This window comes from Budorcas taxicolor, chromosome 11, assembly GCF_023091745.1.
Source record: "Budorcas taxicolor isolate Tak-1 chromosome 11, Takin1.1, whole genome shotgun sequence".
Classification (NCBI taxonomy): Eukaryota; Metazoa; Chordata; class Mammalia; order Artiodactyla; family Bovidae; genus Budorcas; species Budorcas taxicolor.
Window position 1 is genome coordinate 156,585,506 of NC_068920.1, and position 142,201 is coordinate 156,727,706.

Below are 142,201 nucleotides of genomic sequence, written 5' to 3' on the forward strand. Positions count from 1 at the left end.
TGAAGAAGAAAGTTTCTCTTTTACAAGCCTTCTAGCTAATAAATGAAGGAAGACAGAATTAGAATATCATCCTTTGGCAATCCCTAATGAAAGAATGATCTTGGGCAGTGAACATCCATGAACGGCTAACTTCACAGAAACAGAGATCACAAGATATTATGGGCCACCTGATAAAAGGATGCAACACCTCCTGCGAAGTATTGTGGCCAAAAATCGAACCTGAATCTCATCAAGACGTAGATCTAATTACAGGAAATACAGAGGACAGAGGAACATGTTAAAGGACCCCACAGGAATACAATCCAGATTGAAGGAAAGTCTACAGGACAAACAACCAGGTTCCTTCAACAAATAAATGACAAGGGCAGAGAGGGAGGGAAAGGGGATGCGAAGGAGACTACAGATTAAAAGGGACTCAATCAATTGAAGAAAGTAGGGAAAACCGCTAGACCATTCAGGTATGACCTAAATCAAATCCCTTATGATTATACAGTGGAAGTGAGAAATAGATTTAAGGGCCTAGATCTGATAGATAGAGTGCCTGATGAACTATGGAATGAGGTTCGTGACATTGTACAGGAGACAGGGATCAAGACCATCCCCATGGAAAAGAAATGCAAAAAAGCAAAATGGCTGTCTGGGGAGGCCTTACAAATAGCTGTGAAAAGAAGAGAGGCGAAAAGCAAAGGAGAAAAGGAAAGATATAAGCATCTGAATGCAGAGTTCCAAAGAATAGCAAGAAGAGATAAGAAAGCCTTCTTCAGCGATCAATGCAAAGAAATCGAGGAAAACAACAGAATGGGAAAGACTAGAGATCTCTTCAAGAAATTAGAGATACCAAGGGAACATTTCATGCAAAGATGGGCTTGATAAAGGACAGAAATGGTATGGACCTAACAGAAGCAGAAGATATTAAGAAGAGGTGGCAAGAATACACAGAAGAACTGTACAAAAAAGATCTTCATGACCCAGATATTCATGATGATGTGATCACTCACCTAAAGCCAGACATCCTGGAATGTGAAGTCAAGTGGGCCTTAGAAAGCATCACTACAAACAAAGCTAGTGGAGGTGATAGAATTCCAGTTGAGCTATTCCAAATCCTGAAAGATGATGCTGTGAAAGTGCTGCACGCAATATGCCAGCAGATTTGGAAAACTCAGCAGTGGCTACAGGACTGGAAAAGGTCAGTTTTCATTCCAATCCCAAAGAAAGGCAATGCAAAAGAATGCTCCAACTACCACACAATTGCACTCATCTCACATGCTAGTAAAGTAATGCTCAAAGTTCTCCAAGCCAGGCTTCAGCAATATGTGAACCGTGAACTCCCTGATGTTCCAGCTGCTTTTAGAAAACGCAGAGGAACCAGAGATCAAATTGCCAACATCTGCTGGATCATCAAAAAAGCAAGAGAGTTCCAGAAAAACATCTATTTCTGCTTTATTGACTATGCCAAAGCCTTTGACTGTGTGGATCACAATCAACTGTGGAAAATTCTGAAAGAGATGGGAATACCAGACCCCCTAACCTGCCTCTTGAGAAATCTGTATGCAGGTCAGGAAGCAACAGTTAGAACTGGACATGGAACAACAGACTGGTTCCAAATAGGAAAAGGAGTACGTCAAGGCTGTATATTGTCACCCTGCTTATTTAACTTATATGCAGAGTACATCATGAGAAATGCTGGACTGGAAGAAACACAAGCTGGAATCAAGATTGCCGGGAGAAATATCTATAACCTCAGATATGCAGATGACACCACCCTTATGGCAGAAAGTGAAGAGGAGCTAAAAAGCCTCTTGATGAAAGTGAAAGAGGAGAGCAAAAAAGTTGGCTTAAGGCTCAACACCCAGAAAACGAAGACCATGGCATCCGGTCCCATCACTTCGTGGGAAATAGATGGGGAAACAGTGGAAACAGTGGCAGACTTTATTTTTTTGGGCTCCAAAATCACTGCAGATGGTGACTGTAGCCATGAAATTAAAAGATGCTTACTCCTTGGAAGAAAAGTTATAACCAACCTAGATAGTATATTCAAAAGCAGAGACATTACTTTGCCAACACAGGTCCATCTAGTCAAGGCTATGGTTTTTCCTGTGGTCATGTATGGACGTGAGAGTTGGACTGTGAAGAAGGCTAAGCACCGAAGAATTGATGCTTTTGAACTGGCATGTTGGAGAAGACTCTTGAGGGTCCCTTGGACTGCAAGGAGATCCAACCAGTCCATTCTGAAGGAGATCAGCCCTGGGATTTCTTTGGAAGAAATGATGCTAAAGCTGAAGCTCCAGCACTTTGGCCATCTGATGCGAAGAGTTGACTCATTGGAAAAGACTCTGATGCTGGGAGGGATTGGGGGCAGGAGAAGAAGGGGACGACAGAGGATGAAATGGCTGGATGACATCACGGACTTGATGGACGTGAGTCTGAGTGAACTCCAGGAGATGGTGATGGACAGGGAGGCCTGGTGTGCTGCAATTCATGGGGTCACAAAAAGTCAGACACAACTGAGCGACTGAACTGATAAGAGACAGATATGGTCTTTTTCACAAGGTGCAAAAAACATTTATGAGACAGTCAAGGAAATGTAAACAATGGCTAGATATGCGTGATGATGATAATTTCTCTAGCTGTGATAGTGGTATATGGCTGTAATCTCTTTTTTAAAAAAAGATTTTTTTATTTTTAGACATTTGATCTTATGTTGGAGTATAGCTGATTAACAATGTTGTGATAGCTTCAGATGCACAGCAGAGGGCACAACACACGTGTGTTGCACATGCAAGCATACATGTATCCATTCTCCCCCATACTCCCCTCCCATCCAGGCTGCCACATAATATGGAGCAGAGTTTCCCGTGCTATACAGTAGGTCCTTGTTGGTTATCCATATTTTTAAACTTTTTATTTTGTCTTGGGGTATAGCTGATTAGCGGGCTTCCCTGGTGGTTCAATGGTAAAGAACCCACCTGCAGTGCAGGAGATGCAGGAGACCCGGGTTCGATCCTTGGATCAGGAAGATCCCCTGGAGGAGGGCATGGCAACCCACTCCAGTATTCTTGCCAGGAGACTCCCATGGAGAGAGGAGCCTGGTGGGCTACAGTCCACAGGGTCGCAGAGTCAGGTGTGACTAAGCATGCACGCATGCCTGCACACATAGCCAATTTGTCCACCCATGGCTGATTCATGTCAATGTATGGCAAAAACCACTACAATATTGTAAAGTAATTAGCCTCCAATTAAAATGCATAAAAATTAAATTAAATTTAAAAAAAATGCTGTGATGTTGTGATAGTTTCAGGTGAACAGCGAAGAGACTCAGCCATACATATACATGTAACCATTCTCCTCCAAACCCCCCTCCCATCCAGGCTGCCACATAATATGGAGCAGAGTTTCCTGTGCTACACAGTAGGTCCATGTGCTATATGGTAGCTCCTTGATGGTTATCATCTTAAATATAGCAGTGTATACATGTCCATCCCAAACTCCCTATCTCTTCCCACCACCCTTCCCCCACATAACAACTTCATTCTCTGAGTCTGTGAGTCTGTTTTGTAAAAAAGTTCATTTGTGTCATTTCCTTTTTAGATTCTGCATATAAGGGACATCACAGGATATTTCTCCTTCTCTGTCTGACTCATTTCGCTCAGTATGACAGTGTTCTAGCTCTATCCATGTTGCGGTAAATGGTATTATTTCATTCTTTTTAAAGGCTGAGTAATGTTCTGTTGTATGTAAGAACAACATCTTCCTTATCCATTCCTCTGTCAAAGAAACTTTTTCTTATCTTTTAGAAGGATATAGCCAAATTGGTACGGTTGAGATGTTAAAGGGTCTGGGAATTGCTTCAAAATAGCCCACTGGGATAGAGGAACTGGGGTAGAATATAGGTAAAACAAGACTGGGCATGAGTTATAATTGTTGAAGCTGGGTGATAGGTATATTATTCTCTCGACTTTTATGTACGCTTGAAATTTTCCATAATAAAAAAACAAGCTTACCAAAAATAAAAATATTAGCTCCTTCTAACAAAACAAGAGGTCACCCAGAGTCTCCTGTGCCTCTGATGTTTTTATGTTGTCACCTCTTTGTGTGAAACTGACCTGAATGGTAACTTTCTTCTCTTTTATCTTCCAAGTGTCTGATGGTGAGTTGGTTCTAACCTGCCTGAGCAGAAGTGAGGAGGAACCTCTTGTGATGCCCCCTTCCCATATCAGCCTGCACGCTGGGGGTGGACCACCAACCAGCAGGCAGAGGGAACCAAGCCAAGTGTGGGTCCCAGCCCGGCAGCCAACTCTGCATGAGTGAGATAGGAGGATTTTAACCGCCACCAGTACCTGAAAGGGCTCCTCTCTGGATCACCTACAGTACTGGGCACTCACAGCCTGGCACAGGATGGATAAAAGCAGAATCATGTAGTGATTAAGAGCTCAGGTTCTGAAAGACACAGGTTCAAATCCCAACTCTCCCAGCATGTGTCTTCACCTGCCTGAGCCTCGATTTCTCCATCTGTAGATGGGGAACATTATGAGCCTCTTCCTCGCAAGGCCGGTGTGTGGATTCCATATGAGAATGTGTGTGAAGCAATGAACTCAGTGCCAGGCTGGAGTAACAGATGGTGGTTATTTCTGCTGCTACTATTATTGTCAGTATTTTATATTAATTATTCTATAGCTAGAATATAAAGTAAGGCTCCCCACCCCACCCCACCCCACCCCAATTCCTAATATTTGCCTCTTTCCAAAGCATTGTGTATTATGGGTCATTCTCTCAAACATTTCATTCGACCAACAGTGTGTTGTTTGGGGAAGACACCTTGGCCTGAAATGACCTCACTGTGTGCTCATTTTGGATGTTAATCGTAGTAAGCTGACAAATGGGTTAAAAGATATAAAGTAATTTCGTGTAGCTTTAGAATTTCTCCCGGGAGTGTGGCCTGGCATACATAGGGGTTGGATACTGTTGCAAACAAGCCTTTTGCAATTCACTTTACGATGCAATATAGCAGCTCTGCAGATTATGAATTTGTACCTACAAGGAGAGTAAGTATAACCTAGTGTCATAATATGTGGCCAATCAGTATTTGTGGCTGGCATAATTACTACACCAAGCATGAATTTGTCTGTCAAGCAACTTAGAGAAGTAAAGAGAGATGCTCTGGAAAGTGATGCTGGACATTTTGAAAGGTGGCTTTGTAATGACAAAGGTCACAGACTCAAAAATGCAGGTGTAGTACAGGCAACAAAAGCAAAAATAGGTAAACTGAGCTTCAAAATTGAAAATTTCTGTGTATCGAAGGACTTGATCAACAGAGTGAAAATGCAACCTACTGGATGTGAGAAATATTTGCAAATCATATATTTGATAAGGGGTTAATATCCAGAATATATTAGGAGGAGAAGGGGGAGACAGAGGACGAGATGGCTGGATGGCATCACTGACTCAATGGACAGCAAGCTCAAGGATATAGTGAGGGACAGAAGAGCGCGGTGTGCTGCAGTCCATGGGGTCACGAAAACTCAGACACAACTGAGCAACTGAACCACCACCGCCAAAATCCCTACCAAACACGAAGAAAAGACTTGATAGACATTTCTCCAAAGCAGATATGCAAACGACCAATGAGCACATGAAAAAATGCCTAGCTTTGCTATTCATTGTCATCACTGTCCAGTCGCACTATTTATTAGACGTAAATCAAAAGTACCATGATACCACCTCACATCCACTAGGGTGCTACTATCAAAAACGGATGACACTGAGAAAGTGGGGCCCTGGTGCACTGCTGGTGGAAATGTAAAATGGTGCAGCCACTGCGAAAACCAGTATGGTGGGTCCTAAAAATAACAATAATAGAATCACCATATACAGCAATTCCAATTCTGGGTCTATACTCAAAAGAATTGAAAGTGGGAATTTGAAGAAATATTTGTATACTCATGTTCATAGCCACATTATTCACCTTAGCGAAGAGGTGGAAGCAACTCAAGACAGATGAGAAACGGATAAACAAAATGTGGCATATATGCATACAACGGAATATCATTCAGTCTTAGGAAGGGATTTCTGACACATACTATAACACAGATGAACCTCAAGGGCATTATGTTAAGTGGAATAAGCCATTCATAAATGGACAAATATGTGTGATTCCACCTAATGAGATACCTGCTGCTGCTGCTGCTGCTGCTGCTGCTAAGTCGCATCAGTCGTGTCCGACTCTGTGCGACCCCATAGATGGCAGCCCACCAGGCTCCAGCATCCCTGGGATTCTCCAGGCAAGAACACTGGAGTGGGTTGCCATTTCCTTCTCCAATGCATGAAAGTGAAAAGTGAAAGTGAAGTCGCTCAGTAGTGTCCAACTCTTAGCAACCCCATGGACTGCAGGCCACCAGGCTCCTCTGTCCATGGGATTTTCCAGGCAAGAGTACTGGAGTGGGGTGCCATCGCCTTCTCCAAATGAGATACCTAGAGGAGTCAAATTCATAAAAGACAGCACATTGAATGGTGGTTACCAAGGGAGTCAGAGAAGGAGAGAAGAAGAAATTATTGTTTGATGGAGACAGTTTCAGTTCTGCAATGAAAAGAGTTCTGGAAAAGGGTGATGGCTGCACAACCAATGTGAATATACTTAAGGCCATTGTACACAAAAATAGTTAAGATGGTAAATTTTCACACAACTAAAAATAATAATAAAAAAGGAAGAAAGTCAAGAGTCTGAAATTACACTATCTCAAAACTGTAAGAAAAAGCAATATTTATACTTACTATTGCTTCTTAACCCATTTACTAGGTTACTGCTATAAACATCCAAAATTATAATAAAATTTTTGATTACAATTTTACAGATAATACCCAACTCATAATATTAATATTTTAAGTAGCCATTTGAAAGTTTCATTGTCTTAAGTTCCTATACTGAAATTGGCCAAAAACATTGGAGGATAATCTTCTCATTAGGCAAATGTGGAAGAAGTGGAAGCAGTGATTAACTTTATTTTCTTGGGCTCCAAAATCACTGCAGATGGTGACTGCAGTCATGAAATTAAAAGATGCTTGCTCCTTGGAAGAAAATCTATGACAAACATAGACAGTATATTAAAAAGAAGAAACATTACTTTGTCAACAAAAGTCCATATAGTCAAAGCTATGACTTTCCCAGTAGTCATGTATGGATGTAAGAGTTGGACCTTAAAGGAGGTTGAGCGCTGAAGAATTGATGCTTTCGAATTGTGGTACTGGAGAAGACTCTTGAGAGTCCCTTGGACTGCAAGGAGATCCAACCAGTCAATCCTAAAGGAAATCAACCCTGAATATTCATTGGAAGGACTGATGCTGAAGCTGAAGTTTCAATACTTTGGCCATCTGAGGCAAAGGGCTGACTCATTAGAAAAGACCCTGATGCTGGGAAAGATTGAAAGCAAGAGGAGACGGGGATGACAGAGGATGAGATGGTTACATAGCACCACCAACTCAATGGACATAAATCTAAGCAAACTTAGGGAGATAGTGAAGGACAGGAAAGCCTGGCGTGCTGCAACCCATGGGGTTGCAGAGTCGGACATGAACGAGCAACTGGACCATAACAAGGGTGCTCTCCGTTCCTTCTCGAGTGTTCAGGGCACAGTGGAGCCATCTCCTGTCACTACCATTCCCTCAGCCTGGCTCTCCTTGGGCAGCCTGGACTGTTCTGGGCTCCCACATAGACTAGAACCTGGAGCTCAGGGCCGCAAAACTCCCACAAAGCCTTTGCCTCCCCCGTGGGGAGCTTCCTAAACACAGAAAACATTTATTGTCTAAAATGCTCTTGTTTGTGTTATGCTTCTTAATGTTCCTTTATTAAAAAGAAATGAGTTTCTGAAAGAAATGGTTGAAAACAGATTTTTTTAAATTGCTCTTGTGCCCTAACACCCTGAAAATACAGTTTTCCTTTTGGGGGGGTCCCCTCTGGGCTGTCACCCTCTAATTGCCCCCACAATAAGCTCCTTCCATGGGAATCTGGCCTCTGCTCAGCAGTGGCAGACAAAGGCCTGAGGCCCCAAGGGTGAAATCCTGATGGTCATCACCATGCACTGGGTGCTTATGAAGGGGACCAGGCTCCTGGCTACCTCTTCTTGTCCCCTTGCACTGTGTGAAACACCACTGCATCCTAGGAGTTGCCTCTGTGGTTGCCATCAAGAAGCCTTAGGTAGGGACATTCCCCGACGGTTCAGTGGTTAGGACTCCGTGCTTCCACTGCAGGGGTATTGGATTCGATCTCAGGTTGTGGAATGAAGATCCTGCATGCTATTTGGCCAGAGAACAAAAACAAAAACAATATCTAACCTATGTAACCAAAAGGTCTCATTAAACAAACCCCACTTGGAAAAATAAAAGTAAGAGTCCCCAGGTATATCAACTATGTGTGCTAAGTTTCTTTAGTCATGTCCGAGTCTTTGGGACCCCATGGACTGTATAGCCTGTCAGGCTCCTCTGTCCATGGGATTCTCCAGGCAAGAATACTGGAGTAGGTGGCCAAGCCCTCCTTCAGGTAATCTTCCGCATCCAGGGATCGAACCTGTCTCTTATGTTTCCTGCAGCAGCAGGCGGGTTCTTTACCACTAGCACCACCTAGGAAGCCCATATCAACTATGAAGTAAAGTGAAGTTGTTCAGTCGTGTCCGACTCTTTGCGACCCCATGGACTGTAGCCTACTAGGCTCCTCCATCCATGGAATTTTCTAGGCAAGAGTACTGGAGTGGGTTGCCATTTCCTTCTCCAGGGGATCTTCCTGACCCAGGGATCGAACCTGGGTCTCCCGCATTGTGGGCAGACGCTTTACCGTCTGAGCCATCAGGGAATCAACTATAGTGAAGTTAAAGTAGCTTAGTCGTGTCCAACTCTTTGCGACCCCATGGACTTAGTCCATGGAATTCTCCAGGCCAGAATACTGGAGTGGGTAGCCTTTCCCTTCTCCAGGGGATCTTCCCAACCCAGGAATAGAACCCAGGTCTCCCACATTGCAGGTGGATTCTTTACCAGCTGAGCCACAAGGGAAGCCCAAGAATACTGGAGCGCGTAGCCTTTCCCTTCTCCAGGGGATCTTCTCGACCCAGGAATCGAATCGGGGTCTCCTGCATCGTAGGTGGGTTCTTTACCAACTGAGCTATGAGGGAAGCCCCATATCAACTATACCTCAATCTTAAAAAATACTTTTTAATTTAAAAAAGAAAAAAACAGAATTCTAGAAACAGAGAACAGCCTCTCCTTACCTCACCATCTTCCATCCCCCATCCTCCGGCCTTTAAGCTCCTCCCCACCCGCAGCTCTGCTGCCGCAGTTTCCCCAGACCATTCCACCCTCCCCTGGAGTCCAGCAAGCCCAGGTCTCCATTTGTGTGTTTTCCAGCCTGGGCTTGAGTCCAGGTTTTCTTCTCCCACATCCTTAGGGCTCCCCAGCAGAGGGAAGGGCAGTGAAATGGGATAAAATGGGGCAATTATTCAGTGCAATCAGCCTCATCTTATGCCATGAGAAGTGATTTCTTGCCTTGAGTCCTCAGCTGGTCTATGTGGGAGACATGTATCTTCAACCATTGAGCGAGCACAATATGGCCCGTTTTATATTTCAAGAGCCCTTGTCCCCTCCCCATCTTGCAGATCCCCTTCCACCCCCATCCACTGAGGAAGTCCTCCCCATCGCTCCTTCCTGAGACCGCGGGACTGTTGAAGAGTGGGGAAGACAGATAACCCATCGCCCCATGATGACGAAATACACATTGCTGAAAACACATAAGAGGAAGACCTAAGCTAGTCCAATAAGTGAAGGAAGGCTTCTGGGAGGTGGTGATGTTTACACTGAGTCCAAAAGGATGAATAGGAGTAAGCTAAGAAAACGGAATGGAGAAAGTCTGCCAGGCAAAGGGAACAGCCTGTTCAGAGCCTGCAGGCGGGAGAGAGTAGAGCTGTCTGAGAAGCTGAAATAAGGCCAACAGTTTTGGCGAGTAATGCAGAATGGAGGGGAAGGAGGTAGGGCTGAGGCCAGGGGGTGGACACAAGCCAAGAAGCCTTAGAGCCCATTGGGAGGATTCTAGACTTGGAGGCTTTTCCTAGGTTTGGAAAGCCTGAATTGCCAAGCTCGTCCAGGGAGAATAACTTGGCCGGGCAGATTATGTGGGCTGATGTGGAGGTGGAGGCCAGGGTGCCAGGTTGCAATTCTCTGCCTTTCTATGCACTGGGAACAGGCGCAGGGCTGTCTGGATGCCACAGACTTCAACAACACACCAGCCTGCCACCCTTCTGGGGCGGCCCAGCACCCACAAGTGGCAATGGCTACTGCCCTGGTTCTACCACTCAGGAACCATGAGCAAGGCATTTCCCTTCTCTGGGCCTTGCTTTCCTCATCTGTATAATGAGTATCAGTGCCAGCTATCTCACAGGCTTGTTTTAGGATGTCCTGAGATCACAGGGCCTTCCCAGGTGGCGCTAGTGGTAAAGAACCTGCCTGCTAATGCAGGAGACACAGGAGATATGGGTTTGATCCCAGGGTCAGGAAGAGCCCCTGAAGGTGGGCGTGGCAACCCATTTCAGTATTCTTGCCTGGAGAATCCCATGGACAGAGGAGCCTGGTGAGCTACGGTCCATAGGGTTGCAAAGAGTCAGACATGACTGAAGCGACTTGGCACGCACTCAGGCACGCACAAGATCACAGATTTTAGAGACTTCACAAAAGCCTAGAATGGTCATCAATACAGGTTAGTTGTTATCATCATTACTATTATTATTATTGGTGTTTGCAGCCTGTCCCAATTCCTAAAACACTGTTTCATCTGTTGGTTGCTGGATGGTTTCAGGGACAGACACCGCCAAGGCCCAGCACTGCAATGCTCTACTTTTTTGCATAAAAGTGCATTTTGCATTCAGAAGAGCCCCTCCTTCCACAGAGGGTCCAGCGGGGTTGCTCGGGGGACACATTCCAGAAAGAATAACTCTGTGTAACATGAAACCCTGAATCTGGAAACACAACCTCTATGGGAAATTAGAGGATAAGGTCTGCTCTGTGGACCGCCCAACATCATTCCATACAAAAGGGATATTGAAACCCAAAGGCCTCGTCACTTGGCCTCCCGCCTATGGTCTCACCCTTCATCACAGCCAGAAAGATCTTCCTAAAAAACAAACTTGACTGTGGCATGATCTTGTTCAAACCCTCCCATGGCTCCCTGCTGCCCTTGGGTTCAAGTCCACACTCCTTGTCGTGACCTAGGATGTCCTGCAGTCAGACTCCTGTCCACACCTGCAGCCACAGCCTTTCTCTGACCTAGCCATTTGGGCGTCCAATGGATCGAGTTATTTCCCACCTCAGCACCTTTGCATATCCAGTGACACTCTTGCCCCCTGCTCCAACAGGCCACCTACAATTCTTCCAGACTCAAAAGCCCATAGGTCTTGTTGAACCTCCAAATAGTAATGAAAAGTGGTAATACTATCCCCATTTCCTAGATGAAGAAAACTGAGGTCCAATGAACTATCACATGGCTCCTGAAACTAAGCCTCAGACTAAGTCAGGCAAACTCCAGAAACCTTTGTGCACCCAAGAGGACGTACCTGGGTGCACCTCCATCGTAACAGGAGAGCAGAGGGGGACCAGATAAGAGGGTTGAGCCAGTGCGGTGCAAAGGCATACCACTCACACATTTGTAGTTCAAGGCAAGAAATGTGACCTCGTTGAACCTCAGTTTTCTCATCTGTAAAGTGGGATTAAATAACATTACGTACCTCATAGGCACCTTGTGAATCTTCAGGAACAACATACAGGAAGCGCCTGGCGTGTTGGTGGATACTCAGTGACTGGCACAATGCCGCCCTCCCTGGCTGCATCTGGGAGGCTGCACCCGTCCCGACCAGCCCTTCCCAGACTAGACTTGCATCCCCCGAGGTTAGGCTGCTGGGGCCTGGGAACCATCCCTGCCCTGTTTTCTGTTTTGGGTTTTGTGTTTCCCAGCGTTTCCTTTGGAAAAAGTCCAGCTTCCTCCCTGCTGGAAGGAGGCAGAGGGGGATTGTTCACGCCTGTGCCGGGATGCCCAGGGGAGCCATGTGGGGAGGCGACAAGAGCCTGAGGTTTGGGGTCTGGCCAATCCAGGTTTGAATCCAAGATCTGACACTTAGAATGCTGTGTGACCCCGGGCAAGTGACCTCACCTCTCTGAGGTGCTGATTTCCTCACCTGTTAAAGGGTCTCATGATTTCTACCTCACAAGATACTGGATATGGATGGAGGGACTAGGATTAGACTCTGGATCCACTTCCCCAGTTACATACAGTAATTCCTTTGGGGGAACGGGCTGAAGAGCAGGGGAGAAGCCACAGGTTATAGCAGGAGTCACCAATTCATACACTCCCTGACAAACTGAAGGGGATGGGTGTGTAGGGGTTAATTAGGGGTTGGGAGAGGGCACAATTCAGCTCCAGATTATCAACACCCCACTGGAATAAGGATCCAAGATAAGCATTTTCAGGAGAAAAATCCCTATTTTCATGTAAAACCTCATGATTAAAGTATGGTTAAGATGTATATACTCTATGACTGTGCACATATAAAATTCAAAACCAGACAAAACTCATGTATGGTGATAGAAACCAGATAGCAGTTTCCTTCATGAAGTGGGTGGGCAGTGCCTGGGAGTAGGGCTGCAGAGACATTCTGCGTAGCCAGAACATTTCCTCTCTTGATTAGGGTCTTTGGGGCATAAGTGTGTCCCCTTCATAATTTTATGCATTGTGCACTTCTCTGCATGTTTTTGTTGTTGTTGTTTAGTCACTAAGTCGTGTCTGACTCTTTTGAGACCCCATGGACTGCAGCCCACCAGGCTCCTCTACCCATGGGATTTCCCAGGCAAGAATACTGGAGTGGGTTGTCACTTCCTTCTCCAGTGCATCTTCCTGACCCACGGATCAAACCCAAATCTCCTGCTTGGCTGGCGGATTCTTCACCCCTGAGCCATATCGTACTTCAATAAAAATGCTAAAATAATTTGAGAACAAATAAATCAAGACAACAGTGCTGGGAGGAGAGACAGCCAGCATGAACCAAAGCTGAGTGCACCTGCAGGCATCTCAGGCAACCAGGTGGACACCTGAGACAGGGACACAGATGCTTCTAGCTCCTGACCCCCTGACCTGGCTCCTGGCCTTTAGGGAGCTCCCCTGCTTCCCCGGGCCACACAGGAGGAACGCCCATTCTGCATCACCCTGGTCACCTTTTCTGGAGAAGGCTGGGGAGCCACATGTCCATTCAACCTGCCTCTCCACCAGATTCTGCTGAGCTCAAATTCCAGAGAAGTAGGTCTACCCTGCCACTTGGATGATAACATGACATGTGCAAAACTCACCCTTATTTTTTATTCATTTTTCTTCACCAAGAATACCCAGAGGACAGTAATCAAAAGGCAGGCAGAGTTCTGTTTCCAAAAAAAGCCTTCAGAATCTGTGCTTCACACAACCCACCTCCTAGCCCAGGGCAACTCCATGCAGCAAACCCAAAGGCTGCAAAACTTATTTGGTGGCATCCCCAGTTCCTATGAGCCCTTAGCAGAGGGGTGGTGGTCTGCAGGGGGACGGCCTCGGCTCCGCCCTTCTGCCTGGGCCGGATATCTTGGTTTTATTTTTATTTTCACTCTCGTTCTTTTCTGAGGGCCAACAGAAGACGCACACGCCTCCTATATAAAGCGGCACTAGCCAAAACAAATGCACGTCAAATGCATTTATTTGCACAGACACTCATAAAAACTTTACTAGACACCGAATAATTACAGGAAGAGGCAAACCTCCAGCTCTGCCAATCCCCCGCTTTTGAAGTGGATTTAAGATAAAGATCAAATAGGCTCGGCGCTGGCCCCCGCATCACACCCAGCCCCCCTTCTCCAGTCACGGACCCTCAGGGTGGAGACCAATGAACTTTCTTGCTTTTGTGAATTTGTGTCCAATTCATATAAAACGTCTTTCTGCGAGTTATTCTTAAGTGTCCTAATGGGGGTTTTATGGCTCAAAATATGGTCCTGGGCCTTTTCTTTGTTCTGGCTCAGGTCCTCCGTCAGGGAAGCCCCCGGTTCTATAGGAGTCGCTGAAATACCCCAGCCTGTCCATTTGGCAAGAAATGCAAAGATTCTTGAGGAAAGTGCCTTTTAGGAAATAAATATAAATGGCACCTTGGGAGTCCCACACGGACAGCTTGGATGCTTTGGGCTGAAGCCCCTAATTCTGCTGCCGTCTGAAAAACCCCTCAGCCTGGGCTCCACAGCCAAAGCAGGGAGTGAAGGCTGAGACTGTGCTGGGCTGTCTGGGCACTGCCTGGGTGGGGGGCGGGGGGTCTTCTGGGCCCGGCCCACAGCTGCCTGGACCTGAGTTTCACCTGCCCTAAAGGAAGATAGATTGTTGAGCTCAGCATGCGTTTGGGAGGGAAGGAGGCAGCTGCAGTCTCTCCTAAGTCCTGGGGACTCTCTTTCCTCCAGACATCTGAGTGGAGACGCACTATGTGCCAGGCACTGTGCTGAGCGTTTGTAGTCCATTCTCGCAACAGCCCTGCGGGAATTCAGGCTATTACGCCCACTTTACAGATGAGGAAGCTGCAGTACGGAGCGAGGGGAGGGCCTTCCGGAGGTCCTGAACCAGATCTGGGGGGACTCCCTGAGACCTGCTCTTCACCCCACTTCTAACCCACTGCTTGGCCAGTGAGAGATCTCAGCCCTGGGCCACCTGACTGGGGCACCGTCCTTCTCCAGCCCTGAGGGCTCAAAGCAGCCTTTCGATCTGCAATCCTGAGTCAGGATCTCCTGACCCCCCAAGGAGAAATCTCATGACTAATGACCCAGACCTTGTGCTGAAAAGTCATGAGTTCGTGGCCAGAGACCCCCACCATCTGGCTGAGGATGGGGGCTGGGCCGCAGAGAGGGCTGAAGGACTTTGCTGGAGCTGGACGGTCCCCACGTTGCACACGGACACATACCCGCACACAGCCTGGAATCACACACACTGTGCCTCACCAGCAAGTTCTGACTAAAGTCTTGTCCCCCGCCACCTCAGTCTAGAAAACCCCAGATGGGAGAGTGAGGCCTGCTCCCAGTCCTGAGTCAGAGGGACGCCTCCCAACTTGGAAACCGCACCTCCCCCCAGTTATTCCTCTGGGCACCTCCACGGGACTCAGGGTCTCTGAGCTCTCCGCAGAAATGGGAAGACCACAGACCCTCTTCCCTGGGCTGTGAGAAGGTGACCAGATTACTTATCACACACATGCATCTCTCTGCTAGCTGAGAAGAGACCTGAGCCTTTGACCCCTGTGTCCCGGGGGTCAAGTACAGCCGGTGATCCAAGGAGTCAAAGGTGATCACATCTGGCTCCAGAGGCCGGTACACTCAACCCCTTCAGTGCCTTCCCACTTCACTTCCTGAGCACCCAGGTCTTCAGAGCCCAGGCTAGGTCCTGGGAGGAGCAGCCCCCAGCCTAGGTCTTGGCTGGGGGCCGCAGCTCTGGTCCAGGCTGGCCTCCCCCACATTCCCGCACCCACGCATCTGAGGATCTCAGGGGCCAGTGGCCAGCAAGCAAGGCAGGACGGGGTCTGTGTGCTCTGGCAGCCCTGACTCTACCCCTGGCTGGCAGGGTGGAATCTCCGATCCGCACAGCTCGGCGCCCTCGCCGCGCGGCACCAGGCTGGGCGGCGCCCTGTCCTCCACCCCTGCCCAGGATTCTGGCTTCCAGCTGGGGCTGTAAACTGGGAGGGGACTCACGGCTGGCTCTGGTCAGAAGCACGGCTGGGGGAGAACAGACAGGGCTCCACTGCCGGGAGGGTGGGAGTCCTAGGGCCCTGCTTGTGGGCCACTGGTAGCGCAGGCAGCCGGCGGGAGCACTAAGCCCTAAGGAAAGGAGCAAGGAGGTAGAAAGAAAGGCACAGTGGAAATGAGGTGTCCGTAGAAATGGGGAGCTAAGACTCCCGCCCTATAGCTTCCATCTCAGTTCTTGCTTCTTCCCAAGTGATTCTGCACAGTCGGCTGGGTCTTCCCTTAGGTGGAGAAAACCCGAAGCTGTTTCTGACACCTTAGTGCAAGCCCAAGAGAATCCCGGATCGCCAGAGGGCCTGGGGTCGCCCTGGGGAAGAATCTGCGGCTTCTGTCGGCCGGTCCAAGCAAGACAGCACTGCCGGCTATCGGTAGTACCCAACTTCGGGCCAAGGCCCCGTTTCTACCGTGCAGTCTGCTAAGTTTTCAGCAGGGGAAGCCCGTCGGGAGACGCAGGAGCCACGCCTGGGCTTGAAAGAGACCTGGGGCCTCTGCGCACAGCGCGAAAGAGCCGGGACGCCGCCACCGATTCAGCTGAGGGAGAGGGGGGCAGAGACAAAAGGCAAGGACAGGACCGACGGGTTGATCCAGAGGGTGGGGAATTAATGCGCAGCAAACCAGGAGGAGGAGGAGATGGGAAACCAGGTTCGTGGCCTAAGCAACCCCGCTCCCAGATCAGAGACAGCAGACTGCGGCCGGGGTCCAAGCCCGAATCTCAGCAGCTGCGGACAGCTCTGGGCACCCGCCTTGGCCCTGGTGGTGTGGGCTGTGAAGCCGGCAGGAGCACAGGGTGATGGGCCAAGATTCTGTACGTCCTGGGTGCCAGGTGAGCCATGTACCCGAAGGTGGGTCGCCGGCTCACCCTTCTGCTTGGAGATGCAGCCTGTGAGCCGCCCCGGGAATACGACCCTGGGCACAGTCCCGACTCAACTCTGTACACCAGCCAGAGAGTCCCAGAAGCTCAGAGGTCTCCATTCCGACAAAGGGGAGAAGAAAGTTGTGGAGAAGAGGCTCGGCACAGGGAAGGTGGGGAATGGGAAACAGGAAGAAGGGGATGACCTGCTGTTCCCGGAATTTGGAGTCTGGGGTGGGTCTGCAGGACCTGTGATGGAAGAGAATTCCTACTGGAGGGAAGAGAATTCCTAAGTGCGCTCTGAAGGAGAAGAGGGTCTGGGCCTGGAACAAGGACCCTCTTGCCTACAAGCAGTCGCCCGACAGAGGGTGCAAGAATGCAGCGCTGCCAGCAGAGGGCAGAATGTGCCCGATCGGTCCGCCAGCCCTGAGCCCGGCTCTGCGCCCGGGGCTCTGCGCGCCCGAGCCTAGTCCGCCCGGCTTCACCCGCCGCTACCTCGCCCCCAGTCCCAGGCACCCAGCGAGGACGGTCTAGGCCCAGTCCCAGGCCCGGCTTCGGGAGCTCAAGGCCTGGGGTTTCCAGGTTGCCCAAGGACAAGGGACCAAGGGCTTGTGGGAGAAACTCCACACCCACTTATCCGCTGTCCTGGATACAGACACACAAAGACGCCAACAAATCAAGAAAAACACGGAGACACAAAGACACACAACTCGGAGACTCGCGAGCACACAGAATCGTTCGGAAACTCGGAGGTACACACAGACACACAAAGGTGACACCAAGACAGCAACAGAAAAGGCTCCCGTACACAATACGGAGGATGAGAGTCATACAAAGACCTAGGGACCCGCATAGCGTGACAAGCGCAAGGGCGCACACAAAGACCTACAAAAACGCTAACGATATGGAGAGATAGAAGGCCCAGCAGACTCACATCCAAGCACACACGGGCGCGGGGGAATCAGACACGGATTCAGAATCACATACTCGGAGCCCAGACAGTTGTAGGGACGCAGAGAAATCGTATGTGCACAGAGACACGGGTGCACAGGCATGGCAGAACCTCAGACACGGGAGCATCGAAAGGCACAGACACACACACGCAGATACCCACCGACATACACGCAGGTACTGGGATGGGGGGGAGATTTCTAATCCTCCACAAAGCCGGGCTCCTCCGCGGGGCCCCGCGGCACAGGGGGCCACTTCTTACCAAGCCTCCCGCAGGCTTCAAATCCGATCCGCCCTCTCGCCTCCAGCGGGGTCAGGGGACCCGCCTCCCTTGCCCTCCGCCCCCGCCCCGCTCCGCGCCGCTGCTCCGCTCCGGGAGGGGCCCGGGCTGCCCCCAGCGGCGCGCAGGGTCAACCTGCGCCTGCCCCCGGGCCGCCTCGGCCCCCCTGCTCCCGGGCGAGCCGTGCCTCCGTGGGGACCCCGGGAGCCGAAGACACAGCCGGCCCGGGCGCGGTGCGCCGCAGCCGGACGCAGCGGCCTGCGTGCGGAGTGCGGGTGCCAGACCCGATGGGAGTCAGGTCGGGCGGGCGCCCGAGTCGGCCGCTCGTTCTCGCCGGCCTTTCCTTTCCCGGTGCCGAGGCCCACTCTGCCCAGACTGGCCAGGGCCCTGTCCCTGCCGGGCATGGCCTACTGACCCCCGGCAGGGTCCCTCAGCCACCCAAGGTAGCTTATATTCCAGCGATCAATCCGGTTTCCTTCGCGCTCTCCAGCGCACGTCCTCCGCGACCCTAGGGCCACCGCCTTCTACCCCTGCCCCTCATTGCCAATCCTGCGAGGCCGGGAATTGTTTCCACCTCTAGGCACGATCGCTTTCTCACTCCTAAACCATCCTCTAAACTCTACGTCGCCTGCAGCCCGGCCTCACCTTTCTGGCCTGCCCCAGTGTTCCCAATCTTCATCCCGGGGGCCCTTCTCAGATCTTCGCTCACCCGTCCACCCACTCTCTGCCACTCTCTGCTTTCCCGCACCCCCACCCCCAAATCTGGAGCCACATCCCACTCCCCCACCCCGGGCCAGGACTTTGGCAAGTCCTGGGCCAGCAGCCCTTCCCTCTTGCCTGCCGGTCGCCGAGCTTCGATCCCCGCAGCCAGCCCTCTTCACAGAGCACACCGGATCCGGGAAGGCGCCCGCACCGGGGTTGGCTGGGGTGGGGGACGGGGGGACGCCAGCTCAGCCCGGTGCCACCTACCTCGGCCGACGGTCGGGGTCTCCCTCGGGCGGCCACTGCGGGTCGGCGCCGTCCCCTGGTGGAGCCGCTGCTCTCCCCGCCGTCCGTGAAGAGTCTGTCCTCGCTCAGGGCCACTCCTCTTAGCGCTGAAGCTTTACAAAATATTAATAATAAAGAAGGCAAGAAGAGGGAAGAAAAAAAAAGAAAGAAAAGCTTTCATTCCCCAACTCCCAAATCAATTTTTCAAGGGGGTGGGGCAGAAGGATTTGTTTCGAAGGCGACCCAAACTTCTGCGAAGGACCCGCGGGGCGCTCGGCCTGGCCGGGGGCGCCCGGGTCCGCACTCGGGGGACCAGCGCAGCGCAGGGAGCTCAAGCCGGGGGGCCGCGGGGAGCCCTCCCTCCGGGGGGCGGGGAGGGTTGGAGAGGTGGGGGGGGGTGGGCAGCGACGGCACTATTTGACGTGGAGTCGCCGGCTCATCCCGGCGCAGGGATACGAGGCGCACCAATGAGTTCAAATGTCAGGAAGTTTGAGGAGCGGTGAGGCGGCTCCCGGCCGGGGTATCCCTCCGCCGCCGGCCCCACAGCTCTAAACCGAGCGGCTCCGCGGGCGCACCATGGCACTGGGGTAGCGCGGGGAGCGCGCCTGGAAGCCCGCGGCCCGCCGCGCCCCGCCCGGGACCCCGCTGCGCCGCCCGCGCGCCCCCCCCTCAGCCCGCGGGGCCGCCCCTGCACCCCCACCCCCTCCCCCGCCCGCCGCCGCCGCGGCCGCCGCCGCCGCCACCACCAGCGCCGCCGCCGCCGCCGTCTCCTCCTCCCCGCGCGGCTCCGTCCGCCGCCGCCGCTCGCCGCCGCTGCAGCCCGGCCCCGGGGCTGACAGGCAGGTGACTGACAGAGGAGCCGGCGCGCGTGCCCACGAGTGCCCCCGGAGAGAGCGCGGCGCGGGCTGCAGCCGCCCCGGCCCGCCCGCACGACGCCGGGGCCGGGGGCCAGCGAGTGGCCGCTCCGCACTCGCCGGGGGCAGCCGGCGGCCCCAGCCGCAGCTCCAAGCCCGCGGGGGCCGGGCCTCCCCGGCTCCCCGGCTCCCCGGCTCCCCGGCGGCGGCGGCGGCGGCGGCGGGAGGCGAGCAGGCCGGCAGGCGGGCGGGCAAACACCCTGGCCGGCGGGGCCCGCAGCGCGCCCCGCGTCCCATGGATATAGCAACAGGTCCCGAGTCGCTGGAGAGGTGCTTCCCCCGCGGGCAGACGGACTGCGCGAAGATGTTGGACGGCATCAAGATGGAGGAGCACGCCCTGCGCCCCGGGCCCGCCACTCTGGGGGTGTTGCTGGGTGAGTGCGGGGTCGGGACGCGCCCGAGTGGTCTACTGGCAGGGGACAGGGGCCTTGGCCCCTGGAGGTGGACACGGGGGGTCCAGGCCAACGGATAAAGGCAATGGTGTTGCAGAACGTGGGGGTGTTGGGGACACAGAGAGAAGACTCCTGGAGTGATCACCAAAGGGACGAGAGGCACGCCTAGACAGGCATCCTGAGGGGACAGAGGTACGCAGGGACACCCCCTAGGAGGAGCGAGGACAGGCACAGCTCCAGCCGCCACCTCCTATCCTCACCGGGCCGCAGTTCTAGAGCTGCCACTCGGGAGGCGAGAGGTAGGAGGCAGTGGCAGGGGTGATGGAGAGGGCAAGAAGTCACCTCGGCAAGCTTGGGAGTGGTGCCGGGTCACTTGGGAAAGGCCCGTGTCTAAGAAATGTTCCCCGGGTCACCCAGATTACAGATGTGGGGGGAGATGTGGGAGAGAAGACGGCGGACGCCGCCGTGGGGCTTGCGCCTAAGCCCTCACCTCTTCTGTCTCGGTCCCTGCCGGCTGCCCCGCGCCGTGCTGGTTCGTCCTCTCTCGTTACCACCGAGCGCTGGGTCTCCGGAGCAGGGGAGCGCGCAGCGCCGAGCCGAGACTCCAGGCCCGCGTGGCCTCTCGGCGCCGGAGTCCGCCGACCGGGATGAACTCACTGAGTCTGCCCGGCCCCCGGCGCGGCGGCCGGGGAGGCGCAGGCATGCGGGCGGCGCTCCCGGGCTGCCCTCGCCTTTGGAGCCGGGGGCCGCGGGCATAGCGCGATCGGGACGCTGGGCCGGGCGGGTAGGCACTGACGGCCCGGCTCCCGCCCTGTGCGCTGCAGGCTCCGACTGCCCGCATCCCGCCGTGTGCGAGGGCTGCCAGCGGCCCATCTCCGACCGCTTCCTGATGCGAGTCAACGAGTCGTCCTGGCACGAGGAATGTTTGCAGTGCGCGGCGTGTCAGCAAGCCCTCACCACCAGCTGCTACTTCCGGGATCGGAAACTGTACTGCAAACAAGACTACCAACAGTAAGCGCCTCGCGTCCTGCTCCTTCCCCGCCGCCGCCCGACACTCGAGCCCGGCCGCCCCTCTGCCCGGCCGGGGCCCGCGTACCCCCTGCAGCCGGCCCCGCGCGCAGCTGGGCCCATCAACTCCAGAGAGAACTCCGCGGGTTGCGCGTCTCCCTCCAGTGCAGAACCATCCCGGCCCGGCTAACCCCGGTGGGGTGGCCGGGACCCTCCAGCAGCCCCTAGTTGCCATCTTTTTTGTTCGGGAAACCTGCGCTGGGCTGCTCCGGTTGGAGTGCGCGGGACAAGGCCCTGAGTGGAGCGAGGGATACGATGCTTCGGTCGTGGGACCAGGGCCTGGCTTCACGGAGGCCTGCACTGGGTACCGAGAATTGCTTTTCAAACGAAAGCAGTGCTTTAGGGAACCGGGCCCTGGCGGTGTGCTTCCCCAGCCCCAAGGCAGGGTTTGTGTCGGTTGGGGATTGCTGAAGCAAGGGGGTGGAGTGCCAGGGTGCTGAAGCGCGGGAGCCCTCCGGCATGCCCCCTTTCTGCCAGGCTCCCTGCTGCCTTTTCAGTCCCCGATGGAGAGAAAAGGGTGTGCGCCCTCCCCAGACCGTTCCATGCGGGAATCCTGCACACATAATTATTGTTGGCTGGAGATGCTGTCTAGGAAGAGGACCTTAAGAGGTGGCAAACCACAATCTGGGCTCCCCATGGGGTGAGGAGCTGACCAAGTCAGCCTTCCCCAGCAGGCCCTCTTTCTTGCAATGTGTGTATGTTGAGGAGGGCTGGCCTGCTTTGGCCGCCTGCAACCCAAGCCTCTCACTGTTGGGGCCAGAGACTGAGCTGAGCCCTACCTGCTTGGCTTTTGTTTTTAGCTGAGACTATGGATTTGTCTGGCAGGGGGCGTGGGGTAGATAAGAGTAGATTCAGGTCTTTGTTTTGTTTCTTTTGACCCTCTGGGTTTTGTGCCTGGTTGTGTGATTAAGAGGGAGACGGAGGGGAGCAACAGCAGGAAGAGGGGCGTGGGGATGCCCAGGGCAGCGACTAGTGGGTGCCCGTGAGAACTTTGCAGTGACGCCCAGAAAACCATTTCCGATAGGACTCTGGGGTGGGTAGGCTGCTCAGGTGGTGTGGCGCTCAGAAGGGGCTGTGTGTGCCCAAGCCTCTGAGAAAAGACAGGGAGGCCAGTGCTTGGTATCGATAGCAAGGGCAGCCTACCCGCTCTGCTCGGGGACTGTCCTGAAATCCACACCCTGATGACAAGGGGAGCAGCTTGACTGAGACCTGGAAATAGGTGGGACTGCAGGCCAGAGCCCTGGAGAGGGCATCGGGTTCTACTTCAAAAGACCCTGGCTGAGCCCTCCACTAGCACCTACTCTGTGCTCCCCTGGTCGAGGGGCCCAGTAGGAGCTGCTTTTTGTGCCTCGCTCTTCCTGCCAGCTGGGGGGCTCTGCAGGCAGGAACTGGGGCCCTGTCCTGAGCCGGCTCTTTGTGGTCCCCAAAGACTGCCCTTCTCTCTGGAGCACCCTGGGTTAGGCACACTACCATTCATGGGGTTTGTGCCGTGCCCTGGACTGATATGGTTCTAGTTCCAGAAGCTGAGGCCACCAGTCAGCTCAGCCACAGGCAGGCATAGAGCAGTATAAAGAAAAGGAGGAAAGTAGTTGGAGCTAGGTGCAGTCAGAGGCTTTGGGCTGGCCCCAGGGACTGTCCCCTAAGCGGGGCTCACCAGCCTCCAGTCCACATACATCCTGCTGTCTTGCACCCCTTGCCTGGCTCTGCCTGCCCAAGCTCGGCTCTGGTGGTGCCACTGCCCAGGGCAGCTCAGCCTGGACAACTCAACATGTGGGGGCCGGAGGCCCAGAAAACTGGAAATAGGCCTCCAAATCATTTGTGCAAGTTTTGGGGAAAATTTTTTTTTTTTTTTTTACGTTTTGTAAAGACTCTTTCCAGCCTCTTGTATCCATCTGCCCATCCTCTCCTCCCCACACCCCAGTCATTCATAGCAATTTTCTTTAAAACAAGGAGAGGGTGCCCCCCTGGTTCTTCAGAGCAGGAAATTGTAAAGTCACACAATTTGAGCTGGATGATCCTTTAAAGCTGAAAGGCCAACTCCCTCATTTTACGAAACAATTAAGCATTAGACAACTATTGCTTTGCTGAAAGTATATTTGTTTAAAATAGAAAAAAATGTACGTAAGAGCTTTCTCCCTCAGTGCAGTAGGGGTGTGTTTGCAAGTGAATTTGGGGTCAGGGTGAGTCTCCAGCGCAGAGTCTAGGTCCTGTGGGCAGCAGGCAGGCATTATTCTTGCCTCTCATGGTGTCTTCCTCCCCTCGTCCCCTCTTTCTTCCAATAATGCCAATCAGGTATCTGCACTAGGCTGGCCAGCGGAGGAGGGGGAAGAAGGGGGGTTGTTATCAAGACAATTCTGGCGACAAATCCTCCAGTGGATCTTTTCTGTGGGAGAGCAAGGGCAGAGAGGCAAGCAGGGGCTCACTGGGAAGTGATGTTCTTTGCACAATAAAAATGTATTTCACGATTTATTTTTTTCTTTGAGGATCGCAGATGCATATTTATTGCATCTGTGGGTAAATGCTTTTCAGACGAGAATGCAGGCAAGTGGGCGCAGAAATGTGCCTTCTCGATTTTGTCGAGTCTGCCTCAGGGGGATCGGGAAATTAACACCCCCCCCCAAAAAAAAAAAACCTTCTGAAAACTGTTTCTTCGCCTTGAGAGGGGCTGCGGGGCTCGATCCTTGGAAAGAGGTTCCTATTTTTATTAAGCGTCTCTTCCTCCTTCCGATTTAAAGATCCGGGACACTCAGAGGCACAACGTTATTTTACGCACCACGGGGGTGATTAATTGACGTTCGGGCGCACTTAATAACGTTTGATAAAAATCCACCCGCACATCCTGATCCTGCAAAGTGGAGAGCGGGCCACGGACATTTGGGCATTTTCACGCATCACTCGAAGTCTTCTTTTTCTCAGTTACGTGTTTTTGGGGGGGAGTCTCCTTCAGGGGAGAAAAAAAGCATCGGATCGTTCAGCTGTGCCCCAGACTTTGGCCCCTCGGCAGCGCAAGCTCCGTTTCGGGTAGAAAATCGGGTTAGAAACCGGGAAGACCCACAACCTCCAAACACAAACACCCTCTCCTTCCTCCACCCCAGAACACATTTTAAAAATGACATTACCCACCTCCTCGTTTTTGTTTTTTTGTTTTTTTCTTTTGCCGCTTAGCCAAATAGAATTATGTAACTCTCTTTTCCTGCCGTCTGTCGCTCGTCTGGAAAGGGTTTCTATCTTTCTATCCCGAGGAGACGGCGAATTCCGGGAGGAGGCTCCGGAAGGGGGAAGGGTCGTTGGCAGAGTCCAAAAATCTGTCACAAAATGGAGCCTAATCGCTTGGAAGACAGCTCCCAGATCTGGCCACCCGAGCCTCGTCGGTGTGCGGCCAGCGGGAGCCTGCGTGCGCTGTGCGCCCACCTCGGCATCCAGGGCTGGCGGCGCCTTTCGGCTGCCGGGCCTGCCCGGGCGGCCTCGCCTCTCCTCCGTGGAGCCCGAACGGTGCCCTGGGCCTTGCCTGCCCAGGTAGGATGCCTCCACAGCGGCGAGAGTAGGGCAGCGAGGCTTTGCTTGAGTTTCACCAAAAAAGCTGTCCGAATCCTGGGGTGATTTTCTTTCTTTCCTTCTTTTTTTTAATTTACTCCAGCTGACTGTGGCTCCAGTGGCCCAACCCCAGTCTTCCCCAGTGCATTCCTTTCCTGGGAAATGTTTACACCGGGAAAGGCCTTCCTGGGAGATTCACCTCACCTCCCAGCACCGGGTGTGGCGCATGGGGAGAGCGAAGTCAGGCCCCAGCCTTTGCTGGCGGCCGCTTCTCCCTGCTTGGGAGGCCTCCTTTAGGAGGGCGCCAGTTACACCAGCAGCATCCCCTCCACCAGTGGGTACCCCAGCTGGCATCGCTCCCAGCAGACTAGTTTCAAGCTATGACATCCCTGCCCACAGCCTGGGGTAGAGTAGTGGGCCTGTCCTGGAAACGGATTTCCTTAGAAGGAAGAGCCAGCGCTTTGCCTTACTTAAAAGACTTCTCGAGTGCTCTCCCTGGACATGGAAGGGCTGAGGGGATCCCTGTGCTAGCCCAAATCTAGGGGCCCTCTGGCCCCCGGGAGGGCACCAGCAACTTGGCTGCAGGCGGAAGGGTAAGCAAGGGCCTTCCTGAGGCTGCAGTTCTCCACTGCTGAACGGATGCATTATTCACAGCTGACTCCTGGCTCACCCTGTATTCCCCAGGCTCCGGGCTGGTGTAGCCTAATTTGTTTGCTGGGTTTTTCCCGAGTGGGGGAAGCAGGCTGTGAGAATCTCCTCTGGGGTACGTGAGGCTCCCTCCTGTGTGTCCTTTGGAGCCAGGCTTGGGACCACTGAGCCCCGACACCTACCTGAGCCTCTTCTGTAAAATGGGGGACATACCCACCTGGGACGGGAGAAGTATTTTTATGAGGATTGGAGATAATGTGCCCCAAAGGACCTGGCATCTTGCCCGGCACATTGTTAATATTCTGGAAATTATTGTTGTTGCTTTATCACCATCAGCATGGCAAGGAATGCCTTGGCTCCGAGGCCACATATCATACCGCCCATGGATTCCGTGCCAAAGAGAGGGCAGCTGGCGTGCTAGGCTTGCGGTAGGAAGGATGAGGGACACCCCTGGGAAAACCATTCCCTTTGCCTGAGTGGGACACTGAGACAGACCCGAGTTCACCTCCCGGCCTCAGCACTCAGCAGCTGTGTGATCTTAGCCAAGCGGCTGCCCGTCTCTGAGTCAGAGGTTCTCCATCCACAGAATGGAGGTGACGATATAATTTCTCAGGGACGTTGTGAGGATTACACCCGGTACCCCAGTGGGGGTGGGGAAGCTTCAGTAAATGTTCCATACTTCATGGGATCCAGTATCCTCTCCTGAACCTCCATAGAGGTAGAAAAGCTGCTGATTACATGAGTGGAAACAAATGCCAACTGTGCATTGTCAAGAAGGGCAGCGGGCAGCAGGGTGGGCCTGGCCTATTCCTTCTTGTGAGGGGGGGTGGGGAGCAGCGTGTGGAGGTTGGGCTGAATCAAAGATCTTTCCATTGGAATCTCCAGGGTCTACATATTACTTAGAAAAGCACACTCAATAATATAATTTAGTATTTGGAGAGCTGTTCATGTTCATTTGCTCTTGTGATTCAAATGACAGAAAATAAAGCTCAACAGACATCTTCCAGGCTGCAGGGGGGATTCCGAAGAGAGGGTATGTGTGGGAGAGATCCAGGGATCTGTGCGTTTTTCAGGTAAGAAACACCAGCCCAGGCAGTCAGAAGGCTCTTCCAGCCCAGGGAGGTTTTTTGGTCCATAAAGAGCTGGCAGTGCTTCCCCCGGGGAACTTCCTCTATCCTGCAGCTGTGAGGTTTTTAAAACAGAAAAGGGAAAACACACACATACACACACACAACCACCCAGTCCTACTTTGGCATTAGTTAGGCGGAGGGATGGAAGATACTCTCAGTGACATGAGTTATAACCTCCAATTTGTTGGACACCACAATCAGGCCTCAGCTTTAGGGGAGGGAAGAAGGAGGGATGGTCCACTCATCCAAGGAGTTCCTGTGAGCTGTCAGTCAGTGGAGGGTGCTGGAGGACCCAAGGCCCTTGGCTCTCTAGCTGACCCAGCCCTCTCCAACCTCCAGATTCTGTGCTGATGGCAGCAGAGAGCAAAACCAAAATTATATGTATTTATTGCCACTGCAGTCAGAAGTGGGGAGGTGGTGGTACGGAGGGGAGGGCAAGGCTGAAAACCATATTTGAAAAAGTTGATTCACGAAGGCAGAGGAAGCAAAGTGGCAGACGTTTGCCATTTCATCGGCCGGCTGGTGTTCTCCATTCATGTCATAAATGTCTCCTGTCATTTGAGGCCAAAAGCAACATGATTTGGTTCCCCGGTGGCCTATAGGGTTTTTCTCCATTTTCTTTTTTTTGCAGTAAATGTTTATTTGTTAATGATATGCTTTAAACAGCCTAGCCTTGACCTCAAGTCTCCTGAAGCATCCATCTCCTCTCAGAAAAATCTTTCAAAGTTTGTGTAATTTTGAGGGGAAGGTGTAACTGACAGGGCAGTGAAGGGCCTGTGTTTGCTTTAACTACTGCGGTGTTGGGAGTGGAGGGGTATAAGGGGCCACTGTGCTCCGAATGGCAACTTTCTTGAGTTTCAGGCCTGGCTGACAGCACTTCCTCACTGCCCTTTACCTTTGGGTTGCCTGATCAGTACAAATAAATTTCTGCAGAGGCCCTTCCTTTGTAATTCCCAGGGCAATATTGTATCCATTTCTGTTCAGCTTTTTGATTGGCAGCTGCTGGATCTGCCTGGTGGACCCTGGGGCCCTGAAAAGAGGTAGGGGAGTCTCAGGGTCCAGGGGACATGTGTGCACACATTGGGGAGGGGAGGGGGCTTTGTCTCAATTGGAAGCCAGGCCCAGACCAGGACCAAATGTGCCGGCTGATGGCAGAGCACCTGGCTGGCCTGGCGCTTGGTGAACTGGGGGTGGTGGTGGAGGGGGGATGGGGACCCGGTTCCTGGAATCAGGTTCCAGGAGAAACAAAGATGTTTGCTTCCTGGCCAGCCTTGCTGTCAGAGGTTTCCTCAGGAACTGTGAGGTGGGTGCCAGCCGGGGAGGGTGCCCACCGGGGCCTGGGTGAGGAGACCGCTGAGCAGCGCACTAGGTGCAGGAAGATGAGTGGGCATGCTGGAACACCGAGCTGCCAGGGTGCCTCCCCCAATCCCAAATGCCTCTGCTGATGCTGCCCACCTCTGATGGCAGAGGCGCAGCATCACCACTGGTCTGGATGAGCTGGGTGTGACCGCCCTTCCCCTCTCCCACCTCTGGTTTTCAAGGGGGACTCCGTGACTGTTGTCATGTGACTCCTGGATTGCCATAGTTACTGGGCTGCCGGGGTGTGGGCACCCGCCCAGGCCTGGAGTTGCCCAAGCCTATGGAGACGGAGAGGACCAGGGTGCTCTGGGGCCACCTCCTCCAAAAGGCGGGCCCTCCGAGGGGGACACAGTTTCTCAAAGAGCAAGACGGCAGTTACAGATCCAGGCTCGGGAATGTCTCTGGCTCCCAGTAACGCAGGCCAAGGCCATTTAGGAAAGCTGATGCCTCTTCCGGAGCTTCAGTTTTCTTTCTCTGTGTAATAGGGGTGATCTTTCCAATCTCACTGGGTTGCTCAGAGGAAAAGTGAAACAAACCCAAAGATGCCAGCCTACCTTCGGCATCCAGTCAATGTATATTTCCTGCCTGCCTGCCTGCCTGCCTGCCTGCCTGGGATGGAAGCCTGAGGCGCCCTGCCCAGCAGGAATGCATTGTCTGCCCGAGTGGGAGGCCCAAGGAGCGCAGCCTCCTAAACCGACCTCCTAGAACAGCCCTGCCCACCCTCTTACTTCTCACCCGGGTCTGGACTGGTGTTTTGGGGTTTTCTCCTTGCAGAACCCCAAAGCCAGCACAGGGCTGGCCATCAGAAGCTGGTCCTTGGAGGCAGGCAGTCAGCAGCCTGTGGATGGACCCCCATTACTGTGGATGAAGCACATAAGTTCCCAGTTTTTCCCAGCAGACCCTGGAAGTTGCCAGGGTAGGTGTTACTAACTCCTAATAAGGTAGGTTAGCTGTACTAACGCCAGAGCATCAGGCCACAGAAGTGCATCTGGAAGGAAAACGACGGGTGTTTTTTGAGTGTCTGGGTGGACACTCACCTTTTTTGCTGCAGCTCTGTGTACTGGTGAGAAAACCCAGGCTGGGAGAGTTAATAACTTCTCCCAAGTCCAGAGTGACTCTGTAGCAGATTCTTCCCCAGATGGGGCTAACTCCCAAAGCAGTAGGGACCCTGCACCCCTTCACTCCTGACCTTCTGGAAGCTCCACGTTCCCACCTTGGGCCGTTGTGACTCTCCCTGGAGCACCCAGAGGGAGGTGGGGGAGCAGTGTCAGCGCCGGAGGTTTGGAAGGGATGGAGTTGGGTGGATCACTGCTCTCTTCCACCGGAATGCCCCAGTAAGGCCAGAGAAGGAAAAAGGTTAGAATAACTGCCTTTCTCGGGGCGAAAGAGCTGCCTTCAGCGCCCCCCTTCGGCGCTCAGGCGGGGCGGCTCTCAGTGGTCTCCGCCCGCCTTCTCCTCCAGGCCCCCCTCTCGGAGAGTTCCTGCTCCTCGTTCTCCTTTACCCCCGAATGGGGGCAGCGAGGTGCACGAGCTCCTCGGTTCCCCCGCTCCTCGGTTCCCCCGCTCCTCGGTTCCCGGGATCCTTGGCCGAGCCACAGGGCGCCAGCGGCGGTTGATGAATTTCGGTGTCACCAGGGGTTTAGCCCGGATTTGGGAACCGCGCGCTCTAATACGCGCACACGGTCCTGCCCTTTCTAAAGCGCAGCCCTTTCACCCAGCCGCTGATTTATGAAGGAACCCGATCCCGGGACGGGCTGGGCTGGAGCCGGGAGCCCGGGGCCCGCGCGGCAGCCTTCGGGCTCCTCGTTGCTGGGGCCCTTGGCGGCTCCAGGCGTTCTCCTGGGCTGGACTCAAAGAGCCCTGCCGGGCGGGGCCTCCCGCGGCCCAGGACTTCCCTCCGAGCCACTTAAACCCCCTGGAATGGAGCGAGGCGGGTGGAGAGAGTTCGCGTTTTCATTCGGAATTGAGCAAAGCCCTCGCCCCTCCCCAAGCCCTGCGATCGACCCCCTCGGGCAGGCCCTAAAGCAGCGAGATCGGGAGGTTTGTTTATCGAGGGAATAGAAAATAGAAAAAAAAAAAAAGCGTCCAAGACCTTTTTTCCCGCCGCAGAAAGGTGCAGAGTCCCTCAGCTCCTGGAGGCGGCATGGCACCCCGATAGCCGAGTTCCCCGCGCGCCCACGCGGGGCCGACCCAGCGCCCTCCCTCCTGCGCCCCCGGCCGAAGCACGGCGGGAGAGCAGATATTTTTTTCAGATTTGGTTTGCAGGGGGGAAATGGGGTTGTATCAATCCACAAATATTTACTCTTAACAGACTTGTATCTGTGGAGATTTCGAACAAAGACAGTTTAGGGGGATTACAAAAACCCTAAACCCCGTTTTTCTCCCGGACTTGGTGCTTTAAATGCCAATTACAGGCGAGCCATATCCAACAGCAACGGGGGGGAGGCGAGCAGGGTCCGGGGAGGGAGTGGGGGGTGAGTCCAGCCATTAAATGTAACTTTTCATTATGAAAAGGCTTTCGCCGGTTTTATCTTCTAATAAGATTATGTCACGAACACAAGTACCTAGGATGGTGCTGAGTGACAGGGCTCTGTCGTTTAATCAGAGTCTGCGCCGCTCAAACTGCGGGGCCCTTTGTCCGACGGAGTGAACGACGGAAACTTGCCGTCCTAATCCCCTTATTCATGTCAGGCAGAGAAAAGAAGCCGAGCACCTTACAACCGTGTCCCCTCCACCCCTTCCGAGGGCGGAGAGAGGAGGGGGGCTCCAGCCCTGTGCCCCCCACCCCATCCCCAGGCTCCTTTCGTTTCCCGTTGTGCTTGGGTCTCTGGAGCCCGCCAGGCATTCCACCAAAGGTGGGGGAAGGGGATGCTTTTCCGGAGCCTCAATTGTCAACTTCTGGAAAATGGGGGCAAAGGCCCCAGGACCAGAGGATACAAGTTGGTGGGAATTTTTTTTTTTTTTTTTGCCTCCATTGACAGAGGACACAGGCCCTGTCTGTCCCCTTTCTCCAGGAGAAGTGGCATTGGGCATTGCACCCCCGTCATCCCCTGTAAAGCAAGATTGAGAAGCCGGGAGAGGCCGGAGGAAGATAACCAGGCTGGGGCCCTCCGCGGGGCGGATTTCGTTGGATCCCTGGGACTGATGTCACCAAGCTGGTACCCCTGGGAGTCTCAGGGTTGACCGTTCGCAGCCTACTCGCTGGGCCCCTTTCTTCTGAGGGCGAATTCCTTTGTTCAACCCCTGCGGAAACCTGCTTCTCCGCTGGGCCAGTGGCGCCTTTATCCTCGCCACCGCCGCCTCCACCCCTGTCCCACAGTATGCAGATCTTTTCAGCGGCGTTCGGGCCGCCCAGATCCAGCCAGGTCCACCGACCGACCGGACCCTCGACGTCGCCGCCCTGCCTGAGCTCTGGCCACCAGCTAGATCTCCAGCCCAACAGCGGGGGCGCGGCTGCGGACTTTAGCCGCTGGCGTTCGCCTCGGGGCGCAGTGGGAAGCCGCGGGCTTCCTAGAAGTCGCGGCGCAAGGCTCCGGGTCGCTGCACAGGCTGAAAACCACCAAAAGCAAAACCAACACCCAGCAAATGAAACCCCCGCACCCCCGGGGCTCCGCTCAGCGCCCCTCCAGGGGACCGGGCCGGCGACCTCCCGCCTGGCTTCTAGGATCTCAGACCCAAAGCCCCAGAGTCAACGGAACTGGTGTGTGTTGGGGGGGTGGGGTGGGGGTACTTCGCAGGAATTTGTCTCTCGTATACCCGGCTCCTTGGCCTCCTTTTAAAGCTCTTAGGCTGTGCTCCGGGGCAGCCTCCCGGGGATCCCATTGCGCCCTGGGAGCGCTCTGGAGACGCCTGACTGCACGCAGTCTCCTCCCTCTCGAGCCCAGGCTCCGGGAGTGGGGAGGATCGGGCTGAGAGCAGGGTGTCACCTCGTAAAAGCGACAGGCAAGGGCTGTTTTATGGGGAGGGAGAAGGGGCAGGAAGTGATGCTTCCATCTCTGGTCACTAGGACAGAGAGCCCCAAGGAGGGAGCCCCATCTGAGCAGGGGACAACCAGGGAACCCGGGCAGGGTCAAAAAACAGCCAGGGCTGCGGCTGTGAAGAAGGGCATGGGGACCGGCCAGAGCTGGGAAGGGGACCAGCGGACCTGGGAATTCGGAGCTCACCTCCCGCCGGTGCTCTGCCGCAGCCCCCTCTGCAGTGCCTGCTGCAGCCAGCAGCCAGCCCCAGCCCTTCTTCCCAGGCCAGGGGTGGGGGAGAGACTTTCTCCCTCGAAACACTTGATACCAACTTTGTTTTTTTGGCAAGAAAAATAAGCCTTGTTTGGAAAGGGGGGTTGGTGGTCGAGCGAGCGGGGGAAGGAGCGAGCCGCCGGCGGCAGAGCAAACTTTGCGGATTAGGTTTCAGCGCCTCCGCCCCACCCCCAGCCCCGCGGCGGTGATTTGTGCGCGGGGGTCTGTGACCCTGCGAGGCATCAAACGGCCCGCGGGAACCGGCCGAGTTCAGAGGGACAGTGGGCAGAGGGGCGGCCTAAGACAACGCAGATGGTTCATATCAGCCCAGCCGGGCCAGCCTTGGGCTCGCAGCGTCTGCCCGCTGGCCTGGGCTCCTGCGGCAGGGGAGAGGCCTGGGGTCTTCCAGGGAGGCCAAGGCCTCAGCTGGTGATAGGTGGCCAGCAACGCAGCAGTCAGTGACCAGCGGGTCACAGCTGAAAGAAGGAGAGACAGGGTTCTTCCACCAGGCAGTCCTGACCACGTCCAGCTAAGGTGGGGCCTGACCTCCAGGGTAGCCTCTGAGAACTGAGCGATGCCCAAAGGAGACCCTCCCATGGCTGCCAGGAGGCTGGGACTTACCCTCCCGTGCCCTATAGCAGCTGGACTCGTCCAGGTCATAGTGCCCCTTCTCCGGGACCACGAGTGGCCTTTTTCCTCTCCAGGAGGTGCCGTGTCCTCAGCCTGCCTGCTGTGATGAGTTCTGAAAGCCCTCTCCGCTCTCTGACATTCATTCACTCATTCATTCATTCTACCACTAAGGTAGACTGCCCTCCCTCTCTCTGCAGACCCTAACCCTAACCCTTCTGCCTGATCTGGGCAAACTTCTTCCTCCCTCCTAGCTCTTAGGGAAACCTAAGACAGAGGCTGGCTCTCAGGTTAGCCCAGAAACTAGCTTTGGGGGCGGGGCCTTGGGTGGTCAGGGGTGAGAGAGGTCCTTACCCACACCAACCTTGGCTCTGAGCCTGCTGCACCCTCCACCCCAGAACTAGAGTCCTGCTGTAGGCAGTGGCATGCCCAGGCCTCCCTGCCCTGGTCTCCAGGACCTGGCTTTCTCCTTGGCCTCCAAGGACCTCAGAGGACAGACCACACCTGCCAGTGGGACCTTGGGCTGGTTTAGAGTCTCCCAGCTGAGGGCCTCTTTAAGATCCTTGTAGAAATGGGAAAATGAGGCCCAGGTGTAGCCAGGTATAGCCCAGCATCTCAGTGGTAGCAAAACAGTCAGGAACCTCATTCCACTGCCCAGTTAGTGGTCTGTATGCCAACTCCACAGTTCTTTCTAGAACCCTCTTCTAGGCTCTGGCTTTATCAGTGACCTTGTCTGTTCCCCTGGGCTGAGGCCACTGAGGTGGGGGGAGGGGGGTTGACCTCAGACCACTGAGAAAAGGCCCTACAATTCCAGTTCCTAGAGGTGGGTAACGCCTCTGTGATGAAATGATTTTGCAAGCTTTCTGGATAGCATGGAGTTGTGTGGGTTTGGGAATTTTATCTTCTAAATTGGGACACCAAAGGACAAGAGCCAGGTGGCACGGTGCCACATCCCATTATCTCTCTGTCCCCCAAGTGTCAGACTCCAAGACCCCCTGGGCTTGGCCCTTCCTCTCTACAGCAGGTCACAGGGAGGCCAGCCGCGTGACCAGGGCCACAGAGGGCCACTGGGCTGCCAGGACCTCTCGGGGCTCTGTCTCCCAAGGTCCCTGCCTCGGGGGAGCAGCCGGCTGGGTCATCTGTGCACAGAAGACACATCTGTCTTCCACATGTTGGAGGCCTAGCAGAGGACATGTGGTTTGGGACGTGTTATCTTAATCATATTTATTAACCAATCCTGAAATGTTAAAATGTTTGATATTGTTACGATTCGGAAAAGATCCCCGAATCTACATGGCAACAGATCAGGGGAACCCGCCAGCGTCAGCCAGGTTTCTTTCAGCTGGGCTCAGGACATGGCTTTGGAAGTTCTCTGAGTTGTTCTAGTGTGGTGGGATCTCTGTGCTGTGAAGGAACACTTCCCGCTTTCATTTTCCCAAGCAAAGATCTGAAGCAAAATTAATTACCTGCCTTGACTGATAGTTGTTCTGTTGGAGTATGGTTCTAATCCTTATTAACATTCTCTAAAGTCAGGCATGAAATATGACTTTTGCACCACACTCTTTGGCATATGTTTTTCTTTTCCAGGATATTTTTCAGGCTATCTCTGAGCCTCGCTGCTGTTCATTATTTCTGCCATAGGTCTAAAGTTGCCAGTCCCGCACTGAGCCCAGCCAAGGGGGTGGGGAGTGGGAATGACGTATCTCCACTCACAACGCAAATTGCTTCTGATTATTGAGCTTTGAATGTTTTCCTCCGTCATGTTTTTATTAAAAACTCCAGCATATTTATGCTCAATGGTGTCTTCAGTTAGGATTTTTTTTTAAAGCCGGGGGTTCCCCTTTCTATAGCAGTATGTAAAGAAAATAGTTGTTATGACTGCAAAATTACCATCCAAACCTGGTTTTAGTAAATCTGGCCCTGCTTTGACAAGCCCAATGGGCTTGGAGCTTTTTTTCCCTGAGTGTTCCAGCTGCTGGGGAAACAGGGAGGAAGCCCACAGAAGCCTCTGTTCTGCAGGGTACTCCTTGCGCCTCTCAGGGGCTAACACTTCCCAAGTTCGGGAGCTGCAGAAGGGGGTGTGGCTGCAGGGGGCTGGCTGATGGGCAGACCCAGGCCAGCAGCACACAACCTCAGCAGCAACAGTACTAATCACAGCCGATGCTTGTTGAGGGGCTAGGGGAGGAAATGGCAGCCCACTCCAGTATTCCTGCCTGGAACCGTGGACAAGCCCATGGACAGAGGAGCCTGGGAGGCTACAGTCCACGGGGCCACAAAGAGTCGGACACCTGAGCGAATGAGTGTGAACGCACACTCTAAGGGGTGCTCTTCTTATTTTCACTTTCAGATAAGGCAAGAGGCACTGAGGAGTTGAGTGACTTACCCAAGATCACACAGATAGTAAGTGGAACTGGGATTGGAGCCCAGGCATTCTGTCAGGAGAAAACTTTCAGCGATCCCATAGGAGGCAAATTCCAGCCCCTTGGGTTCAGTACCCTAGTGGTGGCCTGGCTCCAAACTTCACATTATTTGTTGAATGAACACTTTGTAATTAAAGGCCAGTGTTCACCGTGTGCTGCCTTTGGTAAGGGTTTCATGGGGATTAGCTCATCGAATCTTCTCACCACCCTGGGGCAGGTATTGTCATCTCCCATTTTGCAACTTTGACCTGAGAGGTGCAGTGATTTTCCCATGCAGCTTCAGGTGGCAGTGATAAAAGCTACTGTGTATTCCGGGCATCTGTTATGTCCAGGCTCAGGGCTAAACCCTCGGTGCCCCACATCTTAGCAAGAGTTCTGAAAAGCTCAGTTGTTGACCCAGATTTCCAGGTGACAGCACTGGGGCTCAGAGAGGTGAAGACACATCCCCAGAGTCACACAGCCAGCACAGAGCTGTACCAGCATCTGTAGGTGCTGCTCCTCAGCCTCGAGGGGCCCAGGGTTGGGGGAGCACTGGGACCAGCCTTCATGGTGGGCCTCACTTGGGATGAATAACTGTCCTGGCAGGAGGCAGGACATATTTTGGAATTGACGGGAGGAGCATGTTTGTGTCCAGCCTGTGCCGAGTGGTCACGGCATCATCCCATCCTAGCCTGACCTTGCAGATGGGGAAGGCAGGGCACAGAGAAGTTAAGTGACTCGCCCTGGGTCACACAGCTAGTGAGCAGCTAACGAGATCCCCGCTCCAGTGTTCTGGCTTTGGGGCGGTGTTTCTCGGAGAGACATTCTGACTCATCATTACTCTCATTGACATCATGCGTCACCATCCCTGAGTGCCTTCTGAGTGCTTCGCAAATACACAGTGACAGCAGGGTGGTTCCCAGAGGGAGGGTGCTTTTCCCAGGGTCACCCTGCAAGATACAGCTGGCCAGGGTGTGCCCGCCTACTCTGGGCCAGGGGACAGGGGCCAGCCGCTCCCTGGGGGATGAGAGAGGTGGATGGGAGCCCTGCCAGCTCTCCCAGGGCCGCCTCGACTCCTGCCCTGCCTTCCGGCTCCGGCTGCCGGTACGGCAGCTCTGGGCAGGCTCTGTCTGCCCTTTGAAGGGGGACAGCCTCCTGAGCCTGTCACTTTGAACTGCAGAGGGGCCTGCGGTGAGGGCCCGGCCCCCTCCCACATGCCCCCACCCGCCCACCCCTCCAGGTCTGGTTCCAGTCGGCAGGCCTGGAGCCGGAGGGGCGGGCAGGGCGACGGCCCCCCTGTGGGATGTCAGCCTGATAAGTGAGTAGCGGCAGACCCCTGGAGGAAGATGGAGCAGGCCGCCCACTGATCCAACCGTCCCACGTGGTGAGAGTTCAAGCCGGTCACCGAGGTGGCATCCTCCACAGACAGGCCCTGGTGACTGCAGAGAAACATCTCCCCAAACATCAAAGATTTAAATTAAAATAACAGTAATAATCATAATAATAATGATAACTTATAAAAGGAAACCTCTCACCCTGGGGCACAGGGAGTATCATGGCGTCAGCCACGTGCTCTGTTTGGAGACTGCTCGGCAGCAGGAAGTCAGGAGGGCTGGTGGGTAAGAGACGGGTGCACCTGGGCAGCTTGTTTACAGGAATGCAGCTGGGGGCCTTTTAGTTGTTCAGCCAGGTCCTGGCTAAACTGGGCCAGGATGGGGCAGAACCACCCTACACTCTCAGAGTTCCTGGGTAAATTGGTATGGTAGGGGTGGGACAGAGTTCAGCGGAAACCATGCTAGCACAGTCCTTGTGCCTGGGAATGCTGCCCCAGAACGGATTCCTCGGGAGGCCGAGAACTTCTCCAGATTCTTAGGTAGAGAGAGGAAAGATGCCAGTGCTTTGGAGCTGCAGGGTTCAGAGTCTGACCTAGGCTTTGCCACTTCCTGGCTTTGTGACCTTGGGTTAGGTGCTTTACCTGTCTGTGCCTCGGTTCCCCCGGGGCTTCCCAGGTGGCACTAGTGGTAAAGAACTTGTCTGCTCATGCAGGAGACCTGGGTTCGATCCTTGGGTTGGGAAGATTCCCCTGGAGGAGGAAATGGCAACCCACTACAGTATTCTTGCCTGGAGACTTCTGTGGACAGAGGAGCCTGGAGGGCTACAGTCCACAGGGTTGCAAAGATTCAGACATGACTGAAGTGACTTAGCATGCAGGCACACATGCCTCAGTTCCCTCAAAGTCTATTGAGACCCAAACACCCGCCTCAGGGTAATGATGAAATTCAAAGGCAAAAGCGGGTGAAAGGGTCAAGGTTATGTGTATGGCTTTTGCTGATATTGTTACTGATGCTCCCATAATCCTTTGCATTGGGTCTGAACAGGCACCTGGCTCTGGTTATATGTGTCAGGCAGGCTCTTTGCCAGACTTCTTTGTGTGTATCGTGCCTCGGCTAGAACAGGGCATGGTGCATATCGTAGGTGTCCAGTTAGTACTGAAAGAATGTGTGAAGAGATAGTTTATGGCTAGGCTGACTCACCTGGATTCCAGGCTCAGCCTCTTTCTAGCTGTGTGACCTTTGGTGAGTTCCTCAGCTACTCTGAGCCTCTCTTCCCTTGTTGCTAAAACAGGGATAATAAAAAAGCCTAGTTTCTCAGGTTGTTGTGTTAAATGAGGTGACGCATGCAGAGAACCGTACTGGTAGATGTGAGCTCTTTTTGTTGTTGAGTATGGGCCATGAGCAGGGGTCTGGTTAATCACTCAAGACAGTCTGTGTGCAGGGTTATCCTGGAGGGTTTGTAGAGGGCACTCCAGGTAGGGGCACTAACAGCAGGAACAGTAGGGGTTAAAGTGGTGGGCCGAGAAGAGTGGGCTGAGACAGTGAGTCTGGCTGGAGGGACTGCCTGGGGACTGCTGGGACATGGGGCTGCAGAGGGAGATGGGGGCCAGTAGCTATGCAACGGGGTGTGGATTTATCCTGTGGGCAGGAGGGAGCCATTGAAGGTTATTGGATGGGGGAGTGACAGGGCTGGAGAGGCACTTTATGGAGATGACATTGGCGGCGTGTGCACAGGATTGGAGACTGGAGACAGGCAGGAGGAGGCGAAGGCAGTGGCAGGGACTAGAGACGGGACAGGTTCATGCCAACTTGAGGCAGCGCTGAGGGCCCAGGGGAAGGGGTGGGGCAAAGGAAGAGTCAAGGGGGCCTGGGGCTTAGAGCTGGGGCGACTGGAAACCCCAGATTCCAAGCACTCTGGGCTGGACACAGCAAGAATGAGCCCCTTGGCTGGGTGCTGGCCAGATCCAGCTTCATGGGCAGGTTTACTGTTCAGTCACACTGGGCCCTCCCCTTAGAAGAGCTCTTGTACTCAGTTTAATGCTCTGCCATCACCCTTTTGAAATTCTTAATGTGTTTTGAACACGTGCCCTGTATTTGCATTTTGTGCTGGGCCCTGCAGAATTATGTAGCTGATCTCAGTCCCTGAGTCTCAGGCTCTGGGCTCTTGGAATGGAGGCCTGGAAGAGCTCAAGCTGGAACCAGGCCTGCAGGAATTAAAGAGACCTCCCTCTCTACCACAGAGCCGGGGCTTGTCCTCAGGTGGCTTCTTCCTCCTGGCTTGGCCTTCAGAGCCTTCCTAGGTTAGTTTAATGCTCTGCCGTCATCCTACCTCTTCTTGTATCCTCTGAGCTCAGCCACCAGCTCACCTGCTGTTCCCCACACAGACCCTTGTCCACATCCAGGTCTTAGTCTGTCCTGCAGCTGCAGGCTCTGTCCCCTGGCTTCTATCATTCTGTCTTCTCCAAGGAAAGTCCTCTGAAGGCCTGGCATAGGAGTCATCGGTGCCACATCGTGTCCCTGGCTCTCCACCCCTCCCACCTCCCCACTGAGGCTTGGGTCAGTCTTGCAGTGCTTCATAAACATGCAGATTCCTGCTCTAACCCTCAGGGTGAAACCTGTGAATCTGCATTCCCAGCTGGTCCCCAGGGCTGCCTGTACACACTGGGGTGAGAACCTCTAACCCAGGTACCCCCAAGCCCGGCACAGGGCCTGGTCCTGGCTAGGTGCTCTGTGTACTGAGTGAATGAGCTGTGGTTGTCTTGTCCTCTTGATGTTTGCAGCCTCCCTGGGGCCTGCGTGGAATGGCATTAGTGGGTGTCTCTAGGTGGTGGTGGGATGGAGCAAGTGTGGGTCTGAGGAGGGTTGAGAGAACACATGACCCATCCTGGGGACTGTGGCTGGGCCAGGGTTCTTCCCCTCTCCCTGAAGCCTTCTGGGTGTCAGGTATGCCCTCTAGGAGACAGAAGGTAGGCAGGACCCTTCCCCTCCCCTTCCTCCTAGAGGGCTGTCTGTTCCCGGTGTGGTTCCCTCTGTGCATAATCACTTTGTTTCTTTATCCTGCATAGGCACTGAGTTAAGGACTCATGCTATTTCATTAAACCCATACAAGTGCATGAAGCAGGGTCTGTTATTATTCCCATTTCAGAGATGTGGAGACTGAGGCACAGAAAGGGAACGTCAGCTGTCCAAGGCCATACAGCTTAGCTCAGCCTTTCCACCATTTGGCCTCTGAGACATCTGATCTCCCTGTGGCTCCTGTCCGTGATGTCCCAGGAAAGCAAGTGTTCAGTGAGTATTTGGGGAAGGGAGGGAGAGTAGAAGGAAGCCCCGCCTAGCCTCCCTGCCCCTATCTAACTGGAAGGACTCCTGCTCCAGGCAGGGCTGGAACCCAGGGTGAGCTGAAGTGTCGCAGCCTGGTGCGTCTAGGGACGGAGAGCACGAGGCACTCAGAGGAGAAGCAGCTGGCGGGCAGGACAGGCTGTACAGGTGCATTCAGAAAGCTCTGTGCCCGGGAGCCAAGGCCAGGCAAGCCTCCTTGCCCAGTGGTGCCAGGGCTCTGCCAAGAGGCCCGGGTGAGTCCATTCCAAAGATGGCATTCTATGGATAAAGAAGATGCGGTACTGCGGTACCTGTGTACCTTGGACTACTACTCAGCCATTAGAGAGGAATGAAATGCCATTTGCCACCACATGGATGGACCTAGAGAGTGTCATACGGAGTGAAGTAAGTCAGACAGAGAAGGAGGAATATCGTATGACATCCGTTATATATGGAATCAAAAAAGAAATGATACAAATGAACTTACTTACAAAGCAGAAGCAGTCTCACAGACTTAGAGAACGAACTTACGGGTTGCCGGCGGAAGGACAGTCTGAAGAGATAGGGAGTTCAGGATGGACGTGTATACACTGCTGTATTTAAAAATGGATCAATGGAGAGGTGGCAGGAAATAAAGCTTTCAAGTCCCTGCTTCCGTTGGGTTCATATTCTGATAGAAAATGCAAATAAATGTGTTAAAAGGAAAAACCAAGGAGAGTAAGGGGACAGGAGTCCCCCTTAGTCCCCCAACAAGGACCTGTTGTGTAGCACATGGAATTTTGTTCAATGTTATGTAGCAACCTGGATGGGAGGGGAATTTGGGGGAGAATGGATATATGTATACACATGACTAAGTCCCTTTGCTTTCTACTTAGAACTATCACAACATTGTTAATCAGCTATACCCCAATACAAAATCAAAAGTTTGAAAAACACAAAAATGGCATCCCAAAATCTTGAATGGAGGCCCCTTGATGCCAGGCCCATGTAGGGTTGGGAAGATCTGAGGAGCAAGACAGATGCAAGTCTTGCCCTTGGGGGGCGGGGTTCATGATCCAGGAGGCAGACAGCATGAAGGAGACCCAGCTAGATAGGCCCTGAGGAACTAAGTTGGGTGGGTTCCAGCCAAGAGAAGACAGGTGCCAGGAGCAGGTCTGGCACATAGTAGGTGCTCAGGGACCTTCCCCATGGCATTTCTCAGTTGTCCACCTACTGCAACAGCCCCCTTAATCAGTACCCCAGAGGGCCAGGCTGCAGGCCCTCCCTAAAGCCATGACTATGAGCTGCTGTCTTGAATGAGTCCTTTGATCTTTCTGAACCTCAGTTTCCTTAACTGTAAAATGGGTACAACTATTCCTCCTCTCCAGATCATTGGAAAGATTAACCATAGGAGGATGTGAAACTCTTAGCGCAAAGCTCATCACTCAAAAATAGAGGGACTTCCCTGGTGGTCCAGTGGCTAAGACTTTGAGCTCCCCGTGCAGGGGGCCCAGGTTTAATTTCTGATCAGGGAACTAGATCCCACAAGCCACAGCTAAGAGTTCACATGCTGCAACTAAAGATCCTGCTGCCACAGCAAAGATCAAAGACCCCAGGTACCACAGCTAAGACCCGGCACGGCCAAATAAGTAAATATTAAAAAAAAAAAAAAAGACCAAGGTATAAATGTTAAAAAAATAGAACAAAGAAATGTTTCTTTTACAACCATTGTGGTCATTGTTATTTTTGTTATTAATAAGAATTCTAATAAAATAAACTACAGGAAGGCCAGTCCACCGCCTCTGAACCCTCCAGGGACTGACTTAGCTCCCTTTCTCCCCTCCCTCACACCTCTTCAGGGCCAGCCCCGCCCCCCATTTCTGCTTCCACCTCTTCCCCCGCCCTGCACAGGGAGCAGAGGCGACTCAGCAAGCCCCTGCCTTGCTGGTGCTCCAGCCTCTCTGGAACAGTGGGGGGTGGGGGAAGGGGGGATGGTGGGGGGCTGTGATGAGGGAGGGTCCTTAGGGAAAAGGTATCTGGAGGAAGGGGTGGGGAATGCTGCCTGGGGAGGTGGGAAGCTTTGCTAAGCGGGGAACATTTGGACAGAACTGGGAGAGGCAGGAGGAGGTGCTTTCCAGGCTCAGGGAATGGTGAGAGCCAAGGTCTGGATACGTGGAAGACTGTGGCCTGTTAGGAGAAGCAGTGTCCCCTCCTTCCGCTTCCCTTCCCGCTCTGTCCCTGGCTGTCCTTCCCTTAGGTCAGTGTGGTCTGGCAGATTCGATTCAAGGTCTAGCACCCACTACATGCCAGGCTCTGGCTGAGCTTGTCACATACACCTGTGAAGCCCTCTGACACACCTGACAGGTTGGTGTGATTATCATGCCCATTTTACAGATAAAGAGACTGAGGCCCCAATGTGGTAGGCAACTTGCCCAAGACCACACAGCTGCATCACAACCAGATCTGACTGCAGCCCCTGCCCCTCCCTCACCCCTCCCACTCCCCTTTTAGTGAACAGCTTGTCATCCACTTGCTCATTGCCCACACCCTCATGTCACCTGGGGCTCACACACAGAGGGTATGGACTCTAGGGACTGGGGAGATTGGGAGCAGATATGGCGGAAGTCGACACACAAGAAGTGTGTGTCTGAAAACCCACTTGCAGGCAGAAGAGATGCTGGAGTAAGGGCGCTCCAGGGTGAGGGGACTACTTGGGCAGAGGCAGAGGCCGGCAAGCCCCGGCCATACCAATAATTCTGTGCACGTGGCTGATGACACGACCCAAGCGCCCTGACCTTGGAGGTTCAAAGGAGTGAATGTGTTTCAGAGCCTGGTGCTCCCTATCTTGGTCTCATCCCTTTCTGCCATTTAACTCAAGTTCCTTCGCCTATGAATGGGGCAATCTAAAACCCCAAATCAGGATTTTCAGCAAATGAAGAAATGGTAGCTGCTATTTTTAAAGTAGTAATAATAACAGTAATGACAATAATGATAATAATAGTAATGAAAGTCTCAGAACATTACAGCTGAGGAAATTGGAGCTCAGAGAGGTTAAGTAGCAGCTCTGAGGTCACCCAGCTAAGGAAGTGGGTGGTTTGGACTCAGGTCTGAGGGCTGTACCTCTTGATGCTGTGGGCTGCTGCTTCCCTAGGGAAGGGAGGGGAGGTGAGCCCAAGGCCTGATTTGAACCCAGGCAGTCTCAGCCAGTACCTGCCCGGTGGGCTGCCAGCCTCTCAGTGGTGGACAAAGGGAGGCATTTCACTCCTATGGCCCAGGAACATGTGCAGGAGGTGAGGAGTTTGGAAAAGACTCTGATGGAAGAAGCGTGGGACATTGTGGACCCTGGGGAAAGGGCTCCTCTCCCAGACTAGGGGGCGTGGAGGAGGACTTCCTGGAGGAAGAGCTGTCCACACTGAGAGCTGAGGGATTATCAAGCTAAAGAGAGGAGGGGAGCAGCTTTGGGGCATCTGGAGGTGGGCAATCGTGGGGGTGCCAGGAAAGGTCAGATCACACAGGGTTTTGAAGGCCATGCTGGGGGTCTGGCCTTTACTCTGGGGGCCACTGGAAGCCTTGGAAGGAGTCAAGGCAGGGCGGTGTCCTGGTCATATTTGAGTGATGAAATTCACTCTGATACTGTGGATTGCAGGGGGAGCAGAGGGAGGGCAGAGAGGAAGTTGTACACATGGAGAGGGGCCCCTGCAAGGCACTGTTCACGTGTGCACACCTGAATGCACATGGCTGTAAGCACAGGTGGGTGCTGGCATCATTGTCCATGTCACGGCACTTGAGCTCCATGAGGGCCTGGCCCATGGTGGGGACTCAGTGAGTATGTCAGTAGGCACCGGACACATCCACGTGTGTGTGCATGTACCTGGCATCCATCTGTGTGAGCCCATCAGTGACGGTGGTGTGTCCCGGTGTGTTTCCAAGGGTGTTTGTGTGTGTGCACACATGGCAGGCTGTGAGGTGGCAGCTCTGTCCAACCATGCTGTCCTGGAGAGGCCCATCCAGCCTTGGGCCGGTCCAGCCTGCACGGATGCCACCCAGTCTCGACACCCTGGCTGGAGGCTATCAGCTCCTCCTCCGCTGAGCTTTAGTGCCTTGTCATCTGAGGGGGTTATCGCTGCTGTAAATCGTCCCCCCAACAGTTTAATCACCACTGAAGTACCTGCCTGGCTCCCTGCAGCTGAGCTGATGGCAGGCGGGTGGCGGGTGGCAGGTGGTGGGCGCAGTGCTCTGGAAGAGACAGCATCTAGAGAGGCAAGCCCTGAGCCTCCTTGGGGACCCTGGTTGATTCTCCCACATCTGAATGCCAGTGCATGTGGAGGGCGGGCAGCAGGGAGGGACAGTGCCTGTGTCGGCGTGTGTGCACGTGTGTGTCCCTGCATGGGCCACTGTGTGCCTGGGCGTGTCGCGCTGCAGGTGTGTGTGCGCCTGACATCAATCCTCTGTGCCCGCAACCGAGCCTGCCTGCCTGCCACCGTGTCAGTGAGCGCGGGTGTCAGGATGCACGTGCACGTTTGTACCTGTCTGCCTGTGTCTGTGTGTGTCAGCGTGGGAAGTGTGCTGCTGCGAGTGTGTGTGGACACGAGTACTCCCATGACGGAAGGGTGTGTGCACATGTGGCGTGGGGGGAGGTCGTGTGTGGGTGTGAGTGTTGGCCCCTGTAGGCTGATACGGCAGGGCGTGGGGAGGGTGGACACACGTCAGTGAGGGCACTGGTGTGTGCACGCCTGTGTGCACGTGTGTCTGGACACAGGGAATGGGTGTGATGGGTGGAGAAGCAGATGGCCCCTCCTGGTCTGTGACGTCCATGGCCGCGGCTCAGAGAGCCCAGCCCAGGTGTGGGCAAGCATTTCCTGTCACCTTCATCATGGTCAGGAGGGTGGAGGGCGGGGTGTGATGAAGGATGAGACTCTGGGGCCGGCTGTGGGCAGGCAAGCGCCCTCCGACTCCCTTCCCAGGTGGGAACAGTCAGCAGCTCCTCCCCTTCCTCCTCCCCTGCTCCCTCCTCCTCTCATCTCCCTCCTCTCTCCTCTCAGGTGCTGACCCCAGGCTTAGCTCCAGGCCAAAAGGTGTGGGTACCGGGAGAGGTCAGACCCAGACCCTCCCATGGCCCTGACCAGGGGTCTGCTTTGGGCCTGTGGTCAAGGACTTTCACCAGGGTGCCCAGGCTGGCGCCACAGGGCCTGGAAGCACAGAGAAGGGGTCACACAGCCCGTGCCCAGGCAGGGGGCGGGCGGGCCTCTGCGGGTGTCCCTGGCAGGCGGGGCACAGCAGGTGTGCACCAGCGGATGTGTCCTGGTGGGTGTGTCCTCACAGGTGTGTCCCTGCCCGTGGTTCCCCAACAGGTGTGCCCTGACAGGTGTGCCCTGCCCCCGGTTTCCCTGGGGGGAGCCAGGGGAGCCGGCTGTGGGCCTGCAAGGGCGAGTGGCTGAGCCTCCAGCGCTCCCGGTATCACCCCCTCCCTACGCACTCCGGCGGGAAGGCCAGGACCCTCCCGCGGCTGCTGCCCCCCGCCCCCGGCCGCCGGCGGCCCGGCCACCCCAGGGAGCTGACCCCGACCCCCCCCCGGCCCCCCACATCCCAGCTCGGGGGCTCACAAAGGGAGAGAAGAGAAGAGAAAAATCGCAGAGATTTGTCTTGTCTGGGGCTGACAGCGGAGCGAGTGATTGCCAGGCCCGCTTGGCAGTTTTTAATCATTTTATCTCTGTTCTCGGCTCTCCGGGGAGACAGCCAGTGCTTAGCAGTCTGCTCAGAAAGACCTCGGGGCGCGTGGCGCAGCGGCGGCTCCGAGCTCCCATTATTAGCTGTGCTCTTCGGAGCGCGCTCCGATCTCTCCCGGGGGAGCCGGTGAAAAATTAACACGGGCCGGCGGCGCGGGCGCCCGATGTAACTGTAATTACTCCATTGATATTCCTCACACAATAGCGCTGTCATCAGTCATTTACATAAACTTTCTCTCTGCGAAGACGGGCGGAGGTGCCTAATCCTATTGGGTGCTTCCACGGCATGCATTATACATGGCAGGGGGCCCCTAGGTGCCGAGGGGAGGGGAGAGAGAGGAGGGGAGGGTCGTCGGAGAGGAGAGGAAGGGACTGGGAGGGGCCGGGAGGAAAGGAGGGGAAGGGAGAGAGCCTTGGGAAAGAAGTGGAAGGCAGGGGACTAGCCGGAGAGCCAGGGACCGGCTGGGCGGGGGCCAGAGCCACAAGCCACGCCCTGCAGAGGGCGGGGTCCCGGTGGGCTGGAGCCCAGTGGGGCGGGGGTCCCGCTTTGCCTGATGAGGGTCCCACTGAATCCGGAGCCCTCCCGCCAGAGTCGAGCAGGCGAGGCTCCTCTGTTGTGTCGGGATAGGGGGAGGGGGGCAAGGTGGACCGGGTCCCCCCCAGGGGTCCCCAACAAAGCCTGTCCCCCTATTCGGGGACCATTCCCCACTTCCTTACCCACCCAGAGGGCCAAGCCCTAAACCCCGCTGGGCATCTGGGCTCAAGCTGGAGGCTCTTCAGCTCCGAAGGAGTTAAAAACCTCCCTGGAAATTACCCCTGTAATGACCTAATTAAAGACTTCAGGGCCACCTACTCCAGGGTGAAAGCTAATAACACCCTCCCAACAATAATAATCCTGGTGGAGCCCCCTCCCCCCACCCCGTTATTGCTGTAGCCTCAGCCCCCCTTTCTACCATCCCCACCTGATTCCCCCCCTCCTCTGGTCCTGCCTGCTGCAAGCTGGTGGTGTCTGGGGGTGGGCCAGGGGCTGAGCCCCCAGCTGGGCAGGGAAGGGCTCAGGATGGGACCAAGGGGAGAGGCCTGGGATAGTCAGATTTCCATTGCTGAATATTTAATGAAGCCCAGCGCTTTATTTGGTTGGCCTGTCGATTTTTATTCTTCTGTCAATAGCTTCTCATATGTGGGGCTGTAATGATCTTTAGCAGGGCCTCTCCAGGGACGGCTGCCACTAAATGCAATTATGGATTTTATACCTCAATGTGTTTGATATTTCCACTGATCTAATTTGCAGCCTGGTAGTTTATTGTTTGGCATTTTAATGGCGTTCAAATGCTATGGGAAATTTGATTTCTTTTTATAATTCCTCCTTAACGCAGTTAATGCGGGTGGCGGGTTGGCCCAGATTTTTACAACCCAATGTATAGAAAGAAGAGAGAAAAGAAGATCACACCCTGTATACACTTAAGGATATGTCCACTGAAGGATGTGCTCCCTTTGAGCAGTAGGGCCCAGGTGCCTACCTGCCTTGGGGTAGGGACCTCTGTTAGCTGGTGTAGGGAGCTGGGACTGAGATACGGGGAAGCTGGTGTGACTCCTGCTCCAGCACGCAGTTCCTTGCTCCCTCTGTCCTGAGCCCCATGGTCTGCTGGCCTTGTCCCGAGACCTCTCCAAGTGGCTTTCAGGTCATTGCCCTGCTCAGTTCTGAGCAGCTGCAGAGTCAGATAGGCCAGCCCTCCCACTGCCACCAGTGTTTGTGGCCTGCATCTGAGGGCAGGGGCTACACCCAGTCCTGGGCCTTTGAGACCAGGGGTGATTTTGTGACCTGCCTGTCATCGGTGTGACACGTCCTCATGGGGCCTCAGTCACATTCACCAAATGTGTCCACTTCCAAGTTCCGGGTCAGGGAGGTCCCCACTTCTGCCCCCCATGCACCTCTCCTTCCTGGCCTGCTCGGGAAGGCTAAGTGTAGGGGTGTGGCCAGGATGGGCCCTGGCTGCTCTTTGTCCCGTACCTGTGTTCCTAGAGGCTGTGCTGGTTCTTTCCTAGGCTGGACTGGAACAGAGAGGAAGCCAAGGTCCACAGAGCTGGGTGGAGGACCCCCACCTCCTTGGGGCAGCCTCCTTGAGCGGAGCCACTTTATTTCCTGACAGTGAGTCCATTGGCCAGGCTCTGGCCACGAGGGACCTTCTGCCCTTGATTAGCGGGGTACACCCGTGGAGGACACTGGGTCGCTGTGGCCCTGCCCATGGAGGACAGCTCAGGCCAGTCTACCAGCAATTGCTCTTGATTTTCTAAAACATCTTCTGGGGAAAAGGGTCCAGAAAGGCTCAGGAATTTCTTCCAAGTGGCCTGCCTGGAAGTGAGCGAGGAAATGGTCCACGGCAGGTGAACCGAGTTCCTGTGTCGCGAGCAGCCTGGCCTGGGGAGCAGTGAGGGAACTCAGCCTCAGGCCTTCCAGGAGGGTCTGTCTGGTATTCCTGCGGCCTGCAGACCCCATGTTCTGGTTTGGAAGATGCCTTTTCCTGGCACAAGTGGGCCTGGAGTCCAGTTGCCTTTTACCAGACACCCACTGTGTGCCGAGCAGAGTGCTGAACACTTAGCATACATCGTCTTGTCACAGCCCCAGGAAATGCAGGTACCGTTGTTATCCCCATTTCACAGAGACATCGACTGAGGCTCTAGGAGTTTCACAACACCTGCCTGAGGCCATAGTAATGGCGGGGCCAGAACAGAAACCCAAATGTGAGTAGCTTCAGAGGTGCTGCTCTTGACCACGTGTCTGATAGTACAGCGGTCCCCAATCATTTGGGCACCAGGGACCAATTTCATGGGAGACAATTTTTTCCATGGACCAGGAGTGGTGGGGGGAGATGATTAGGGATGATTCAAGATCATAATGGGCTTTCCCGGAGGCTTAGCAGTAAAGAATCCTCTTGCAATGCAGGAAACACAGGAGATGCAGGTTCAATCTGTGGCTCAGAAAGATCCCCTGGAGAAGAGCGTGGCAACCCACTCCAGTATTCTTGCCTGGGAAATCCCATGGACAGAGGAGCCTGGTGGGCTACAGTCCATAGGCAGGGTCACAAACAGAAACGAGTGAAGCAACTAAGCACACATGTGCGCATAAGAGCATCACATTTATTGTGCTCTTTTATTTCTAATCGAACACCACTGCTGATCTGACAGGTACCAGTCTGCGCCCAGAGGTTGGGGACCCCTGTAATACATTCTTCCCAGGGCCGGGCTGAGCATGCCTGCATAGGGAGAGATGTCACTACCTAGCTGGGGTCCAGCTCTTCCTCACCTCCTCCTGCTCGTCCTCCTCAGCAGAGCTGACCCTAGTTTCTGTCCCTGGGCCAGGCTACCCCCATAACCCACAGGGCTGCTGGCTCAGGCACAGTGGGTAGGTGCTGTCTTGGGAAGTTTCGTACCTTCCGGAAAGGAATGGCTGTCCTGCTCTCCTGGGGGATTCTGAGCCCCCACTTCCCCCATTTCTGCTGTGTCCAGTCCATCTTCTGCACAGCTGCTATTCGCAGTACTAGCCCCGCCAGCCTCTTGGCCTCTTAAATGTAAGCCATCGCAGTTAGAGCTCACACTCATGAACCCCTACTCCGGACCAGGCCCTGCGTGAGCACTTCTCACACATTCTCGCACAACTCCATGAGGCAGGGACCATGGTTGTTTCCATTTTACAGATGAGGAAGCTGAGGATTAGAGAGGACACATTCCTGCTAGGGATTAGTATAACTCAAAGCTTCCCTCCCCAACACCAGCCACAATTAGAACAAGTAATTACATTGCCCCATTGCTTTCTTGTGTGTCTCATGCCACCTAATGCCATGGCATTTTGTGTTCACGTGGCACCAGTGGTAAAGAACCCCCCTGCCAGTGCAGGAGACAGAAGAGACATGGGTTTAACCCCTGAGTCTGGACAATCCCCTGGAGGAGGGCATGGCAGCCCACTCCAGTATTCTTGCCTGGGAAATCCCATGGACAGAGGAACCTGGTGGGCTTGGTCTGTGGGGTCTCAAAGAGTTGGACATGACCGAAGTGCCTTAGCATGCATGTGTCCCAGCCTAGGAGGCCCAACAGGCCGGGGCAAGGTCAGTCCTATTCATAGGCTGTCTGTTGCTATAACAGGGCCTGGCAGCCCCCACATACCAGAAAGCTTGTTAAACAGATGGATGAGCGAACAGGTAAAGGCCCAGAGCCCGCACTCCTGACCGCCCCTTACAGGCTAAGATCTCCTGGCACCTTCAGGAGAGATTCCAGTCTGGGTTCCAGGTGCCACAGCTTCCCTACCCCTTAGATCCCACTGCCAGTCCCTCAGCCCCACTCCAGTTGCCCAGTTTTCACCTCCAAGCCCCACTTTCCCCAGACACTCATCTCTCCATTGTGCCTCCGTGCCTGGGTCCACACTGTCCTCTCCATCAAAGAGCTTCCCCTCCCCTCACCAGGCAGACTTCACTCATCCTCATCCTGCACCACCCAGCTCCGGGGTCAGCACCCCGCCCCCTGCCTGGCGGTCTCTGCAGTGCCCTGCAAGGCTGCCCTGCCTGCGCCCTGCTGCCCCAGCCCTCATCACATGGCTCTGCCACTGTCCCCTGCTGCCCTCGCATTGCTTGGAGAGAGAGTCTCCCATGACTGCACAGGCACGGGGGAGGGTCTGTTGAATGAATGAATAAAAACAGGGAAAACAAGGAGAAGGAGCGCTTCTTCTGTGGGTCATCTCAGGCAACTCCCCTGCCCAGGCTGGAGGCTGACAACGCATTGGCCCCCAGCTCACCCAAAAACTCCCGCCCTGGGATGGAAGGGAAAATGGATTGAAACTCTGTTGGCCTCAAGTGTGGACAGGGCACTATCAGTCAGTGATGGATAAGCAGCCCCGCTTAGGCCTCACCCTGTCCTTAGAGCCGAGTGTTAAGTGGGCTCCCCCCTTCCCAGCCCCAATCAGTAGTGAAATCAGACCTGCGTAATCTGATGTTCCACTTAGGAAAGGAAACAGGATTTCCCAGGTGGGGAGGAGGCTGAGGCCTGGTGGGCAGTGGAGGACAGCCTGCTAGCATCAGCATCAGCCATCAGGGGCCTGATAAGATCTTCACAGCTTGTTATCCTGGGTCAGGCTGCCCTGTGTGCTTGGCTGGGGGGAGCTCTCCAGGTAGCTGGATCTGCTCTCTATACATAACCCACCTGAGAAGGGCTGCAGGGGCTGTGTGTACATGTGGAGACAGCTGCAAGAGAAACTGGGTTCCAAGGCTTCTGTCTGCCCTTAGAAGCACCAGCTTTTGATCCTTGAGCCTTCAACTACATCTCATAACAGAGCCCAGGAGAAGGGGTGAATGCCCGCAGTGCGGTTCGGTGGGGTCAGTGTGAGCCTAGCTCAGTCACTCACCAGCAGTATGCCCTTGGGAAAATCACATACCCTTTCTGAACTGCAGTTGCTACTCTGTAACTGGGGAGTACAATTCCTACTCCTGGGTTGTGGACCAGACTTAGTGACATCTTGTTTAACCCTGACACAGCTAAACAAATCAAAACATAGGTGATCAAGCCACTCACTGGCCAAATCAGGCCACTTTCAGAGTGAAAGGGGAGGTTATTAATAGCTGTGCTGGAACCACAGGTATACACCAGGGCCCTCCCAGGCATCCCGGGATATATGGTCACCTGTCAGTAAAATGGGCTTTCCTGGTAGCTCAGCTGGTAAAGAATCCGCCTGCAATGCAGGAGACCCCAGTTCAATTCCTCGGTTGGAAAGGTCCCCTGGAGAAGGGATAGGCTACCCACTCCAGTATTCTTGCACCTCCCTCGTAGCTCAGATGGTAAAGAATCTGCCTGCAATGCAGGAGATCTGGGTTCGATCCCTGGGTTGGGGATATCCTCTGGAGGAGGCCATGACAACCCACTCCAGTATTCTTCCTGGAAAATCCCCATGGACCAAGAAGCCTGGCAAGCCGCATACAGTCTCTGGGGTCACCAAGAGTTGGACACAGCTGAGCGACTAAGCATGACGCAGTACAGCGTCAGTAAAGCGCTTTTCAGGGATCAGGGCCATGGTATCTCAAAGTATGCCATTAGGCTCCCTTATCATTCCCTAGTGCTTGTGGGCAAAGGGCTCCTGGGATTAGCTAAAAACAATACTCTGTAACAGTGATGGGGCACTTAATGCCTGCCAGTCACCATGCTTTCTCACAACAACCTGATGAGCTCGGTACCACTTTTATGCCCGCTTTACAGATGAGGAAACTGAGGCTCAGAGGGGTCAAGTGACTTGCCAAGGTCTCACAGCCAGAAAGGAGCAAGACCAGGGCCCGCAAGGAGGTCTGGTTGACTCCCAAGGTGAAAATGTGACCAGTGGACTGGACTGCCCAAGGTGAAAATGTGACCAGTGGACTGCACTGCCCGTGATCCCACCAGGTCTGCCTGAGCAGCCGAGGGGAGAGGAGGTGGGGCTGATAAAGGGCCATCTGGAGGCCAGGTGGGAGCCATCTCGCCCTGCCAGGTAACTGAGCTGCCAGCTCTTGGGCCTGCACGGGCCTCCCCAGGCCCTCGGTGTCCTGCCAGCAGAGCTGGTTTCCCGGCTGGAGGGTCTCCCCCGGCAGCTCAGCAGCTGTCAGGATTAAAGAATGAGATGGGGAGGGAAATCTATAAACTGCGGTTTGAAAAACCTGTTTGTTGGGCGAGCTATTGATTGACTGGAAGGAAGCCTCCTCCCAAGTCACCATTTAAACTTAACGGGCGACAGAGGATGGTGGGTCAACTGGGTCAGGCGCAGAGAGCGGGGAGGGAGATGGTAATTTCCCCCTGCCCCAGCCTAGTCCCCTCCCCAGAATAACTTGCTTGGGTTCCCTGAGGTAGGGATGCCCCTGCAGCCTTAGGACAGCTATCTTTGGGGATCAGTTGTTCCCTACACAGGAGGCTCCCTGCTTCCACTGCCTACATCACGGGACAGCACTTGACCTGGGCAGGGTAGGGCCCTTGCTGAGACAGGGCAGGAGAGAGAGTGGCTTTGCCCTCCAGCTAAACTGAGTGAGAATCCTACCGTGCCCTTCCCCAGGCCTCCGATTCCCTTTCTGTAAAATGGGACCACGACCCGCCATGGAGGGCACTGGTGACTTAGATGCATGCTCAGCTGGGCTCAGTGCAGAGGGCGCTTCCAGGCGCATCTTCCTGAGTCAGGTGGAGAACGGGTGGGGAGTTTCACTTGGGATTCTCTGGAGCAAGAGAGGCCCTTTCAGCAGTTGAGTTCCTCGGAATCCCTGCCAAGAGCTGACAAGGATGGGGGCCGGAGGCTTCTCCTGCCCCCCCAGCCCACCTGCTGTCAGTCACCCCTCAAAGAGGCACTCTGCCCCCCTCTCCCACCTGCCGCCAGCGGCAGCAGGCATCCACCCTCGTTGTATTCTTCCAACTCGCTCCTGATTTGTCTTCATGTGGTTGGGTCGCCCCCCACCCCGCTGGAGGTCCTGCTGAAGAGCCTTCCTCAGACCAGGGAGCCCACCTGTCAAACAGACCTCCCCCTGCCACAACCAGTGGGCACCTTTCTCCAGAACTAAGCACCTGACCCTGGGCAGACCCCTCCCTGGCACTGCCTCTGGGCCCTGTCGGCCTTGTGGAGGAACACAGGGAGGACCTTGGACCTGGATGTTGTCCTTGGGGATCCCTTGTCTGACTGGGGAGAGAGATGGACACTGGTGACACCAAACCCAGGGTGGTCCCTGCTGCGCTTGAGGGGTGTTCTGAGGCCCTGCAGGGAGCAGAACCCCTTCTAACCCAGCCCTCCCACACAGGTATATGCAGACTAAATTTCAACCCACTCACCCCTCTGAGGAGCATCTTGTTCAGTGAACAACCTACGCAAGCGTACAGAGCAGCCTGGGCGATCCAGGGAGGCAAAGTCCATGGGCAAGGCCATTACATAGACTCTTCGAGTCAGAGACAGCACTCCCAAGGCTGAAAGGTGGAAGAGTAGCCAGGGCCCTTGAACCCGCAGAGGGGAAGGCAGGGGATGGTGTTGGTGGAGAATGGCTCCAAGGGGACCTGGAGAGGAAGTGGGCTTGTCCTTGGAATCCTCAGATTCCATGGTGAAGCACTGGATTTGGCTCTAGAGTCCAGAGGGGGGTTTTGAGCAAGGGAGCAGTAGTGCCCAGCTGCTTCAGGGAGGGTGTGCTGATGAGGGAGGAGGGTTAGGGAAACACTAGTCCTGGGATGGGAGTCCCATGAGGGCAGGGTTTGCCCTGGTTTGTTCTGCACATAATACTGTCCTTGAAGCCCAATAGGCACTTGTTAAGTATTTCCTGAGAGAATTTTTGACCCAGAAGAGAGCGTTAGAATCTTGGCTCAGTTCTTGTCATTTGAGGCGAAAGATTCCTAGCTTCTTGGAAGTGATACCAGGGCAAACCATGGGGCTGAATTCTCGTCTCTTCTTGAATAGAAGAAGAGCCCCTCAGTTTGCTCCCCTGTGATATGGGGTGAGGCCCCAGAGTCAATTGTGGGTGTCGAGAGGAATGTCTGAGTGCCTAGAAAAGCAGAAAGGTATACTGACCCCTCATCTCATTTGTCCATCCTCCCACCCACTCACCCACCTGTCCATCTAACCATCTACCCATCTGCTCATCCATCCATTTATTTATCCATCCATCTGTTCATCCATCCATCCAATCACTCAACCACCTACCTATCCATCTACCCATCTGTCCATCTGTTTGTCCTCTGTCCATCCTTCCATCCATGCAGCCACTCACCTATCCATCCATATATTATTTACTGAGGGTCCACTCTATACCAGATTCCATGTTAGACAAATAAAGACATGGGAGTGAAATCTACATCCATAGTCTGTCCTCGTGGACTCATAGTCCAGTGGGGGACACAGACAAGTCATCAGGTGACTAGGTGCAGCAGTCTCATCCCATGAGGCCAGGGCCAGTATGGACATCTGTTAAGACGAGTCTCTTGGCTGCTGGGTTCCATTGCTGGGAGATGAGCAGGGTCCAGCCCTTAGAGCTGGCATCCCCAGAATCAAACTCTTGGCCTAGTCCACACATAATTCTTGAGCTCCTCCCCTGTGCCAGACCTTGCCCTAGTGCCAGGACCCTGCAGGCAAGTCCCTGCCTTTGGAGCAGGGGTGGGCGGGGTGCATGCTCACACCTTGTGCTGGTTCTGCAGTTGCTGAGCTGAGCTGAACAAAGTCACGGGCTATGGGGGGACACAGCCAGACTGACATCCCTGACAGCTCCAAATCAAGGTATGGGGTTTGCGAAGAGGACGAGCACGTTTTACTTTGCTGGATCAGAGAGGGTCTAGGTAAGAGGGAACAAATGAACTTGCTGTTTTGAACAAATATCCTTTTAGCTTTATTATTATCATCATCATCAAAGTATTATTATCATTACCAAAGTGATACATGCTAGGAAAAAGTCAAATGTAGAATGCCTAAACAAAGAAGTGTACGCTCTCTCCCCACCCTCTGCCCCCTCCCCTTGGAGATCACCTCCTTTAGAGGTGGGACCAATTCCTCCGGACACTGCTCCACAGTTACGTTCAGTTCTGCCTGCAAGGCTGGGACAGGGTGGAATCATGCTACACATACTCTTTGACAACTTGCGTTTGTCACTGGGCGGTTCCTTTCCTGTCGGTGCCCCTCGTCACTGTGCGCTGGCCCAGAGTCCCTTTGCGTGCATTCATGCTTAGTCACTCAGTCGTGTCTGACTCTTGTGACCCCATGGACTGTAGCCCGCCAGGCTCCACTGTCATGGGATTTTTCAGGCAAGAATACTGGAGTGGGTTGCCATTTCCTCTGGGGGTGGGGATCTTCCTGACTCGGGGATCAAACCTACGTCTCCTGTGTCTCCTGCATTCCAGGTAGATTCTTTACCCACTTAGCCATTGGGAAAGCTCCCAGAGTTTCTTTAACCAGCCCCTAATGATTAACAAGCAGTTTGCATCCAGTTTTCACTATTACAAACACTGCCATGGTGAACATCCCTGCACAACAGCTTTGCACAGTTGCATGAGTGAATTTGGCCATGAGTTGGGAGAGTAGGGGATCACCAGGTGGACTGGAGGGGAAAGGCAAACACCCATAGGTGTGGAGAGGCTTCTGCCTGGTCCGAGGACCAGTCAGTGTCTCCGGGGGATGCCAGGTAGGAGAGGATCCCTGATATGACTGATCCACTCAGGAAGCTGCGTTGGGAGGAGGCTCAGAACTTGGGGCGCCAGCTCGGGACTCCAGCCTCTGCCCCTGCATGGGGATGCCAGGTTCTCGGGGAAGTCCAGAGATCTTATGCAACCTCAGGCCTAGCCTCACAAGCCCATGCTCTGTCCTTCAGAGCGGCCAGTCCAGGGCAGTCTTGGGAATAGACTGGCTGAGTTCCTGGGGACACAGACTTCTCTCCCCAGAGAGCCAGTAGCTACCTCCCCCTCCATCCTGCTGTCCCCAGGGAGCTGTCATCCCCATCCTCCCCTGCCTGCTCTCCTGACCCTGACAGCTCCTTGGGTGATGGGAAAGGCAGCTTTCCAGCGCGTGGCCCTGACGCGATGCTGTATGCATTTCTATTTTTTCAGCATGTTGTGAAATTCATAACACCCGGTAATGACTTCCTCACTGTACTGGGTAAAGAGAAGGAAAGCGGCGGGGGGGCGGGGAGAAAAAGGCCCTTGAAGAAAAATGAACCGTGGCAGGCATGGACTCCATTTGTAACAATATGGAAATTGATTGTTGAGTCAGAGGAATATTTTGTAGTTTGCTTAGCTGTGCTCAGCACTAATAGCAGGGAACATTAGCGAACCCAGGGAATGAGTTATGGGCACATTAAGGAGGCCTGGAGGCTCCCATGCCTCCCTCAAAGGCAGGTCCCAGCCCCCCTCAGTTCTGCCCACCACCATGGGCACTAGCTCCTTTCTCCCCTGGGAGGACCGGACAGGTCTGCGACTCCCTCTTGAGGAGGAACGCAGGTGCCTTCGGGGCGGGGGGAGGCGGGGGGCTGGGCGTGGGTTCAGATCTGAGCGCCTCTCGCTTGTTTGCTGTGTTACCTTGGGCCGCTGATTTGACCTCTCTCAGTCTTCGTTTCTTCTCATCTGTAAAATGATGCCCATCATCCCTCGCTTAGGGAGTGTGGGGAAAATAATGAATTTGAAGCCGGGAGCTCAGGGACGGGCAGGGCGGTGGCTCAGCCAGCCAGGGGCTCAGATGCGGAAGGGGATGACTGTCCAGCTAAAGATGATGCTAGACTCACTCAGTGGAGAGATGCTGAGTGGCCAGTGGAGGCCCTGGGAGGGAGCCGCCAGGCTGCACGGGACCATGGGGAGGCTGCGGCCATAGTGATGGGGAGTAATCGGGCGGAGGGGGGCCGTGACTTCCAGCCCCCTCTACACATCAGAAACTTCCCGATCTGGAGCTCCCTGCCAAGACAGTGTCAGACTTCTTGACTTCCTCACATGAGGGTCTGCAGGGCCCTGAGACACCACTGACCGTGAAGTCGTGGTCCCCGCCCCAACCCATCGACCCCTCTTTACCGCCTCCGTCGTCGTCTTGGTGCTCAGGTCAGGCTCTTTGACACCTCCTTCTCCCTCACCTCCTACATCCTGGCCGTCTGCCCTCCTGACTGTCACTCAGACCTCTGCCCTTCTCCCTGTCCCCTTGGCCACCCCCGGCCCAGGCTTTCCTTCTTTCTTCCCACCCCGGACAGCTGCCTCAGCCCCCTGCCTGCCAGCTGCTCCCTCCGCCCTGAAGCACGCTTTTTAAAATGTCATCTGACTTTATCACTCCCTCGCTTAAAACCCAAGACCCTTCCAGGGACTCGAGACCTTCTGGGAACCCCCTACAGGCATTCACCTGCTATACCTCCCTGCGTCCCCCCCAACCCCCAACTTCCCTCCTGTGTATACTCTGGCACCAGGGTTCTCAAACCAGAGCAGGTGTCAGAACCACCCCTCTACCCCCCACCACCCCGCCCAGGACTTGTTAAAATAACCGCAAACCGTAGTTTGTACAAACTACCAACAAGCTAGTGTGTTATAACACTTCCCCAGGGTTTCTGATCCAATACATCGGGGGTGGGGCCTGAGGATTTTGCATTTCTAATAAGGTTCCGGGCCTCCAGGCTGTGGTCACTGTTCTGGAAGCTTCACCCCGAGAACCACTGTTCTAGGCACTCTCTTTTTTTTTTTCAATTGTTCTCAAACATCAGGCTCATTCTTGACTCCAAAGCTCTGCCCCTGCCATTTCTGCCAATGAGACTGTTCTTTCTTCCTCTTCTCAGCCTGGTGAGCCCCAGTCCATCCTCTCTCCGTGCCCCCAGGCAGAGGTCCACCAGGAGCCCCTCTTTCACAGCGGCCTTTATCCCTGTTGGTCCGCACAGCGGGATCTCTTGTCTGATTACCTCTGAGTCTCCGGGAGGGCCAGGCCTCAGATAATGGGCTTTCTGCCATGCTCAAGCGTCAGAGCAGCTTGTGCTAGCAGGTTGAGCACAGAACCTGGCTTCCAGAGGGATAGGCTGTGTGTGGGGGACGCGGCCCCTGGTCAGCCCTCCTGGAACCCAGAGGGCGCAGAGGCCTCTGGGAAGACAAGGCCAGAGCCGCAACGCAGACCGGTCAGCTGAGAGGCAGGCAGGGCTCCGGGGGACAGCCTGGTGTTTTGTTTTAATCACAAATGAGATGCTGACGTGCGCCTCCCCGGGGGACGGTGAGGGGGAGACCAGCCCCGCCAGCTGTGGAGGCGCTTCTGCAAACAGTGAGGAAAACCCAAGTCAGCATCGGCGGGGGAGAAAGGGCCAGCGGTCCTGGAAAGAGAACATTCCTTACGCCAGGAAGGCAGTGGGAGAGCCCCAACACGGCCCTGTGGCGCAGCCTCCTGGCTGACTGCTCGGCTGCCCAGCGCTCGGGCCTGGCCTGGCGCGCCTGGGGGGTCCCCAGAACAGTGTGGCCGCCAGCCTCTTGAGGGGCCCCCGTTGGGAGCCACCATGCAGTTGGAAGTTGTGGCTGCAGCAAAACTTCCAGCACATCCTTTTCCGTGGGTGCCCTGGGCGGCCCTCCGCGGGCGGGGAAACTGCTCACCATACCTATTTTAAACACCAGTGTGATGGTTTATGGCCCATCGAGGGATAATTACGGAGTGCAGAACCCGGCTTTTATGTCCCCTCCTCCCCGGGGCGCACTTAGAGAACAGTATGTGTCATGTAGCCAATTTAGATAATGATTCTGATAAAGATAAACGGAATTGTTTATTATAAGTAATTGGGTCTGCTAAGGCCCAGATGAGGCGGGGGTGGGGAGGATGTGGGGACAGGGGCCCGGATGGGGCTCCAGGGCGGAGACAGGCCTGCTCCCCTCTCCGTGTATCTGTGCGTGTCTCTCTGTCTCCCCTTCTCCGCTCTCCTTTCTCTGTCTCCTCCAGGGGCCTGAATGGATGGATCCTCCTCCATCTGTATCCTGGGCAGAGGCTGCTCCTGGGCAGAAATAAATCATGGGGTTTTCTGTCGAGTCAGCTGAGCGGGGAGGCACCTGGAGGGAGGGCTAGGAGGATCAGGAGAGGCTTCGGATCCGCCCTGGGCTCCAGGGCAGCCCCAGCCTGTTGGCCACAGACCCCATGCAGGTCCCTGGACCTCCAAGGGCTACTGTCCTGCCGGCAGCTGGCAGGTGTGAGGAGAGGGTGCAGGGAACTGGGGGCAACCCAGAGCTGAGTGGCAGAGCTGTCTCAAGGGGGACAGTGGCTCCCTGGTGGGGGTCTTTGTGAAAGATAAACAAAACGAAGGCCCTTCCAGCCCAGCCCCGCCCTGCAACACACACACACCTGAGACCTCTAATTATGTCGCAGCCCCAGGCAGGCCGTGGGAACGCTGCCCCTTTAACCTGCCTGCCTGACCCCTCTCCCCCAGGCCCGTCCTGGGTCTCAGTGCCTGGCTGTGTGGGGCGGGGCGGGGCGGGGCAGGAGTGGGGGACGGGATCCTGAAGACCCAGCTTCTGAAAGATGAAGGCTCAGAGATTAGAGCCTCAGAGAACAGGACTGAGTTCCCCAGGTCTCTGAGATGAGGACCCACAAAGCCAGGCCCTGAGCTGAGGGTTTTACAAGCCCAGATGCGCACCCACAGGTCCGGCAGACTAGCCTCCTTAGGGGTGGGACAGGTACCTACAAGCCAGGGTCTTATATGGATCCCACAATGTAGTTTGAAAAGAAAACTGCAGAAGCCAAGGCATGAGCTTAGGGGACTCCACAAAATAGGGGAATCCTATAAACAAGGGCCCTTGAGACAAAAAAAAAACACAAAGCCGCAAGCCAGGGTGCCTGAAGCTTGGGGGTCCCCAAGAGGCAGGATCCTCACCACAGAGGCCACCCCCCCTAGTGGCCCATCAGACCCAGGTGTAAGGGGCCCCAGCTAGGCTGCCCGAGGCTGCAGCTCCCCCAGTTGAAACCCAAACCGGAGGAGCGGCCTGTCACCTGCCTGTGATCCTCACATGATTGAGAGGGTGGGCAGGGGCTGCAGGCCCGCAGGCAGCTCCTCTGCGGGAGCAGCGGCGCAGCAGGAGTCTGAGGAAAGAGCAGGGGGTTTTCTCTTTCTTCCCCTTGAGCTTATCTGATCACAGCCCAGGGGAGGGCTCCGGTTCAAAGGCACTGTCCTTATCAGCTGGGATTTGTTTGGGGCGTGATAACTGCACCTGGCAGGGAAGCCGTCCTGCAGGTGGGAGGGGGGTGGGCAGACAGCCTGGGAGGGTCTGGGCTCCAGGGTTGCGCGGGTCCCCATTGCTCCTCCATGAGTGTGCATGCATCTTTCCGCACCAACTGTCTCTGTGTGCGCAGGTCGGTGTACCTGTGCGTCTCCCTGTCTCTGTGTGCGCGCGCACGGCTGTGCTGGGTTCTGTGCACATCTCCTGCCTGTGTGTGACTTTGTGCACGCAGGTGGGCACGGTGCGGACCTGCTCTGCACAGACCACAAAAGGAAGGGGCTCAAGTCTGTGCCTGGAACCGGGCTTCCCCGCTGATGCTGGTCCTCACCCGTCCGCACCCTCCCATGGGAACCAGGGGGTGGGTAGGTAAGTAGTGTCCCAGGTCACCCGGGTACAACGAGGACAGGGGGAGTGAGGAGGTGCGCGATGCTGAGGTGTGGCCCTGGACACGTTTATGGAGAAGAAAGAACCCCAGCGAGAGGCCATATCAGGTGAGGGAGACTGTCCAGCCCAGGGCCAGGGATCCCAAAGGCAAGGACAGAGCAGGGGGCCCAAGGGTGTCACAGGGCCTGGGTCCTTTTGTGTTAGGAGTTGAGTTAGCTTGAGACCCATCCCCCATCCCAAGCTCCTGATCCCCTAATTTTGGTTTTATTTTTTTAAGTAGATATTTTTAAATTAATTTTTTATTTTGAGATAATCATAGAATCTCAGGCAGTTGTAAGAAATAACATCCCAGTGGTGACGTCGTGCACAACTGAAGTACAACCTCTCGACTTAGAGATGGACACCACTTACCATTCTGATTTCCCCAGTGTTACCTGCATTCGAGTGAGTTCACTGCAGTCTGATCACTAGTGCGGATTCCGAATCCACAACCTCAGATGAAGTACAGACAGATTCTGTCACAAGGATGCCTCCCACTGTCCTTCTGTAGCCAAATCGGTCTCCCTCCTACCCCCACCCCTAACCCCCAGGGTTCATTGTTTTGTCTTAAAAAAATGCCCCCTCTGTCCACAAGGCTCCCGCACTTAAAAATCAGCGTATTGTCTTGGTACCCCTCATTTCCACTCCTCATCCTGTGCATCCAGTCATCAAAGCCTGGACATTAACCTGACCCCAGTCGTTTCTAGAACTCTCTCTCCCAGGTAGCTCCAACGGTAAAGAATCTGCCTGCAGTGCGGGAGACCTGGGTCCGTTCCCTGGGTTCGGACGATCCCCTGGAGGAGGGCGTGGTAACCCACTCCAGTATTCTTGCCTGGAGAATCCCATGGGCAGAGGAGCCCTGTGGGCTACAGTCCATGGGGTCTCAAGGAGTCAGGCACGACTAAGCGATTGACATACACACTGCTTCTCTCCAACCTCCCATCGCTCTCCCATCACTGCTTCATCTCTCCATGGTACCTGGGCTCTCCTGCTCCAGGCTGGGCCCTGCCTACCCACCCACCCACAGTGGCAGCTGTAACTGGGCCCTCCTTCTCCACCACAGTGTCAGCTCCATCACCACGTACCCCAGAGGTCCTGCAGCTCCACTGTTAGGATAAGAATATGAAACACTCTGGCTCTGCCCTGCCCACCTCCCGGCTGCCACTCTCTTGCACGCTGTGTTCATTCTGAGGTACTCGCTGGGCCCCCGAAATGCCACCCTCCCAAACCCTCCCTTCTGCTGGGACCCTGTGCCCACTGCTGCCTCCTTCTCTTGGGTAACCCCGCCCCTCCTGCAGGTTTTGGCTGGAGGGCCACATCCAGGGGGCCTTCCCCAGCACTCCGCCTGGGTTTGCTGCCCCTCGGCTGGGGTCCTGCAGCCCCCATCCTTCGTATTATCACAGTCTGTTTACTCACTGGTCTTCCCCAGAGACAGCAAATAACTTGAAGGCAGAGCTGGTGTGTATTGGTGCTGAGAGCCTGGTGTCTACATGGCTGGGAGCAGGCCCCCAAATCGAGCTTGTGTGAATGATCAGTGGACAGGTGGGTGGGTGGTCGTAGGTGCCCAGGTGGGGACAGACAGCCGAGGATGGCAGCCAGTGGAGGCAGAGAGTTGCTCTTGCCAAACTGTAGCCACATGTCCCAGAAGCGGGCCTTCCCCCTGTGACCACTCTCACCTGGGACCTGAGTGCCAAGGCCTGAGCAGCTGTCTCTGGAGAAGGAAATAAACATTAATAAATTATTAAGTGCCTTCTGGATGCAGAGCAGGAAGCATGCCCCAGGAAACAAAGCAGGCCAGTGGAAGAGTATGGTCAGGTGTGACACACAGTCCTGGGTCTGCTTTTGCCTGCTGGGTGACCATGGACGAGTCCCTTCACCCTGTGAAATGGTGGGTTGCGATACCTTGTGAGCAGGGCCCAGGAGGAGCCAGGGAAGCAGTGGGCACGAATGGGATAAAGCTGTGCTTTTGTAGTGGAATAGTTAACTTTTGGGGGGTTCCCAAAGATGCCCTGGCCTGGAGTCAGAGCCAGGAGGGTGTCCCCAGCTCAGCCCTGAGGACCTTGCCAGACCTGCCCTCTAGCGCTCGCATGTGGCCCCCATTGATGGGAAGGTCTAGGAGCCCTCACTGCCCCAGACACCCAGCTGGTTCTCTTGAAGAACAAAATGGAGCACTGATGGGTGGGGCTGAGGGGGCTTCCCAGGGCGCCAGACGTTGTGGGTCCCCTTCCCAGTGCAAGGGAATTCCATCCCGGGAGAGAAGACAGGCAGATGGAAGGGGGGTTCCAGGCAGGGATGACTGGCATCCCAGACAGGAATCCTGGCTTTGCCTTGGACTAGCTGAGAAGCTCTGCGCAGCAGAAGCAGCACAGAAAGAGGGGTTTTGCTATGTGGTTTTTTTAAAAATTATTTGTTTTGGGGGAAAAGGTTGAAAGCAGAAGGAGAAGGGGACAGCAGACGATGAGATGGTTGGATGGCATCACCGACTCAATGGACGTGGTTTGAGCAAACTCTGGGAGATAGTGACGCACAGGGTAGCTGGGCGCACTGCAGTGGGTTGCAAAGAGTCGGACATGACTTAGAGGCTGAACAACAGCAACAGACATTCATTCATTCATTTCTGGCTGTGCTGAGTCTTCCTTGCTGCGCTGGCGTCTCCCCTAGTTGTGGTGAGTGGGGTTTTTCTCCGGTGGCGGTGCGCAGACTTCTCACTGCGGTGGCTTTTCTTGTTGGGGAGCGCGGGCTCTAGGTGAGCATGCGTCAGTAGTTGCAGTACATGGGCTCCCGAACTCGGGCTTAGTGGTCGTGGCTCATGGCCTTAGCTGCCTCGGCAGCATGTGGGATCTTCCTGGACCAGGGATCGAACCTGTGTCTCCTGCATTCGCAGGCAGATGCTTTACCACTGAGCCACCACGAAAGCCTGGGTTTTGCTGGTTTGTTGAATGACTGAATCAACCTTTGGGCAAATCATGTCACTTCTCTAAGCCTCAGTGGGAAATGGTTTTGCTGCTGTTTTGTCTGACAGATAATTCACATCACATAAAATCCACCATTTCAAAGCATGCGATCCACGGGTTTTTAGCAGAGTCGGAAGATCGGATGCTGCCATTCCAGTCATTGAATGTGATACCGAGGCAAGCGATCCATAGAGTGACTGGCTTGGCTGCTCAGGGACAGGGCTGTGCATCTTTGTTTATGATGCTTACGTGCTATTTCCTCAAAGCCGTCCAGCTTCTTAAAAGCAGTGGCTCGGCTCCCTGGAGAATGCAAGGGAAGTCAGTTAAGCACCCAAGCTGATACTTTCCCTAGAAGAGAATTCCACTGAGCTCTGAGCATCCTGGCAGCTGAGACAGAAGGGGAAACAGGATGGAGTAGAGAATCCCTGAGGTCTGACCACAAGAGGCTGATAAGTTCATCAGGAGAGATTTTTTTTTTCCTCTTCCTGTTAACAAACTCGGTTTTTGCAGGTATCTTGTATGAGGAAAGAAAAATGGGCAGGTGTCAAGCCCTCAGCCCTTGCCTGGTGCCTGCGCATCAGAGGCCCCTTTTGATGAAGTGAAATACTGACCAAGACCTCCAGAGGAAGCTGCCTACCCCGCATCACATAGTGTCAAACAGACAAGGACGAACGGCAAGGAAACTGCTTGGAGAAGGCCTTTCTGAGGGTCATATGCCAGGGAAGAAAGGGACTTGATGCTTCAGGGAACTCGAGGGACCTGGGGCAGGTAGGGCTTCGGTGCCCAACAGGAGGGTGGAGGCCTCCATGCCCTCGGCTGGTCAGGCCACCAGGCTGGGCACTGTTGCTCTGTGTTGCGGGGGATGGTCCTGGAAGTTCAGCAGCATCCTAGCCTCTACCCACGAGATGCCAATATCACCACTCCCCAGCCATGACAATCCAAGACACCTCCAGACATCGCTGAAGTCCCCTGGGGAGGCAAAATCACCCCTGGCTGATGAGGTGGACCACTGAGATGGAGGAACGCCAGACTTTCTGACCTTCCCCTGTGGTGTGGCCGCATTTGGAGATGCGGTGTGCTGGTACCCAAAACTGCCCTCCGTCCTTGATCCAACTCTTGCCCATCACCTGACGGAAGAAGGAGTCACACTCCTGTGAATTGGCATTGGCCACTTCCCAGCCACTCACCTGGCCCCATTGCCAGCTTTTAATCAACTTGTATGCATTTTGGAGGGACTACTTTATTACACTTTGTTCTGAGCTTTCAAAAAAAAACAAAGTGTAAAACAAGCGCTTCCCTGACACCTCAGTGGTAAAGAATCCGCCTGTCAATGCAGGAGACATGGGTTCGATCCCTGATCCGGGAAGATCCCACATGCCGCAGAGCAGCTGAGCCCTTGCCCTACAGCTACTGAGCCCATGCTCCAGAGCGCGTGCTCTGCAACCAGAGAGGCCGCTGCAGTGAGAAGCCCACACACGGCAAGTAGAGAGCAGCCCCCTCACCACAGCCGGAGAAAAGCCCAAAAGCCTGCACAGCAGCGAAGACTCAGCACAGCCCGAAGATAAATAAATAAATACAAAGTAAAACAAGTGGTCAGGATAAAAGCACTACCACTAGCAAGCAGGAACCTTCTTCTCACGAAGGTAGACATGACCAGTGTGACAAAGTGGACCAAAAACTGTCCGACTGTGGGAAGTCCCTGGCAGTCTGGTGGTTAGGACTTGGTGCATTCACTGCCTGGGGCCGAGGTTCAATCCCAGGTCAGCGGTGATCCCTCAAGCCATGTGGTGCAGCCAAAAAAGAGACTGTCTGATTGTGAAGGAAAATAATGATGTTAAAGAACACAGATGCGGTGGGTAGTGCCGAAGAAACACCGGAGGGCCTTTTTAAAAGATTGGACAGGTATTTGATGACACACGAAAGGCCCAGAAGAGGCAAAGCGTGCTTGGAAACCTGACCATACTTTCAGTTCTCTGCAAACAGAACTCTGCTCATCTGTGCTGCCTAGCTGGGACCTGTTGCCAGGGGCTGCCTACCTGCAGTGGGCAGGGTTGGGGGCATTGGAGAGGGAGTGAGCCGTGGGCTTTGGATCCCAGAAGCCTCTCGAGGGAGAGCAGCAGGGTGTCCCCCTTGTGGAGCCCTTGTCACTTCACAGGGGCGTGGACACCCTGCAGCCCTGGAGCCAGAACTCTGGAAGTGGGAGGATCTTAATGCATCCATCCGTTCAGCAAGCAATCAGTGAGGACACGCTGTGTGCCAGCCTCTGTGTTAGGCGTGGAACACACAGAGACGTAAGACAACCCAGGGAGCCCCTGAGGCTGTTTTGTGAGTGCTGTGAGAGCACCCAGGGCTGCTTATGAACTGTTAGTACAGGCTGTTTTTGCTGCAAGGGGGTGAGTGGGAGACGGAAACGTATCTCACACTTTTTCACCTGGTTCAGGTCCAGAAGAAGGGGTGCCACTTTCATTTAGTGTCAAGGTCCAGCGTGGGCCAGCAGTCCAGAGGAGGGATGGACAAGGGGCCTTGGAGCTTCCCTTGGGGGAAGGAACGGTGGGATAGAAGAAGCCTTCTCAGAAGAGGGGGCTACAGGACCTGATATGGACATGATAGCCTCCTTGCAGAGTCCTAGGTGCAGAGGGCACAGAGGGAAAGCTCCCGTGAGTGCAAAGGTCAGGGAGGCCCGAATAAGGAGAGACTGTCTCTATGGAGAGGGTGGCGGGGTTGTAGGAGTTGGGGGAGGGGTGAGGTGAGGCCAATGAGGCAGGAGGCTTGAGCCTGGAAAGGGTACCACCTGCCAGGTTTGGAGTCTGGGAGAGTGGGGAAGGGTCTACAGCCAGGGCGGGACTTGTCAACTCAAGATCCTTTGGGCCAGGGCATGGGTCGGGGTGGGGTGGGGAGAGGGGGATCTGGAAGCAAGCCAGCCTCCAGTTTGGCCTGCCCCCCTCCCACGGGCAGCCAGGCCTCCAGGGGCCTGGGGGCACCCTGCCTGTTGACCCTCTGCCCTCTCTGCCACCCACCAGCACCCTCCCCCTGGTCCAAGTTCCCACCTCCTGATTAGATTTGGGAAGGACTAATTAGATATAATTCATTATCCCCAGAAATGAGATCAGAAATCAGGAGCTCTCCTCAGAAGAAGGTGGCCTCGCCCCTCATCCATCATGCCTCTAAGTAACCAATTTAAAGCCAGGCGGACGCACGCGGCAGCGTTATTACCTTGTCATAAATAGTTAGGGGAAGGCCCCCCGAACCAGGCAGCTTTATAAATGGTTTTTATCACATTAGTTTGCAGTTATTTGTCATCCACTTTGCTTAAGATAAATGCTGAACAAATAATCAAATTATCAAGCCAAAACCTTGGAAAGTCATTTGCATTAATTTGCAGCAGGAAAGGCCAGGCATCCCAATCCAGAGAGCACCCCTGCCCCTCTCCAGCCTAGTTTGGAGAATAGGGAGCAGGCGCTTCCTGGCGGGAGTGGAAAGCCTCTACTGGGGCTGGAGAAACCTAGAAGTGTGTCGCCATGGACAGGGCGGCCCGACCTGGGGCTAGCAGGAGCCTTTCAGGGGGCCGAGGGGCTGTGCTTCCTGGGGCTGGAGCCAGGGTGTTAGGGCGGGTCTGTTGGGGCCTCCTCTCCCTTATACACGCAGAACTCACACAAATGTACACAGATATACACACAGATGAGTGCAAACACATGCTGTCTCTCTCTCACACACACACACACATGCTCCTCCCTCTCTGTTGCTGGGAGCTGGTTGGTGCCTTTTGTCTGGTCCCAGAAGGGCCTTGTCACAGGCCTGAATGGACCCCCTGCCCCCGCAGAGCATGACAGCTTCAGGCGACTCGTGCCCCAGGCCTGTCTGGTTCCTGTCCTGGCCACCAGTGCTGGGCAGGTGGTGAGGAGGGACCTGGGCCCGGACGGAACATGTCCAGGGGCGCCGACTGACCCCCTCCCAGCTGGGCCCGGAAGGCTCCCTCCAGCAGCAGCCCCTCAGTGACGAATGGTAATTTCACGCCACCCCCCAACCCCCGGAGGCCCTCCTGCGCCCCAGCTGGGCCGGGGACCGGCCAGGCCTGCAGGCGCCCACCCCTCCTCCCCGCCCAAGCAGGGCGGGCCCTGGCCCATCCAGCCTCCTCCACGTTCAGGTCAGTGCAGGGACCTGCTCAGTCATCTGGCTGCAGATACTGGCCTGACTTCAGAGATGGTCCAGTGGGCGGGTGTCTACACTGGCCGCAGAGGTCGTCTTATGTGGAGTGGTCTATACTGGCCTCAGAGGCTGTCCTCTCTGTGAATGTCTCCACTAACCTTAGAGGTTGTCTTGGTGTGGCCAAGGCAATATGAACTTTCTCTGGTTGGTGTATACCTTCTTGGAGCTGCCCAGGAAGGACTTTCTGAGGCCAGTATAATAATAACGCAATTAGCATGGACTCTGGAGCCACGTAGCCTGGGTCAAACCCAGCTTGACCGCTGTGAGGCTTTGGCAAGTTGCTTAACCTCTCTGTGGCTCAGTTTTCTCATCTACAGTAGCAGTGTTAGTCGCTCAGTCATGTCTGACTCTGCGACCCTGTGGACTGTAGCCCTCCAGGCTCCTCTGTCCATGGGACTCTCCAGGCAAGAATACTGGAGTGGGTTGCCATGCTCTTCTCCAGAGCATCTTCCCGACCCAGGGATTGAACCCAAGTCTCCTGCATTGCAGGCAGATTCTTTACTGTCTAAGCCATCAGGGAAGCCCTTGATTTCTTATCTATAATCAAGTCTATAATCAAGGTAGTAGCAAGACCCAGCTCCACAGGGCACTATGAGGGTTAACTGGGTTCGTAATTTGTAAAGCGCATGTACCAAAGTCTAGAACACAGTCAGCACCGTAGCAGGGCTTCAAGTCCTAGAGGTCACAGGGATCTCCTGGCTGTGTGAGCATTCAGGTGATCCATCTACCTGTCCCTTCCTTCCTTCATCTAACGCTCATCTTCTCTGAGCATCCCACGTGGGCCGGGGCTGCAACTGTAACCAAGCCAGCCAGCTGTGGTCAGTGCCCGCTGTGGTTCTCAGGTTGGGATAGGGACACAAGCAATGAAACAGGCAGTATCAGGGCCTTCAGTGTGTGTCATCACAGGGGACGCCCAGGCAGGTGCTGTGGGGTCAAAGCAGGAATGCTGAACCAGTCAAGGGACCCCACCGACGTCCCTGAAAACCCAGGATCTAAGGTCTAGCCTCCGAAGGAGATAGCCCCGGGAATCAACAGTGAAAAACTTCTCCATGCAGGACAATCTCTGAGGCCAGTATAGACACCCTGACCCAAAGTGGCTTCTGCAACCAGTGTGGAAACCCCACCCAAAGTGAGTTCTGAGGCCAGTGTGGACACCCCAAGCAGGGTGACCTCTGGGGGTGTGGACACTCCAAGCAGGGTGACCTTTGCAGTTCCGTTGGCTTCTTGCTAGGAGCTCTTGCAGCATCAGGGCAGGTTCTGAGCAAGGTAGCCCAGGGATGCGGCAGTCGGTCATCTCCTTGGCAGCGGCTCCAGCCGGTGGGCAGAGGGCTGGCAGGTGGGAGGCGCTGAAGCTGAGCCGTAGCACATGGTTGCTGTCTGTTTACTGGGCAACGGAGCAGGTTTAATGGGCCAGCCTGCAGGCTATGGAGAGGCAGCCCTGGAACGCCCATCCCTCCGCCCCGCCTGCCCCAACTCAGCTGGGCCGCCAGAGCCTGGGGCTCTGTTGGGGTCCCTGCCCACTCCTCCCCGCCCACCAGCCTGCGGTGGGGCTGTGGCCCGGCCCTGAGTAGGTACCTGAAAAAGCCAGGCCCCGGTAAGAGGGGCTGGCCTATCCCTCCTAGTGTCCTAGGAGGGGTCCTGCAAGGTGTGGCCATCCCAGCCGGGAGGACACCTGGCCAGGTGTGACCTTTGCCCTCACCCAGGCAGGCCTGCAGCGCCCCCCAGCCCGGTGGCCCCGCAGACCCCAGCCGCCTCAATCACTCATCTCCCCACCCTCCGAACAGCTGGTGCTTCCAGGGAAATTACCTAATGAATCAACAATGCGGGGATTGTGGAGGCAGAAGGGCTGGAAACAGGCCTCTCCCCACACTAGGCCCACTGGGCGTGGAGGGTACCTGTGGGCTTCCTGCACCCCTCCCCCCACTCCCCCCAGCACCTTGTGGGTTAAAGAAGTCTGGAGTCAGGCAGACCTGGGTACCACCGCCAGTCTGTCACTTGCCTGCTGTATGGCCTTACGGGAGTCACTTTATCTCTCTCAGTTTGTGTTTTGGTGAATGGCGTTCATTTAGTATCTTGTGTTGGGAGACTGTGATGGTTGAGAGATATGGCTTAGCGGGGGCCTGGCATGAGTGACTGCTCAGGGCATGGGAGCCTAATAATAATAATAATTACTCTACCTGGGTTGGGAAGATCTCTGGAAGAGGAAATGGCAACCCATTCCAGTATCCTTGCCCATGGACAGAGGAGCCTGGAGGGCTACAGTCCATGGGGGTCACAAAGACACAACTGAGCTGCTAAACAGCAACATACCTGCCCAGGAAATGTGCATTTATTTATAGTTACCAGTGACCTCACCAGAGAATTCCCTTCAGCCTCACTTTCCCCAGCTGCAAAATGGGGCCAGGAGCCTCTTGGCTTGAGCATCGTGGCAGGGACTAAAATGTCCCAGCCTGCACATGGAGTCTGGCCTGGTTCCTGTCCCTGGAGACCTCCTGGCTCCCAGTCTGGGAGCACGGGGCTGGGAATTCTGCAGAACCAGTTCCCTGGTCTTGCTGCCGTGCGACTCCCACGCCCTGCCCTCAGGGGGAAGGATGCCTGCTCCCAGGGTGGGCACCACGGGGGCCTGGGGAGGTACTGCGGAAGTGTGTGGGGCTGGGCTGGGAGCCGGGGGGCGGCCTGTTAGAGCAGGCCCTGCGCTGGGCACAGAGGGCCCATTGTTGCTAGGCCCAGCCAGGCCAGGCCCTCGAGAGTTTCGAGAAGTGTCTAGACGGGGGCAGCCCCAGGTCCTGGCCTGGCCTGCCTCTGGGCGGGGCTGTGTCACAGGGGACATGCAGCGAGGCTGGCATCCTCAGCTCAGAGACACGGATGGAGGAGGCTGGGGTGCGGGCAGGGCTGCCCCATGGGAAGAACAAACAGGCGCAGTTCACACACTGCTGGCAAAGAGGACGGTGCTGGCTGTGGTGACCCACTTGGGACCTGAAGAAGATTCCTGGACCTGGGAGTCAGAAAGCCCTGGTTCCTAGTCCTGGCTTTGCGGCTGTGTGACCTGGGGCCGGTGAATGCCCCTCTCTGAGACGCAGTGACTCAAGGGAACAACCTAAGGTTTTACAGCTCTGAAGTCAGAGAGACCTGGGTTCGAATCCCAGCTTTGTCACTTCCCACAGCTGTGTGCCTTTGGTAAGGGAGCTTTGTGAGCCTCAGTTTCCTCATCTGTCCAGTGGGGATAATTTTTTCCTCATTCCTAGAATGGGCTGAAACACATGAGATGTGAGAAGGGTGCCTGGCAGATAATGAGCATGGAGTAAACGGCAACGACTGCAGTGTTGCTACCCTCGTCACCCCGGTTTGTTTTGGAGGAAGGCAGGCCTGCAGATCACTTGCCAGGCAGTGCCTGGCTCAGAGCCAGGCCTCACCGTTGAGAGAGCCTTCTCTGAGACCACGTGCTAGGGCCCTGATCCTCGCCTTGGCCTCGGTTGTCCTGCCTATAAAATGGGCTCATCCCTGACCAGGCCACCCACATCGCAGGGGCAGCGGGCCAGGCCATCTGTGGGGAATTCCCTTCCCAGCCTCTCCGCCTCCCAGCGTGGGCCTATTTTTAGCCTGGTGGGTAGAAGTTGCTGCTCTTATCTCTCCTGGTATTTTTGGCACGTCCTGACCAACGGGGCTCCTCCACCCACCTGTGCCAGCAGCGCCCGCAGAACCTGGTCTGAATCCTGTGCCAGGGTCTTGCCTCCCACCCAGCCCAGGAGACACCAGGTGGAAGAGACACCTGTCCAGCCACCTCTCATTGGCCTCCAGCGGCCTCCAGGCCACCCACAGCTGGCCCCAGGTCTGCGGCTGTGGGGGTCTTCCAGCGCCAGGCTCCCCTCCCCCCAACGCTCTGTGTGGTTTCCACGGCAATGAACACAAATCCCCTAGCCCTGCACAGAGGAGCCTTGTTTGTTTTGCCCGCATAACTCTGGAGACCATGTCACAGGCCCCAGCCCCCCCAAGTCCCCCACTCAGCCTAGCACGCTCCCGGACCCAATCAGACGGACCAGCTCGGAGTGGGGGATAGCACATTCTTCCTCCTGTGGATCGGGAGCTGGGCTGCATCACTTCCCAGTCCCTTCCCCACTTGGAGGCTCAGTTCCCTCGTCTGTAGAATGGGGATGTGTCACAAGAGAGAACATGTGACATGGCCTGTGGTGTTAGCTGCTCAGTCGTGTCCAACTCTCTGTGACCCCATGGACTGTATCCCGCCAGACTTCTCTGTCCATGGAATTTTCCAGGCAAGACTAGTAGAATGGGTTGCCATTCCCTTCTCCAGGAGATCTATACTAGGTGCTTAATAAATGCACAAGTTGTCCAGAATCGTTCTGGTTCTTGACCAAAGTAATTTGGCTCTCTGAGCCTCAATTTCTCCACCTGTGCAATGGGGATAAAGATCTCTATCTTATTAGAGGGGGTGAAGCATAAAATAAAATGTTGCCTCTTCAGTGCTTAGCGTGGTGCTTGTCACCGAGCAAGGGCCCACTCTGTGAGGATGCTTTCTGGCAGCCATTGTTGCTCCTATGCCATTATTGTTATCATCCCCAGGTTGGGGGCAGGGCAGGGGGTGTTCCCACCAGGCCCTTCGGCCTCTGGCTTCTTCCAGCTCAGGGGCTGCCTGAGCCCAGCCCACCTACCCACCTACTCACATCCACCACCACCGCCTGCCCCCCCCAACCCCCGTCGCCCCTCCCCCCTAACCTGATGGGGGAGGGGCAGCACAGCCTGGCACAGCCCATTGTTCAGTGTCCCCCTCAACCTGGGGCGGGGCGGGGGGGGGGTTGGCGGGGGGGGGGGGGTTGGCGGGGGCGGGGCTGCCAGCTGTGTGGTGACATTCCGCAGCCCTCCTAACCACTGCTCCTGACTCTGGTGGCTAAATTGAGTCTTGGTTTCCTTAAAATGTCTATTTATTGCTTTAATGCAGTATTGAGTATTTACTGAGTGTTGGCAAAAAAGAGGCTCACCCAGCTTGGGGCGGTGCAGCAGCCAGCAGTGGGGCTGCTCCAGGAGGGCTGTCTGGAGAAGGGAGGTGGCCCCTCTTTTCCAGGGAAACAAAGGCCCCTTCGGTGCACCCCCACCCCCACCCCCCGTGCTGGGCTGCAGGGGCGGGGTCGCCAAATCTCTGATCCCCACCACCCCCTCCCCAGGTGGTGTGTGTTCAGCAGGAGTGGGCCTACCCGACACCCCCCACCACCCATCAGCAGCGTGGAGAATCGCTGGCCTTTGAACAGATCAGGCACCAGCTGCCCCCTACCCGCCCCTGGGCAGCCCGCCTCCTCTTGGGGCCAGCTCATGCCAGCCTGGGGCATCTCAGCTGTGTGCCCGCACAGAGACCCCCACATGCCCAATGAGAGGGACGTGGGCCCTCCCTGAGGGCAGCACCATTGTCTCCAGGGTTAATGCAAGCGTTGACCAAAACCCAGAGGGAGCCGTGCATTGAGAGGCGGCAGTGTGCTGGTGAAACAGAGATGGGAGGAGAGGCAGTGTTTGCATCCGAGCTCACAAACCCTCCTGACAACCTGTGAGGTAGCTACTAGAGTTGTCCTATTTTACAGATGGATAAACTGAGGTTTGCGAGACTAGATCTGAACCCATGTCAGGCTGCTCGGCTCCCCACCTCCCAGGGACCCAGGGTGTTATGACAGCCCACAGGAGGATGCCAGGGACATGGGTGGGCTCCCTAGAGGAAGTGCCCATTAAATAGTCCTGAAGGACAGAAAGCATTCAACTGACAGTCCTGGAGGGGCCCCGGGCAGGCCAAGAGGAGAAATGTGGGGAACACAGGCGGGAGTGAGGTGGACTGGCGGGGATTTCAGAGCATGGAGTAGCTGTGAGAGTGAAGCCGATCAAGTGAGTGGGGCCAGAGCAGGGAGAGCTTGCCTTTGTGCGGCTGGAGCCTCAGATCCGCTTCGAGAAAGAGAGGAGAGGGAGAGAGAGGGCAGAAGGCTGAGGGCAAAGGAAGAAAGGACAAAAGGACAACTGGAAGTGGGAAAGAGAAGTCGCTGAAGTGGCCGCGATCATGAGGACCTTAGCTCAGGTGTCTGGCCTTTTCTCTGAGCTGGCGCCACTCTGGGTGCTTCATGCATTAAAAACAAGAGCAGCGACTTTCCTGGTGGTGCAGTGGCTAGGACTCTGCAGGCGGTAGGCCTGGCTTTGATCTCTTGTCGGGGAACTAGATCCCACATGCTGCAACAAAAAATCGAGCATGCCACGACTAAGACCCAATGCAGCCAAATGAATAAATAAATATTAAAAAGAAAAACATGGACGGAGAGCTTGGGCTGGCCAAGGAGGATGTCAGCAGCACACTCAAGCTGCGGGCTTCTGAGCATCATGACACCCTTTGACTTTCATTCCCAAAGAGCCAAGAGGAGGCAGAGAGGGCCAGGAGGCCAGTGTAAGGCCCGGCAGGGAGGGTATATGGGGACAAGGGCCCCCAGCGGTGCCACAGGGCCAGAATAGGAAGAGGAGTGGACCAAGGGCCTGTGGTTCTGGACCTCAGCCCTGGGAACCCAGTAGTCACCTTCAGGAGAGCTGGTCAGATGAACTGAGCTTTGGGGGAAAGACAAATGGAGTTGGGGCATTTCTTTTTCTTTTTTATATTATAAAAGTTTGTCTTGCTTGATCAATAAATCCCAGCCAAGCAGAGGTAAGCCAAGCAAAGTGGGATGGTCCTCACCCCTTCCCCTCCTTCTCAGAGGAGGTCAGTGACCAATGGGAAACATGCCAGACCTTTCCTACATGTGAGTGAGCATGTCCTGTGCACATGTGGCTGGCTTTCCTTTTTACGGGATCCATATTTTCTCTGCCCTGCTCCGCACTTTGGCGGCTCCACTCGGCAACCCGCTGAGGACATCTGCCCATGTCGGTGCGTGTGGATTTACCCCGTCTTTGTAACCACGACTTAACAGTCCAGGGAATGGGCGTGCTTTGATTTATTAACCCATTTCCCCCCCGACAGCCCCTTGGGCTGCAGCCAGTGCTTTGCTGTCACACACGCAATACATCAGCAAACATCCTGGCTCATAGATCTCTGTGCACATGTGCCACGTGACGGGCACCGGGGTGTAAACACATTGGGCAGTGCTGCCCTGGGGCTCCTACTTGGAGCAGCCCAGGAAGCAGGTGGATGAAGCGGTCTGGAGCCCAGGGGAGGAGGAGGGGGGCCTGAAGGAGGGGTCAGTGCTACAGAACTGGAGGGGGTGGCTTGAGGGTATTTGGCATCAGTGACGATCGAAGTCAGAAAGGGACAGAGCCCCGGGGCTCCTGGCGTTAGAAAGCAGGTGGAGAACCAGAAACCTGCAGATGTGGGGGTGGGGTGGGGGTGGGGACCAAGACCATGCACCATCATGCTGCTGCTGCTGCTGCTGCTAAGTCGCTTCAGTCATGTCTGACTCTGTGCGACCCCGTAGACGGCAGCCCAGAGAGTTGCATAGTTACCAGGAAAAAGGGATGGCTAAGCGTAAAAGGCAGAGGAGGATGTCAAGCTCCTTGCATAGTCCTGGCACATAGAAGCTGCTCATGAAACACTGGCTGGTTAAAGGAATGAATGAATGAGTGAGGCCCTTAAGTCTAGAAGGTGTCGTGTGTTTTTATCTGAGTGGTAGTTTGGCACAAGTGGAGAAAGCTGAAACCAGGCTATGTGGGGAAAGATGCACTCACTGGGTGTGGACAGTCTCCTTGGAGCCTGGCTGGCCAAGGATGGGGAGAGGTGGGCAGGTTGAGGAGGTGGCTGAGTGTCCTGGCAGGTTAGGATGGGGAGGGAGAGGAAGAGATGCTGAGGAAGTTTGGGGCTCGGGGACAGGGCTCTTCTTGGGGCCAGGGACCCATAGGAACCTCAGTATTAGGGGTGCTTGGGTCTTGGGCCGGGTGTGGTAGACCCTTCCTGAGCACTGTGCTGGATTCTCAGCACTCACACTCTGCTTATATCTTCACCAGAACCCTGCAAAGGCAGGTTACAACCTCCCATTCTACAGAGGAGGAGACTGAGTCTCTGGAGGTGAAGTCATGAACCCAGGGTCACAAAGCTAAGATGAACCCACAGACTCTGAAGAAGCCCCCACCTCTGTTCCCCCAACTCTCTGGGCCCTGGCCCTCCTGGAGTGATGCTTAGCAAGGAGTGATGCTCCAGTGGGGAGCAAGGAGCCCTTGGGGGGCCAGTCCCTGTACCCACAGAGCGAGTTTGCATTTTTTCTCCCTTTCGTAAACCACCATGGATGCTTTGTTGGATAAAAAACCGAGATGTAGTTGGTCTTGTTTGCCATTTAGAAATGGAGTCAGAGATGGTGACAGGCCTGGGGTCCAGTCCAGCCAAGGGGCTCTCTAGACACCTCAAGCACTGGGCAGCCCTGGCCCCGCAGGCTGAGGGCAGGGATGGGGAGGAAGAGCATGGCCCACACAGCAGAGAAGATGGAAGCAGACGGGCAGGAGTGAAAGGTGGAGAGATGACCGCGTGTGCAAGGAGCGACAGAAAAGCACAGCAGAGTCCCTGTGAGGTCTGGGACCTCCTGTGCCTGAGATGGGGCTGGGCCAAGGGGCGACGGATGGAGGGCAGGGAGGCCTAAACAGTGCTGGACCGAGAGGGCAGAAATGGGGATGAGGGCAGAAATTGCAAGGGTGTGAGGATGGGGGAGGTTGGAACCCTGCGCAGAGAGGAGGCAGTCAGCAAGCTGGGGCGCTGGACCCACCACCAGCCTGGCCTGTGGGCCGGCCACGCCCCTCTCTGTCGGGACCCCGTCCCACCCAGCATTAACCCTGTAGCCGCTTTCAGGAGAGCCGAAGCTTCCTAGACATTTTCTCCTGAACAAGAGCTTCACTTGGGCCTACAGTGTGTATCTATGTGTGTGTGCGTATGTGTGTATACCAGTATGTCTAGGTGTGTCGCTGGGCACCTGTGTGGGCCAGTGTGGCTGTTTCATGTGTCTGTTCGTGTCCTTGCTTGTCCAGCATCCCTTGTATTCTTGTGTGTTGGTGTGTGCCTGGGTTTTTGTGTCTCTGTGTGTGTCTGTGCGTACTCTGTGTCTTCAGATGCCTGTGCATGCCTTTGTATGTTCATGCAGGGTTCCCTGCGCAAGTAGATAGCATTGCAGTCACCTTAGGTGTGACTATGTGTCCGCATGGGTGTATCTGTAGGTATGTATGTGGGTCATGAGTGTGTCTCTCTCTGTGTGTGTCTGTGTACTTGTGAAGCCATGTGGCGCTGGAGCTGGGGCTCACCTATATGTAGGGCAGGGCAGAAAGGGAGCCCAGAGTCCCTTGGAAACTGCGTAGCCCACTTTCCTGCCCCCAGAATGACCGCCCCCAACCTCCCCAGGGCCTCCTGGACGTTGGCAGAGGTGAGGGAGGCCAGTGCGGGGGAGGGTGCCAGCAGAGGAGGCTGAGGGCCAGGCTCCGGGGCACGAGACTGCTGGTGCCAGCACACGGGACCCGCCCGACTGACCGGGACCCCAGCCTGCGGCTCTGCCCGGCACTGGCCACTGGGAGGCCTCTCAGATCTGAATTCCCAAGAGCACCTCTGGCTTGTGCCTCAGCCTCCCGGAACGGAGGCCAGCAGAACTGGCCCTCGATCTGATGACAGCCTGCTAAGGACAGGCTCCTGGAACAGCCCCTACCGCCTCCCGCAGCTAGACACGCCTACACGATGTCTCCCCCCGGTGGGAATGTACGTGCATCTGCGTCTGTACACAAGAATGGAATGTGTGAACATGCTCAGAGACCAGCCTGTAGATGTAGTGGTGTGCAGGCCCGAAAGGAGGCACGGATTAGTGTGCATATGAATTTGTGTGGACAGTATGTGTGTCCACAGGGGTGCAGACACTCATGTGTATGTGTGAAGTCGTGTGTGAAGGGCAGAGTGGGGCGGATACAGATGTTCCTGTGGCTGTGAGTGGCTGTGTGTGCATGTGTACGGATATGTGCCCATGTGGTCCATGTTGTCAGGCTCAGGGAGGTGGATATGGCGGGGCGCTGTGGACTATTGGTATATGCAACCCAGGCATGTGCACAAGCGTGTGTACAGGAAGGGGTGTCTGTGTGGAGTCCTGTGTTCCGTGGTGGAAGCTGAGCTCACAGGAGACTTGTATGCACTTAGACCTCTTCTCCCTTACCAAGTTCACTGCTGCCACAGTGGTTGTCTGGTGGGGAGTGCAGGACAGACAGACACATAACCAAGGGGGCGTCCCAGTGGCAGAGTTGGGGGTGAGGGAGGCTCAGGCTGAGGACACCTCCCCAACACTCCCAGAGCCGGACATCCTGGGCCCATGTCTCCGCCCAGCTCACCCTCGAATTGGCAGGATGCAGCCCCACCCTGGTAAACCCAGCCCTGCTCCACCACCGCCGCCAAGCCATGAGCTGGGGGAGGGGGCCACGCGCGGAAATCTACCATAAATTTCTCGAGATGCTTTAATTTTTTAAAAGCCCCACGTAGATGCTTTGCATTGCGAAAACCCACAAATATTGGCTAAATGAGGTGCGCCAGCAGAAGGCCTGGCCAGGCCCGCCGCCCTCCCCTCCCAGCAGCTGGGCTGGGGCTCAGCTGGGGCCCCTGGCCAGGCCAGTGGGGCCGAGGGGCCCATCTTTGTTCCGAGCAGGGCTCAGACCGCAGAGTGGCTGGGTAAATAGTCGCCGCAGTAATCGCAGGCTGATTCCAACTAATTAAATCCTGCGCCAAGAGCCCACTCCAGTCAGTATCCCGAGAGGCCACGAAAACACAGACACCCCAGACGGGGCTTTGCTCCAGGTCGGGTCTGCTCCTCTAATCCCGTATCTTTTGAAAGATAGGCGCGTCCCGGGATGAGGGGTCAGCGGGCCTGCCCTGCGCTGAGCGGTGGAATTTTTCAATAACCAGCAGCTGGGTCACCAGGCACACAAAGGCAGTGTAATATCCTGTGGGCTTACGCAAGGAGAGAGCTCAGGCCGCTCAGCGCCAGCTCCCTCCAGGCCCGGGGCAGTGGCCCCCCACAGCTGAAGCCCCCAACGGGCCAGGCCTCCACTGCCTTCCCACCAGAAGGGCAGCGAGAGCCTCGGTCGCAGCCTCTGCTGCCCCCGCCTTCCAAACCCGGGCTTCCAAGAAAATTCATCTTCCTTATTAAAAACCAGCTTTGATGCTCTCAGGCCCCAGCTGTAGGCTGCAAGGGGACCTGCCCGGGGCAGGGCTGTGGGGACCAGGCCCCTTGCAAGAGGGCAGCGGATGCTCCTGGCCTTGGGGGGATGCCACGCTAAGCAGGGCAAAGGTCTCCAGCTCTGGAGTCAGAGGGGTGGCGGTTCAAATCTCAGGGGTGCCTGTCGGCCTGAGGGGGGCCTGGCTCGTCCGTGCGCCGGCTGGTGACCTTGAGCGAGCTGGCCCCTGGTCCCCTCTGTGAGTGCTGGCCAGGGCCCAGTGGATCTCTGTTGCCTCCCCCAGCCTCAGTCTCTTCCACCGTATAATGGGGATCAGGGCCCTTCCTTCCCAGACTCTGGGGAGAAGCAGGGTTTGTGCCCCCGAGGGGCTCCCACACTGTAGAGGGCTGTCCTCGGCGGGAACACATGTGAGAGTCGTTAGAAGCTGCAGAGACCCAGTTGATTTTATTTTATTTTTTTCCTTAGAGAAACAATAGTTGCCCCCTCTCCCAAGTCTGGAATGCTTTACGCCCAGGTCTGGGACCCCTCATTTAAATTGGCTGCGAAGGGACAGGCGCTGTGAGCCCTGGGAGGAGGTTGTTAGAGATGGAAGCCGGGGCCCAGGAATTTACAATCCGTTACTTGAGAGGTGTCCTGCCTTCCCCCCTCACCCCATCCAGGCCTTCACAGGCCCGGCATGTGCCGTAAAGATGTCACATTGGGTGGGGGTGCCGAGGAGGGATCCGGGGCCTGGCCTCCGGGGGTGGGGTAGAGGGTACACAGCCTAGGACAGAGTCCCCGCAGCACTGTGTTTGGCAAGATGAGACAGGACAAGAGCGTCCTCTCTGAGCTGTCAGTCAAGCAGGACACAGAACACACAGCGTAAGCGGGAGTGTGTGCTTTTATCAATCGCCCCTCCACCCCAGTAATGCCAGCTGTGTGTCAAGTGATGACCTGATATGATGAGATTCACAGACTCCTCTCCCGGGGGGAACCTTGCAACAGGGACTTGTCAGAGTTGGGCACTTCTTACTGCCCGCCTGTGCCAGGCACAGTGCCAGGAGCTCTGCTCACTTACCAAGCCAGCGGCTTTTCTTGTCCTTTGCCAAGTCACACACAGACCTTCTCTCTTATTTGGGGCTCTGCAACTTTGTAGCTGCGAGGCTTGCCACAAGGCACATCGCCTCTCTGGGCCTCAGTCTTCTCATCTGTGAAATGGTCGTCATTTCCCCTGCCTTACAGGATTGAGGGGAAGTGAGAGAATGTGTGGACACGGCCCAGGGCCAGGCATGCACACAGGTGCTTAGCACACAGTACTCTTGGTGCTGAGGCAGGGGGAGAGCCTGGCCCTGCGGGGGCACCTCCCAAGAGAAAGGGCATTTGAGGGGATCTGAGGGAATGAGCAGGGCCACCAGCAGAGTAAGGGGAGGGCGTGGCATGCCGGCGGCCAGGCCCCCTGGGGACCTGCCACACCAAGTCCACTAAACAACTCACACCCCCCATCAGGAGAGTTAGCTCAAAAGCCATACGGAGCCTGATGATGAATCAGAAGTGGTGACAGGTGTGAGGGGAGAGCCAGGACCCAGGGGTCGCTGAGGCGGAGGGGCAGGCTGGCTGGGGGCAGCCTCCGGGAGCTGGAGACGCCCGTCTGGAGGCCAGTTAGAGAGGTCAGCTTCTCTTGAGGCCTCTCAGGAGTCAGGGTTGGGACGCTGGGCTGGGACTGCCTGGGAGCTGTGAGGAGCAGGGCGGAGGGCGGGCTGGTGTGGGGCCTGGACGCCTGGAGAGCCCGCCCTGCGGAGCCCACCCCAGGCAGATGTGTCCCCAGGTAGGTGATCTGAGGAGGCGATTCCCCAGACACACCAGCTTCTCCAAGTCTCCGGATCCTGAGAAACACTCTGGGCCAGAAAGTAGGCATTGGGCATCATCGCCAGGAGCCTCCTGGACAGAGAGTGGGTGCCCGGGACTGAGTTCTGTGGGGCCTCGGGCGTCTGTGGGGCCTCGGGCTACCATTTCAGCCACCGACTCCTGGAGCCCCTCCACCCAGATCAAGGGCATCCTTTCCTCCTGGTCAGTTGCATTTAGGAATCTTCTCCAGGGTGGTGGGAGGGGCAGGGGTGGAGGGCTGTCTGTGTGTGTGTGTGTGTGTGTGAGTGTGACTGTGTTGGGGGAGGGAAGCAGAGTAAACAGCCATTGCCCTGTCCTCTCTGCGACTGTGGCCAGGTACACAGGCCTGTTTGGACAGCTGCCTTGTCTGTCCGTCTGTTTGGGAGATGCTGGCTGATAGATGGGGGTGGGCCGACTGTTAACCCCTAGCTGCCTGCAGTGCTCACTGCCTCCTTCAATGGGGTTCAAGTGGGGCAGGGGGTGGCTCTGTCTGGGAGCTCCCAGCTCCTCTGGGAGCGTGTCTTCTGAGTCATGGAAAAGCTTAGCGGGCTCCAGGACATGGAGTCGACCCCCTCACTCCCACCTGGGTGCCCCGGGCAGAGGAAAAGGGTGTTCCCCCTCCCCAGTGGTGACCAGGGGTAGAAACTATCCAGAACCCTCCGCCTCACCCCACACCCATGCTCTAGGGGCCAGCTGCCGGGGTTCTCAGGGCCCTGCCTCTACAAACACAACCTTAGCCTGGTGCAGAGCAAGGGGGGTTCGGGGCCAGCAGCAGCAACAGGCCTGTCTAAAGTGAGAGCAGGCAGAGGTGGGATACGAGGCTGGCTGCAGGGGTCTCAAAGCCTGCCGTGGAGGGAGATCCCAGTCCCCATGATGAATCAGACACGCTGGCTGTTGGTACTGCGAGACCAGGGTGCCTTCAGACCTGGTGTCTTCATGCTGTCCCCCGATCACCACTATGTGTCCCCAACCCCATCTCTTGCATCCACCATCTGGCAGGATCAGGGCAAGGAGGCCACCCCAGGCCCCCCCCACCCAGCCCAGAGCCCAGTCAGTCTCCTGCCCTACATCACTTTCTCAGAATAACCCACTTCCTTCTCACACTCCTGCACCCCCTGGCCGGGACCCCCTGCACCTCTCACTGGCAGGGAACCCACAGTGATCCTCTTAGCTGGTCTCCCTGCTCCCGCTCCTATGCTCCCCCGGACCCTGGGTCCCTGCTCAGGGGCCAACATGATGTTTTAAAAATGTAAATCGCTCCAGCCACTCCCCACTTAGCACATTTCAATGGCTTCCCGTGGCTCTTGAGATTAAGACAAAAATCCTTTAAATGGCCCACAAGGCCATCAACGGGGCATGGGTTAAATAAATCAGGGTTTGCTCGTACAATAGAGTATCCAGCAGCTGTAAAAGGAGGTACTCCTGGCCAAGACTTGGACATTCTCTCCAGCAGGTGGGGCGGGGAGGGGTATGGATATCAGGAGTACAGTGTGTAGTGTTTGCATAAAAAATATAAACGTGAACCAAACTCCCAACCAGTCCTCCTTTAAAAAAAAAGTGGAGGGAGAGGAATGATGGACCCTACAGGGGCTTGTATATTCCTTGTGTGGGATGTCTTGGGAAGGGAGCTTGACTAGAAGATTGGGCTGGTTGCTGGGGAGGGGACCTGCACTGCTAGGGACTAGGGACAGGGACGGAGACTGCAGTGAACACTTTTTACATTTGAACGTAAAACAGGTGATGCACTACCTATTCAAAAATACATCCAACTATTGAAAAACACCTCCAATTTTAAAAGTCGATGGGCTCCAAGACCCTGCACACTGGTCCTGCTACTCTGCAGCCTCCCATCCCGTCTCTCCCCTCCCTCCCCGTCTCCATCTCCGCGACGTTTATTTCTGGTTGATGCTGGCCTGTCTCTGGGCCTTTGCAGCACTGTTTCCTCTGCTGCCAGGATTGTTCATCACTTCCCATCCTCACCTGGCCGAGTCTCCTTCCTCCCTGGCTCACACCTCTGTCTTCCAGAGAGTGGCCTTCTCTGACGCGCCCCCAGCCTGGGCTGGCTCTTGGACCATCGTGCAGTCTTCCTATTCGCTTGCCTGCCTTCTCGGCTTGTAGGTCCGTGTGGGGCAGAACCCACTTCTGGCTTATTCACAGCTGTCCGCAGCACCCACCACTGCGTCTTGCACACAGTAGGCACCACATCGGTATTTGGGGAAGGGGTGAAACAGCATGGGGAGACGGTGTTCTCAGAATTCCAAGGAGGTAGGTGGGTGGGTGGGTGAGAGGGAGATCTAAGACGGAGAGGATATGTGTATAGGTATAGCTGATTTGGGCTTCCCTGATAGCTCAGACAGTAAAGAATCTGCCTGCAGTGCGGGAGACCCAGGTTCGATCCCTGGATCAGGAAGATTCCCTGGAGAAGGGAATGGCCACCCACTCCAGTATTCTTGCCTGGAGAATCCCATGGACAGAGGAGCCCTGGCGGTCCGTGGGGTCGCCAAGAGTCGGACGTGACTGAGCAACTAACACATAGCTATTTCCTTCCTTGCACAGCAGAAACTAACACAGTATTGTAAAGCAAGTATACGCCAACAAAAAAATTGCCAAAGCGAGGGCTGTTGCCATGGAGTTGGTAGGTGCCCCACCTGGGTCTTAAAGCAGGAGGATTTCCGCCCAACTGACAAGGTGCCCGTGCACCAAGCAGAGGGCATTCATTGCCGGGCGCAAAGCCCAGACAGCCGAATTTCTCTCTCCCGCACCCGATTTGCCAGTCCCCAGGCTGAGCTGTGTGTGTTGGCCCAGATAACCTGCCCTCTCTGCGCCTCAGTTTACTAGCTCTTAGCTACATCCAGACGTGGGCGGGGGTCCGTCTGCAGTTCTAGGGGCGAGGCCCGCGGACCCCCCAAGGGGAAGGCGTGCACACAGTCGGCGCTCGATAAATGCCGAGGGAAAGGCTGAGGGCGCGGGGAAAGGGTTAAAGCCCGGTGCTTTTTAATTGTCAAATGACTGCGGGCGATTAGCGCTGGCAGCTTCCTCAATAATCGCTCTTCTCTGTACCTGCTGGGAGCTTAATTAAAAAACAAAGAGGCTCAATTTAAAGGCCATTACTATGCTAATGCGGCCGGGCGGGCGGTGATTAAGCGGCTGGGGCGGGCGGCGCGCGGCCGGGGCGGGGCGCGGGGCGATCAGTTACCCGCTAAACGGGCGGCCGGGCGGCGGGGACGGAGCGCGGTGCGCGGTGTGCGGCGGGGACCGGGGCCCTGACCAGCCCGCGGCGCCCGAGCGAGCGCGGAGCCCCGGGAGCGGAGGCGGCCTCCCGGAGCCTCTTCTTCCTCCCTAGCGAGGGGCCCGGGCTGAGGGCTGAGCGGAGAGGATGAACGCCTCCCCTCCGACCTCCCCTCGATGCCCCTTCCCCGGTCCGCTCCTTCCACCCACTTCTCAGGCCGCTCAAGCCCTTCATTCCCGGACCCGTTCTGCCCACGCCCTGTGGCCATGTCCCTGCAGAGTCCAGCCGGGCCGCTGGCTGAGAGCAGGTCTCCGGCTCCCAAACGCTGGGGCCTTAGCTCCCAGGAGGGCAGGGGTGGTTACTAGCCAGACTCACCTGGCATGGAGCCCTGCCTCTACCCAACCAGCTGGGTCAACCTAAGGGAGGGACTCCCGCCCCGAGGGGGATCCGGAGGCACTGGGAGGCCCCTATGCGAGCAGCTCTGAGCACAGGGTGCCCTGGTTCCTGAAAGCCACGGTGGGAACAGATGCCAGGGTGTGGTTCGGAAACGACAGCAGGAGCGCACAGGTGTGTGTGTGAGACAGAGAGTAGGAGGAGGGGACTCGGTCCAGACCTCATGAGACTGGGCAGTGAGGCTGTCCGTGACTGGACCAACAGTGTTCTCTCCGGCTGCATCCAGAGGAGTATAGGGTAGGGAAAAAGGGAGGAGATGGCTCTTCTTGCCCCTGGATGCCTGTGCTGAGTAGTGGGCTCCTGGGTACCAGCTTGATTAAGGGCTGTTTTGATAAACTCAGACTTCTGTCCGGAGTATAGAGAGACAGCCATCGGAGCCTGGGAGTTGCAGTGGGAGAGGGAGGTGCCAGGGGAGGGGTCATGGTCTTTGAGAGAGAAAGAGAACACTTAGTCTGTGGGATCCCAGCTGAAGCTGGACATTCGCAGTCCCTGCTATGACACCACAAGGCTGTCTTGACCCATGGTTTTGACCCTGAGCGCGTTTTCATTGGCTGCCTGGTAATATCTGTGGTCATAAACTTTGTAAATTTTGTTGCTAACATTAAAAACCATCCTACCTGAGCCTGGGGGGAAATTTAACTTGGTAAATTAAGGAGTACAAAATACAACTGACAGCAGTGAAACAACCCTGGTGAAAATATGTCACTGGCTACAAATTAACCAAAGAGTCAAACCCTGATAATCAGTAGGATATAATACAAGCACAAAGCTGACAATGGAGCAAACCATTATTGAAATTTTTTTCATGGGAAATAATTTATCTCAATGAAAATAATTTTAGTAAAATAATAATGGAAATGGAAAAAGTTGTAAATTATTTAACTGCACTAGAAAGAAAATTGTTCAAAAAATTAAATTGCCTTAATGGAGTTTGTTCCGGAAAACACTTGCTCAAAGGAAGTTTATCAATGTTGTTATAACTCTAATTAAAATGCTGTGGTCTGTGTATAGAGAGTCCAAATCCTTGGGGTCCAAACGATGGGGCTAGACTGTCAGCATGGCCAGCTGTGAGGCTCTCCACTGGTATCCGGGATTTCTCCTTCCGAGATCTCCTTTCCCCTGGAATACCCTGTCCTCCATTACACCAGGAGCTCACTGAGAGGAAGTGAAATCCCCATGGATTTTTCATCCCCTAGCATGGTGCTTGGTCGTGGTGGGTATTCGGTAAATGCTTACAGAATCAACTGGCTTCCCTTGTGGCTCAGCTGGTAAAGAATCCACCTGCAATGTGGGAGACCTGGGTTCAATCCCTGGGTTGGGAAGACCTGGGAAGTGAATGGCTACCCACTCCAGTATTCTGGCCTGGAGAATTCCATGGACTGTATAGTACATGGGGTTGCAAAGAGTCAGACACAATTGAGCGACTTTCACTACAGAATCAACAAGCCTTACAGTAAAGCCTTAAAAGGCAGTTTCTGCTTTCAAGAGGAGGAATCGTGACATAGGATTTGGCACAGAGTGAGTGCCTGAGTACGTGTTGGGTGGATGGATGTGTGTGTATGGTTGGATGGATGGGAAATGGGCGGATGGCCCAGCAGGTGGATGGATGTGTGCATGTACGCATGGGTGCATGGATGTGTGTGGGTGGACAGACGGATGGATGGATGGATGGATGGCTGAGAAGGTGGATGGGTGGAGGGGTGGGTGGATAGATGGATAACTGGCTGAGAGGCTATGCAAGTGGGTGGGTGGATGGCTAGATAGAAGGACGAGTAGATGGAAACAAAAGAAACCTGACTTCTCTCTTCTTTAGCCCAACATTTGGGGCCTCTGGTTTGAGCCTTCTCCTTTCTCACCTACGCTGCAACCTTTCTGACCCACTGTCTGCCTAACCCTGAAAATGGGCTCTGTTTCTTCTTGCCTTTGCTTATATTCAACTGCGCCATCTCGGAATGGCCTCTCTGCTCCTCTGCCACTGCCTACACAGAGCCCAGACTCTGGAATTAGACACAGTCCTGTTGCCATCCCAGCCTGCACTTGCCCCATTCAGTCTTTTGCACTCTTTGTAATCCCCTGCTGACCCAGGAAGACAGCCCCCCTAGTCCTGCCCCCCACCCCGCTGACCTTACACCTCCTCAGGCTCTGTCCTGGATCACTCAGCCCTTCCCAGGCATGCATCCTTGAGCCCGGCCTGTTCTGGCCACACGGGACCCTGGAGAGAAATCCAAAAGGCCTCTCCATCCCATGTGGTGGGATTTCTCATCTTGCCCCTGTGTTGTCAGCCCCTCACCTCTGGACCTTCTGCTCCCCCAGGCCCAACCCAGGTCATGGGCCTACAGCTCTGAGCTGATGGAGCAAGTGCAGTGGCGGGCAGGGAGGATGAGGCTGAGGCAAGAGACGGCCTTGAGCACAAGGAGGTCCAGGGAGGTCCAGGCATCAAGCAGGGAGCCCATTGTCCCAGCTTTGAACCCAGTTCTGCCAGTTCTGAGAGGTGGTGGTACCTTCTCCAAGCACCACTTTCCTCTCTTGTGAAAAGAGTGCCAGAGTCTGTGACTAAGGGGTCTTATATAGGAGGAGTCTGCATGCAAATAAGGCACAGGGCCTAGGACGAAGGAAAACATTTAATAAATCTTAGCAAGAAATAATAACAATAATAAGGGCTGCTGGATTCGACAGCCAGGAGCTGGTGACTCAGTGAGAATGGGGGAAGGCAACATGGGATCAGCTCAGAGGGGTTGATGAGCAGGTGGAGGGTAAGGCATTTGGCCTGGCTCATAGTAGGTGCTCAGTGAATGTTAGGTGGATGAGTAAATAAATGAGCCATCAGATGAATGGGACTTGCCAGTGAAGGGCAGACAAGGGAGGAAAGAGCATCAAGCCAAAGTCCTGGCCTGGAGTGCACAGACTGCTGGTGCACTAGGCACTGGCTGGAGGGCAAGCACGTGGGGGTGGGGGGGCCATGGTCAGAAGGACATGATGCTTCACCTTCCACCTGCCCTGCACCACCGACTATCTCTCTCTGATGTCACCAAGACAGATCTGGTCAGTAGAGAAGCCCCAGTGTCCCCAAATGGAAAAAAAATTCCTGGGGCTTGCCCCTAGTCCCCCAGGGGTCAGAGCCCCAGAAGTGAGAAACTAGTTATCAGGTGCTGAGAGAGAGAGTGTGTGTGTGTGTGTGTGTGTGTGTGTGTGTGTGTGTGTGTGTGTCTATACTGGGAGCTCCCATATGACATCTCCAGCCTGGATCTCTGTCTGAGCTCTAGAGTTACACAGGCCGCTGCCCTCTGGACACGTCCACATGGCGATCAGAAGGCAGCTCGGGGTGAACAGGTACAGAACCACACTCCTGATGCTGCCCTCCCCGACCCTGCCTCAGTCTCCATTTCATTTAGTGGCAACTCCATCCTTCTGGTTGCTCAGGCCCCCTGATCTTGGACTCACCCACACCTCTATCCTTTCTCTCACGTCCTCTGATGTCCCTGTCTCCCTTCAAAATGCATCCCAGCGAGGGCGACTTCTCAGCACCTTCCCTGAGATGTCTCAGCTGACACCATCTTTTGCCTGGATTATTGCGATGAACTCCCAAAGCATCTCTGGGCCCCCACATGGCTGTCTGAGGAACCTGGTTAAAATGCAAATCAGATCATAACCCCTCTCTGCTCAAGACCCTCTCTCCAAAACACCAGGTGACTTGCCCTTCCCCACCCCACCCCCATCCCGCCAATGCTTCTGCACCTCCTAGCCCTTGCCCTGTTGATCACCTGTCCAGCCGCATCATCTCCTTGCCTTCTCGCCAACACCTCAGGTACACTCAGGCCTCAGGACCTTTGCACTTGCTGTTCCCTCTGCTGGGAACTCTTTCCCCCAGATATGTCAGTAAGGCCTGAGACTGTTCCTGCTAACCTCCCTGGCCGCTGCCCTCGCTTTTCTTTGCTTCATCGTGATTCATCATTGTCTATTTGTTATACTCTGCTAGAGATGTGCCTCCTGTCTGTCCCCTTGCTCTTTAAATTGGAAGCTGGGGGCGGGGTGAGGGGGGTGGATGGTTGGGAGAGACCATCCCTTTCACTCACTGTGCTACCGCAGCCTCCAGACTGCCTGGCACGTAGTAGGTGCCAAATAAATGTGTGTGTAGTCACCTAATGTGTGCCTGCCCGGCCGGGCTAGCCCCCGGATGGTACCCCGGGCTCCCAGCTAGACCCATCCCTCGCTGCCCCTGGCCCCTGACCTCCAGCCCCAGGCTGCGGGCTCCCAACAGCGCCCCGGGCCGGGATCAAAGGGCCGTGGAGCCGGCGGCCCCGCACAGCTGGGTCTGTGCGCCCGCAGGAAGCGCTGGGGCAGCCCTCGCTGCAGGCCCGGCCCCGGCTCGGCGAGGCTGCGGAGAGGCCCGCGCGCCGGCCGCCGCCGCCGCCGCCGCCGCCGGTCCCAGCGCCCGGCCCCGCCAAGCATTCCAGCCGCGTGATTGACGCGCGCACCGGGGCCCCCGCCTGCGGCTCCCGCCGCCGCCCGCCTGGCCCGCCGCCGCCGCCGCCGCATCAAAGCAGATGTTTGCAGCTGGTTTGAGTTGGATCCCCATCAACAGGCCCCTTTTTGTCTCAAAATAAAAAACAGCTACGCCCGGAATGATAAGGACGCAGCAGGCACGTGGGGGAGATGTCAACAAGTCGGGGAGGGAGGCGGCCAGGCAACTCCTTCTGCCTGCTCTCACCCCATCAGCTCCTCTGAGGGCCAGGCAGCCTCCCAGTGTCCAGGGTCTTGTGCCCTCTGCTCCTATGAACACCAGCTCACCCCTGACGGACACCACAGTCCCAGGAGCCATTCTGACAGGAATCACCTACTGAGCTCTCAGCACCTGGGGCCTGTCCTGGTGCTCTGTGGCGGGTCCACCCTGGGGTCCTACACCAGCCTGTAGAGGTGTGGCACAGAGGGGTCAACATGGGGTCATGATCGCCTGTGAGGTAGGGGCTGTGATCCCAGTTTTCAAACTGGAAAACAGGTTGAGACAGGAGAGGTGGCGAGCGCCAAGGTCAGGCAGAGCTGGGACTGAGCCTCTTCAGACCGTTCCTTCTGCCTCTAGGACTGGGTTCTTTTAATTGTCGTGTCACCTTCTCCAGGAAGTCCCCAGCTCTCCTCCAGATTGGCTAGCATGCCTTTCTATGCCCCACTCCCAGCCTGCTGAGTGTACCCCATCAAAGCACATGTCACATTGTGCCACCTCCCACCGGTAGAGATTTGGTCTGACTCTGTTCCCCAAGCGTCTTGCACAAGCCTAGCACAGTCAGCCTGCTTGGGTGTGTGCTGGGTGAATCTGTGAAGGTGGGGACAGAGGGGCTTCAGTTCCAAGCGCCTAGCCTCGTGGTCCCCGGGGAGGGACTGCTTCCAGGGACTGTAGGACTTGGGCCTGGAGAGGCCCTAAGGCAGTGGTCCCTGACCTTTTTGGCACCAGGAACCGGTTTCATGGAAGACAATTCTTCCACAGATTGAGGCAGGGGTTGGTGGGGGGAGGTTTCAGGATGATTAAAGTGCTCTACATGTATTGTGCCCTTTGTTTGTACTAATACTACATCAGCTCCACCTGAGATCATCAGGCATTAGATCCCGGAGGTTGGGGACCCCTGCTCTAGGGGAAACCAGGTTCAAAAGCTGCCTGCTCCCCAGTGTGACCCTGGGTGAGGGTCTCATAGAAGCACATACCTCAGGGAGAACTCAGACCCAGCCATGTGATGGGGGCTTCAGACTGAAGTTGAAGGGCAGAAGAGGTTCCAGAGCAGCCTTGGGCACCACATGAGACGTAGACTGGGGAGAGAGAGGGGGCACACACCTCCTGAGACATCCTCTGGGCTTAGCCTTCTCATATCACCAGGTGATGGAGGGATTAACACCCTCATTTTACAGAAGAGGAAACTGAGGCTCAAAGAAGGAATGTAAATGACTCAAGGCCACATAACTGGTGTTGGAGTCATGGAAATGCACACCTCTGAGGACAAGGCTGGGGATTGGGGGTGAGGGGTTAAAAGGACCCTTGAATGAGCAGGAGAAGGATGAGACACAGGACAGAGGGTCCAGTTGGCCCACCTTGAGTCAGGTGTCCAGGCCTGGCCCACTCACTTGAAGGTCAGAGAAGTCATTTTATACTAATAGGGCTTTCCCTTTGTACCACGGATGCAGGTGCCATGCAGGGTAGGAGGTGTTACTGCAAGACTCCAGCCTAAGGCGAGGCATGTAGAGAACTTTGTTAATAAAACATTGGGACACTGGACTCCACAGTGTGTGGTTGTGAAGAGGGCACACGAGGGCAAGTTCAGCTTCTCTTGTTAGCTGGTAGTGTTCTCAAACTCCCCCAAAAGCAGAATGTCCAATATTCTCTTGTCCTTCTGTTATTCCCTTGAAATGACTGCCTATTTCATTTCTCCCAGGGTTATTCATTCACTCAACAAATAGTCACTAACCACCAACTCAATACCAGAGCAAAGAGTAGGGGATTGAATTAATTCCCTCTTTCTAAGACAGTGGGGAGTTCAGACACACAAATATCTGGATCTGGAGGCATCAGGGAAGGCTTCAGAGAGGAGGTGACGCTTTGAATTGTGTCTTGAAGGCTGAAGATAAGTTCAACAAGAAAAAAAAGGAAGAGTTTGAGAAAACAGGTTATAGAGTCAGATGGAATTTTAGGTGCTAAGGAGGCCAGAAGGGACTCGTTGTGTTCAGGGAGCAATGAGAAGCATGTCAGCTAGAGCAGAGCGTGGAAGGCCAGGTGTGGCAGGGTAGAGTGGGGCCTTGAGCCATGATTAGATCTATGCGCGTCTCCTAAAACTGTTGGGAGCTCTTGGACTGAGAACCCAGCGAGGAGCTACATAAACTGTAAAGTGCAGTGACGGGAGTCCGGGAATGGCCGTATAGTGAGGAGGCAGAGGACCTTCTCAGCAAGGAGAGTGAACTGATGCTGGAAAGGCCTGGATAGATGATGCCAGTGATCGTGATCTGCGCTTATCAAGCCTTTCTCATGTGCCCAGCTGTGACCCCACTGGACAGATGGGGTCACTGAGGCTCAGAGAGGAGAAGGGACTTGTGTGTGATTCCAATGTGAGGAAATGACAGAACCAGCATTCCAAGCCTAGTGCATGCTGTGTGGCCTCCAAGATCTGAGGATGAAGACCCAGGAGGAGAGGCCGGAGAGACCCTGGGCCATTAGGAAACCAGTTTGATGAGAAGTACAAGAATCACCTGCGTTGCATGTATGTCTGCGGGCATCAGTGGTTTGAAAGTGTTAGTCGCTCAGTTGTGTCTGACTCTTTGTGACTCTAGGGACCATAGCCCGCCAGGCTCCTCTGTCCATGAGATTCTCTAGGCAAGAATGTTGAAGTGGGTTGCCATTCCCTTCTCCAGGGGATTTTCCTGACCCAGGAAGCAAACCCCATTCTCCTGCATTGCAGGCAGATTCTTTACCATCTGAGCCATCAGGAAAGTCCATCAATGGTTTAAGAGAAATGAACCAATCAGATTTGTAACCCATGTTCACACGCTCCTGAAAAAAATGGTTTTTTGAATTTTGTTTATTAGCTTTATGACTTTACTACATTGAGCATTAAACAAATAAACCAATGAAAGCTCTGAGGAGATGGAGATGTGTTGTCCTAGCCTGGAACACTTTAAGGGAAGGACATCCTGAAAAGGGGAATTTCTTACTCTGCGATTACAGATGATCCTGGGGGAAGGGGATGTATTTGCTGCAGGGGGAGATATTCAGTTTGGTTTAAGGAAAACCCACCCAGCCACCTTGCCTGGAGAATCCCATGGACAGAGGAGCCTGGAGGGCTACAGTCTATAGGGGTAGCACGTGGTCAGACACAACTGAAGCGACTTAGCATACACACATGCATACACCCAGCCACACCTACTAGGTGCTGGGCTCATGTCAAGTGATAAAAACTTGGAGTGTTCAGAGCCTTGAGGGCAGACAGACGTGGGGGTGGCAAAGGGCCAGGGTAGTTGATGAACGGAAACATTTGGATACACAGAGCAAGGAGGGAGTATATGGTGACGCTGCCATGTGACTTTGAACCTGCCCTCTGCACCTTCCTGTGCTCATCTGTGAAACAGAGATGGAAACAGGGTCTTCCTTTTAGGGTTCTGTGAGGACTTAATGGGGAGATGCAGCTAGATGTTAATTGAGATCAATGATACTAATGAGACAGCCAGAGAATTGAGCCAGGAGTGCTCTATCCAGCCTCCAGACAGAAGCTGGAAGGATGGATTCAGAACCCAGGATGGAGATGAGAGGGAGCATGGTTAGCGTCTGTGTCAGGAAGGCTGCTTCCAGGGTGATCGAGGAAAGCATGTTGGACTCACACAGAGCAGGAGAAAGGCAGACACCAGCTGTTGTGAAATGCCTTTTAGTGCCAGCAGAGGGCTGAGAACTTTACATGGGTTTAGCCCTCCCAGCAACCCCATGGGTGGGTACCATCATTCCCATTTTACAGATGAAGAAACTGAGGCTCAGAGAGGTTAAAATGTCTTGACTAAAGTCACACAGGGAAAAGTTATGGAGAGGAATACCAAGCTGCCCAGTTCAGCTCCCCCACCTCCCCGCACAGCTCCCCTCCCAGGGGGCCCTGTCTCCCCAGGGCAGGTGGATGGGGCTCCCACAGACCAGCTTGCCCTTCCTCACAGGCTAAACGGCACTCTATTGGCTGCTTCAGCAGTCATTCAGCAAACATTCACTGCTTACCTTTAGTGTGTGCGGGGACTTGGGCTCAGTGCTTAAGACACAGAGGTGGCCCTGGGGAATGTGTACCTGGAAATACATGAAGTGTGTCTGTGACTGGAAGGGAGGAGGGGGCTTTGGGAGGAAGGGATGCCCAAGCTAAATCCTTCCAAATTAGCAGGGTTTTGCCAGCCAAAGGTTGGGAGTGGGGGGAATGGCCTTCTAGGTTGTGGGGACAGCGTGTGGAAAGGGTAGGTGGTTTACGTGGAAAATGGGGAAGAGGGTTGCATGGGTTGGCAGCAAGTGTTGTGGCCACGAGTCTTTCACGAGTCTTTGTCTAGTTTTGGAGCTTCTGGATTGGGGGAGGGGCCAGGGCAGGCAGATTGGCACCAAGAGGGCACGGACCGTTAGAGGGAAAGCCACAGGTAACTCTGCCTTGGCCAGAGCCTCGGAGCCGCCCCACAGCGCCGCCCCACAGCGCCCTCCATCCCTGACCCCAGCACCTGCTGCATCCAGGCTTCCCAGCCCCAGTGTGGGAAGCAGAAGCGCGCCCATCTGGAGTCCTGGCCCAGTGCTCTTACAGGGGGGGAAGTGAGCGAGGTTCAGACTCGCCCAAGGTCCCAGAGCTGGGAGGGCGGGAGAGCGGCTCCAGGGGTCCAAACCCACGGCCCTTGTTGCTTTCCGGCCCCCTCATGCGGGCTTTGGGGCGGGAGGGGAAGAGAGGCGGGGAGGCGCGGAGCTTTTCAGCCCTAGCCATTCTGCGTCTCCGGTCAATATTTGCAGCTTCCAGGCAATGTTCACAGAGAGGCTTCCCCAGCGCCCCCTTCACTCCCTTTGTGCTCACAGCTTTAACCTGACAACTCAGTGCATTTCACACTGAGAAACCGGCAGCATTGTTGAGCCCATTGTACAGATAAGCGAGCTTAGAGGGAAAAAATTACTTACAAGCCAGCAAGCGGCAGAAACAGGCATTGAACCTGAGTCCATCTGATTCCACTGCCACCCGCCTCTGCTTGGGGCTGCATCTCAATGGCTGGTTCCACCGATGTTGTGTGGTGAGAGGGATTTAGGGAGGGAATAGGGGCTCACAGAAAGGAGGGGCTCTCGCTGGTGCCCGAGCCCCTCCCACACACGCTGTTTGTAGCTCTCACCCTGGCGTGGTAGACAAAGGCAGCCCCATAATTGGGAGCAAGTATTTCATGCATCCCCCCTGATGTTTTATTGGGTGGAAAGATGCTTGGAGACCAAACGGATGGCCCATTCCGTTTATAAAGTGTTCACGGTTTGTTTTATTTCCCGAGTTTTTGCAATCTAGATAACAGATGATGCCCCGAGTGGCTGGCGCTGCCTCCGTAATGGCGGCACCGAGCCTTTGGAGAAGTATTAATAATAGATTGTGTTGATGAGTTTGGAGAAAGTAGCAATCGACCCCCTGCTGCCAAGGCATTAGCGCGGCTGTTCTGAGTGAAGCCTGCATGGTGGCAGCGCCTGCAAATGCAGGTCACCCCCCACCGCTGCCGCCACCCCCTCCCCTAGACTCAGAGGGCTTCTTCTCTGGGAACCACCCAAGGTGTGCCAACCTGGCCTGGGGCCCCAGCCCTGCCAGGTGGACCCAGAGATGCCCCAGCACTTATCTGCCCATGGGCCACAGGGACCAGGCTGCAGCCCTTCATGGGGCCCCTAGGTCAGGAGGTAGAGCATGGGGAGGAGGACAGACAGGCAGTGAGAGGGGCAAGGCAGAAGTGTCCCCCATGTCAGAGCAGCAGGTTCTGCGAACCTGGCTTCTTCCCTAGCCCCTTGGCAGAACTGGAGGGCCAGCCCGGTTCCTAGAGGCCTCTGCTTAGGGTGCCATGGACAGTTGGGTGGGTTGCACCCTGAACAAAGGTCTCCAGCCAGAGGGCCAAATTGGAGCTGACTTTGGCTCATACTCCCCTGGTGAAACCATGTGCTGTGTGGGCCAGTTGAGGTCCTGCCTGCCTGAGCCAAGCCTTCACTTACAGGCTTTGCAGACACTGAGGCCTCCTGGTGGATCAGGTGGGCCTCTGTGGAACTGGGAGCTAACAGGGCCACGTGCCATCACTCTGATCTGGGACTCATTCATTGACTTAAATGATCAGTTCTATTGAGTCCTGACAACAGCAGCCTTTGAGGAAAGTCCTGTTGACATCCCTGTTTCACAGTAGAGGAAACTAAGGCCTGAGGTGAGCATAGAGGAGGCCACCTCCCCCAGACTGGGGCATCAAAGAAGGCTTCCCAGAGGAGGTGGCGTTGGAGCTGGGCATTGCAGGATGAGCAGGAGCCTGCTGGGTAGACTAGAGGTGGCTGGCAGGGGTTGCTGGGGTGTCCCCAGTTTGAGTGCCTCAGCTGGTGCCAGGGCAGCAGGCAGGGCTGGGATTGGCCCTGCCCACTGTGCCCCACCCGCTCACCGTGGGTGGCGTGGATGGCAGCCCCGGGAAGGGAGGCAGGCCGAGAGCCTCGCGTTTATGGCCGTTTCTGTTCCAGAACAGATTAGCTGAGAATTGCAGCGGTAATCTGCGCCTGTGATGGCGGGCCATAAAGAGGGATGGGATGCGCGCAGTGCTCCCAAGGTGGCGCCCGCAGACGTGGCCCGGGGACGCAGGGAATGAAAAATGGTTTTAATTCCCTCCCAGCAGCAATAATTTGATTCTTCATAAATTTTTCCATCAAAGTGTTGTTGAGGCTGAGTTCCCACAGAGCAGGGCACGTGACAGGGATGGGGAGCCAGGAGGAGCGGTCAGTAGGTGCAGGCCGGGGCGGGGCCCTGTTCCGACCCTTGTGCTCACTCGCCAGAGTCGCGAAGACCCGCCCCACCCCCACCCCCAGCTTTGTCTCCCGAGATGAAAGATGGATCCTCTTTGTCACGGAGGGGCAGGATCAGGCCCCGGACGTTTACTAGCCACGTGACCCTGAGCACGTGCCTGCCTCCCAGCACCTCAGTTTTCTTATCTCTAAAATAGGATTAATATTTCCTGCCTCATAGGGTTGTTGCAAGGATGAAATGCACTTCTGTACACAGAGCGCTTAGAAGAGCGGCTGATACTGCACACGTGTTCTGTGACTATGTGTTCACGGGGGAGATTTCTAGGCTGAAATGAGAAATAAACAGGTGTGGCTGAGGCAAGGGCCAGAGGAAGAGCATGCCAGAGGGCCACGGTGATGATGCCCTGGAGGGCTTCAGGCTGTTCTGTGGGGCAGCAGCCTCTGGAAGTAGAGGGGTAAGAGGGGAGGCGGGACTATGAAAGGCCTGAAGGCCAAACTCAGAAACTCGGAGGTACTCCTGAGGGCACGAGGGAGCCGTGGATGAGTCTGGGGCAGGGAGACAGCGTGATCACATGTGTGCTTTGGACAGACCCCTCTGTTTCTCATCCTGGAGGGTGAGTCAAAGGGTTGGAGAGGTGGTGAACCAGCGAGGACACTGGGGCAAGCCCCTCAGGCAGGACGGGAGGGAGCCAGGCTGAGTAATGGGTTGGGCAAGGCTGGGGATCACTTGGATGTGGGGGAGAGGCAGGGCCAGGGAGGACGAGCATGGATGCTGAAGGGCAGGCGGGACCTGTAGGCTGCCAGTCCTTTCGCTCAGGGCAGGGCCCACCGGGCTCTCAGGGAAGGTGGAGGCTGGCCCTGCACTCTGCCCTCTAGTGGCCTCTGTGCCTCCGAGCAGGCAGACTCTTGAGCTGACATCTCTGGGCAGGATGCCCAGTGCCCATCTTAGGGTCATCAGGGGCCCTGCCAGCCAAGGGGTAGGGCTCCCACTGTCTGGCTCTGTGCCCAGGGAAGGCCTCTCCCACTTGGGTTGGGGGTTCCGGGTGGCAGGAGAAAGAGGTGCTCTCTGGGCACTGCCTCTGGGAGGGACCCCCGAGCCCAGCCAATATGCCCCCTTCTGTGCACCCACAGGCTCTTCGCAGCCAAGTGCAGTGGCTGCATGGAGAAGATCGCCCCCACCGAGTTCGTGATGCGGGCACTGGAGTGCGTGTACCACCTGGGCTGCTTCTGCTGCTGCGTGTGTGAGCGGCAGCTACGCAAAGGTGACGAGTTTGTGCTCAAGGAGGGCCAGCTGCTGTGCAAGGGTGACTATGAGAAGGAGAAGGATCTACTCAGCTCCGTGAGCCCCGATGAGTCTGACTCCGGTGAGCTGGGGCTAGAGCCGGGGTGGAGGGCGGGTGGGGGGCTTGGCACGCATGCCACGGAGGGTCGCCCTGCAGGAGAAACCCGCTCCTGACCCTGGGACCCGTACCCCACACAGACACTGCACCCACGCCCACAGCCAGTGCACACATGCACGGAGGTGTTCACATGTGGGGTGCACACAGACACTTGTGCATGGCCCCACAGGCCTACAGACACACCTGGACACGATCACATACAAGTATAGGTGCATGTGATCATACATGCACACACACAAGCACATAAGATGTGTGTGTGGATACATCCACCCAGGAATGTAAAAACACGGACACATGTCTGCGTGTAGACATGTGCTTACATGCCCAAGCATGCCAAAGCCCACACCCATGTAAACACACACATGTGCACATGCCCTAGCACATTCGTGCAGTAAGCATCTGGCTACACATTTATCCATGTGCTCATATGTACTGTAGTTTGCGCACACACGAACGCATGCCCCCTGCTCTCTGGCCCAGCAGCGCCCCCTTTCCCTTGCTGTGACCCACCACAGCCCCACCTCACAGGGGTCTCTCCCAGCACTGAGTCTGCAGGCATCTGATCCGATGCATCCTGTCTCCATCACGCCCCCCAGGTCTTCAGCAGTGAGGGGACTGGGGTCCTCAGTAGTGGAGGGAAAGCCTCCATTTCCTGGGGTGAAGGCTCCTCTCCACCCTGCTCCAGCCCCCCAAAGACTGCCAGTTTGGAGCTCTCCTGGCAGGAGGGGCAGGGGCAACCAGGGACAAGTTATTAAGGAGGAAAAAGTCAGGAAGCAGGCTGGCACCTGGTCATTCCTGGGGGTGGCAAAGACAGACTGGAGCAGGGGCCGTGAGGAGGAGGTGCCCTGGTCTGCCACGCCCTTGTGGGGAACCTGGAGCCCATGGTCAGAGGACCTGCCCACTCAAAGGAGCCGTGTCCCTGCCAGAGCCCTTGGAGGCGGGGCATGAGCTGCCCATGCCTCTGTCCTTCTGCCCACGCCTGGGCAGGGCACCGTGGTGGCCAGGCTGTGTGGGTTCCTGAGGGAGAGCGGGGGCCAGCCAGGTGCCATTGGCACATTCCTGCCAGGCCTAGGAAGGGCTTCTCGGAGGGAGGCCCCCCTCCGCAGGGACTCATGCTTGGAGGAAGATGGGCTGGGGGCAGCAGGAGGCATGGGGGGTGGGGGAGGCTCTGCTGTCTGTCTGGGGCCGGCATCTCTGAGACCCATAACTTGGGCATGCAAGTGGGTGTGGGGTTGCTGGGTGAAGATGCATGCTTCTGCATACAGGTGTGTGTGTGTGTCCAGACGTGTGCATGCCTGTGTGTCCCTGCTTCAGAGCATGCACCTGTGTGTACGTGTATGTGAGTGCATGCGCACGTCACAGCCACGAACATACCCGAGTGAGAACGACCAGAGTGTGTGTCTCTGCTTGTCAAGCTCCTTAGAGCCTCCTCTCTGGGCCCTGAGGCCTGGCCGGTGCTGGGTTAGTGCCATGGGAACTGGTTTTCCTGAAGGCCAGCATGCTGGGCTGGGGTCCCCCAGGGCCCAGAGGCCACAGGCCGAGACGGGGCCCAGGCAGCTTGGGTCAGGGGAAGCCCAGGGCCAGACTGAGCACAGCTGCCAGCTCCTCTCATCAGGAGGGCCATGGGCCTGATGGCAGATCGGCCGCCTGTGAGCATCAGCGTAGCTGTGCTCCCTTCCGTGTGTCAGCCACACGTGTGCACGCCATATGTGTGCACCTGCGTATTTCTGCAGTGCCCAAACCTGTCCCCATGTGGGCCTGTCTCTCTGCCCTTCTGAACGCATGTACATCTGAGTGTGCAGCGTGTGTCTGTGCCTGCTCACCAGGGTGCCCTCCTTTGTCTTTCTGGTCAGCAGGGCGGGTCTGGTGGCTTTGGTTCAGGTCTCCCCAGAGGGCTGAGATAAGGATGCAAGGACCGTTTGCTGAGGAAGGGAACATACCGGGCTGGGTGGGGCAGTGGGTGGACAGGAGATGAGAGATGAGATGAAGCGGGGCCTGTGGGCCGAGGGAAGGGGGCGGTCTTTACCCTGAAGGCCCTGGGGGAGTCGTGCCAGGTGTTGGCAGGAGGTGACAGGACCCCAGCACGCAGCGGGTTCCTGAGGATACGGCTGACCCGCTGCATCGTGTCCCCCACAGTGAAGAGCGAGGATGAGGATGGGGACATGAAGCCGGCCAAGGGACAGGGCAGCCAGAGCAAGGGCAGTGGGGACGATGGAAAGGACCCGCGGAGGCCCAAGCGGCCCCGGACCATCCTCACAACGCAGCAGCGAAGAGCTTTCAAGGCCTCCTTCGAGGTCTCCTCCAAGCCCTGCCGGAAGGTGAGGGGCGGCCGGGGTGGGGCGGGGGCTGACACCCCCACACCCGCTGCCTTTCCAGACTCCTGCAGGGACCTGGGCGTCCCTGCACCTCCCCGCCCAACCCCCCGGACCTGCCACCTCCCGGTGCCTGCCCACCCCCAGGCCTGACCCGTCCCCTCTTCTCTGGGCAGGTCCGGGAGACGCTGGCGGCGGAGACAGGCCTCAGCGTGCGCGTGGTCCAGGTCTGGTTCCAGAACCAAAGAGCAAAGGTGAGGACCGGCCACCGGCCACCCTGCTGGGCGAGGGGGAGGGCGGGCTGGCAGGGGGCCGGGGCCTGATGAGGGTGGGGCGGGAGTGCGCGGGGTGGGGGGGGGGCCGAGGCGAGGCTGGCATGCACCGTGTCTCCTGCAGATGAAGAAGTTGGCACGGCGGCATCAGCAGCAGCAGGAGCAGCAGAACTCCCAGCGGCTGGGCCAAGGTGAGCCAAGGGCCCAGCGGGCTCAGGCTGTCACAAGACCCCCAGGAAATTTCTCCCGCCCCAGGGGTCAGATCTCAGGGAGCCGGTGCCTGGGAAGCTGCTGAGATCAGCAGACAGGCAGTGGGGACCACGGGACACGGGAGGAGGAGAAATGGCGGGGGAGGCGGCCCGGGGCGAGGACAGAATTTCCACACTCACCCTCTCTGTGTGCCAGGCTCGGTCCTCACCATTCAGCAGCTTCCGTCTCACTTAACTCACAGATCCCTGAGAGGAGGGGCATTGTTATCGCCCATCTCACAGATGAGGAGACTGAGGCTCAGGAGACAGGGACTCGCGGGGATCACTCAGCTAGTAAGGGGCAAAGCTAGGCTTTGGCCCTGAGCGTAGGGCTCCTGCATACGTGCTCAGTTGCTCAGTCGTGCCTGACTTGGCAAGTGCATGGACTGTAGCCCTCCAGACTCCTCTCTGTCCATGGGATTCTCCAGGCAAGAATACTGGAGTGGGTTGCCATGCCCTCCTCCAGGGGATCTTCCCAACCCAGGGATTGAACCTGAGTCTCTTATTGTCTCCTGCATTGGCAGGCAGGTTCTTTACCACTGGACCCCAGGGACGTTCCTGTCGGGCTCCTAAACCTGTGCTTTTAACACAACCACACACCCTCCTGCCCACGTAGAATTCAGCAGAAGTCTCCAGAGAAATCTCCAGAGAAAGTCTGCAGGGTGTTGAGGAGTCCAGGGTGGACTGAGCTTGGCCCAAATGCTGTTTCCACATCTTGGACTGGAGCTGGCCTCCCGGACCCCAGTGGGACCCCATTGGAGCCTTCTAGGCCTTGGAGGGGGTCCCAGGTGTTCCCCAAGACTGCTGGACTGGGGTGGGGGCCACTGCTGTCCGCTCCCACTGGAGATGAGTCCCCCGAGGCAGATGCCAAGGCGCTGATGGGCAGTTCAGGACTCTGAGGCCAGTGTCCCAGGCTGGACCCGGGGCTTCAGGGCCATGCGTGGCCTCAGAGCCCAGCTCTCCCTGTCCTGTCCCTGCCCCCTCTCCTGAGACAGCCCAGCCTTTGGGGGCTGCCGCCGTGGCTGCGGGCATCTCAGCCTGCCCCTACGCTCTGTCTCGCTCTCCGGTGTTCCCAGCTGCCCCCTGGACGCAGTCTCCCCAAGAACATTCCAGGTCCCCTCGAGCTCATCACAGCCCATACTGCACTTCATGCCATTGTTCCCGGGCCATGCGCACACAACACCCACTGCTGCTCCCCGCCCCCGCCCCCCACCCACCCGGTACCCACACCAGAAACCTGGGCATCACCTCTGACCTGTCCTGTCCCACGAGAATGGCATCTGCTCAGTCACCCATCAGGCGGTGATTTCTTCTCCCAGGTCCCTCGTGCCCCTCTCAGACTTTCCTGCATCTACCTTAATAGGGACCCAAGCCCCTCGCCCCACCTGTCTCCTCTTGATGGGCCCTGCCTCTGTCCTCCACCCTCCCAGCTTTTCTCCACGCTCCCTCCATAGCCAAGACCCTCCACTGGCTTCCTACGGCCTCGGGGGACACTCCGATCCCCACTCAGCTCGGGTCCCCAGGGAACCGTCTCTCTCCCGAGGCATGACCTTCTCCTGCCCTCATGCCCAGCCCTGTGGACTGGGCTCCCTGCTCCCACCGGGCAGTTTCTCCTTTCTCTGCCTTTGCTACCCTTCAGCCTGGCATCCTGCCCCTAGCTAGGCTGGTTGAACCCTCTGCTGGTTCTTGAAGCTACATGGAGGTGGAAGGCCCCTTCCTCCAGGAAGCCCTCCTTCCCTGAGCCTTGTTGGCCCAAGTGCAGGCTCCACCTTGGTGCTGCAGGTGCAGGGCACTCAGTGCGCCCACGCGTCATGAGTCTTTACTGGCTGTTACCAGAAGCCTCTGACTTTGGATAAACTAGTTCCTCTAGAGGCGTTGGAGTGTGTGTGTCTCGGGCAGGTTGGTGGGGGCGGGTCAGATATGGAGGCTCAGTTACCCTGGAAGGTCACGGGCAACCTCAGCATGGGGAGGGCCTGGGAAGGAGGAGGTCAAAGGGACAGCAGTGGGCAGCCTGGACTGGGTAGCGGGGTGGAGGTCGTGTGGGATGGGAAGCCATGGGGGACTCCTGGGGTACATCTGTGAGGTGCCCCTAGGCCAGGACAGCCCCGGGCGGTTAGTGAGGGCGTGGTCTCTCCCCAGAGGTCCTGTCCAGCCGCATGGAGGGCATGATGGCCTCCTACACGCCACTGGCCCCGCCGCAGCAGCAGATTGTGGCCATGGAGCAGAGCCCCTACGGCAGCAGCGACCCCTTCCAGCAGGGCCTCACGCCGCCCCAAATGCCAGGTGACCACATGAACCCCTATGGTAAGCTGCCCCACCCCTCATGGCCCAGCACCGCCCCTGCCCCCCCAGCCTGTCCTGGCAGGCCCAACACAGCCCACCTGCCTCCTCCTGTCGGGAAGGGGGCACCCTGGAGACCCCCACCTGCAGCCCCCCAAACCCCCGCCAGCCGGCAGTCATCCTGTCCCTCCCTCACCTCCAGCCACACGGCCTGTAGGGCCAGTGGCCCCCAGAAGCCCCCCACCTGGACCCCCGGTGCTGACGCCCACCCCCTCTGCCTGCTGCCCCCCCATCTCCAGGCAACGACTCCATCTTCCACGACATCGACAGCGATACCTCCTTAACCAGCCTCAGCGACTGCTTCCTCGGCTCCTCTGACGTGGGCTCCCTGCAGGCCCGCGTGGGGAACCCCATCGACAGGCTCTACTCCATGCAGAGTTCCTACTTCGCCTCCTGAGAGCCAGCCTGGCGGCACGGACGCTTGGGCAAGGGTCCTGGAGGGGGGGCCGCTGGCCGCAGACGCTGCCTCACCACCCCCAGCCCCACCGCCCGCACAGACTCTGCAGACAGCCATACGGTGCCCTCCCCTCGGCCAACCGGGCCTGGCTAACATGCCCACCAGGCACAGCCAGACAGGCAGATGGGCGCAGCCTGGGCAGGGACTGTGTCCTGCCCCCAGAGACCGTGTCACCCCCAGGGACCCAGAACTCTCGGACAGCCACTCACCTCCCAGCCCCACCTTGGCCTCCATCGCCTCCCTCCCCTCCCCCTCTCTTTTATGGGAAGCTTAAATTCTCTCTATTTTTTTAAACCTCCTCTGTGTCCAGGCCACCTCCATGGTGCAGGCCTAGGTCGAGGCAGCGCCCCCCGTGCATGCCCCAGACGATGGCGTGCGAAGCCTGTGTACCCTGTGCCCACCTCCCCCCACCTCTGGGGGCAGGCCCACCAGCCTAGGATCACCCCTTCTACCTGGGGCGGGAGGGGGATGAGCCTGGCAGGTGGGCCAAGCCCACCACAGCTCTCACCTGGGGAAGGGGGCGTCACGGGGGCGCCAGGGGCGGGGAGGTTGAGCCCAGGCCGACTCAAAGGGATGGAGACATACAGGCACACGCACACGCTTCAAGGCACACCCATATGGATGTGCACACGGGTCCCCAGACACGCTGAGAGACAAGAGAGGCCCCTGTGGGTCAGCCCTGCCACGCCAGGAAGGGGAAGGAAGCCAGATGGGGGCAGGGAGCCCCTCGGACAGCAATAGGAGGGGCGGGAGGAAGGGCAGAGGAGGCGAGGTCAGAGCACAGAGGACATGGATGCAGATATAGCTTTAGCCTGGATGGGGGCTGCCTGGGCAGTCAGAGGCCCCAGAACCAGGCAGAATCAGGCCACATGGCACAGCCTCCAGGTGGGAAGGTGTCTCAGAAGCACCCCCTTGGCACTCCATCTGATGCTGGGCTCTCACCCAAACTGCTGCTGCCTCTTCTTGCACACCTCCAGTGACGAGGAGCTCACTACTTCATCGGGCCCCAAGTTCAGCTGCCTTTTCTGCTGATCTCACCTCTGTCCCTTTCAGCCTTTGTCCTCGCTTTTCAAAGCCAGGCTTTTCCAGCTTCCTTTTAAAAGCCTTTCCTTTTCCAGCTCTTCCTTTTAAAATTGTACTTCCCCCGCCCCTACCCCCACTCCCCCAGCCTGGCTCCAGCTTTCCCTCTAAACGTGTAGAACAGATATAACCCAGTCTCCCCACTGTCATCAGCCAGGCTGGTCCTTCCGGGCTCCTCTTCTTCCACAAACTTCCACAGGGTCTCAATCGATGCCCCGTGTCCTTCTGCAGCCTCAGCCAGCCCGGGTTCTGTGCCATCTCTGGGTCCTGGGTCTCCACTGGTCCCTTAAAGCAGCCACTCTGTCCTTTTGAAGGTTGGTCCCATTTCTCCTCTTGGGCCCACATAGTCAAGTCATGCTGGGGCACTTGGAGCAGGTCTGGGGTAGATGCTCCCTGCCCAGTAGACCTGGCCCTTCTCTCCCAGACTCTATGCTGAAGGAAACCTCAGGAATGGATCAACTAGTCTGCCCGTTATTCCGCAGCTGGAAAACTGGGCCAGGAGAAGGGAGGGACAGGCCTCTCAGCCAGTCAGGAATAGAGCCAGAGCGGAGAGCAGGGGCGCCACGCCAGCTCCTCGTCCTCTGTGCCTAGTGAACGGCCTCTGGGTTGCGGGACATGACTCCTTTCAGTAGCCTTGCCCCCCCGCCCCGGGTCGCATAAACCCCAAGTCCAACCTGGGCTCTGTCTCTGCCGTGACACTGCCCCCTGCCAGGAGCTGGTACAGAACACACATCCTGATGATCTGCAGGTTGTCCAGGCTAGAGGGTCCTCAGCTCCCTGTGCCAGAGACACCCCATCAGCCAGTGTAGGTTAACTCCTTCACGCTACTACAGCTTCCCCCAGGCTCTGATGACTGCTCTGCCCGACCCTGGGCTGGGTGTCGGGACACAGATGAGCAAGATGTAGGGCCCCTTTTGAGGACCTCTCTCTTGGGAGGAGAGACATACACATTCTGTCCCAAGCCTTTCCAGACATTGTTGGGGACCCGTTTCTCAGAAGAGGAACCTGAGGCTCAGAGAAGGCTACCCAGCAGAAGCACACAGGAACAGTCAGGCTTGCTGGGGTTGGGGTTGAGATGACTGGGTTCTGTCCACTTCATGTAGGAAAGCACAGCCTTACCCTGGGGTGGCGGGGAGTGAGTGGCCAGGACCACCCCCACGCCTGCTGTGATGTGGGACCACCATCACGTGGTGCCTGGGTGGGAAGCCAGGGGAAGGGGGACGTGACAGACTGTTCTCTGGAGGAAGAGGGAGAAAGTGAGGGGTGAGGGGGAGAGTGTCAGAGGAAAGCAGAGTTCTGCTTCCCTTTGGGGAAGCTGAGGCTCAGAGGGAGGAAGGGATCTGTCCCTGGTAACACAGGGCGTGTGTTACCGCTGTGGAGTCCTCCAGAGAGGCCACACAGAGGGACACTGATTCTAAGGGTCAGACCATGGGCCCAGCAGAGCCTTTAGAGAAGGGGCCAGTGCCAGTGGGCATCTCGGGAGGCTTCCTGGAGGAGAGGAAGGACATGGTGGGGGGTCCACCATGTCCAGATGAGCAGGCCCTAGTAGTGAGGCTTGGGGGAAGGAGACTTGGCTGACCTCTGCCTGGCCCCAGCCTGAGCTCTGGGCACCACCTGGGGTGAGACTCTCACCTCCCGTCTGGGAGTACCTGCAGCTCTGGGGCTCACTCTGCCCTGCGGAGAAGGGTGAGGGCCACACTCACAGATGTGCACACAGACACACACACACACACACAGCCAGACACACACGAAGGCTCATAGACCCACATTCACAGACACGCCGCCTGGGGGCTGGGGAAGCAGAAGGGACCCTCGAACCTTTGGCCCTTGGATGGCGCCATTGCCGGTGGGCCTCTGCCGTGGCCGCCCCACCGGGGTCCCACGGGAGCCCAGCTCAGCCAGGTGTGGGGCCCGGGCCGCCGGCCATTCCTGTTCTCCTTGTACAGACTCTCACTGTCCACCCGCCATCCCCAGACACATTTTATTTAATAACTTGTCATTGTTAAATTATTTATTAGCGTTTACCACATCACCACCCCCACCCTGCCCTCCACTCTCACCTTCTGCCTCTTTCCACGAACGCAGAAAATGGAAACAACAGAAAAAGACGAGACATCAGTATATTTGTAAATAAACCAACCTGTACACACCTGTGGTGCCTCTCCTTGGAGGGATGGGCTGTACGGGGCCCGAGCCAGTCCTGCCTGAGACGCCAGCAGATTTCTCAGTGGGCGCCAGGGTCAGCAGGTCAGGAAGGGAGAGCCTGGGGTCCCTGGTCTTTGCCAAAACATTCCCTTGTTCCATCCTATAATCGTCACTTCCCCATCCTTGTCTTGTCCCAACCCTGACCCATCACCATCCTTGAAACAAATGCCTCCCTCCCATTTCAATCATCCCTTTCCCCAACACACTCAACCAACCACTACAGGGGCCCCTTAAGTGCCAGCCACTAGGCTGAGAACTGGGATTGGTCCCTGCCTCATGGAAGCAGACAATGTGATGTGAGCTCAGCCTTGTTACAGGGGTACCCAACCTCATCTGGAACGATGGAGCATCATGGAAGGCTTCCTGGAAGAATCTGCATATTCAGCTGAAATGGGAAGTTAGCTGATGTAGGGGGACTGGGTGAGGAGGAGGAGGAGTGTCTGCAAGTTCTTCAAGCTTATGCAAACACCTCAGGTGCAGGCAGAATCTTGTGACTCTCCTAAACTGCAAGAATAGCTAAGTTTGGGGCTGGGGGAGAAGCAATGAGGCCAGAGGCAAAGCCAGAACATCCAGGGTCTTGCTGCTGAGTGGAGAATGGATCCAAGTAGGTCAGGTGGACTGGACAAAGATGGGAGTCAATGAGTCACCTAGGCGACAGATGATGACGGCTCTGACTAGGGTGGTAACGGGAGAAAGAAGGAAGCAGATCCTGGAGATTCTGTGAGAGAGGGAAGTGAAGGCAACATCAAGGTTACTGGATTGCTGGGACGAGGGTCCCTGAAGCACTCTGATCTGGGGCACGGGGAGCTGACGGTGTCTGGGGTATCCATGAGATGTCAGGGGCAGGGCTGAGCCTCAAAGGGGCCAGACCTGAGCATCCAAGTGTTCAACAACCAGATAGCTGGTCACTGAGGCACAGGGTGGGTGAGATCACTCGGGGGACTACGACAGGGAGAATGAAGCTGAGGCCAAATCCTGAAGAATCACAAGGGCTCGGGGCTGGATCCAGGGGAGATGGTGGCCCTGGGATCCAGGGGAGATGGTGGTTAGGGTGTGGAGATGGCAGAGACTCAAGGAATTTGGTTCTCAAAGTATATTCCTTGAGGTCTCGAGGTTCCCTAGAGTACCTTGGGGAATACCAGTGTGTGTGCGCATGTGTAAGCAAGTGTTGATGATGGCTCCATGGGTCGGTTTGCCGGGATAGGTTGTGCAGGAAGCTGGGTGCCTGCAGGTGATCAGTGTCTGGTGTGCAGCTGGCTGTCTAGATCTGCCTATGGAGTCGGGAGTCTCAGACTTGTGTCTGTGTGTAGGTGAAGACGTTTGCACATCCACTCCTGAGATATCATTGTATATCTCTGCCTGGCTGTGCATCCAAGAGGCCCCAAGCCCGCAGACCTGAAGTCCTGATGCTCTCCTCCTCTCCCATCGTCTGGCTGCTCCTTCTCGGCCTCCTCCCCATTCCCACAGCCAGGAGCACCTGGAGCCCCTCTCTCTGCCCATGGGCACCAGCACCCCCTGGAGATGGCCGCACCCCACCTTCTCCTGCAGCCTCGGGTGACTCACAGCCCCAGGGGCTTCTGGGCTTGTTCATTGTCTCCTCCAAGGTTCCACTTTCAGAAGGGAAACCCAAGGCTCAGAAGGAGGACGTGACCAGCTCGGTACAACAAAGTAAACAAGGGGAAGCAAAAGCATGGCTCAAAACCAGGTTTGGCTGCAAACCCATGGCCTGGACATTACCCCGGCTGCCTCCCCAAGCCCACACTCAGGCCCTGCAACCTGGTCCTCCAAGGTCAGGCTCAGGGACCTAGGAAACTCTTCCCTTCCGAATGGCCTCACTGAGGCTCAGAGAAATCGAGGCATGTGGTCCAAACTGCAACAGCATGGAGGCAGGACTAACTTAGGTCTCCCATCCAAGTCCCAGGCCTGGGCTTCTGTGAGAGGCGCCTCCCAGCCCCCTCCCCCATCCCACCCCCCAGCAGTGAGTTGACAGCTCTCTCGCGGACAGCAATCGTTTAAAATCCTGTCACTAAAACATGTTTGGGGGGTGGGTGGACAGGGGGCTGTTCTAATCCGGTGCTCCCCTCTCTCCTGCCTGTCCTCCCCCGCCCCCAGCCCAGAACGTGAAGTCAGGGGAGAGGGAGGAAATGTAGGCCCGATCTGGAGACGAGAGCCTGTGAGACAAGGTCGCTCTCCAGGCCCCTCTTTCCAGAGGACCGATTCTAGCCAAGTCCATGCCACTGCCAGTCATAGACCTCAGCCTACCGACCCTCACAATCCAGAACAGCCCTTATCCCATTGTCAGTTCAGTTCAGTTGCTCAGTCGTATCCGACTCTTTGCGACCCCATGAATCGCAGCACGCCAGGCCTCCCTGTCCATCACCAGCTCCCAGAGTTCACTCAAACTCACGTCCATAGAGTCAGTGATGCCATCCAGCCATCTCATCCTCTGTCGTCCCCTTCTCCTCCTGCCCCCAATCCCTCCCAGCATCAGAGTCTTTTCTAATGAGTCAACTCTTCGCATGAGGTGGCCAAAGTACTGGAGTTTCAGCTTTAGCATCATTCCTTCCAAAGAAGTCCCAGGGCTGATCTCCTTCAGAATGGACTGGTTGGGTCTCCTTGCAGTCCAAGGGACTCTCAAGAGTATAGATGAGAAAACTGAGGCTTGGAGAGCAGTAACTTGCTCCAGGGTGATTCTTCCCAGGAACCTGGAGTTCGGGAGGGTTTAGAGTCGAGGAGAGGGGTGGTCCCAGGAGAGGAATGTGATTCTGAGCCCAACTTACAAAGCTGGTCCTGAAGGGTGTGAGGCCTGGCTGGGTCCTGCCTCTGGAGCTCACCACTGCCGCCTTCCCTGAGAAAACTTCAGGTATGAGGCCTGGACTGGAGCGGGTGAGGTCTGGGCAATAGCTAGGTGGAATGCGAATCTACCAGGACAGGTGGGGGTGAGATGTGTGGTCCGACAGGCATTAGGAGGGTGGTCTGAAGGAGAGCGGCTGCAGTCCCCCAGCAGGATGAGAGGGGCGCCCCCCTGGGCTCGGGCAATGCAGTTGGCTGGCCTGCCCGTGGCTGACCTGCTAAATGGTTTGATGGGCACTGAAGCAAAGAATTAGGTGACCGAGGGGCTCTGCTCACTGCTCTGGGTGCAGCCACTGCGGGTGTTCGCTGTGCGCCCCACATTGTGCTGAGCCTCACATGTCTTGTTCCACTTTCTCCTCGAAGCCCTGTGGGGCGGGAACAATCGCCATGTCCACTTGACAGTGAAGTCCCTGCTCTCCGCAGTTCCTCTCACCCTGCCGGGCCAACGCTGCTCTCCTCAGATGCCCTCTTTGGCCTCTGAGTGTCCCAGACCCCATGCCAGGCAGACCTTGACCCTGGGCACTGATGGATGGACAGGGGGCTCTATGTATGGCTTTGACTGCAGGGCAGCCCCTGGGGCTTAGAGACAGCCCCGTGATTGCTCATCCCTTTTGGTCTTCATCCTTTGCACAGCAGACCCTCCCAGGACCCATGCCCATCGGGGAAGGAGATAAGAAGGAGCTCGGAGAGGAGCACCAAGGCCTCAAAGCTGGGGAGGGGGGCTCATGAGCTGTGCCTGGGAGATCAGGGGAAGCCTCCTGGAGGAGGGAACAGCGCAAGTGCTCAGAGGTGGGAACTGCAAGAGGGACCAGTGAGACGGGGCATACCCAGGGTCCTAAGGCCAGAGGTGGCAGGAGGTGAGATGCCCTCGCTGGGCATGCCAGGGGCAGGCAGGCATCCCACGCTCCTGATTTAGCTGAGAATAAACTTGAATAATAGGGTATATGTGAAGTACCTATACGTGGCGTGCGTGCTCTGTCACTTCAGTCGTGTCTGACTCTTTTGCGACCCCATGGACTGTAGCCCGCAAGGCTCCTCTGTCCGTGGGATTTTCCAGGTAAGAATACTGGAGTGGGTTGCCATGCCCTGCTCCAGGGGGTCTTCCTCACTCAGGGATGGAACCCATGTCTCCTGCACTGCAGGCAGGTGCTTTACCACTGAACCACTGGGGTAGCCTATTTGTGGCCTAAAGAGGAATCATAAAAATGAAAAACCTCGGGACCCGTTCCTTCGATAAAGGAGATATAACTTTTAATTCATTGAAGACCATGATGTGCCCCGCCATGGTTCCAGAAACCCCTATTGCTTCATTTGAAAAACTCTCATCCCAGTCGAAGCCAAATCAACCATGGAATGAAGCTCAGGAAGTTCCTAGCCCAGAATCTATTAACAGCAAGAAAGGGCAGGAGTCCCTCACGCAGATCTCCTGTCTGCACAGAATATCCAGGTGCCTTTCTGTGGGCAGCACCCTACTTTCATTCCTTACGTCCCCTGGGGGTACTTTGCTATTGAATACTAAATCCCCAAAACATACTGGAAGCTCATTTGAATTTTTCTTCTGAACCTGCAGTCATCCATCAGGCCACGAGGTGGCGACCGGTAGTCAGGCAGGTGAGAGCTGAAACATGGGTTAGGCTCAAGAGATGATGCAGAGATGATGCAGGCTTCAGATCATGGCCAGAGAAGAGACGAGGGAAGAAACTCTCCTTCTGGGACGTTTCTGCAAGCCCCATGCGAGAGCTTTACATGGACGATACCACGCATTCTTCAGCATTCCAATTTTATAGAACAAGAAAGTGGGCTCAGAGATGTTAAGGAACACTCCTGAGGCCAGCACAGCTCGGAAATGGCAGAACTGGGATTTGAACCAGAGCTGGGGCAGTGACAGAGACAGAGGAGGAGGAAAATGAGGGAAAAGGGAGGGGGAAAGAGCAGCATCTTCTTGCTTCAGAGATTCCCAGCCTTGTTGGTCTGTCTGACTCCTCACACTCACCTGCGAGGCACCTTCTGGCACTACCCCCATTTTATTGATAAGGGAACTGAGGCTCAGGGAGCCGTGTATGCCCTGGCTCCTGGGGAATCAGCCCTCCCTGAGCCCAGAGGGAGGCGCACAGGGGTGAGGGGAGGACTGCCAAGCACCCCACCGCCCCACCAGGCCCCTTCCCCTGCACCCCTCCTTCAGGACCCAGGAAGCCTCGTTTCCAGGCACACAAAGGGGACCCCCTCACCAGGGCAAGATCCAGCTCCAGCCTCAGTGTGCAGTGACCCTTGTGGATGCTTCCAGAACATAGGATGCAGGTCACAGTTGGGGGCCCCGGATGTGAGGGTCAGTATCTCATTCTGATCATTTCAGTCCCTGTGGTCTACCAATGAGGGGGCAACTGTTCTGGTGGGTGCCTGGGGCTCTGGTGTCTGACGGGACCCCACCCTGTCCAGCTTCAGAGAATGGGAAGTGAGTGTAACGTTGTCAAGTTCCAGTCCCAGCTCTGCCACTCGCTGGCCACGTGACCTTGGGCAAGTCACTTAACCACCCCCCAGCCTTGGTTCCTTTGTGAACTGAAGGATGAGCACAGAGCCATCGTGAGGGTCGCATGAGCAAGCGAACCAGGAGCTCAAACAGTGGGCCTGACTATTCATGGATACCCCTCCCTCTGCCTAGCCCGGAAGCTAACTCAGCCCAGAACACTGAACCAAGAGGGGCCTAAGGGCCTTGAAAAGTCTGTTCATCGCTCAGCTGAGCCCAGCTCTTTGTGACCCCATGGATTGTCCACCAGGCTCCTCTATCCATGGCATTCTCCAGGCCAGAATACTGGAGTGGGTCACCATGCCCTGCTCCAGGGGATCTTCCCAACCCAGGGATTGAGCTTCAGTCTCCTACATTGCAGGCAGATTCTTTACCATCTGAACCACCAGGGAAGCCGTTGAAAGAGGTGGATGTGGGGTGGTCTTTGGCACTGACAATGGCAAGGCTCCACCCACCCATTAAAGCTACAGTGTAAAGCTCTCGCATGGGGCCTGGCATGACAGGGAAGCTTCCAGGAGCTGGACTTCCTGGGACACCAGCCTTCCTTCCCCCATGCTCTGAGACTAACAGACACCTGGGCCTCCCATGGCCTCCAGGGCCATTCCAGAAGAGGCACTGGGGCAGTCAGTGGGAGCTTGTCCCTGCCAGTCAGCCAGGCCTGAGCCTCAAGGCACAAGTTACAGGGATGTTGGTAGCTATGTCATCTGAGGTCTTGGCCATGAGTACCTTCCTGCTCCCATCTGGTCCCATACACATGGAAGGGAATCCTCTCTGGTTCACCCACAGCTGAAACTGGGAGGCTGTGCCGCAGGGCCAGGCAGTGGGGGTACTTCATAAGCAACAGTGTTCAACTGAAAAAGTGAATTACGGGTGCCGAGTTACTAATGAGCAAATAATCAAGTTATACCCATCAGAAAAATGTCCACAAACAGACTGACTGTGACATGAGCAGAAACCTGCTCTGCAAAGCAAAGTGAAGCTGCAACTCTGGAAGAAAGCAACTTACTGCAACAGGTCTTTTTTGCTTGTAAAAATACTCTGCCAACAATAAGTCATAATGCTAACAGTGATGATAACCAGCATAATGACAGCTGCTGAGTCCTGAGTACTTATCATAGGCCAGTGCCTCTAGATATGATCTCATTGCATTTTCACTCAAAGTATTATCATCCCCATTTTACAGATGAACATGCTGAGGCTATGACAAGTGGAGCCTGTTCAACTTCACAAAGCTGGTGAGTGGCAGATCCTGAGAGCAACTCACCAGTGTAAACAAGCAACTCTGCCTACAAGGAAGACCAGGACAAACAGGAAAAGCCTCAAATATTATGCCACTCTGCCCTTCTGAGGGGGTGGGGCGGACTTCTCCAGACCAGGCTCCAAGCCAAGGAGTGCCTTGGAATGGCCGGAGAGACAGAGGCGGAGGCTGCGTCCTAGGACAACAGGAGAGAGGACTCAACAGCAGGGCCATGAGGTGTGGCCGGTCCTAAGCTGCCTCCTAGGTGCTGGCCAGCAGGTTGGCTCAGACAGGCCAGGACAAGAGAAGCAGGGAGAAAGGGAGACTGCCAGCCAGAATGCACCCTCCCTCTCATGGCTGGCCCCATCTATCACAGACAGGACTTCTGCCTGTGCGTCATTGCCTCATGCTGTCCAGAAGGGGACAGCAGAGCTCAGAGTGGTGCAGCCACTTACTAAATTCACACAGCCAGTCTAGACTAGGAACCTAGAAAGTTGATGAATCTCAGGCAGGTCAGAAGAAGAAGCAGGAAGAAGTAGGGGTCATCCATTTGGGAGGCCAGTAGAGAAGCAGATACAGGAGCTGAGCTGGAGGCTGGACCAGGATCCCTGGGAGCCTGGCCATACTCCCTGAACCCTTTCTAAATCCCTCGGAAAGGTGGGCACCTGTGGTTACTGCTCAAAGCCACCTGCTCAGGAGTGGGCCTGGCCGGCAGCACCATGGCAGGGTGGACTCTTCTCCCACTGAGCAGGAAGACCATTAAGATAAACTACTGAGGTTTTTCCCCTGCAGTTTTTACTTTATATTAGTTGGCTGCTGTGTTGCTTGATACAATAAAGTTTATGATTACCTTTCCCAGGAAATGTAGCTTTCTTCATTAGCTAATGTTCCTCTTTGTTCTGTTTAATGGTTTTGGTCTTGAATTGTGCATTGATAATAATGTTGGTACCCCTACATTCTACACGTGTGTGTGTGTGTGTGTATGTGTGTGTGTACTTTCAGATCAGTTCAGTTCAGTCACTGTCATGTCCGACTCTGCGATCCCATGAACTGCAGCACACCAGGCCTCCCTGTCTATCACCAACTGCTGGAGTCTACCCAAATCCATGTCCATGAGTCAGTGATGCCACCCAACCATCTCATCCTCTGTCGTCCCCTTCCCCTCCTGCCCTCAATCTTTCCCAGCATCAGGGTCTTTTCCAATGAGTCAACTCTTTGCATGAGGTGGCCAAAGTATTGGAGTTTCAGCTTCACCATCAGTCTTTCCAGTGAACACCCAGGACTGATCTCCTTTAGGATGGACTGGTTGAATCTCCTTGCAGTCCAAGGGACTCTCAAGAGTCTTCTCCAACACCACAGTTCAAAAGCATCAATTCTTCGGAGCTCAGCTTTCTTTATAGTCCAACTTTCACATCCATACATGACCACTGGAAAAACTATAGCCTTGACTAGACAGACCTTTGTTGGCAAGGTAATATCTCTGCTTTTCAATATGCTGTCTAGGTTGGTCATAACTTTCCTTCCAAGGAGTAAGCGTCTTTTAATTTCATGGCTGCAATCACCATATGCAGTGATTTTGGAGCCCCCCACCAAAAAAGTCAGCCACTGTTTCCACTGTTTCCCCATCTATTTCCCATCAAGTGATGGGACCAGATGCCATGATCTTCGTTTTCTGAATGTTGAGCTTTAAGCCAACTGTTTCACTCTCCTCTTTCACTGTCATCAAGAGGCTTTTTAGTTCTTCACTTTCTGCCATAAGGGTGGTATCATCTGCATATCTGAGGTTATTGATATTTTTCCCAGTAATCTTGATTCCAGCTTCTGCTTCCTCCAGCCCAGCGTTTCTCATGATGTACTCTGCATATAAGTTAAATAGGCAGGGTGACAATATACAGCCTTGACGTACTCCTTTTCCTGTTTGGAACCAGTCTGTTGTTCCATGTCCAGTTCTAACTGTTGCTTCCTGACCTGCATACAGGTTTCTCAAGAGGCAGGTCAGGTGGTCTGGTATTCCCATCTCCTTTAGGATTCTCCACAGTTTATTGTGATCCACACAGTCAAAGGCTTTGGCATAGTCAATAAAGCAGAAATAGATGTTTTTCTGGAACTCTCTTGCTTTTTCCATGATCTAGCGGATGTTGGCAATTTGATCTCTGGTTCCTCTGCCTTTTCTAAAACCAGCTTGAACATCTGGAAGCTCACGGTTCATGTATTGCTGAAGCCTGGCTTGGAGAACTTTGAGCATTACTTTGCTAGCGTGTGAGATGAGTACAATCATGCGGTAGTTTGAGCATTCTTTGGCATTGCCTTTCTTTGGGATTGGAATGAAAACTGACCTTTTCCAGTCCTGTGGCCACTGCTGAGTTTTCTAAATTTGCTGACATATTAAGTGCAGCACTTTCACAGCATCATCTTTTCTGATTTGAAATAGCTCAACTGGAATTCCATCACCTCCACTAGCTTTGTTTGTAGTGATGCTTCCTAAGGCCCACTTGACTTCACATTCCAGAATGTCTGGCTCTAGGTGACTGTGAGTGATCACACCATCATGATTATCTGGGTCGTGAAGATCTTTTTTGTACGGTTCTTCTGTGTATTCTTGCCACCTCTTCTTAATATCTTCTGCTTCTGTTAGGTCCATACCATTTCTGTCCTTTATTGAGCCCATCTTTGCATGAAATATTCCCTTGGTATCTCTAATTTTCTTGAAGAGATCTCTAGTCTTTCTCATTCTATTAATATCTTTGTGTCTGTCCAGCCCTTTATTTTACAATCTTTGGTGGGGTTTTTTTTGGTCATTGTTATTCCTTTTTTTTTTTTTATATATATAACTGGATTTCATTTTTCTTTTTGTTATATTTTATATATACACAAAATCTATAACTGTAAGTTGTGAAGTGAGATAAACACCTATGAACCCAGCTACAGCATTACCAAACACAGGAGCTAGGACATACTCAAGACCACTGAGCCTTCCTGTGTATTCCAGCCAACTTGCTCCATACCTCATCCCAAAGACAACCACTATCTTGTATTTTGTGTTTATGATTGCCTTGCTTAAAAAAAAAAAAAAACACTAATTCCTGATCCCATAAAATTATATTTTTTCAGTTTTCAATGTTTCTGAATTTTATGCTAGTAGTATACTATGCATAGTCTTCTACTAGTTCCCTTTTTTATACAATATTGCTGCCAACATTCATCCATATTACTGCATGTGGCCATTATTCATTGCTATACAATATTCCATTTATTAATTCCCCTGTTGCAGATACTTGGGTTTTTCCAACCTTTCATGAAAACAAACAGCGCTACAGTGAGTGTCCGTCTACATGGATCCTGATGCACATACTAGAGTCTTTCAAGAGCATAACCTGGTGGGGAGTTGCTGGGCTGCCAGGATATGCACGGGGTCAGCTTCGTCAGACAGTGTTTCCCACAGTGATTTTACTGTTTACACTTCCAACAGCGATTAAGAAGAGTTCTCATTGCTCCACATCCTTGACAGTACTTATCCATTTTGATCTGCCCCAAAGGATCTACTATCAGCGAGGTTGAGCATCTTTTCAGATGTGCATCATACATCTGAGTGTTTTCTTTTGGGATATGTCTTTCACTCAATTTTCTTTCGGGTTGTTTGTCTTTGGTGTATTTATTTCTAGGGTTGTTTGTAAAAACTCTATTCTAGATACAAATTCTTTGCTAGTTATATGTGCTACAAATAACTTCTTCTAGCTTATGGAAATAGAAGGTCTGGATGCAGAGTTTCAAAGAATAGCAAGGAGAGATAAGAAAGCCTTTCAAGTGATCAATGCAAAGAAATAGAGGAAAACAATAGAATGGGAAAACTAGAGATCTCTTCAAGAAAATTAGAGATACCAAGGGAACATTTCATGTAAAGATGGGCACAATAAAGGACAGAAACTGTAAGGACCTAACAGAAGCAGAAGTTATTAAGAAGAGGTGGCAAGAATACACAGAAGAACTGTACAAAAAAGATCTTCATGACCCAGATAACCACAATGGTATGATCATTCACCTAGAGCCAGATACCCTGGAATGCAAAGTCAAAGTGGGCCTTAGGAAGCATCACTATAAACAAAGCTAGTGGAGGTGATGGAATTCCAGTTGGGCTATTTCAAATCCTAAAAGATGATGCTGTGAAGGTGTTGCACACAATATGCCAGCAAATTTGGAAAACTCAGCAGTGGCCACAGGACAGAAAAAGGTCAGTTTTCATTCCAATCCCAAAGAAAGGCAATGCCAAAGAATGTTCAAACTACCACACAATTGCACTCATCTGGTGGCTCAGAGGGTAAAGCGTCTGCCTACAATGTGGGAGACCAGGGTTCGATCCCTGGGTTGGGAAGATCCCCTGGAGAAGGAAGAGGCAACCCACTCCAGTACTCTTGCCTGGAAAATTCCATGGACTGAGAAGCCTGGTAGTCCACAGTCCATGGGGTCGCAAAGAGTCAGACACAACTGAGGGACTTCACTTCACTTCATATTCTAGCAAAGTAATACTCAAAATTATCCAAGCTAGGCTTCAATAGTATGTGAACCAAGAACTTTCAGATGTTCAACCTGAGCTAAATCCAGAAAAGGCAGAGGAACCAGAGATCAAATTGCCAACATCCCCTGGATCATGGAAAAAGCAAGAGAGTTCCAGAAAAACATCTACTTTTGCTTCATTGGCTATGCTAAAGCCTTTGACTGTGTGGATCACAACAAACTGTGGAAAATTCCTCAAGAGATGGGAATACCAGACCACCTTATCTGCCCCTGAGAAATCTGTATTCAGGTCAAGAAGGCAGTTAGAAACAGATATGGAACAACGGACTGGTTCCAAATTGGGAAAGGAGTACATCAAGGCTATATCTTGTCAGCTTGTTTATTTAACTTATATGCAGAGTACATCATGCGAAATGCCAGACTGGATGAAGCACAAGCTGGAATCAAGACTGCTGGGAGAAATATCAATAACCTCAGATAGGCAGATGACACCACCCTTATGGCAGAAAATGAAGAGGAACTAAAGAGCCTCTTGATGAAAGTGAAAGAGGAGAGTGAAAATGCTGGCTTAAAACTCAACATTCAAAAAACTAAGATCATGGCATCTGGCCCCATCACTTCATGGCAAATAGATGGGGAAACAATGAAAACAGTGACAAGACTTCATTTTCTTGGGCTCCAAAATCACTGCAGATGGTGACTGCAGCCATGAAATTTAAAAATGCATGATCCTTGGATGAAAAGCTATGACAAACCTAGACAATATATTAAAAAGCAGACATTACTTAACCAACAAAGGTCCATTTAGTCAAAGCTATGGTTTTTCCAGTAGTCATGTATGGATGTGAGAGATTGGACCACAAAGAAAGCTGTGAAAGTCACTCAGTCATGTCTGACTCTTTGCGACCCCATGAACTATACTGTCCATGGAATTCCCCAGGGCAGAATACTGAAGTGGGTAGCCTTTCCCTTCTCCAGGGAATCTTCCCAACCCAGGGATCAAATCCAGGTTTCCCATATTGCAGGTGGATTCTTTACCAGCTGAGCCACAAGGGAAGCCCAAAAAGAAAGCTGCGTGCCAAAGAATTGATGCTTTTGAAATGTGGTGTTGGAGAAGACTCTTAAGAATCCCTTGGATTGCAAGGAGATCCAACCAGTCAATCCTAAAGGAGATCAGTCCTGGGTGTTCATTGGAAGAACTGATGGTGAAGTTGAAACTCCAATACTTTGGCCACCTGCTGAGAAGAACTGACTCACTGGAAAAGACTCTGATGCTGGGAAAGATTGAAGGCAGAAGGAGAAGGGGACAAATGAGGATGAGATGGTTGGATGGCATCACCAACTTGATGGACATGAGTTTGAGCAAGCTCCAGGAGATGGACAGGGAAGCCTGGCATGCTGCAGTCCATGGGGTCACAAAGAATCAGACATGGCTAAGTGACTGAACTGACTGAATGTAGCCTGATCCATCATACATTTATGGTTTATGCCTTTGTGTGCGTGTGCACCTTATTTACAAAATCCTTCACTACCAGAGTCATAAAGGTATTCTGTTATATTTTTTATTAAATTTTAAAGTTTGGACTTTCACATTTAAAATTTTAATCCATTAAGAATTTATTTGGAGGTACAGATTGAGATAAGGATCCAATTTCATATGTTTCCATAATCAAGAGTCCAGGCACCTTACATCAAATAGTTAATCCTTTCCCAGTCATCTGAAAAGCCAGTTCTATCCCATGTCAGGTTTCTACACATGTGAACTTTTATTACTGTTGTATTGGTCTATGGGTCTAATCTTGTGCCAATACCACACAATCTTAACTCCTAACACTTGATATGTCTTGGTTGCATTTCAGTTCAGTTCAGTTCAGTCGCTCAGTCGTGTCCGACTCTTTGCAACCCCGTGAATCGCAGCACGCCAGGCCTCCCTGTCCGTCACCATCTCCTGGAGTTCACTCAGACTCACGTCCATCGAGTCGGTGATGCCATCCAGCCACCTCATCCACAGTCGTCCCCTTCTCCTCCTGCTCCCAGTCCCTCCCAGCATCAGAGTCTTCCAATGAGTCAACTCTTCGCATGAGGTGGCCAAAGTACTGGAGCTTCACCTTTAGCATCATTCCTTCCAAAGAAATCCCAGGGCTGATCTCCTTCAGAATGGACTGGTTGGATCTCCTTGCAGTCCAAGGGACTCTCAAGAGTCTTCTCCAACACCACAGTTCAAAAGCATCAATTCTTCGGCACCCAGCCTTCTTCACAGTCCAACTCTCACATCCATACATGACCACAGGAAAAACCATAGCCTTGACTAGATGGACCTTAGTCGGCAAAGTAATGTCTCTGGTTTTGAATATACTATCTAGGTTGGTCATAACTTCTCTTCCAAGGAGTAAGCGTCTTTTAATTTCATGGCTGCAGTCACCATCTGCCATGATTTTGGAGCCCCACAAAATAAAGTCTGCCACTGTTTCCACTGTTTCCCCATCTATTTCCCATGAAGTGATGGGATTGGATGCCATGATCTTCGTTTTCTGAATGTTGAGCTTTAAGCCAACTTTTTCGCTCTCCTCTTTCACTTTCATCAAGAGGCTTTTTAGTTCCTCTTCACTTTCTGCCATAAGGGTGGTGTCATCTGCATATCTGAGGTTATTGATATTTCTCCCGGCAATCTTGATTCCAGCTTGTGTTTCTTCCAGTCCAGCGTTTCTCATGATGTACTCTCCATATAAGTTAAATAAACAGGGTGACAATATACTGCCTCGACGTACCCCTTTTCCTATTTGGAACCAGTCTATTGTTCCATGTCCAGTTCTAACTGTTGCTTCCTGACCTGCATACAGATTTCTCAGAAGGCAGGTTAGGTGGTCTGGTATTCCCATCTCTTTCAGAATATTCCACAGTTTATTGTGATCCACACAGTCAAAGGCTTTGGCATAGTCAAGAAAGCAGAAATAGATGTTTTTCTGGAACTCTCTTGCTTTTTCCATGATCCAGAGGATGTTGGAAATTTGATCTCTGGTTCCTCTGCCTTTTCTAAAACCAGCTTGAACATCAGGGAGTTCACGGTTCACATATTGCTGAAGCCTGGCTTGGAGAACTTTGAGCATTACTTTACTAGCATGTGAGATGAGTGCAATTGTGCAGTAGTTTGAGCATTCTTTGGCATTGCCTTTCTTAGGGATTGGAATGAAAACTGACCTTTTCCAGTCCTGTGGCCACTGCTGAGTTTTCCAAACTTGCTGGCATATTGAGTGCAGCACTTTCACAGCATCGTCTTTCAGGATTTGAAACAGCTCAACGGGAATTCCATCACCTCCACTAGCTTTGTTTGTAGTGATGCTTCCTAAGGCCCACTTGACTTCACATTCCACAATGTCTGGCTCTAGATTAGTGATCACATCATCATGAATATCTGGGTCATGAAGATCTTTTTTGTACAGTTTTTCCATGTATTCTTGCCACCTCTTCTTAATATCTTCTGCTTCTGTTAGGTCCCTACCATTTCTGTCCTTTAGTGAGCCCATCTTTGCATGAAATATTTCCTTGGTATCTCTAATTTTCTTGAAGAGATCTCTAGTCTTTCCCATTCTGTTGTTTTCCTCTATTTCTTTGCATTGATCGCTGAAGAAGGCTTTCTTATCTGTTCTTGCTATTCTTTGGAACTCTGCATTCAGATGCTTATATCTTTCCTTTTCTCCTTTGCTTTTCACTTCTCTTCTTTTCACAGCTATTTGTAAGGCCTCCCAGACAGCCATTTTGCTTTTTTGCATTTCTTTTCCATGGGGATGGTCTTGATCCCTGTCTCCTGTACAATGTCACGAACCTCAGTGCATAGTTCATCAGGCACTCTAACTATCAGATCTAGTCCTTTAAATCTATTTCTCACTTCCACTGTATAATCATAAGGGATTTGATTTAGGTCATACCTGAATGGTCTAGCGGATTTCCCTACTTTCTTCAATTTAAGTCTGAATTTGGCAATAAGGAGTTCATGATCTGAGCCACAATCAGCTCCTGGTCTTGTTTTTGTTGACTGTATAGAGCTTCTCCATCTTTGGCTGCAAAGAATATAATCAATCTGATTTTGGTGTTGACCATCTGGTGATGTCCATGTGTAGAGTCTTCTCTTGTGTTGTTGGAAGAGGGTGTTTGCTATGACCAGTGCATTTTCTTGGCAAAACTCTATTAGTCTTTGCCCTGCTTCATTCCACATTCCAAGGCCAAATTTGCCTGTTACTCCACGTGTTTCTTGACTTCCTACTTTTGCATTCCAGTCCCCTATAATGAAAAGGACATCTTTTTTGGGTGTTACTTCTAAAAGGTCTTGTAGGTCTTCATAAAACCGTTCAACTTCAGTTTCTTCAGCCTTACTGGTTGGGGCATAGACTTAGATAACTGTGATATTGAATGGTTTGCCTTGGAGACGAACAGAGATCATTCTGTCGTTTTTGAGACTGCATCCAAGTACTGCATTTCGGACTCTTTTGTTGACCATGATGGCTACTCCATTTCTTCTGAGGGATTCCTGCCCGCAGTAGTAGATATAATGGTCATCTGGGTTAAATTCCAGTCCATTTTAATTCGCTGATTCCTAGAATGTCGACGTTCACCCTTGCCATCTCTTGTTTGACCACTTCCAATTTGCCTTGGTTCATGGACCTGACATTCCAGGTTCCTATGCAATATTGCTCTTTACAGCATCAGATCTTGCTTCTATCACCAGCCACATCCACAACTGGGTATTGTTTTTGTTTTGGCTCCATCCCTTCATTCTTTCTGGAGTTATTTCTCCACTGATAACTGTCTTTTAATTCATGGCTGCAATCACCATCTGCAGTTATTTGGGAGCCCCCCAAAATAAAATCTGACACTGTTTCCACTGGTTTCATTTAGGCATGTTTAACCACCATTTTTTCTTCAGGAGTATGCAGCTAGTCTTGGGTTTTTGGTCTTCCACTTAGATTTTACAGTCAGTTAGTAAAGTATTTTTTAAAATTCTACTGGGAGAATCCTTGGGCAGTCCAGTGGTTAGGACTCGGCACCTCCACTGAAGTGGGCAGAGGTTTGATCCTTGGTTGGGAACTAAGATCTCAAATACCTCAAGGTACAGCTTAAAAAATCGAAAAAAAATTTTTTTTTAATCTTATTAGGGTTTTGATTGGAATGACATTCACTCTGTAGATCGATATGGGAGAATTGATAAAATATGGACGATGAGTCCTTCTCTCCTTAAACAGAATAACTGCTGCTGTTTAGTCGCTAAGTCATGATTCTACCATTCCATGGGCTATAGCCTGCCAGACTCCTCTGTCCATGGGATTTCTCAGGCAAGAATACTGGAGTGGGTTATCATTTCCTTCTCCAGGGGATCTTCCTGACCCAGGGATAGAACCTGCATCTCCCGCATTGGCAGGTGGGTTCTTTACCACTGAGCCACCTGGGAAGTCCCGAACAAGATAAATCTCCCTGATTATTGGTCTCCTTTGATGTTGTTCAGTAAAGTTATATCATTTTCTTCAACAGGTATTGCACATCTTTGATTAGATTTGTTTTCAGATCCCTTACTTTCTGTTGCTATCTTAAATGTTGTCTTTTTCTGAATTGTTTTATAAACAAGTATAGAGATGAGCAATTTCATTTTGAATATTACCTTTATATTCTGCCACCTTGAAAATTCATTAATCCTAATAATCTCTTGGTATATCATTTTGGATTGTTTTAATGTAGATAATCATCTCATCTATAAGTGATAGTTTTGTTTCTTTCTAATCATTCTTCTTTCCTTCCTTTTCTTCTCTTTCTTGCTCTTTTTAAATATTAAATACATTGGCTAGGACCTTCACTAAAATGTTGATTAGGAGGATATTAAGATCCTTAGCTTGTTTTGTTAAGTATAATGCTTTTTATCTTTTATTAGTAAGTATGATTTTGCTAAATTTTGCAAATTAAGAAAATTCCCTTATATTCCTAGGAAGGTAAGAATTTTAATCATGAAAAAATGTTGATTGTGATTAAATGAACTTTCTCCATAGATTTCCTCCTTTAACCTGTTAATGTCACTGTACATATTTACAATTTTATATACATTAATATCATTATAGACTATATAATACATACTAATATGTAATAAGTATCTATTATATATAACATTATAATATGGTAATAACAATAATACTGTATTAATATATGACATATATGAATGGTAAACCACTCCTTACATTCATTGTATAAACTCAATTTGGTCGTGATTTTTTAAATATTTTGTTGGACTCAGTCTTCTACTCTTTCTTGATTTTTGCATTTAGGTACACGAATGAGGTTGTCCTGGTTTGGGTAATAAAGTTATACTGGTTCCTCAAAGTGAACTGATGAATGTTCCCTCTTTTCTATTCTCTGGAAGAATTTGCATAAAATTGTAATTTCCGTTCTTCAAATGTTTGAAATCACCTGGGCTTAATGTTTTCTATGTGGGACTAGCAACCTGTTCAATCATGTTTAGTGATTATAGGACTATTCAGGATTTTTTTTTCTTCTTAAGCTGGTTTTGATAAGTCATGTGTTTCAAAGAAGTTGTGCAGTTCCCTATTTTTAAATTTATTAATACAAAGCTGTATAGTGCATTCTTTTTAAAATCTCTGCTCTAGCTGTAGCAATATTTCCTTTCTCATCCTTAATATTATTGATCTATGCCTGTTAAAAAATCCTTTTTAAACTTTGCCAGATGTTTATCTACTTTATTAGTCTTTCAAAGGACTAATTTTGGCCTTGTTGATTCCTTCTACTGTATCTTTATTTTTCTGTTTTATTAACTTATGATGTTCTTTCCTCTACTTTCATTCTTTTATTTTTTTTTCTATTTTTGTTAAGTTGGATGCTTAGCTAATTTTCAGCTTTCTTTTTTAAAACTATAAGCATGTACGGCTCTAAATTTCCCTCAAACTACCACTTACACTGCATTACAAAAGTTTTGCTATGCAATATCTTCATTCGTAAGGACTTAAAACTTTTCAGTGTGATTTTTTTTCTAATTTAAAAACACATGGAAATATTTTTATGCATGGTTTTACCATTGACTTTTAATCTAGTTGCATTATAGGTTACAGAAACATGATCTGTATGATACCAGATTATTATAATGTATTGAGAACTGTATTATGTTTTAGCATGTAGTCACTTTTTATACATTTCCCATGTATGGATGAAACCCTTTGTATTCTCTAATTGTTGGATTTAGGATTTTATCTACATCTATTTGTTCAAGTTTGGATATGTCAAGTTGGAGAAGAGATATGTTGAAATCTTCCATAACAGTCATGGATTTATCCATTTCTCTCTGTAGTTCTATTCATTTTTCCCTTGTATATTTTGAGGTTATTTTATGAGTTGAATTGTTTTACCTTTCAAGTCCATTAAAACTTTAATCATTATTAGGAACTCTCTTTATCTCTTATAATAATATTTAACCTGATGACTATTTTTTGATACTAATGAAGTCACTCCAACTTTCCTTTGGTTGATACTTTTCCTCATGTATCATTTTGGATATTTATTTTCAGCCTTTTATTGTCCTTGTGTTTTTAGGAGTAACTTTTGTAGACAACATACAGCTGGATTTTTAAAAAATATTTAATATTTTTAAATCTTTGCGGAAGGGCGTATTGTCTCAGCATATTGTTTATTGCATTGCTGACTAACACTCATAGTGGCTTGTTTCCTTGTAGTATGGTCATCACTGATTGTTAGCTCATTTTTAACTTAATCTGTGGGAATCCTGAGGGCATTGGAGGTGCATTCCTACTGAAGGTATTTGCATTTAGTTGGGGCTGCTATTAACCTGAAATTCCTTTAGCTCCCTTTAAGAGACCCTGGCACAATGCAGGCATTTCAAGTTAAGTTCTTTCACCTTGCCTCTGCCCTAAACTTAATTTGCCTATCACAGTGCTTATCTCAACATTTAGCCTGACTTTCCTGTTTCCGTGTTAGTGACAAGGTCATGCTTTAGTTTTAGCTCCCCATTGCCTTGTTCAGTTTTTCTTGGTAGACAATGTTCGGTCCTTAGAGATTTCCCTTACTTTCTAACAAACCCAGCAATGCATTCATTAAAAACAATGGTCCATTTTGCTTTATTTTTGTAATTCATGCAGAATCTAGCTGTATTTCAGTGAGAGGGCCTTTCAGAGTACCAGTTCACCATCTTGCCAAAAGTGGAAATCCCATGATGCTATTGTCATCCCCATTTTACAGATGAGGGAACTGAGGCTCAGAAAATCAAATGCCTTGCTCAAGACTACAGAGCCAACCCAACCAGTGGCAGAGTCAAGACTAAGACCCCAGGCCCAGTCCAGAACCTCAACCTGAGTTTATCTAGGGGGTTGCTGGTCCCCTAGAAACATGTTTATAGGGTTGCAGCCTTGAAGTGCATGGGGCAGGCTCAGGCCAACACTCTGGGATAAACCCACAAACTTCTATTAAAGTAAAGTGAAGTGAATTGAAGTCACTCAGTCATGTCCGACTCTTTGCACCCCCATGAACTGTATGTAGCCTACCAGGCTCCTCCGTCCAGACAAGAGTACTGGAATGGGTTGCCATTTCCTTCTCCAGGAGATCTTCCCGACCCAGGGATCAAACCCAGGTCTCCCGCATTGTAGGCAGATGCTTTACCGTCTGAGCCACCAGGGAAGTCCTTAACTTCTACTGAGGAAGGAAAGATGAGGCCCAGTCTGGCCCAGAGTGTGTAGGCTCCAGCCATCTAGCACCAGCTGCCAGTTCGGCAGCAGCTCAGCCACAGTCTGCATAGGGCACTCAGCCTGCAGCTCCCACCCTGGGAAGGGAGCCAGCAGGAGCTTCCTGCACTCGGGTTTCCATGACAACCAGTCACCGAAAGGGATGAGATGCAAAAGCCACAGGCCGAAAGTGGAACATTTCTGAATCTTGAGTCTTCATTACAGGTAGGTATTCTCCAGCCTTGGGGGCAGTGTGAGAGGGATTTAGAGGAAAGAGAATTTATGTGAAGGAATAATGTTCACGCAAGCCCACAATGCCACTGGCCAGCCCATTTCTCCTCACCCATGGAGAAGGAAATGGCAACCCACTCCAGTTTTCTTGCCTGGAGAATCCCATGGATGGAGGAGCTTGGTGGGCTACAGTCCACGGGTCGCAAAGAGTCGGACACGACTGAGCGACTTCACTTTCACTTTCATACCCCAGTTATCATGGACTAAGGGCCCCAGGACCAAAGAAGTTCAGAAACAGGCTGGGGCAGCCTGGTGCTAGGTCCCAAACAATACTGGTTCCCCTTCTTCGTTCATCAGTGGTCCCTTCTTGCCTCCTCCTTCCAGGTTCTCAAGCTCCTGTGCAAAATGAGGGTCCTGCCCTCAGTGAGCAATCCGTCTAGTGCAAGACCCAGACAAATCCAAACAGCTAATTACAATTAGGGGACAAGAAAGCACAGAAGCCATGAGAGCACAGAAGAGGCATTCCCTCCAGGAAGTGTTCCCAGAGGAGGCGTATTTGCACTGGGCCTGGGGTGACAAAATTTTAGCCCAGTACAGAAGGGAGAGAAGGGCATTCCAGGCAGAAGGAACCACACACAGTAGGCTCAGAAGCACGAAGGAGCAAGGTCATTTTAGTAAAACGAGATGAGGGAGGCAGGAAAGGCAGCCTTGAACTAGATGCTGTGAACTTGATCCTGGGAGCAGCGGGCAGCCCTTACAGGGTTTTCCAAGGGTAGGACAGGGCCCTACTGTCATGACAGTATCGAGGATGGATAGGAGCTTGTTGCAATAACATAAGGAGAGACCGCAGTAAGGACGATGACTGAGGCGGCAGGGATAAGAGAGAGGGGACAGATTTGAGAGACATGTAGGACAAATCCAGATGACTTGGTGAGAGATTGGTTGTGAAGAGTGTGGAAAACAGGAGTGTTAGCCAGGGGCAGGTGTGGGAGCAGGGGAGGGACAGCTGTAACAGACCCTTGCTGGGTCATGTGGAGGTGACCAATTTTCCCCATGCTGCTGGTTGAGCTCCCTGGAGTGTGCTAGGCAGGACATGTCCTCTCCAGGTCAGTGCAGAAAAAGACTCGTTTCAGAGCCTTCTTCAGCGGCTTCAACCAACAGGCGGGCAGTTGCAGCTGCCCTTCTGCCCCCACTCCTGCTCTGAACCCTGGTGTCCCAGAGGCCCACCCCCCGCCCCCCACGAGGGGCAGTCTGGGCAGCTGGAGTCTCTCCCTGCCAGGCCAGACGAGCCAAATGTCTGTTGGGAGCTGTGTTTCCTTCTGGTTATGTGCTAGTTACAAAGTTGTGTCTGGGGCTGCTTGATTGCCTAGCCTGGGCCATATTAATAAGAAGTAGATTGTAGAGAAACCAAGGTAATGATTAATCTTAGAAAGGGGCTCTGGAGTCAGACCTAACTGTGTTCAAACCGTTCCTCTACCCTAATTGGCCAGTGTCTATGGGATCCTCGGATATTCCACGCCTCCCTCGAGCTCCCCTCCCTCGAGCTCCTCTCCTCCACTCACCTCCTTTTCTCCCTCATGCACTCCAGTGCAAGACTCCCGCCCGTCCCCCCCCCACAGACACCCCCACCGGACCTGAACCTGGTGAGGAGTCCTGTCAGGCTCCTGAGAGAAGGGTGGGAGCCCACCTGCCTCCCCAGTCCCTCCTTTCATCCTCAGCCCCCAACCAGATCTCCAGACAGGTGCCAGGCCGTCAGGGACCGGAGCGTGCGTGCGTGCCTGCCTGCCTCATCTGCAGACTGTACCTGACCCAGATCCGGACTTGGGGGCACCAGGGAAGCTGGAGTGACATTTGGCAAGGCCGCTGGGGCCCCAAAGTTGGTATCCATTTCTGCTCCTCTGGTGCCCTCTTCCAGTACCCTCCCTCTGCCCCCACACACTAGCAGCCAGAGGTGGGAGGTGTGGCGGGTGAAGGAGCCTGGAAAGGGGGCGGGGCCAGGCCCGAAGCTACAGGCAAGCCCCACCCCTGGGCCCGGACAATCCGGACCCCCCACCTCCTCCGAGAAGGCCCCAGGGAACCAGAGTCGGGGCGGGGGGCAGTCTCAGGCTGGCCGCCCCGCAGAGTCCGGCGCCCTGGGCCTGACCCGCGCCCCGCCGGGTGGAGTCACCCCTTGGCCCGGTAGGCTCCCCGACTCCGCACCCGCTTCCTCCCCGGGGCGGGGCCGGCGGCCACAAGCCAAGCGCCGTAAAATTTAAAGAGGTGAGAGAGACACTTCGCAGAAACCTCAGCAGTGCGGGGAAATGAAATAAGGCCTCCCTTCGGGACGCCCGCCCCCGCCTGCGCCGCCCAGGCCCGAGGTCACCCCGGAGGGTCCAGGTGCGGCCCCACGCTTAACACCCCCCCCAACCCTTCGCAGGGCTGAGGTGGAGACATGCTCCCCTCCTCCCAACCGTCCCCCATCGTTGGAGAGTGAGGCCAGGCACCAGGGATCCCGGGAGCCTTCAGGGAGCAACCTGCAAGGGTTCCAGGCTAGGGTTGTCTGGTCACTGTCCCTCATCCCCACCAAGGCCGAGGGAGCATCCCCTCCCCCACGTGGAAAAGCAAACCCAGTGAAGCCCCACTCCCCAACTTGTCTTGATGTTGCCTTTCTCGGGTGTCCGATGGCGCTTCTGGTTCCCGCCAGCCCTTCCCTCCCCTCGCCACCCCCCCACCCCCCGTCCAGCCCCCATCTTTCCCCGCCCCTCCCCACCGCATGATGGATGGAGCCTTCAGGGAGCCAGTGCGGGCGGGCTCGGTTCAGGCGGAAATGAAGAGGATAAGATCTGCGAGCCGAGCCGCGGTGACACTGTGATATCCGCCTCGCTCGCTGCGCTCCGGGTGATGGATGGGCGGAGCACCCCCACCCCGGGGCCCGGTACGCTGTGGGACCGAGGGTCCCCGCCCCGCGGCGCCAGAACCCCGCCCCTCACGACGGAGCTCAAGCTAGGGCAAGAGCGCACACACGCGCGCGCGCGGGGGCGCGCAAACACACACACACACACGCACACTCTCTCTCTATGGCGCACCTCCCAGAAGCACCGCACTGCGGCCACACACGCGGCAGACTAATTCCCCCTTCCCACACACTTAGCCCTCTACAATCTGGCCCGTGCCCCAGGCACACATATGGGACTGTCCCCCTTCCCCTAACACACTCTCAGCAGACACTTCCCTGGCACACACACAAACAAGAATGCCCTTAGCGCATATCACACCTTATCCATTTGCCCATCTGACTTCTCCTTGCCTGTGGACATACATCCCACATCCAGGCAGGCTGGACCTCCTTGCCCCCAACCCCAGTGTTTCTAGAGTCCTGTGGACCACTCAGGAAGAGGGTGTGACAACTGTGAAACTCAGCCCTCTGCGGGGGTTTAGAACAGGGAACAGGACAACAGTTGCTACTTGTACTCATCCCCTGGTTTGGCCACTGAGTGGGTCAGGCTTGGCATGGACAGCAGGCAGTACTAAGCCCTCGTCTAAACAGGGCTGACCATCAGTGTTGCCATGGTTACCATCTTGCTAGGACTATCACACAGCAACATCATGGTTACTACGGTTGCAGGCACCTGCATCTCTCCCTTCTCTGCTTTGCTACGTTTACTTGCCGCTGCCAGTACCATTGATTCATTCACTCATTCATGTATTCACTCATCCCCTCATTCTGCTCATCAACTAGGGATACAGAGAAGAGTAAATTAGTGCCCACATTTGGGAGTACACAGTAGAATGGGGAAGATGAGAGGAAAGCAACTAACGGGATTGTACATTCTGCAGAACCCTGAAGATCCATGAGGACTTGCTGTATAGATGGTTTGGTGGAAAGGATACTCAGGGAATACCAAGCAGGGAGGGCAACAATAAGGGCGTGAAGCCACTGACAGCATTGTCACTGCCACCAGCTGGTGCTCACCCTTGTGCTTGGAGAGGAGAATACTCATCAGAGCAGGCAGTAAGAAGGGAAGGCCAGTTGGTGCCACACTCTGAAGAAGCGTCAGTGACCCAAGATTCCCTGTGGCTCGGATCTGGGAGTCAGACAGACCTGAGCTTGAATCCTGACTTTGCCAACCCCTAGCTCAGGGACTCTGGACGAATAATTTCTGCACCGTGTCCAGCACTTAGCAAGTCGTTGTTTTCTACTATTGTTATTTTAAACCATGCAAAGAGGCTTTAGAGAATCACCAGCATTAACACTTTTGGCCTCTAGGGGAAGTTCAAGTTCCTCTCCTCACTATCCAACCTCCTAACGCCAACCCCAGAGGAACCAACGTGAGTGGTTCAGGCCAAGGGTATCACTTACTGAAGGATGAAGCCAGGAAGTGGGACTTTCCTAGAAACCTGTCCACTTGTCCACGATCTTTCCTTTGTCCACAGGCTGACTCTCAGAGGGAAGAAATCCCTATTTTACCTAGTGGAAAAAGGCCCACTCACTTAGACCAGGGGATTCAACGTGGTAGTTTGAATCCAAGGTCTTAGATGACTTTCTTTATCTAGGGTTTCCCATCAGAACAAATAGGACAGCTTTTTTGAAATGTGCATGCCTGAAAATTCTGACTCAGTAGGTCTTGGTTTGAGCCCTGAAAGAAGCTCATGCTGCTGCTGCCGGCTGCTACTAAATCGCTTCAGTCGTGTCCGACTCTGTGGGACCCCATAGATGGCAGCCCACCAGGCTCCCCTGTCCCTGGGATTCTCCAGGCAAGAACACTGGAGTGGCTTGCCATTTCCTTCTCCACTGCATAGAAGTGAAAAGTGAAAGTGAAGTCGCTCAGTCATGTCCGGCTCTTGGCGACCTCATGGACTGCAGCCTATCAGGCTCCTCCATCCATGGGATTTTCCAGGCAAGAGTACTGGAGTGGGGTGCCATTGCCTTCTCTGGAAAGAAGCTCATCAGTTCAGTTCAGTTCAGTCTCTCAGTCATGTCCGACTCTGTGACCACATGAATCACAGCACACCAGGCCTCCCTGTCCATCACCAATTCCCGGAGTTCACTCAAACTCACGTCCATCGAGTCGGTGATGCCATCCAGCCATCTCATCCTCTGTCATAGAGGGTTATAATCTGTACCCTGGTTAATTGCCCATATACTGTGGCTGCTTATGCCCTTAGGACCAATACTCAGTGGGAATGTTTGGTTCTGTCTGTGCAGCTCCCCTTTCTTCTCAAAGATACTACCTCTATCCCCAGCCCCCTACTAAATACATGGCTTATAACAAGAACTGCCACATTCTACCATGACTCAACTGATTGATCCAGAAGTGGGCAGCTGACTCAGGATACCCCAATTAGACTCCTTCCCTGGGATTCTAAACAATAATTTTATTAAATTTTAAACTATAAAATATTTCATACATACGAAAGAATAGAATAATATAATGACAACCTTCTGCTCGTCATCCACATTTAGCAATCATGAAGATTTTGCTGTTGGACTTCCCTGGCGGTCCAGTGGTAAGGAATCTGCCTGCCAGTGCAGGGGACGTGGGTTTGATCTCTAGTCCGAGAAGATTCCACATACCATGGGGAAACTAAGCTTGTGCGCCGCAACAAGAGAAGCCACAGCAATGAGAAGCCCCCACACTGCAACTAGAGAGTAGCCCCCACTTGCTGCAGCTAGAGAAAGTTCACATGCTGCAAGGAAGACCCAGTGTAGCCAAAAATAATTAATTAATTTTAAAAAAGATTTTTTCATAGTATTACTTCTATCTGATTTTGCCCTCCTCTTGATCCATTTTCGTTACTTTCTTCACTACTACTAACCTATCAGTTCAGTTCAGTTCAGTCGCTCAGTCGTGTCCAACTCTTTGCGACCCCATGAATCGCAGCACGCCAGGCCTCCCTGTCGATCACCAACTCCCAGAGTTCACTCAGATTCACGTCCATCGAGTCGGTGATGCCATCCAGCCATCTCATCCTCTGTTGTTCTCTTCTCCTCCTGCCCCAATCCCTCCCAGCATCAGGGTCTTTTCCAATGAGTCACCTCTTCGCATGAGGTGGCCAAAGTACTGGAGTTTCAGCTTTAGCATCATTCCTTCCAACTATTATTATAAATCAGTGTATAGCCTGCCAGTCACATTTTTATACTTTTTACTATAGAGGTATCCATTAAAATACAGTGTTATATATTTTAATATTTAAATAAGTTGTCACATACCATTATGTACATATTTACATAAATGGAAGCATTCTCAACTTGTTTTCATTCAGCATTATGTTCTGAGATTTGTTCATGTTGATACATGTCGCCCAGGTCCATTCATTTTATCTGAGGAAGATTAACTCGTTGTATGGAAACACCATAATTTATTTCCTCCCCTAGTAGACATACAGTGCTACGTATGTACAGTAGTGCATATTTCTTATGCAATGAGCATCCTTGTGAATATCTCTTTGTGTATAAGAGCAAAATGTCTCTGATTAATACACCAGGGAGTGGCATTGCTGGGTCCTGAAGTATATAGATTGTCAATTTGTGTTTTCAAATTACACTACAAAGGGATTGCATTAATTTGCCCTCATACCAGCAGTGTCCAAGTCTTTCCCCCACATCTTTATTAATATATACTTGATTCTACCAGACTTTTAAATGTTTGCCCATTTGATGGACATGATACAGTGTCTTAATGATCTTTTTGGTGTGTTCCCCCAATTATTAACGAAGTTGAGCATCTTTTTCTTTTCTGTGGGGAATTCCATTTTCTCCTTTGTGTATTAGCTGTCTGTGTCTTTTGTCTGCTTTCCTTTTGGTTGTTTATTTTTCTTATTGAATTGAAGAAGTTATTTTATATAATCTGAATATTAATCCTTTATAGCTTTTTAATTTTGAAAATGTTTTCTCCCATTTTGTGGGTTCCAAATACTTTAAATTTAGGATGTCTTTGTATATGGTCGTTTTGGCACAGGAACAAGCAAAACAATGGAGCAGAAAAGACGAATTAATCCCTCTCTTCCTTCATGGTTGGTTCTTCTCCTTTCTCTCTCCCACGTTTAAGAAATCTTTCCTAAACAACACCATTAGATATTCTCTAAGACTTAACAGTTATTTTAGTTTACTTTTTTACATTTACCCTTCAGGTCACCTAGATTTTTATGTATGGCCTTACATCAACCCTGAATATTCACTGGAAGGACTGATGCTGAAGCTGAAGCTCCAGTACTTGGGCCACGTCATGTGAAAAGCCGACTCATTGGAAAAGACCCTGATGCTGGGAAAGATTGAGGGCAGTAGGAGAAGGGGAAGACAGAGGGTGAGATGGTTAGATGGCATCACTGATCCAATAGACATGAGTTTGAGCAAACTCTGGGAGACAGTGAAGGATAGAGAAGCCTGGGGTGCTGCAGTTCATGGGGTTGCAGAGTTGGACAGGACTTAGCAACTGAACAACAATATATTTATTGATATTCATATATTATTTTCTATTGGCTTCCATACAGATGGCCAGTTGTTCAAGCACCCTATGCTACATGGTTCCCCATTTCCTCACTGGTTTGTGAAGTGAGCACAGAGTTCTTACACACTCGTAGGTCAGTTTCTGGGTTCTGCTTTCTGTTCTATTGATCTATTCATTTATCCCTGTACCACTACAGTTTTGATGATTATATCTGTATAAGAAATCTTTATATATGGCAGATGTGACAAAGACTGGCTCACTCTTTGCCACACCTCTTTTTTCTTGTTTCTTGTGACCACAGCTGGGCTCTATCTCACAGTTACCCTTTTACAAGGCCCTCTTGCAAGTAGGTAGGTGAATTCTGGCCAGTGATGTGAGTGGAAACAGTATATACCGTTTCTATTACTACTTATAAAACCTCCCATGCATGATCCTTCCTTAGCTGTTTCCCCTTCTGCCAACATATATAGTTTGATGCAAACATATATGATAATCTTGGAAAATGAAAGTCAAATGGAAGATGCCTGGTTTACAAATTGCTGCTTGAAGTAGAGCTGCCCACTGATCAGGAATATCTGATTTGGGTTTCAAACAAGCCAGAAATAAAGTTTTATCACATTTGAGCCTTAGATATGTTGAGATTTGTTTCACCAGCTACTGTCATTCTAATAAATGTGGCTAAGTATCTCCTTGTCCCCTTGTTCTTCCTCCTCAATGTTGTCTTGACTATTTTTGGCCCTTATCCTCATAGGAATTTTAAGATCAGTTTACCAAGTTCCTTTTAAAAAACCTTGCTGTGTATTAAATTCCATTTAATTTCTTTTTTTCCCCTTTTTTCTTTAAATTGACATATAGTTGATTTACCATGTTGTGTAGAATTCCATTTAATTTCTATATTAATTTGTAGAGGCTTCCTATCTTTAAAGCACAGAGTTTTTCCATTCATAAACATAATCTACATGTTTAAATATTATTTAGTAGATGTTACCAGATTTTATTCCCTTCTCCAAAAGATCTTCTCGACCCAGGGATCAAACCCAAGTCTCCTGAACTGCAGACAGATTCTTTACCATCTGAGCCACCAGGGAAGCCCCAGATTTTATTGTATCAATAAAAATGTACAATTTACATTATACATAGGTCTTATATATATTCTATTATTTTTAATCATAGTTATCTTGACGTTTGTTACCGTTGTGAATAAAATCTTTATCCTTTTCACATTCTGTGTCCTAATTGGTTGCTACCACTCTACAGGAACCCCAGTGGTTTTTGTATATTTGTCTTGTATCTGACAACCTTGCTAAATTATCTTATTAGTTCTGATAATGTATCTGTTTTAAATATACAATATATAAAAGATGGTTCCACTTGCCGTTTTTTATTCCCTCAGCCTGGAACTCCCTTATCCCACTAAGTTCACTCTTTCACAACCTCAGGTTTTGTTCAAATAACTAATCAGTCAGGCCTTCCCTGATCCCTGCGTAAAGTAGCACATACACAGCCCTTTTCCTCCCCCTTTTTTCTTTTTAGAACTGACATATTATAAATTAGCTTGTTTTTGCCTGCATCCTCCACTGGAATGTAAGCTTTATAAGAGCAGAAACTGTTTTGCTTATTTCTGTATCCCCCAGTGGGCTCGATGGAGTTTTCTTACACAAGTGTCAAATTTATTCCCCTTTCCCCCATCCCTATTCCTCGTATTTCTTTCCTGATTTTTTAAGACGCTTTATTTTTTAGAGAAGTTTTAGGTTTACAACAAAACTGGGAGGAAAGTACAGATTTCCCATATACTCCTTGCCCCTACACATTACCAACATCAGTCACCAGAACAACATTATTTTTTAAACAGGGATGAGCCTACATTGACATATCAAAATCACCCCAAGTCTAGAGTGTAGGTTTCACTTTTGGAGTTGGGTTATAGTCTTAGGGTTCATTTTTATAGTCTATGGGTTTGGGCAAAAGTACAATGACCTAAGTCCATAATTATAATATAATGCAGAGTATTTTCACTGCCTTAAAAAATCTCTGCCCCTCTTTACCCCTGACAACCGCCAATCTTTCTATTGTCTCCATAGTTTTGCCTTTTTCGAGAATATCCTATAGTTAGAATCATACAGTATGTAGCCCTTCAGATTGGCTTCTTTCACCTAGCAAAATATGCATTTAAGGTTCCTCTGTATCTTTTTCTTTTTTCTGGCCATGCTGTGCAGCTTGCAGGATCTTAGTTCCTCCACCAGGGACTGAGCTGGGCCACAGCAGTAAAAGCACCATTAGACCACAAGGGAACTCCCCCCTCTTTGTCTTTTTATAGTTTGATAGCTCATTCTGTTTAGAAATATTCTTTTTATAATAATATCCCATTGTCTGAATGTACCAAAATTTATCTATTCACCCACTGAAGGACATCTTGGTGGCTTCCAGGTCTTGGAAATCATGAATAAAGCTGCTATGAATATCCATGTACAGGTGTTTGTGCGGACATAAGTTTTTAACTCCTTTGAGAAAATACCAAGGACTGCGACTGCTGGGTCATATGGCAAGAGTACATCTAGTTTTGTAAGAAACAACCAAACTTCCTTCCAAAGTAGCTGTACCATTTTGCACGCCCACCAGCGATGAATAGAAGTTCCTGTTGCTCTACATCGTTACCAGCTCTGGATTTAGGCTCCTCTCAGTTCAGTTCAGTCACTCAGTTGTGTCCGACTCTTTGCGGCCCCATGAATCATAGCACGCCAGGCCTCCCTGTCCATCACCAACTCCTGGAGTTCACTCAAACTCACGTCCATCGAGTCGGTGATGCCATCCAGCCATCTCATCCTCTGTCATCCCCTTCTCCTCTTGCCCCCAATCCCTCCCAGCATCAGGGTCTTTTCCAGTGAGTCAACACTTCGCATCAGGTGGCCAAAGAATTAGAGTTTCAGCTTCAGCATCAGTCCTTCCAATGAACACCCAGGACTGATCTCCTTTAGGATGGACTGGTTGGATTTCCTTGCAGTCCAAGGAAATCTCAAGAGTCTTCTCCAACACCACAGTTCAAAAGCATCAATTCTTCAATGCTCAGCTTTCTTCACAGTCCAACTCTCACATCCATACATGACCACTGGAAAAACCATAGCCTTGACTAGACAGACCTTTGTTGGCAAGGTAATATCTCTGCTTTTCAATATGCTGTCTAGGTTGGTCATAACTTTCCTTCCAAGGAGTAAGCGTCTTTTAGTTTCATGGCTGCAATCACCATCTGCAGTGATTTTGGAGCCTCCCAAAATAAAGTCTGACACTGTTTCCACTGTTTCCCCATCTATTTCCCATGAAGTGATGGGACCAGATGCCATGATCTTAGTTTTCTGAATCTCTTATAAATAAGATATATGGCTGAATTTCTAATCCAATCTGAAAAACTCCATCTTTTAATGGATAAATAATTAATTTATTTACATTTATTATGATTATTATTTTGTTTGAAATTATTTATAACATCTATTTTGAGATTGTGTATCTCATCACTGTTTTTCTTTGCCCTTTCCTTCTTTCCAACCTTCCACTGAGTTATTAATTTTCCCTTTTCCATTTTATTGGCTCACAACTTACATATTCTGTTTATCTTATCTGAGTAGTTGCCCTTACATCTTAACATAAATAACTGATGTGACAAGGTCAAGAATAATTAAATGTCTATCATTTTCCATAATTATATAAGAACTAAGATGTTTAATTTACATCTATTTTTTATTGCCTAGTATTTAGTATTATTTTTAATACTCCCATTAGGTAGGTAGTTGTGTTTTACAGCTGATGCTTAGAATATTTTATCAAATCTAAGATGTCATCAATTGTAAGAAACACTATTATTTTATGTATTTCTAAGAAAAAAGAGAGGTGACATCAGCAAAACTGACAATGTAAGGGCCTCCATAAAAGTAATGAAAACACTGGCAAAAATTGTTAGAAATGACTTTTTCAGAACTCTGGAAATTAACCAAAGGTTTGTAGAAATCTGGAGAGCATTTATTATTATTTTTTAAAAAACTAATAGCTGGATATCAGTAAGAACAGCAAACTTTATGGCATTTTAACTTTCACTATTCTCAGCTCTCCTTCTCTTGCTCTGTGTTTGCCCTCTCACTGCAATTACAATAAAACTCAGCAGCCTGGCAGCTATTGGGAGGGGTAGAATGGGTTGGTGCCCCTTCAAATTCCCATTCCCAATGTAAACTCAAATTGCTAATATCAGAAATTAAAGAGGAAAGAGTACTACTGACCTTATAGAAACAAGAAAAGATTATAAGGGAATACTATGGACAATTGATCTAAATGAAATGAACAAATTCCTAAAAAGACAGAATACTGAAATGGGCTTTTTACAAAATGTTGAATATCTGAATAGACCTTGTAGCAAGAGACTGAATTAGTAATCAAATCTTTTGGCAAAGAAAAACCTAAGACTAGAGGGCCTCATTGGTGAATTCTACCAAATGTCTAAAGAATGAACACAAATCCTTCACAAACTCACCCAAAGCATGAAAGATAAGGAAACACTTCCCACTCATTCTATTAAAACCAGTATTACCTTGAGTCCAAAACCAGACAGGAAAATCTATTGACCAGTATCCCTTATGAACACACATGTAAAAATCCCTAATAAAATACTAGGAAATCAAAGTTATCAACTTAAAAAGGATTATGGGACTTCCCTAGTGGTACAGTGGATAAGAATCTGCCTGCCAATGCAGGGGATACAGGTTCAATTCCTGGTCCAGAAGGATTCCACATGCTGTGGAGCAACTAAAGCCCATGTGCCATAACTACAGAGACTGAGCACCCTAGAGCCTGAGTACCCTAGAGCCCGAGTACCCTACAGCCTGAGCACCCTAGAGCCCACCTGCTGCAACTACTGAGCCCACGAGCTAAAGCTACTGAAGCCCGTGTGCCTAAAGCCTGTGCTCTGCTGCACAAGAAGCCACCACAATGAGAAGCCCATGTATCACAACAAAGAGGAGCCCCAGCTCACCGCAACTTGCAGCAACGAAGACCCAGTACAACCAAAAACAAATAAATAAGTACTTTTTAAAAAAAGGGTTAGATACCATGACCATGTCGGATTTATTGCGGAAATGCAAGCTTGGTTCAACATATGAAAATCAATCAATGTAATACAGCATATTAATAGAATAAAAGCCAACAATCATTTCAATGGTTATTGGACTATTTAGATAGTGGTGAGAGAAACCAACCCCATTTCCACTCTTTTATTCCAAGACCTTGAATCCTGTTTATAAATGATACCACACATTGGTCACAATGATTCAGTGCATATACCACAACCTGAAAGATTCTGCCTTGCATCTACAAGCATTACACTCATCTGGTGTCATAATTGAGTTTTCAAAAGGTCATTTCATTGTTTTATCAAGCCAGCTGCTACAGGGTAGTGGAGAACATGATAAGATCAGTGGATACCATAAGTCATAAGCCTGTTGCCACTTAATTTGCTGTGAAATGAGTTATCTGGTCAGAAGCAACGCTGTGGAGTATACCATGACAGTAAATAAGGCACTAATGGCAAAAGAAGCACTGTAAGAGGGAAGGCAAATCCACAACCAGAGTGTCCGCTCTAGTGAGGATCAAGTGCTGTCCCTTCCTTGTTGGAAGTGGTCCACAGTAAACAACCTATCACCACATAGCTGGCTGGTTGATTGAGGTGTCCCTAGGACTGAAATTAATGGGCAGCCTTCTATATGGTCTTATTTGATTTGTATAAACCAAAAGCTCCATTATTATACTCCTTCCATCATGATCCAACAACATTTGGTTCCATTCCTACACTGATACAACTTGAAGACATCTTGCAAACCTTTGGTATATAATGTTGGGCTTCCCTGGTGGCTCAGTGCTAAAGAATCTGCCTGCCAATGCAGGAGATTCAGGAATTTCAGTTTCAATCCCTGGGTTGGGAAAATCAGCTGGAGTAGGAAATGGAATCCCATTCCAGCATTCTTGCCTGGGAAATTCCACAGACAACGAACTGGTGCACTACAGTCCATGGAGTCACAAAGAGTCAGATGCAACTGAGCACGCAAAGTCTCTTCATGAGTCATGCTTTGTACCTGACCCCCTGAGGCTTGCCATGTTTTGAGTCTGGTAAAAGATCTAGAAGCAATGTGGTTGGGGGGGCAAGTCTTAAGGAAGATCACCTTTCCCCAGCAAGAATATCACCTCAAGAGAGGCCACTAGAGTTTTTCCAAGTACCAGGAAAGTAACCTCCTCAGAAGGGGAGGATGGGATGCTCCCACTGGCAGAAGGGTGGGTAAGTGTTGGGAACTCACAATTCTCAGGTTCATCAGATTATGCCCAGTCTCTCCACTTTGGTTTTTAGGGTCCCACACCATCTCAATCAAAACCCTCTAGTAAGAGAACTTCCAGGGTGTGAATTTAGTTGACATTATCCTTCAGTCATCCACATGAATAGCCTTTGGGTTTGGTTTTCAGAAATCTCAACCTGCAGCTCTAGGAGATAAAGAGTTTCTTTCAGGATAGACACAAATGCTTTCTGGATCTTGACCCAGATCTTGATTTGGGAATTGAAAGTCCTAAGCGCGTCACCCTTTTTCTCGAATTCTTTCCAACCACAGTCCTTATATTCTTATACCCACCCCACAGTCTTTATACCCTTTATTGCCACAGAAATGTTGCATGGGTAGCTATTTGGTCAGTCTTGGGTTCTATAGGCTTTAACTCCAGGGATCTAAAGGTGATAGTTTAGTAACAGCTTTACCAGTATATGCTATGGACCATTGATGTCCCCTTTATTCCTGAAAATGGTGTCTTTAATGCCTCTAAATCTACTCAGAGAACCAATGTCAGATTCCCATCCTTACATTTCTGGTCCCCTGGAAGCATCACCACTGCTAATAACTGTATCGGTCAGGGCTCAGTCAGGGAGGCAAAGCCCACTGTGAGTGTTATAGGATATGAATTTATTGTAGGGATTAGGCCTGACACAATTGTGGATGGAGCTAGGGAAGTGCAAGTCCAGAGGGGGAATTAGAAGGTCAGAGGCAAAGTCACTAAACAATATGCCTGAAGCTTTGACTTGGGTGGAATCTAGGAGGCCAAGCATATGGAGCCCCTGAAGTGGGAATGCAAAGTAGGGCTCGTAGGAGATCTATGGGATACTATTGCATCTGGGTATCTACCTTCCCTATGAGCCCATTGCTAAGTATCTCATGTTGCTATTACTGCTCTTGGTGAACAGGAAGAAACACAGGTTGTGGAACAGAGAAGGAGGACAGATTGAGACCCAGTGGATACCTTAGCATCTGTCTGTTACCATTTTTAACTGCAAAGACCATCAGAGAATAATAGCAGTGACTGCACCTTCACTTCACTTCCCAATTCTTCTGTTAGTCAACTCTACCCTGGAAGGAAATTCTAGGAGAGGTGTTCATAGCTTAACCAAGCAAACAATAGAATTTTCCAATGCAGGGAATATAATGGCTCTACAGCTTATAAATATGCAAGTTATCATTGAGACTGATTTGCTGCCAAATCTCCAAAAGGCATGAAAAGAAAGTCTGATTGGCTCAGCTTGGGTCATATATCCATAACTGGTCCAATGGCTATGCCCAAGGCCATAAGTCATGCAATAAAACACAGGCTGGGTGCCCTCCCCTGGGTGTCAAGAGGCAATTCTCAGGGAAAGGGGATAATGCATAGCCTAGGCACAAACTCCCTCAATTGGTACTGTGTAAAATTGAGAACACTGGAGAGTTGTTCTCCAACAACAAATGGCAGGAACCAAAGAGAAAAATGAAAATGCCTATCATCCACTCAGACGATCTTCACCATGTGCCAGACACTGAATTAAGTTTGGGAACTAGTGCAATATCAGCTCTCCTGGTGCTTACAGATTAGAAGGTCTTACATAGTTGGGGTCTGCCAACCCATGGAAGAAAGGATTGGAAAAGAAAGGGAGGCTAGTGATGCCCAAGGGAAAAGTAGCTTTTTTTTTCTTTTTATGGTAAACTAGACTTTATTCAGGGAAATTACTACAATGGGGTGGTAGGGGGACAAAATTTGCCACACCACAATATGTCTTTGATATGTGGATTATTTCCAGCTGAAAACAATCAAGGCCCAAAAGACTCAGGAAGAAACTGGCCTCGCCCTAAATGCCTAAAAGGATTAAGATAGAGGAGTTCTTCCTGGAACAGAGCTACCACCAGAGATCTCTGCATTCTGTCCTGTATTGCTCTGCTTCCCCAAAATCTAGCATTATATTAACAGAGCATCTGGTTTTTCCAGTAGTCATGTACGGATGTGCGAGCTAGACCATAAAGAAGGCTGAGCACTGAAGAAAGACTCTTGAGAGTCCCTTGGACTGCAAGAAGATCAAACCAGTCAATCCTAAAGGAAATCAACCC

The 142,201-nt window shown here is 53.2% G+C and overlaps 1 protein-coding gene and 1 non-coding gene across 2 annotated transcripts; one reads left to right on the forward strand and one right to left on the reverse strand.

Annotated features, from left to right (window-relative positions):
- The first annotated feature begins 20,024 nt into the window (after positions 1-20,024).
- Positions 20,025-102,923, forward strand: LMX1B (LIM homeobox transcription factor 1 beta). The gene is made up of 8 exons (XM_052649375.1): positions 20,025-20,163; positions 21,006-21,192; positions 97,086-97,318; positions 99,491-99,672; positions 99,843-99,920; positions 100,063-100,129; positions 102,326-102,490; positions 102,766-102,923. Exons 1-8 carry the CDS (start codon positions 20,025-20,027, stop codon positions 102,921-102,923), a joined length of 1,209 nt encoding a protein of 402 aa, XP_052505335.1.
- Positions 63,458-63,530, reverse strand: TRNAR-GCG (transfer RNA arginine (anticodon GCG)). The gene has a single exon. It is a non-coding gene; the product is annotated as a tRNA-Arg (tRNA).
- Positions 102,924-142,201: the final 39,278 nt, after the last annotated feature.

Bases quoted from the DNA above. Each gene is read 5' to 3' on its own strand.
- LMX1B (XM_052649375.1), top strand. From the start codon at position 20,025: ATGGATATAGCAACAGGTCCCGAGTCGCTGGAGAGGTGCTTCCCCCGC. The intron at 97,319-99,490 runs GTGAGCTGGGGC...TGTCCCCCACAG, and splicing joins CCCCGATGAGTCTGACTCCG to TGAAGAGCGAGGATGAGGAT. The intron at 99,921-100,062 runs GTGAGGACCGGC...TGTCTCCTGCAG, and splicing joins TCCAGAACCAAAGAGCAAAG to ATGAAGAAGTTGGCACGGCG.